The sequence below is a fragment of the Magnolia sinica genome, chromosome 8, assembly GCF_029962835.1.
Source record: "Magnolia sinica isolate HGM2019 chromosome 8, MsV1, whole genome shotgun sequence".
NCBI lineage: Eukaryota > Viridiplantae > Streptophyta > Magnoliopsida > Magnoliales > Magnoliaceae > Magnolia > Magnolia sinica.
This window is the reverse complement of record NC_080580.1, coordinates 86,927,974-87,072,152: the sequence shown is the minus strand read 5'-3', so window position 1 is coordinate 87,072,152 and position 144,179 is coordinate 86,927,974. Positions and strand designations below refer to the sequence as shown.

Sequence of the window (144,179 nt, the reverse complement as noted above, 5' to 3'; positions counted from 1 at the left end):
AACCTAGAATTCTCCTGAATTCCCATCCTTTTCTCGGATTTCTCCTGAAATTAGGTTTTCTCGGTCTTTTGAACTATAAATCAAGCTTTCTTCCGTTAACTTGCATGGAAAATTACCCAAATAAGGGTTTGTGTTACAGTAAACGTCAAATTTCCTAAACTTCGCATCATTTTTATTTGATTTCTATGAAGAATTTGTAAAATAGAGCTCACGGCAGAGAAAAGCCCGCCCAACTTCCCAAATCCATATCACTTTCTTATATTTCTCTGGTAAAATCCTTTTTTCCTGTATTTTAATCCTTTAATATAGATAGCTCTGTACCATCAATTTCCATGGTCTGTGGAATCACCTCCAATCTCTATTGAATGTGTACTTCGATCTTTGCAGCTCTGAGTCGAGCCCTCTGTCATTGATTTTCATGGAATTTTAGGGTTCATTCCAAACGGACCCTCTCAATTTCCTCAAATCCTTGTCACTTTTCTTTTTAGAAAACTTTTTCTTTAAAAGCATTCTGACAGTATTTCAAAGCTCTATTTCAAGCCCCCTGTTGGTGATTTCCTCAAGGTAACCCTTTTTCCTCCTTGAATTCCTGTCTCTGAGTTTTTCAGTAAATTCATTATACTGATCTTTCTAGCTTTAAATGAAGCCCTCATTTGTCAATTTCTATGGGGAATTCCACAAACTAGGGTTGCAAAATGGTCTCTGAATCAATGGATTTGGTTCCACCACAGCAGAGGGGTGAGAATGGCTTGAATTCTCAGATGGTCTTCCAAGACGAGAGCTTACAGTACTCCTGCGGTGGCACTAGCACGCCACACCGGCGTGTGGGTGATCCTGGACGGAAGCCAAGGGCGGAAGCAGCAGGTGGATTCATGGACGAGAAACTGTTTGATGTGGATGCGCGTGAGCGCTACTTCCGGGCACAAGGTGCAGAATTGCGGAGGAGTGTTTATGAACCACGGGACCGGCCGGAGAACCAGGACTGGAACGCAGAGGGGAGCACTGGGACACCGAGTGGTGATGGATCAGAAGGCGATGAGGTGGACGAGGAAGATGAGGATGAGGAAGAAGATGACGATGTCGATGAAGGGGATGGAGAAGTTGAAGGTTTGGTTGCTGCAGATGATGGAAATAAGAATAACAACAGCAGCGGTAGTGTACAGAGTAGCTCGGAGAAAATTCGCAATGAGAAAGCAAATTTACACAAACAGCATTCTTCTTTTGGTGCGGAAATCTCATCCAACTAGCAGAATTTTAGTTCAGCTACCATTCTATACATGTTGAGCCAGCTTTCACTGTTACGTACTGTTCATCTGGTGGGCCCCACTTTGCATGGGAGATGCTGTAAAACTACCACGCCAGATAATCTGAGCTATCTGATTGTTGCCCAGAGATGGATGGTTGAAACTAAACTATGGTCAATGGCCTATATACATTAGGGTTATGTTGGTATTCTTCAGTTAGTGAGATTTTATTTTTATTTTCTATCACCCATACATGTTGGGGCCCGCGAGATGAATGATAAGATCCAGGAAATATTTGCCCAGCTGTATAGAAGTGCTGGCACAATTGAAAAAACTGTTAGTTCTCTCTGAACATTCTACAATCTCTGTCTTATGTTTTCAAATATTGGATTTTGGTTAGTTTTGAAGGCTTAGTTGGTATTTTTCATCAAAATTAGGACTGGGCAGAGGAATTTTTGTGAAGGATGGCGGTGGCATTGTGCACTCAACAAGTAACATTAGAGGGAGTTTAAGTGAACATCAGCACCAACATGGTCGGATGGGTCATTATGAGAATGCAATTACATTAACGGAGCCTGATATATACTACACACAGATGCTGCAGGGGCAGGATGGGTCGGGCCTCTCTCAAAAGGAAATAGGAGGGGAGAACGGATGTGGTTTTAGTGGGAGGAAGGACATGGCTTTGTCAATCGAATCGGGAGAGTCTCTTCGGGCTATTCTCTCAGACCCCATCATGTATGTCAGCCATAACTCCCTAATTTTTATCCCAACTGAATAATTATCTGCAATATACACATATATGGTATTAGACAACTTACATGATTATGGCTGGAAACTCCACATGAACATGGGTATATGATGTCAGATAATTTGCTTGGAATGCAGGTACTGCGGTAGTCATTTGTAGATTAGATCTGCAGCAGAACATGTCTTGTGTGAGATACGCCAGACCAATACTTATCAGGAATATACATGCCACACAATTCCCATGATTATGGCTGGAAAAGCCATAATCTGAGATGGATATATGATGATCATCATAGACTTGTCTCAGCTATCTTGGGTGGGTTTTGTGGATCCTGTTTTACCGATCAAAGATGTGTGGTGGGAATCTCATGATTGCTTCACAAAAAAGTTCAGTGATCGACTGCCTACCTGATATCAACCCTCCTTTATCATGCTAGTGACCCGCGTTTTGAAATCCTAACAATTTTCTTATGTCCCGATCACTTTATTTAACATATGGTGTTGTGGAAATTCATCATCATCACCATAAGTAAATGGCTGCCAAAGGGGGAGCGTGTATAAGGGTTCTGGGCACCATGAACCTGGCATTGCTAGGTAAATGGCTATGGAGGTCTGTCACTAAAGAAGAGAGAATGTGGAGAGAGGTTATTGCTTCCAAGTATGAGGTATGGTATGAGGGGTGGGGGTGAGGGTGAGGGAATCTTCGAGATATAGAGCTTATGGGCTGTGGAAAGCAGTCATTTCAGTGGCCCCTAAGATTTTAGAGGGGGTGTTTGCTTTTTGTGAAAAAAGACCGATTGAAGTGGAGGGTTTCTTCAAACAACGAGGACCTGTCTTTCTTGCTTGGAGATAGGAGGCGCATTTGCTTTTGGGAGGATGTGTGGTGTGGAGGAAGATCGCTACAAGACTTTCCAAGACTAGCCCATTTGTTTATGGAAAAGAACATTACAGTAGCTCTTTGTTATTACATATGTGGAGATTCTGTGGCGTGGTCTTCTCCATGCCGAAGGAAGCTTTTGGATAAGGAAATGGGTGATTTTGTTAGGCTTCTGGTTCGTATGCAGTGTCATCATCCTTCCTCAGCTGAAAGGAATTCGATGGTTTAGAAAGCTCACAAATCATGATGTTTCTTGGTTCGATCATTTTAGAAAATGATGTAGCTGCCGTCATCCGAGGAGAGACTGGTGCATGCTCGTTACGCCCAATGTAGCAGCCTTCATCTGGTTGGCAAGTAGGAAGAGGGTGCGCACCATTGATAATCTCCGAAAGGGATCCATAATTCTCCCCAACATTTGTGTCGTGTCTATGAATGATGCCGAGATAAATGATCACCTTTTTCATCCATTGCCCTTTTACTCGAAGGGCGTGGGAGGCTTTCTCGCAATCTTCAACATCTCTTGGGTGATGTCAGAGTTGGTTGAAGATCTTTTGTGGGCCTTTCATGGTGGAAGGAATGGTGATGTGGCGTCTAGTTTTCATAGTTATGTTATGGTGTATTTGGGGGGAATTGAATAGCCATAGCTTTCAAGGTGAGGAAGGTGATGGTTAAAATGGTGGGTTGGGTGTCCGGCTTGAGAGACATGGACATTTGTAATCTTTTGTCTCTCTTTGGGTTGTATGGTTTTTCTGCCTTGGCTTTTGCTTCGGCGGCTTTTTCTATAAAAAGTTTTGTTATTCTTCAAAAAAAAATTTAAAGTATATATATATATATATATATATATATATATGTATATAAATCATCATCATCACAACCTTTCCCAGCTATTTGGGATCAGCTTCCGTAATTGCTTGGCAAAAGTTTGGCAACTGGCTGCCCATATAATGCCCCGATTTTTCGCGGCCCGAGTACATACTTGTGCCCGAGAATTCCGAGTGTTAATAATGTAAAAATTGGATGCTTTTAAATCGCACCTTTTTTTTTTCCATTTAAATCACATGTAGTTACATTCATGAAGGTCACCATTCAAGATAATAAAATTGACTGTATTTATTATTCCATTAAAGTAAAAAGAGTTCAACAAATCATCAAATGCCCTCTCAATGGGAGCTTATTACATTATCAAAGTTTGCAGCGAAAAATAAATAAAACTAATCGTACACTATTCTTCTTCTCTATTCGAACCATCTTCCATAGAACAGTCATCGTCCGTACCATCAACCTGTAATTTACCTGCAACATCTGTATTGTTGGAGAGGGTCAACGCCCTACTCATAGTGGTGGTTGTCCTTTAAATTTTATAATGATTCAAGTGATTCATAAAAATAATAGAAGGGTCTTGATACATCCCATACTCCACAAATACCAGTGGCATCGATATGCACAAACATTCTACATGCAATGCATGCCTAGTAAAGTATGTGTGGTCCATCACACTCAGCGATCATCACAATATGGAAAACAATTCAAAAATACCTGGCTCGCCCCGCATCCCATACAATGGAGATTCGTCGGTGTGTCCAACGTTAACGTGGATTTATGTGAACATCTCAAAAAGCAACACAACACACAGATCAGATGGATTACGTGACACGATTTGTTCATGGAGCAACTATTTGCGACATCCAATCTCGGAAATGATGTAACACGCATTGCGAATTACTTACATCGATTTGTGCACCACTATCCAAAATCCACAGAATTATGTGTCGACCAAGAGGGTCGCTACTCGAAATGCATTACGTCCACGATGATATATAAATCGCTAGGAGTGAGATTTCCAACACGATACTTGCGTGACAAGGTAATAATGTGATGATTTAAATTGTGGAACAGTCATTCATAGGGGGACGATTCACAATAATAAAACTCAAAGCATGTAAGAATAAGATAATCAAATCAAATTATCGCAAAATTTAAAGGAAAAACCCTCACCTTTAACTGCTTGATCGTCCATTACTAAGGTTATATATCTGGATGCAAGTTTTATCCTAAACCACCTGGTTTGAACGGTTAAGATTAAGCTAGGACTTGGTTTATGTCGATGTTAGGTATAGACTAATGTAATTTAGTGATTTAATTTGAAAGTGCAAACTATTTCATTATCAAGATGGGTATCTTACCTTATTCAGCTCCCGAGTCTCACCCCAATGATCCAAATCCAGCAGATTGCGTGTGCAATAATGTTTTTATTTTCTTCTTCTCCTTCTCCTTCTCCTTCTCCTTCTCGAAGGTCAGACAGTGAGTCTGGACGAACCAGATTTCAAATTTGTCTGCTCTTAAACGAGCTAGCTCCTTACAGTGCCTGAACTTCTTCTTCTTCTCTTCTTCTTCTTCTTTTGGTATTTAGAAGGTAGTCGTTGGATGACTTCCTCCCTCTATAAGCTGGCCTTTTATAGGTTTTTAAACATATCCTAACGAGGGAGGGAGTTTTCGACTCTAGATACAGCGTCGTGTGAGAACGAACAACGCTCGTTCATGAGTACGTGGGCTTAGCTTTCGTAGGACTCTCCCCTCCTACTAGCGGAAGTTAAGTCGGTTTTGGGTGGGCCATCCTTTAGTCGATTTAGATCTCTTTGAGGTGCAGCAGCATGCGAGTTAGAATCAGCCGTTGAACGAAGAAGATGACCCCAGTTTTAATGGCGGATTTATAGGTTTTTAAACATATCCTAACGAGGGGGGGAGTTTTCGACTCTAGATACAGCGTCGTGTGAGAACGAACAACGCTCGTTCGTGAGTACGTGGGCTTAGCTTTCGTAGGACTCTCCCCTCCTACTAGCGGAAGTTAAGTCGGTTTTGGGTGGGCCATCCTTCAGTCGATTTAGATCTCTTTGAGGTGCAGCAGCATGCGAGTTAGAATCAGCCGTTGAACGAAGAAGATGACCCCAGTTTTAATGGCGGATTGGTTGTGAGGATATATTTCTTCTAGCCGCCACTACTAGAGGGTTCTGATGGGTCTCAGAGAAGTTGCGGGTCCCACAAATCAAAGGTTCCAGATCCTTTGGGCGGTGGTTTGCATAGAATCATGTTGCGGATGATTTTCCGCAACCCATCGCAAGAGCCCCGATAATCCTGGCATTTCCAATGTGGTGGGGTCCTTCAAGTCTTCCTGAAGTTCCTCGTTGGAGTCGGAAATCACTCCATTAGAGTTTGGAAGGTTCAGATCAACTCTGGATTCCCAAATTCGGGAATTCTTTGCGGAGAATTTCTCTCACGAACGTATTTCTCGGCGCTCGACTCTTTCGAGCGCTGTAACAGCGTGCAGAAGCTTATACCTTCCAGTTCAATTGTGAGGAGTATGTGGGGTCCACTGTGTTGAATTCTAGGGAAATTCACTCCCTTCGTCAGCTTTGGTACATTGTGTTGGCTTATGGGCCCAAATATGGATTTGATCGGAGGATTATCTTTAAAGGTCTCCAAGCGGGTTCTAAAACGGACTTGATCTCAATTAGCGGTCCACGCTTAATGATCATGGCTAAATTTTGGAGGAAATGTGTAATCAGGATAGGCAAATGATTGGGCAAAATTTGGTGGTTAATCGATGGCGGAAAATGCTTAAATCTGAAATTTTATATGTCGCACCAAAAGGAAGGAATATGAGTCAACATTCAACAGTGTAGGATCATAGATCGGGGTCCAAAATTTTGTATAACCTCGTAGTCATATGAGGCCAAAGTGTGGTCCAAATTTGAGTTGCGATGGATGGTAGGAAGTGGCTAAATTGGAAGATCCAGATTTATAAAGAGTTGGTAAGCCTTAAAAAGATAACTTTGTGCCTAAGTAAAAGCCTACCAAAATGGGGTCTTTATATTTCACACTTAGTCCATATAATGGACAATCCAAGTTGTTCATATGAAGGAAAATATCCTACGACTACGCACGAGCTTTCCTCAGTCAATGGACACTATTAAGGGGTTGATTTGTAAATTGGGTCACTTTTATGATGATCCAAGGGCTGAAATTTGACATGTATGGTTAATTTATGATAAATAGGTATGGTATAAAATTTCACATGAAACGGATCATGGGAACCATGTAATATAGAATTCGAGGGTTTAGGTTAATGACATTTTCGTAATTATTGCTGATCTGAGAGTTTTGAAAATTTTAATAGTTTTGCATGGTTATAGGCACACTTTTAAGCAATTCTTATAAAAAGAACTTATATCTAAATTATTATGAATAAAGAGTTGTTCTCTAAATTAATTAAGGGAAGGTACATATATCAAACAATATAATGGATGGTCAAATGACATGTTAAAAGTAGTAAAACTTGATGGTTAGTACTCTAATCATGTATGTAAGTGGGTGAACGGTCAATTTTGTAAAATTTTGTAAACGGATGAACATAGGTAGATTTTTGGACTTATCAAGAGGTGAAACATATATATCATTAGATTCAAGTGACTTGTTCACATGTGTAAATTTCTCCGATTGTAGTTCTAATAGTGAGTTAAGCATATTTATAAGTGATAAACAAGATGAACGGATCGGAATCTCAATTTGATATATGTATGAGCGGATGTAGATATCAAGTAGTTAGTTTACTATGATCGGGTGGTCCGAACCCAAAGTGGACGGTCAAATATCTTTACCTAGTGGTGGATAGTTGATTGAACGGTTGGTTATGATTGACAAGTAGGAATACTTGGATATATGATAACCTTATCTTAAAAATCAATGGTCGGATGACTTGATATATGGATGGAGATTATTCCCAACAATCAGATTCAGGTTAGAGAATAGATGTAAGGTTAGAATAGACTAAATTGGTAACATACACATGTATATATTAAATTAAATTTCTTGGCAACACTCAAGAACTTTCAATACTCAAGTATTGAAAAGTTCGGGGCGTTACAGCTCACCTGACATGAACTTTCCTCCTTTGCCCGGCTTAGGACTGGTTGAAGCTTTGCACCAGGCAGAGTTTATAACAATGGTGTCAACAAGTGTTACTATAAAAACTTGTCAAGGTTGATGGTTTTGTTAAATGTAGCCTGTTAGAGAGACTAGAAATCCAGACTTGTTTGGTAAAACTAAAACGAATAGAATGGCTCAAATGTTTTAGCCAAAGATCATAAAATTAAGAATAAATAGCATCTTATCAATTGGATATTGGCATCTGTATCTTGAATTTTGAGAAACTGAGGAATATCCTCGTTCATGAACACGTGTTGGTATCAGTATCTGTTTCTGGTTTTCGCTTCAAGGTAGTGCACATAACAAAGAACTTTAAAAAAAAAAAAAAAAAACTTCCTAAATTCAGAATAATCTAGTTTCCAAATAGCGTATTTCATATATTTATAATTAGTATGATCCACTAGACTCAACTTTACATCACCAGTGCAGAGATAATTGCAGTTCAGTCCAGTAGTGCAAACACACTCTAAAAGAGGCAAAAAAAGGTGAGAATCGAAAAAGAAGTCCAAAGACAGGAAATCAGCGCAATAATCTTCTTTTTTTTTTTTTTTTGTTTCTTTTAGATAGTACAAAGAAAACCCACAGCTTCACTGAAGTGAAGAGTGACTATTGTTCTTCCTCAAGTTTATTGCATGATTTTCTACCATTTTAAATCAAAAGACAATAGAGCAGTTGCATCTCACCGGAATTGTCGAAGTGTTCGCTGGAAAGCCTACTGATATGACAAAGCTAATGACTTCAGAAAGCAAAAATTAAGGACTGCCTTTGTGTGCTGAAAGCTTGTACTCAAGATGAATATCTACAAATGATATTGGCCTATTTAAATGATTAGAGATAAAATGCAGGCACTAGAAAACACTGAGTGAAGTCATTTTTAGATTGAAACTGCACAAAAGCATGGTTCTTGCCCGACTTATTATACCAACATAGTTTTGCAAAGTGAGTTGACTTTATAGTTAAATGTGAAATTTTAGAGTGATGAGTAATGAGTATTTAAGGTAGTTATAATACATCTACAACGTGTGTTATGGAGGCGCTTCTGTGCAGTCGTTTACAATTGGATGTGGACGTTTGTTAACTGGTAAGATATTACCGGCATTCCTCATAATTGTGAAATTTTAAAGGCTAACCTCCTAGAAGTTTGTTTGAAGGTGTGGCTGGGGCCTTAGCCAATTGGTTGTTGTGTTTCCGCACATGATAGCACATTCACATAGATATAAGCCTAAAACTGAAATAATTTAGAAATATTGCTTTTCAAAATGCAAATTGCACAAATGTAGGGTACTTGTGGACCAATATAGGTGCTTTGGAATTACTTCCAATGGAATAGTTTGAACCTTTTGTATGGTCCTAAATCTTGACAAGTTTCGCCCTCCATGCCGTTCTTGGTTGGCTGTGACTAATGATGAAATAGTTAATTAATCGGATGGTTGAGGAAAAACAATTATCTTTGATGGTGCAGGGTTGTGGAACATGTTGAAAGCTTGTTCTCCGAAATTCTCCTCCCTTGCATGGTAAATTGATGTAGAATTATCATATTTTGATGATGCTTTGTCGATCATGTTGGGTCTTCGTCCCAGTTGCTAATTTGCCATGCCAGTCTGATTAGCATGCATCCCTATTAGTGTATGTTGGACATTGTGTCTCTTCTTAGTTTTCCATACAGATTTGAATCTGGACAGTCCTAGGAACATTAAGTCTCTTCTCCCCTCAAGGAGCATTAATATGATTCTTTAGCATATAGCTGTGCATATTAACTGGCTGACTTCTTTGTTGTTCACATTTAAGTGTTAATTTTGTACCTGTAAGCTTCTGGTTATTTATTGTGTCGATTTGTGGTTATGTAGGGGCACTCTCATGGATGATGCAATTATTCTATCTTGTGGACATTCTTTTGGAAGTGGTGGACTGCAACACGTTCTAAGAATGGTGGGTTCTTGGCCTATGCACTTATGTTTATCTCTTTCTTGCTTTTTTTTTCCTTTCTTTTTCATTTGTCCATCTTAACTATTATATAATTTCCATTGAGAAACAACATTCTTTTCTGTCATTCTATGTCAGTGGTTGTTAAAGCTTCTATCACATTCTTCCTTGCGAGCACATGAACATGCAAGCATTGGTTTAAGCTTTTGGTTTGATTAATGAATTTACATCCTATTTTTTTATTTTAGAAGTTTAAATTTATTTACTGGTTTTGCTTAAAGTATCAGCCTATACAGTTGTGTGTATCAGTTCTTTGAAAAACTGATACCCAGCAATGCCAGTATACCTCAACAAATGCATTGGGGCCTACAATTTGTGGGAGTTTAGGAATTTGTGCATGCATGAATTGCATTTGTCTACTTTGGCCATGGATACCTTATGAGTGATGCTGCCAAAAATATCCAAAATTGTTGATATCTAATTATGATGTTTTGGAGCATTCCCTCAATTCCTTTTTTAATGAATCCAACATTTTCTGGTGCACGTGCACCATTAACGCTTTATGCCCGTCTTTGTGACTTTGGGAGAATCCCATTGCTTGATGGTTTCTTCATCTTCTTCAATCTGTGTGCAGAAAGCTTGCTGTACTTGTGGGCAGTTAATGACAGAAGACTTTGTGGCGCCAAACCTGGGTATAGTTTCCATAATTACTCATGTAGTTATTGTAATTGCTTGCTTTCCACTTGCCCATTATAAACTCTAACCCATCAAATTTTCTTCTTTTTCTTTTTTAAATGTAGCAGAGCAATATGATCTCCTTCCACGTATGTTCATGTGCTATCCTTTACAAAAATCTATCATGATGAGCACAATCTGTACATATGATTAGATGTTTGTATTCAATTTGGTTGTTCTTAAGTCACTCTCAATCAAGTTGCAGACTTTGAATCAGATTTACCAATTTGTTGGTATGCTGGGTAAATTTATTCAGCAGAGGCATGAATCTAAAATCTATTTAACATGTATTACTGGAATTATTTTTTAAGTTGGCACCCTTTAGCCCAAGATGGAAGCACATTGACTGGATTAAAACCATGGTTCAAGCCTGTAGCTAAATGGTAGACGGTGCGTTTCAACATTGAGATCTCGGGTTCAAGCCCAGTTTACCTATGAAGAAAAAGAACAATCTACAGACATGTTCATGCAATGTTTTTTTTTTTTTGAAAGATAAGAATATTATTAGAAAGGAAAAACAAAGAAACAAAAAAAGAACATTGCACCAAAACTGAAAAAAAAAAAAAAAAAAAACCACAACAACAGCCCCACATCTGCAAGATACAAACCCAACAACTAGGCAGAGCCGCAACAGCTAACCAGAGGCCCACTAAGGGGCCCAATCTCTAAACAAAGATAGAACTTTGGAAAGCACTCCCGAGACTGAGGAGGACTGATTTCTGAAGCAGCGATTGTTTCTCTCTGCCCATATCACCCAAAAAACAGCAAGAAAGATAATGCCCTACTTCCTTTTTCCAAGGACCCCACCATGATCATTATGCCAAATACAGAAAAGATCTGTGATATCTCTAGGCATGACCCAGGATAACCCCGACAATCTGAAGATGCTCCACCATATATCCATAGAGAAAGGACAGTGAATGAAAGATGATTCATGGTCTCTTCAGCCTTAAAACAGAGAAGGCAAATATTTGGCAACTGCAATCCTCTCTTCTTCAGGTTATCTACCGTGAGAATACGGTTACAACCCAAAATCCACACGAAAGCTGCAACCTTTGGGGAAGCACCATAGTGCCAGACAGGACCTGTAGGATAAGCAAACACAGGAGACTGAGGGTTAGCCAGCTTCTTGTACATTGATCTGACTGAGAAGAGGCCTGATTGCACCAGAGGCCACCGCATTTGATCGTTCAAGCCTGGATCCAGTCTGAAGTGCTATAAGCTGGCTCTTTTCCAAATGCAATGTTAATAACCATTGATGTCCGTATGCTCCATATTGATTCAAATGGTTCCAAAAAACTCCAGATGTGTTTGATTACAATTCTAATTCACTTCATTTTTTATTTACTTTGATAGGAGGGAATTATTTCTCTCTTTTTTCAAATTTCCAGAGAGCAACCAATTATGCTAGTGCTTTTGAAGCTTTTTTTAAGTTTTTTTTGTTTAAACTTAAAAAAGTTGAATAATCACGGTTGTTGAACCTGTTGGGATATGGATGATTTGATGGTTGTCTTGTGCCCTAATTCTTTTATCTTGGATTAGTTAAATAATTTAATCTATTGTTGAAGTGGTTAACATAAAGTTCTATCCATGTCTTGGGAATCAGTAATAGGCCCTAGAAGCGAATATCTAACTCAAGCCTACACCAAATGACACAGTCAGTTTTCCGCAGTGTACACATACATGGTTCTTTGGTGCCTTGAACTGATGATATACCTTATAATCATGTATTTCGGGTACTCTAGGAGTCCCTTATATTTTCAACTCTAGAACAAGTCGCTCTGAGATATATCTGTTATATTTTCTAAAGAGAGCCTTTCTTTTTTTCCTTTTCCCCACCTATGTTAGGCCATATATAATCCGACAGCTCCCATGCTTTCAGTGTCTTTGTTTTGTTTTCCTCAAGTAATGAACTCTATGCTAGAAGAAAACTCTGTGCAAACTTGGGCTTAGAATGAAGTTCTCAGCTCTCTTGTCTAGGGTTTGGTTTATAAGCCTTGGTAATTCACTGTATAAGTTACAACTGCAAATATTTGCCCAAAACATGTTCAAGCAAACCTTGATCAGAGAATTAATCTTGGATTACAATTGCCACCCACTCTTTCTTCTTGTTAATTCATGATAAGTACAGCAATGAACTGATCAAGAGTTCCCTTCCTGGCCACAACGTACGCTTAGAAATGTATATTTCATATGGGAATATGATCTGACGAATGCCAATGGAACAGTGGAGAGATCAAGGAGGAGCATTCCAATAAAATTGGAGCTGGGTGGAGGTGCCTTTGTAGTGTGATGTCATTGCCGCATATGCCAATGAAACTTGAGGACAATTTTACAAGACAGCTATTAGATCGCCCATGCTATATGGGGCAGAGTGGTAGGCAATTAAAAGGCAACATGACCAGAGGATGAACATTCTGGAGATGAGGATGTTGAGATGGATTTCTACAAATTTAGGAAAGTATTGAGATTGAGGCCATTTGGGGAAACTGGATGCGTAATCTGGACCCAAATTGCTGTGGCAAGGTTATGACGATGATGGGAATGATTTAAAGGGCTTTGGCGCAGCAATTGGCCTTTTGTTGTCCTCCGATTTCTTTCATTTTGTACACCACCGGGAGAGACTTTTTTATTTTTTTCAAGTGCGTGCATACCCCTAGCAGCACTTTGTGAGATTCATGCTGGTTTCTTGATAATTTCATGAAACTTCTCGTAGGAGCAGTTCCTATATGGCAATTGAATTGACTTTCTCCCTCTTTGATAACACTGGAGTTCTTCTTTTTCTCTAGTCCCAAGGCTGTATATAAAAGCATTCTGATTTGTTCATCATTAGCTCCAAGTCTGTATATAGAAGCACGCTGATGTCTTCGGCCCCAAGGCTGATATGGAAGCATTCTGACATCTTCAGCCCCAAGGCTGTATATAAAAAGCATTCCAACTCCTGTGGAAAAGAATGCCTGTCCTGTAAGCTTTCAAGAAGCTTGTTTATATAGTATTTTACTTGCCTAGTCACAAGTTCTTGTGTAACCTACAAATGTCACTTGAAAATTCCATCACAGATTTTCATTGAGGGAATGTTTGTGCCTTCATGGAACAGCCATGACTAAGATGTCTCAACACTCCCAAGAAATGTGCTACTTTTGACAAGTCACCAGTTAGTCTCTATGGCTGCACAAGGTAGTATGCATTGCTTGGTCCAAGAGTTCCTACAATATGATCGTGTTTTCAGCTTGTAGAAGTGGGGCCCTTCGTTCAGTGATCCAAATAAGATTGTCCCCACTTCGGATGACCCTTGCACCCAAAATCCCCAGATTGGAAGATTCTAGCTATAAAATCTTTGACCACCTTTTTTTTGGTTGAATGTTGACCATTGTGTATTCCATTGCCACCAGTTTAAGGTGTTGGATGTGTGTGCCCTGAGAGCTAATCCGATCATGTTTTTTGGCACTGGGTCATTAGTTTCCCCTTTACGATGAATGGAATGAAGGCATTAGTCACTTAAATACTATTAGCTTTGTATGGAGACTTGGACTTATTTGTGTTACCTGGTTACTGTAGATTCCTTTTTGGAGTCTCTCTAGTAGGTCCTTTGGGAAAAATGAAGTGGACACAATGGCCTCCATGGCTAAGGAGAGTTGTGATACCATGGTTGTTGAGTACCCTAAACTCCATAACCACTATTGCGTTTGGGCTACCTAGAAATAGTTTGCAGTTATCCTGTATGAAGTGAGTTGAAACAACCTGGGATGACTTGATTTCAACTGTTGGGTATCTTACTGCTATGCCCTTCACTACGTGGGAGTGCGAATTCCGTTTGCACTGGACAGATCGCATTGAATCAACTACTTAGAGGCACATCATGCTTGGTACGATTGTTTGATCGTCCATCGGCTTGGACTTATCCTTGGACTTGAGGTTAGAGAGGGACTTTTTTATCTTAGCTGTAATAGTTGTAACATACTTTTTGATGCCACAAATGTGGTTGACACACAAGTGTAATTGGGTACATGCATTAAGACTTATTTGAAGTCCGATGCACTCCAACATATGATCTACTAGTCACCCAGGACTTAGTTTGTAGCTAGATCTTGCCTATTAGATACTCCATCAAGCTATAAATAACTAGCCAACATCTGAATATGTTTTCAAAAAGTTGTCTTTAATTTCAGCTGTTGGATCCTTTGATTTCACATTTAAAGTGTTTTAATCAAACTTGATGGAAATCTAACGGTCTGATCTTCTTCTTTCTTTTTCTTTTTCTTTTTTTTTTTGTGATACACCTCTTGTTCATGCATGGGAATTTGGGCCAAGAGTGGATGCCACTGATAGTGGAAGAATTTGGGTCCATTTGGGTGTATGGGATAGACAAGATTATGGACTTTTGATGTTGTAGGACAATACCAAAGTCCATAGGGTTAGGTGGTACTACACTGTTTTCATATTGTACTCCTAGGAAAATCCTACACTCCTATAAATAGATCATATCTCCATGGGGGATAGGTACTGGAGTCCCATGCACCCTCTCCTTTGCCCTTGCTTTGGGCGTCCCATCATGAGAGGAAAGAGAGAGAAAAGAAGAGAGGAGAGATATCTCTCCGATCTCTCTACATCATCATCATTGTGGTCCATCATGTGGATGGTTCTCAATCTCTAGTCTTCTAACACAACCATATAGTGTGGTAACAAGAGGACTTAGTGTGTGTCCCATCATTGGAGATGGATTAAGGAGAGACCATCTTGATTAGAGAAGTAATGGCATTGATCCATCATCATCATCTTGTGGACAAGCAAAGTTCTGATTTCAACTATCCCTTTTACGTATTTTTAGATACTTGATAACATATACATGGGGACAAGGTCTAAAGGTTTTAAAAGATGGAATTTTCTAGTTTACGCTTCTGCCTTTCAAATATTCATCACAAGGGTCAGGTTATTCCAATTCTAGAGATTTTTGGTTCTAGCCTCTAGGTCATTTGAATGGGGCCAATTATATTAACAGTTTGGACCACTGAACCATGGCCCCACTAAGTCTCATAACCCAATTTTTACTGTAGAAGTTCTTGGGCTGAGCATCATATCCTTCATGGCAGTGCCCTTAGACTATTAGCACATTTCTGCATACCACTATTCATGTCCCTGATTTAATATCATTAACCATAATGGCGTGTAGGACGTGCGTATGCAGCCATGCAACTTTCAATATGGTTTTTTGTTTAGCATTGGTTATCATGTTGCTTTATGCGATGCAAAGTTTTCTTTATCTCCGATACTATGTATTTCTTCTTTCATTCAATGCCATGCTCATTCAGAATATATTCTTCCGGCACTTGTACAGCTCTCCGCTCTGCAGTTCAGGCGTTCCGTCGGGAAGAAGAGTTACACTCTTCCAAAGCATCGAAAAGAAGAAGAGACAGGTTTGAACAGGTATTTCTTCTTTGTAAACCATGATGGCAGCATTGATATGGTCTCATATATGCCAATTTCCTTTTGAAGTAAGCTTCATTCCTGGTTCATGCAGGACAAGTGTAGTTATGGTGATCCATTTCCCATGGATTTTTCAAGGGGTAAAGGTGTTCAGTTTCCATTTGCTGTCACCGACCGGGTTATTATAAAGGTATTTCAAAGTCTCTGGGTTTTGCTTATTCTACTTATTTACTGTCAAAATTTTAGAACTGTTATCCTGAAGAAATTCTCTCAGGGGAACAAGAGGACACCAGAGCGGTTTGTTGGACGTGAGGCTGTTGTAACAACACAGTGCTTAAATGGATGGTATGTTTTTTTTCCCTGGACAATCGAGTTGTTCTGTCTTCTTATGGGGTTTGGGTACAAGGACAGCTTATCATAATGCACATACAGTTTCGACAGTGATGCTACTATGCTGATATTTTTACATTGCTTCAATACTATGTTTAGTTTGTTCTCACTTTGGACCTCAGGAGTCCAGTTATCCTAATTTTCTTATGAAGTATTATACAGTGATCTGCCCTAGAGTTCATACAGTGCGCTTGGGTTTTCATTCTATGCAAGTGGGGCACATTGCTCAATGATCTAAACTGCTGGTATGACGGGCGCCACTGCAGATGGTCTGTGTTCCAAAAACCCTCAATATTGGAAAATCCTTACCTTTCAATTGGTGGCCTGCAAATAGTGTCAAGGAAGAAAATATATTAACAGTCCAAACTCAACCAAGAAAAAACCAAAGATTTGATGGCTATGATTTTTCTGTCTGCTGGAGTTTTGATCCATGAACTATCAAGGGTCTTACTCACCTTATCGACAGTTGGGTCCTTGAACCAAGGATCGCACTTGTACATGTTGGAAGCCCTAGCTTATTGTTCAAACAAAAACCCTACATATTGTACAAACTATCCACCTGAGCATTTAGATGCCCTAGTTTTTTATCCATGCTGGAGGGCGTGCGAGTGCTTGACTTAGACCGGATGGGAGAAATTAAGACAATGTGACATTGAGGGGGAGATCTTCCGTGAGGGACTGTTTCAAATCGAGGGAGAAATCGGGACGTCCTGTCCCGATTTAGGGAGTAAGTTTCAGAGGAAGATGTGGAAAAAAGGGAGATTTGAGAGATGATATTCATCAGCAAGGACTCTTGAAGGGACGAGAAGCGAGATATATCTCATGGATGCTCTTACGATGGACCCATGGATATTCAGGTCGGGGAACCATCACATTGGGAGAGAAGACCTAGTAAAGAAGTATGGAATGGGGAAAAGGAGTGGCTGATGGTCCGAGGGAAGGAGTTCGAGAGAGGAGTTGGAAGGAAACACATGTGGGAGTGAGTGGATTCAGGTCGGTGGAAGATTGAAGCCAAGCGATACCCTCTACCTGCCCTCTCATCCTCTACGTGGAAGGGTTCCCGAAGGGGTGAACAGAGGTTAACTTACGTAGGGTTTTTGGAAGCATGGCGGTGGTGTCAAAAGTGGTAATGCCAAGATGTAAAGGATCTAGGCCATGGTTTTGAATGTCGGTATCGGTCGGCGTATCGGTCAGGCGAAAAAATGATATGATACGGCGTCGCGTATTGGTATTGAGGTCTTATTAACCCGTTGATGCAGAACATGGAAAATTAAATATGATATGCAAGATTTTAGGCTTAGATCCTACCAATTCAGAAACAATCACACAAATTCCACGTCCCACATGAAAATCCAAACATTCAATTTTAAAAGGGGAATCTATGCGGGTGCAAGCCGACACAGGCTAGGACTGGACTAATAAAAATCATAAACCAAACGATGTCAAAGGAAAATAAAATCAACTACTCATGCATAAAAATCAGTCCCTAATCCAAGGGATTCCCTAATTTCAATTCAAGGAACCCTAAGGTGATAAAAAGGGGCAAATCAATTAGGGATCATGTAATCTAGGGTTAGGATTCATGAAAAACGGATATGAGAGGATAAAAACTTGAGCCAAAAGATGATCTCGCGTGTGGACAACAACAATGGCCCAGATGGACGTGCGTGTGATCCCGGCCACACGTGTGTGGGGCCCACTATTCAGAAAAAGGCTACCTTGGCCCTGATCGGCCAGGGATGGACTCTAAAATCCCCAAATCTCAGATCGATCCGATGTACGGTTTGTGCGTGATGCTCCGCCGAAGTTTCAGCTCACCTGCAGGCCGAAATCTAAAAACCTGCTGTAATGAAGAAATCTGATGCAACAAAAGGACAAATTCGAAGTACGGATGGTGGAGGAAGATGGAAAAAAAGATGATGGAAGATGGGGGTGAATTGGGATCGATGTGGCTTCGCACCGCGGTAGTTAGCCCTTCGAAAAGGGAGGGCTTCGCACCCACTTTTGAATTCTTCCACAACTCACGAAGAGAGCAGAAAAATAAAGCAGGAATTTTTTATTAACTTCAATGAATGAAAAGAACTACAAAGGGTGCCTATTTATAGGGAGAACCTTATACCCAAAAACTCGCACCATGTGCGATACCTATTACTTGACGATGAAGTAAACTAAAATAAAAACCAAACAAGGAAATCTAAAGCGTTCACGATGTTCTAAATAATAACAATAAGCAAAACCTAAATTATAAAACTAATCCGACCAGTGGCCCACGATCATGAGATCCCACGGTAGGCTTTTCTTGACTATCGGGTCACTTTTCTAAACCAAAACTTGACTTCTAGCTACGAGGCCCTCCCTGGACGTCGTCATCGAGCGAGATCGATGCTGGGGTCCTCCTACGTACGTACGTGCGTAGGGGGGGCGGCGTGAGTGCGCGTGCGCGTGATGTCCCCATCAATTCTCCCCGGCTACAAAGATTTCGCCACTGGCGAAATAAAACTCCTGAACTGCTCCAAGATGTCAGGATCAAGTCTCTGAAGCTCCTCTTCAGTGAGCCATGTGCTGTCTGAAGCTGGACATGACTTCCATTTAACCACGTACTTCTGAAACCCGCCGTCCGACGTTGAAACTGTCTGATGGTTCAGGATATCCTCTATTTCCTTTTTGGGTGTGTGAAGGTTAGGTATGGGAAATAGAGGCTGGGAAAATAAGTAGGGAATGATAAGTATGGGAGGTAGAGGCTGGGAAGATGGGTCGGGACTGGTAGGTATGGGAGGTAGAGGCTGGGAACATGGGTCAGGACGGGTAGGTATGGGACGTAGAGGCTGAAAAAATGGGTCGGGACGGGTAGGTATGGGATGTAGAGGCTGGAAAAATGGGTTAGGAAGGGTAGATATGGGAGGTAGAGGCTGAAAAAATGGGTCGGGACGGGTAGGTATGGGATGTAGAGGCTGGAAAAATGGGTCAGGAAGGGTAGGTATGGGAGATAGAGGCTGGGAAGAAAGGTTAGGAAAAGTAGATATGGGAGGTAGAGGCTGGGAAAATGGGTTGGGAAGGGGCCATGGTTCAAGGGATAAATATGGGGAATTAGGATGAGTGGGCGAAGGGACAGACAAAGTATCAGTGGTCCCCTGAAAAGTAACTAAATCCTCCACATCGGACATGAAACTAATTCCCATGGAAGGTGGAAGATCTACCTCATACACATTGAGACCGTTTCGTTTTATAATTTTGACGAGTCCAGCGCTACACGCGTGTAACTTACGAACGGCCCTCGAAGGATTCTGCTCGGGCCTGATGCAAACCATCACAGAGTTCCTAATATTGAATCCTTTGAAACATTTATATTGGTCTGTAGAAAATGTACAATGTTCATTATTAGTCATGATCTTCTGCCTGATTTCTTGATGCCATGAATGAATGTGATGCGCAAAAGACTCTGCAGACTCTGACGGCCTATTGGACAGTGACATAGGGACAAGATCAATAAGTTTCCTAGGTTTATAATCAGTAACGACTTCACGAGGACTTAGACCTGTGGACCTATCGACAAAATTATTCAACGTAAACTCGGTTGTAGGTATTACGGTGTCCCATGTTCTGGTGTGCTCTATATCCCTCCTAGGGGACTCATCCGGTAGATCATCAGGGCAAATATCACGAAACTCATCCACTACCGGAATGACCTCAGTGGGTAACTCTACACTAACATCTGGTGCGCTCTCTCCAGTCACAAGGCTGCACATGTTGTACCCTTCAAAATAGTGGTCTTGATGTCCCTCATGGGGTGGGTACATGGGTGCACGCCCATAACTGATTCCTTGGCCAACTTCATTCATTGGTCTATCCTTCAGGCCACATGCCTGAGATTGGACATCTACCCCAATGGTGGAGTTTGTCCTGGCGATGGTATTTAGTCGGGCAATGCGTTCATCAAGCTGCTCAAAGCATTGGTCCATTTCCAAGCGCTTAATCATAAACTCCAACTTCTGGGACAACTTGTTTAGTAAATCTTGCAATTGTTCCATGTTTAGTGTAGGGTGCCAACCAAAATTCAGCAATATAGTTGTCAAAATATAAGAGATTTTTATTTATTATTTATTTATTTTTATTTTTTTAAAGAATCGACCTAGTTTCTAAAAAACGAAAAAGGAAAGTTTCTAGAGAAATAAATTAGGAAAGCTTCTAAAAAAAAAACAAATTAGAAAAGTTTCTTAAAAAACAACCTAGTTTTTAAAGAAAAAGAAAAAAGGAAAGTTGCTAAAAATAGAAAGTAAGTTAGTTTCTAAAAAAGAAAAGGGAAAGTAAATTAGTTTCTAAAAAAGAAAAAGGAAAGGAAATTAGTTTCTAAAAACAAATTAAGAAAGTTTCTAAAAAATTAGTTTATAAAAAAACAGAAAAGGAAAGCTTCTAAACTTAGAAATAGAAAACTAAGTTAATTTCTAAAATAATTCAAATAAGAGGATAACAGAAAATTTCAGCAGCTTATTTCAGGGTTTATGGACCTCTAAACAGCCATATATGATGAGAATTGATGCGTAATGGACATAAACAACCAAACCCTAAACATGTAATGAATTCCCCTACAAGAACCCTAGGCTTTGATACCAAATTTGATGCAGGACATGGAAAATTAAATATGATATGCAAGATTTCAGGCTTAGATCCTACCAATTCAGAAACAATCATACAAATTCCACGTCCCACATGAAAATCCAAACATTCAATTAAAAAGGGGAATCTATGCGGGTCCAAGCCGACACAGGCTAGGACTGGACCAATAAAAATTATAAACCAAACGATGTCAAAGGGAAATAAAATCAACTACTCATGCATAAAAATCAGTCCCTAATCCAAGGGATTCCCTAATTTCAATTCAAGGAACCCTAAGGTGATAAAAAGGGGCAAATCAATTAGGGATCATGTAATCTAGGGTTAGGATTCATGAAAAACGGCTATGAGAGGATAAAAACCTGAGCCAAAAGATGATCCCGCGTGTGGACAACAACAATGGCCCAGACGGACGTGCGTGTGATCCCGGCCACACGTGTGTGGGGCCCACTATTCAGAAAAGGCCACCTTGGCCCTGGTTGGCCAGGGATGAACTCTAAAACTCCCAAATCTCAGATCGATCCGATGTACGAATTGTGCGTGGTGCTCCGCCGAAGTTTCAGTTCGCCTGCGGGCCGAAATTTGGAAACCTGCTGTAATGAAAAAATCTGATGCAACAAAAGGACAAATTCGAAGTACGGATGGTGGAGGAAGATGGAAAAAAAGATGATGGAAGATGGGGGTGAATTGGGATCGATGTGGCTTCGCATCGCGGTAGTTAGCCCTTCGAAAAGGGAGGGCTTCGCACCCACTTTTGAATTCTTCCACAACTCACGAAGAGAGCAGAAAAATAAAGCAGGAATTTTTTTATTAACTTCAATGAATGAAAAGAACTACAAGGGGTGCCTATTTATAGGGAGAACCTTATACCCAAAAACTCGCACCATGTGCGATACCTATTACTTGGCGATGAAGTAAACTAAAATAAAAACCAAACAAGGAAATCTAAAGCGTTCACGATGTTCTAAATAATAACAATAAGCAAAACCTAAAATATAAAACCAATCCGACGAGTGGGCCACGATCATGAGATCCCATGGTAGGCTTTTCTTGACTATCGGGCCACTTTTCTAAACCAAAACTTGACTTCTAGCTACGAGGCCCTCCCTGGACGTCGTCATCGAGCGAGATCAATGGTGGGGTCCTCCTACGTACGTACGTGCGTAGGAGGGGCAGCGTGAGTGCGCGTGTGCGCGTGATGTCCCCATCACCCGTATCAGTCAGATTTTATTTAAAAGCAAAATAAATAAATAAATGAGATATCCAAGAATCTATTCTTCTCTTTTTTTTTCTTTTTTTTTTCTTTTGTATTTTGATCATGTATTCAATGGTGCATCGGACCATTCTTTGATGAGAATGTTGTCTGTTGATTTGACTTATTAGTACGCATCAATTATTCAAGAAGTTGCAGTGCACGTTTCCACTTTTATCTGCACATGCACGTATAAGGTTCTATTACCAAATGGTCTCATGTTTTAAGCTCAGTTTATATTTTTGTGTTAACATGCCTTGCCTGCATTTTCCAAGACTAGTATTTCCTCACCTTCTTTCTTAGGTGTTTTTAAAAAATAAAATAAATAAATAAAAAATTCCAGGTATAAGTTTTCTGTTGTTTCACAGGTATGTTGTAAAGACATTGGATAATGCAGAAAGCGTCAAACTACAGTATCGTTCTTTAGCAAAGGTTCCGGATAATCCATCTTCCAATATGATTTCAGGTAAGACCAATACTCCCAATTGGCTCTGAGATTGTATCATATAAATGTTGTAGTCATATAGAAGTATTTGGCATGTCACATTTTGGATGCTGAACTGAACCTAGAATCAAAAATTTCAAGCTCTGTTGGAACCCTCTACAGCATTCCCTACAGGCATACCCAAAATTTTGGTTAATTAGGCAGGCTGCGTAGAGTTCCTCTGGCAATTGCATGCTAGTTGGAGATGTTGAAATCGGATCCACATTTAGACATCTTGTATTCAATTTTTCTTTGAAAAATTACAAAGAGTTCTGGTCATGAACTGTTGTTGATGAGTTTATCTCGCAGCCAACTGATTATATGAAGACTTGCATGATTTTTTTTATTTTTTATTTTCTCATTTGTCCTTTTTTTTTCTTTGGTTGATGAATAACAATAATTTGATAAAAGACAAACCACACATGACATCAAGGTAAGGGGAAGAGTCCCAACAATTTTTTCCTTCTTTCTTCCTCTTTTTCTTCTTCTTCTTCTTCTTTTTTTTTCTTTTTTTTTGTGAGAGAGGTGAGTGCTCAACAATGTTATCCATCAAAACACCTTAGCAAACCTTCAAACGATGAAATCAAATGCATCAAGTGTCATTCATATTTCTACTCATGTAGTGAACTGAAATGTTTTAATCTAGAAGAGAAATCATGAGTTTTATTGAAAAGGTTACGAAATTTCCATATATGGCTTTGGAGCCCAACCAATCATAGTGACAAATCTTGTTCTTGGCAATTTCTCTCGGCCTGGAAATTTCTCAGGGAATTTTTCAAATTTTGAGTTTTTTCTCAGGATGATATTATTGGAAAAATCTCACTGAAAATTAAAATACTTAAGAATATTTATTGTAAATTAATAAATAAATTTAATTTTTTTAAAAATATATTAGATAACAAATTCATTAATGTTTTTAGTATTTTTCATGATCTTTTATTCTCTGCCAAGATTTTGAAAATGTTGCAATAATCTTTTATTATCTGCCAAGATTTTGAAAATGTTGCAATAAAATCTTTTTAGCATATTCCTCGCAATATTATCGCAACATTTTCAAAATCACGGTGATACCTGTCACACTGCAACCAATAGCATTCTTTGAGTCACTTTCTTCTGTTAAACTTCCCAAAGCGACTATGCCTAGACGAGAAAAATCCATAGGCCTTCTCTAAGGGCTTTCACTTCTGCTTCATTTGAGCCACCCACCCCATCCAGAGCTTAACTAACGGACTATCAGAGAGGTGGATGCTCCCAATCTGCTGTCCTCGCTTTTAACCAGCCTACTCTTGACCACTGCATTACAGTTCCTAAGGGAAACAATTTGATGATTGATAGTTTAATTCTCTCAACCACCACTCCCAAACAGAATTTCTCAAATTGTTGAAAATCCTTTCTTTTGAGATCCCAGCAACAGAGTTCTGAAATTCCCATACCATCCTGCAAGGGTTCAATACGGATGTCGAAATGTTCTACATTGCTAATATGCGAGGAACTGTTTCTCCATCTGTTACATTTGAAGCAAACAGTTGGTAATATATGCTGCTAGTGTTTTCCCAGGCATCAAAGATTCCAAGTTATGGATCTTGATAGCCACTGCTGTCCAACAAAAAGCCTCCACCTTTGGAAGAGCCCTACCACAACTGGGGAAGAGTCAGAACAAACAATCTCAAAGGGGACTTTCTTTTCATTGAGAGCTGAATTTTATTATTAAGCAATGAAAGCAGCTAGAAGTCACCTTCCAGGGCCTCTTATCCTCATGGTTAAAAGACACGCTGACTCAAACCAACTTGTCCTGGCTTGCCCTTAAGTTAGGAATGACTTGGGAGGGTGACTCATGGTATTGAACAGGACCAGATCTAACCGAGCTCGAGCCGACTCAGACGAGTCACATCAGACTTGTCCAGGCCTTAAAACTATGCTTATCCTCCTGAGACAGGAAATATACACTTCAGTAGGGAGGAGGTGGGGGATTTTCAAAGGAGTTGGGGGTTTATGCTAGGATTTTTGGATATAGGGAGGGATCTTTCCCATCCACCTACCTTGGTCTTCCTTTATGCATTGGAAGACTGGTGGAACAGTTATGGGATAAAGTGATCAAAAGATTTGTAAGAAAGCCGTCTCAATGGAGATCTCGGCATTTATCCTTGGGTGGAAGAATTACATTGATAATGGTGGCAATGTTGAATCTTCCGGTATACTACATGTCACTTTTCAAATGTCCAAAGTCAGTGTTGGAAAAATTGGAAAAGATTAGGCGGGATATTTTTATGGAAGGGAGCGGAAGATATCATAAATTTCATCTCATGAAGTGGGAAGACGTATGCAAACCTTGGGATCAAGGGGGGAGCCGATTGAGATGCTTGGAAACTATAAATCTAGCTTTACTAGGTAAATGGGTGTGGAGATTTGGGGTGGAAGATGGATCTCAGTGGAGGGAGGTGATAGGTAGGAAATATGGGGTGGATGGATTAGGTCGTCATCTCTATGCAGATCATCATTTATTTGGAAATCGGTGGTGTCAGTGAAAAGTATAGTTTGGCAAGGGTGGGATTCCATTTGGGAGATGGGAAGCAAATTAGATTTTGGAATGATGTATGGGTGGGAGATTTTTTTATTTATTTATTTTTTTTAGAGAACTCTTTCCACGATTGGTGAGGGTAGCGGCTGAGGCAAATTTGAGGGTAGATAGATGTTTTTTCGTCGAAGGAGAATCAGTATTGTGAGCTCCTCCATGTAGAAGAAATCTAGAGGATGAAGAGAACAAAGAACTCATTAAGTCTTCTCGAGTTGTTATCTAAAATTCGTCCAATGTTATCTGAAGCAGATTCGATGAAATGGTTGAAAGATAAGTCCTGTAAATTTTCAGTGAAGTCCCTCTACAACCTTTTAAGTGCTTCCGGTTCACCCAATGAGATCAGCTCATCCTCGTTCGTGGGGAGCTACAAAGCCCTTCTAAAGTTAGCGGCTCTTGCTTGGCTAGTGGGAAGAAATAAGGTGCTAACTATAAATACTCTTCAAAAGAGAAAGATGATTCTCCCGAGTATCTGTTTAATGTGCTACCAGGATGAGGAATCAGTGGATCACCTCTTTATTCATTATTCTTTTGCCAGTGGTTTGAGGGATTGCTTCTTCAAGTTGTTTGGAGTAGCATGTGTGTTGCCGGGGTCCATCAAATGCTTCTTTTTGTCGTGGCATGGTGGAGGAAAAGGAAACGTGGGGAGGAGAGTGTAGCGTCTTAGCTTATTGGCGGGGATATGGTTTCCGTGGCTAGAAAGGAATGAGCAATGTTTTAGGAACCCCAAGGGGCAAGTTTTGGAGGTATTTAATAGGACTAAATCTCATGTAATGGAATGGGCAGCATTGTCTAAAGTTATAATTCAATTTCCAGTGTGTTGGAGTGAGTTGTAATCTGCTTAGTTGCCATCTCTGTATTGTTTTGGCTTTTGCCTTTATCAAATAAATTATCAATGTTCCAAAAAACATACACTTCTGTTGACACACAATTCCTGTCATTACTCTTCTCCAAAGGAATTCCACTTCCCCTGAAGCATTTGATTCCTCGGCACACTCTGTTCTAGACTTCAACAATTTTCCTAAACTCGACATTCCGCAGCGTATTTCGAAAATTCAACTCGACTTGATGTCTAGCTTGTTCTGATTAACTCGACTGACTGCTTAATCAACTCAACTAGATATTTTAATATTTAGATATATAGTTTTAGTGCATTGTGAAATTTTGGAAACAGAAAAAAGTAACTAAAATATCTCCAAGGAGACACAGCAAGTATTGAACGATGTGCTGGTAGTACGTCTGTGCCTTTATTGGGGAGTGTTTTTATTATTTATTAACAGTGATGAGAGACTATTATTATTATTATTATTATTATTATTATTATTTCTTAACAATAGACCTTTGGATTGGATAATCTTGGAGTGGGGACAGCAATCAGTGGTGTCGCCTTCTTTAGAACGATTCCAAATTTCTCTTAAAGATCAAGCTCCATCCTGTCTGGCAATCGCCACTCAAATGAATGCAGGAGCGAAACCAATATCTGCATCATCATCCCCACTCACATCCTCCTTCTGGATTCGAATGGGATGTAACTGAAATCAATGCCACTGTAATCCCATTTGCTACTAGGGTTCAAGAACCTCTCAGGCTGGACTGCTAAGGGTTCCGCCCAGGCCTCAGGGTCCCTATGTATTGCCCATGCATTGACCATGACTTGGGTCCCTTTGGGGACCATGTAACTGCCGACGGCACATGTTGGCTCGGCTTTCGGGCAAGCAAGAGCGGGACTGCTGGGTGTAGACGTAGGGTTTCTTTCAAGACAGTGTCCAGGTAAGACAGCCTGGGCAAATGGGACTCTTCTACCATGTTGTTTGTGCCCACCACTTGCTCTAGTTCCTGTTGTGACTTTCACAATACCTCCGGATGCTGCAGCATCTTGGCTATAGTGAACTCCACTGTCGTTGATGATGTGTTGGTGGCCCCCACCGCCATGTCCTGTTAAAGGAATGGTTAGCCGTTTGTAAGCAACCAGTTGTTGCTAATAGATGTTATGGACTTCACAATTCAAATTTCCTAAAACTCTGCTCGACTCCATGTCCAGCCAGATTGGATGGACACTGAAATATTATCAAACTTTCATGATTGATTGTTTACATATCATGAAATTTCATGATGTTTGGTGCAACCCAACGCACCATAAATTAGAAACATTTTTTGTAGTAAATATTTAAAATAATCGTTTTTTTTTTCTTTTTACGGCAAAATTCTCCATTAATTTAAAAGTCCAAAAATGTGCCTTGAGTAATTTTTAAGTCCAAAAAGGTGCTTTTCAGAGGTTGAGAAAACCAAATGTATTTTTAATCGTTTTTTTTAATTTAAAAAAAAAAAAAAAGACATTTGGTGGGCCCCACGTGGTGCATGTATGATGATCGCTAGAGGCTGTTGCTCGTATTAGTTCGGTTTTTGCGTTTGTTTTGCAATATTTCCTGATCTGTTTGAAAGTTTTGCTTTGAGGTAAGGTTTTCCTCTCCCCCATTATTGCACTGGAATTTTTACGGCAAAATTCCTTTGATGATGAGGAGCGTTGGAGGTTCTGTATAAATTATGTAATGCCTTATTCTTTTCTTTGATTAGACAGAATGAAGAATTCCTATCTATTGATGTAAGTTATTAGGAAACAAGCGAGCCAAGAGAATAGACGAGCCTTCCCCTGTTTACGGTATGGGGAGAGGTGGAAAGCAAAATTCCCGAGGAATCTATATTTTACCAAATAATGCCTCCGTGATTGTTAAATTACATGGACGTGTTTTTTTAGAGGAAATTACAAAGATGCCCATATTTAATTATTTTTTCCTTTCAGAAGGTTGTGAAACTGAAAGAATTATGGGGCCCACATGGTAATGTGGACAACATCCATCGTATACACCACACCATGGTAATAACACCAACAAAACATAAGGTCAATTAGATCATGAGATGGGCTAAACTTGAAATGGGATTATTTTGAATAGAATATTTTTAAATGGATCAGCCCACCTTATGATTGGGCCGCCATATTTTTGTTTCCTCTAATAATTATGTCAGTATGCATCTGTTGGATGGGTTGGACGTGAGACATACTAAGTTGGGCCCCATAACTTTCCATTTTCCACTTTATTGTAAAGAAAAGGCGAAGGATAGCAATAATGTAATTTCTCCTCTTAAAAAGTCTTGCCCGTAATATCAATTCCTGAGGCACTATTTGTTAAATTTTAATTCCTCGAGGAATTTTGCCATAAAAATCCTTTTTTTTGTCTTCTACAGTTATTTAATAAAATTATAGATGGTGTGCTCCAGCCTTTTGCTAAAATAAATAAATAAAGATAAAATAAAAGGATTCAACGGCTAAAAGATCAGGCTGATCCATTCATCAGGTGGGCCGCACCGTAGATGATAATGTGCAAAACCCATAAGAAATTTGAATTGGTGGGGCCACCTTATGATTGGATATGCCTGTCTACTGGTGGAGTGCACCCTTTGGACAGGTCATATCCTACCCAAAATAACTATCAGTAATGAATTCGGCTATAATTTCAGGCCAGGACATTGACCAACTCATACAGTTCTTGGTCTTATTTTTTTGGACCCGTGGAGAAACTGGGTTTGGTTCGTGTCTCCCCTTTTGGACCTGGTTAAAAATCAGGTCTAGCTGGATTCAAGTCAGGTCCATGTGATCGATTTGGTTAAAGTCTGTCTGGCTAGGTCCATTCGGTTTTAAACTTTAATAGTAAGGGAATTTTATAAAATAGTACCTTATTAATATGGTATTTACATCCCATTACAATTTTTTTAAGGTTGTACACGAGCCAAGCTAGCTTTAAAAGCTCGTTCAGCTCGGCTCAATCTAGCTTGGCTTGAACAACAACTTGAGGCAAGTCAAGCTTTCATATAACCCACCTCCATTGAAAATGAGCCCTGTTGGATAATAGTGGATCTCAACTCGAATATATTATTATTATTATTATTATTATATATAAAGTTAAAACGTAAACCACATCTTACTTGTCCGTCTCTTTCTTACCATTTTCCTTCCTCACCTAACTCGCCACCCAAGCTCCATAGTCTCTCTCTCTCTCTCTCTCTCTCTCTCTCTCTCTCTCTCTCTCTCTCTCCACCAACAACAAGGTACCTCTAGCTTTATCTTATATATATAATTGAATATTTGATCCGGGAGTTGGGTCAGGTGGCTGGGTTGAATCGGGTGTCGGTTGGGTTGGGTCGGGTTGGGTTGGGTCGGGTCGGGTTGCTGGGTTGAGTGTTGGGTTGGGTCAAGTTAGGAGCAGACTCGACTCGATTCGAGGTAAGCTTGCCTCAACTCAATTCAACTCAATTCACTAGCTCGCCTCGAGCTCAACTCAAAAGGTTTGGCAAACAAGCCGAGCTCCAATGGTAAGGTTGAGGCCGCTGCTTGAGCTCGAGCTCAAACTCGAGGAGAGCATGGACAAGTCAAGCCAATCTTGGCACACCTAGACCGGCTAATTTTTTTAATAAAGTTTCATGTTACCTCATCGATCAAGTTATTGTCAACCAGGTACCTCCTGTGCACTGTGGGCCACACTATAATGTATGTGTTTAATCCACACCGTCCATCCAATTTTCCAAATCATTTCAGGCATGACACTAAAAACAAGGCAGATCCAAATCTCAGGGGGACCACACCTCAGGAAACAGTGGTGATGAATGCTTACCATTAAAAACTTCTCGAGGGCTACAAAAGTTTTGGATAAAGCTGATATTTGCTTTCTCCCTTTATCCAGGTATATCATTGTCAACATGGCAAACAAACACTATGGTGGGCCCTAGGAAGTTTTTAATGGTGGGCGTTCAATCAGCACCGTTTCCTATGGTATGGTCGCTAAGATTTAGATCTGCTTAATTTTTGGGTTCGTAGCCTTAAAGGAGCCGGCAAAATGGACGGACAGCATGGATACACGGTACATACATCAAGGTGGGCCCCACGGTCAGGCCACACCGTGTTGGGTGGATCTGATGCCGGAAAAACCAGCGGCGAAGACGGACGCAGGTTGCCTGTGCTAACAGACTTCATGTAGTCGGAAGCTGTGCGAGGCCCACTGAGATTTCGGTAATAATTTCCACTCCGTTCATCACTTTTGTTAGACAACAAAAGCACAGTAATCTAAAAATCAGGTAGATCCAAAACTCATGTGCACCACACCACACGAAATGGAGGGGATTGGACGCCCACCGATGGAAACTTTGTCTCAGGATGATATTTGTTACTAAAGTTTATCTGAGTGGTAATGACCCTATCAACGGTTTGGATAGCCTATAAAGATAATGGTACGCTCCAGGAAGGTTTCAACGTTGGACGTTTGCGTTTTGGTCCACTTGAGTTTTCGATATGCAAAACTGATGGATGGAGTAGATTTGTGACAGAAATGTGGACCCCACATTGTTTACGACTACATGGATTTCCTGTGCAATCACCGAAACGGTATCTTCAACATAGATTGCGTATGGTCATCTGTGTGCCTAATCATGATGTATGTATTTAATCCACACCGTCTATCCATTTTGCCAGATTATTTCAAGGCATTAGGCCAAAATGAGGCAGATTCAGTTTTAGATGGACCACACCGCATGAAACTGTGGTGATAAACGCCTACCGTTAAAAGTTCTAGTGGGATGATATTTATTTATTTTTCCTTCATCCAGGCCTTTGTGACCTAAATAACTTGGATGAAAATTAAAATAATATGCTGGACATTAAGGTGGGCGCTAGGAAGTTTTTAATGGTGGCAATTCAATTACCACCGTTTCCTCTAGCGTGGTCTACCTGAGATTTGGATCTGCCTCATTTGTGGGCTCTTGCCCTAAAATGATATGTAAAAATGAATGGACTGCCTGGTACATCATGGTGGGTCCCACGGAACACCGACCAGTAACTACGTCTCTGTAACTATGCAATCGCCCTGCGGAGATATTTTAGAATTTTTATTTATTTATTATTTTTAAATAATAAGACGTTTATATATAGGTACCTCTTTTAATTCTTATTAAGCAATCTCATTAATTGCTGGGCATTTTCACCTGTTTAGTAGAAAAGTTAACTAAAAAAGGTGCCAGATGTAAAATAATATTAATGGGGTACTAATTTGTTAAATTCTCTAACAGTACTCTAGCAAAAGAAATAAAGCTTCTCAAGTGACGTACATGTAACAAGACTATTTACACACCGTGCATATGTTAAAGTGGTGCATGCGTGTGCAATCTAATCCATCCATCCGGTGGGCCTAACCATTTCAATGCTCCTATTTGTCCCAAACTCAATTTGAGAGCTAGATTCAAAGACCAGAACTGATTGGATGGGGCACTTGATCTGGTCTTCATGGAGTAAGCTCAGAACTGAAAGGAACCGGACCAGTAGAGGCATCAATGGGCCCATTAGGGCCGGGTGAGGCCTTGTCCAATCTTGTCCTGCATTTTTCAACGTAAGCCAAAACCCAACCTGAGTGAAAGAAAGAGAGAGGGTCTGGCCCAAAAACCCCATGGCTGTACTAGATATCAAGAAATTTTGCATGTCCACTCAATGGATATCCAACTGAATAAGTACACGAAACATCCAAACGACTTACAATATGTCAGTCAGATCACCTCATTTACTCATCAGACGGGCCACCCCACATAAAACAATGTCTCGCTATTGATATAAAACAAAATACAAGTGTAATCCACTTTAATGATTGGATGTGGCTGATTTTAGCATAAGAGTATTCTCATGGTGGGCCAACACATTGCTGGATTGGTGTCATGCGCACATGAAATATCTGAAGTTATCTACTAGGTGGACCCTATAACTTGTGGTCCAACCAACTGGACTTGAGACCTTGGGTTGAAGACTCAGACAAGTCGGCTTGGACTCAGTCAGGCCGGACCTAGTTTGACATGGTGAGTCACATGAACAATACGCACCTAACTTGGCGGAGTCACAAGTCCACTCAGGATTGATGGAGTCAGTCCAAGTCACCGAGTCATTAAATTACGAAAATTTGGGATATTTGGTGCAGCCCAACGCACCCTAAAACAACGACAACTGAAAAGTCATTTATTTCAGATTTATATAAAGATTTAAATGACAGAACAACAGCATAACACCTTTCAATAATAGTACATAGAATTAAAAAAAGAAAAAGAAAAAAGAAACAGAGCTGAGCTTTGTTAGACATTAACTTATCAATGCACAACAGAGATTAAAAAGGGATTGAATGGAGAAAGGTAAAAAGATTATTAAAAGAAGAAAGAATCAGAGATGATGATGATCAGAAGCAGGACACGTTCTCCGCCGCTGTGATCAGATTGCAGGTGGAATAGATCGAAGCAGCAGCTGCACGGACGGCACATTCCCTCTCCAAAGTTTCTAGTTTCTTTGATCTGTTTTTCAGAGTCAGTGAAATAGAATATGAGCTTATAACCATCCACCATGCATATGAATGAGATATTCTCCTATGACTGGGACCCATGTTTCAGCGACCCAGAGACCATAGTTTAAAATCTTGATAAAACCTCGGCGGACTCGCCTGAGTCAACTTGATGCGACCAGATTTCATCAAGACTTGAGAAAAACTCAATTCAGTCACAAACCAATCAAATTCAAGAAAACTCAAAAAACTGGGCACAGCTCATCATATTTTATATATTATATGTACCTTTTAAACAGTAAATAATACTAAAAAAGGTCAGGAAAACTAGTACAAGTTTTTTGAGAAAGTCACATATGCCATAAGTATGATGGGGCATGCTCAAAATCACATCAATAAAATTTCTAATTTAAATTGTCTCTGTTTTTCTCTTACATTTTTAGTATATGCATTCATTTTTTTACTCTTACGTTTTTTTAGTATATGCATTTATTTGAGTATTTGTTAGTTGACTTATTATAGTGTAATATCTAATAGATATAATAAATATTAACAAAATTTTAATGAAATTGATAATAAAACTTTAAAAAGAAAAAAACAGCAACAAAAAAATAATGCCCCCCCAGGTTGCATTCGATCACATATGCGATTTGACAACAATGATGGTTAGGCATACAATCTATTGACATTTTCTTCTTGAAAGTTGCCCCAAATTTTCTGTGACTATCTGAAAATAAGAGATGGATCGGATGTAGACTTCAATCAGCAACAACCTCTTCATCGTCCCTACCTATCATGGTTTGATTTGTTAGCTCCAAAAACCCTCTCCACATGCAACACCCATGCCACCAATCTAGCAAAATGTGTGGCATGTCTGCAATGTGCCTAACTGACTAGAGCCTACCACTCAGGTGGGCCCTTGTATCAAAACAATGGACAGCTAAATTGTCTTCCAATTGTCCACATTGAACAAATAAAAGCAGACCAACGGACTGGCACATGCAGATGTGGGCCATGTGGTGCACGATGTCCCAATCAGGCACGTGGATGTGGGCTAAAAAACACTCATCAACGAATTGAAAGGTTGGCTCCATTAACTCAATCATCCTAAAGGTTTCATCTCTGACTTTTTAAGCCATGCATCTTTTAGGGTGTGTTTGGATGGACAAGTGAATTGAATTGCAAACACTCACTTTTTAAAAAAAAAAACAAAATTTTCCCAGCATTCCCAAAGAGCAAATAACCCTCAAACTATAAGTAGAAACACTAATAAATACACAAATTTTAAAATGTTCAGGAATAGAATTACTTCAAATATGTAACCACGATTGTCTTCTTCACTGAACGGAAATATACATGGAAATGAAGAAACACTATACATACTAGGGAATCTCTAAATTTAGTGGACTAGGGTTTCTTGAACAGAATGGATTTGTAAGAAAAATTGATTCCCTTCTACACCTATTGGCTAGGGCTGGAGGGAGAGAGAGAGAGAGAGAGAGAGAGAGAGAGAGAGAGAGGTATCTCACACCAAAACTCTACACCTATATTTATAAACTTCTATTTTAGAAAGAAAAAAAAAACTCTAATTAGATACAAACTCCACCATCTTTTATATTATGGTGGTAAAGAAAAACCCAATCTACACCCTCCAATTAAGTAAATGCAGTGTGAGGCCTCTAAGAATATATTATCCTCCATAAGATATATGACATTGCACAAAATACACAAGTGGACTAGAACGGTCTTCTCAATCCCCAACTGCTTAGACTAGACGCACACTTATCTACCAACTGATCCGATCACACTCAATTGAGTATGTTTGATTCCATTTGTGCAAGTGTACAAATTCCAATACTTTGATAGTGATGCACACTTATCTATTTTTGAGATCAAACTAATTTTATCTTGATAAACTTGCTTGATCAAAGCCTATTAGAAATATTAATAAAATAATATATAATATTTTCTCAAAAACCATTCTCAATAAAATTTGACTGTCCATTCAATCCAGCACTTTGGATAAGTCTCATGTGCATTATCACCATCGTGCAATCATCTACAATCTTCCTCTATCCCATCTCTGTGACCAAATCTTGATTTGATTGCTTTCCTAATGTGCTTCTGACTCAGTAAAATCTATGCACATGGCCTTGATAATACACACCAAAATCACCTAATCACAATCTTATCACATAGTATAGAGTAATAAGAACACATGAGTCACCTACAAGAGTAGCATACTCGCACAACAACTAGACTGGAATTGATCCGCTACTTGTAGGTAATAGGCCTCACAACATGTGTGGTTCAATTCACACATCGTGGATAATCAAGCACTTGTCATCTAGGCGATCATCGTGCAGAATCCATCCGATGAACCAATGATCTATCCCAGCTACCATATATAGGCTTAGACGATCAACTTGGTAAAAAGCCAACTGTGTCAATCTGTATGAGATCTCATCCTGATCATATCATGAACCAGCGTAGAGGTACATCTCATACGTACATACACTTTAAATACGCATCACTCTTGTTGTGCATCCCTGCATAATAGTCTATGCCATGCAAGAAGCAAACCAAGCCTTTAATCGACAAATATTGGTCACATATCATCATGATGGCCAATCTAAATATATATGTGCATACATTCATCATGAAATGATCACATCCATACATATAAACTTAAACATCAGAAAATCTCTATATAATCCAATGAATAAATATCTACACATGTCAATAATAGTCTGATAGGCCACACAAAGTCTAAAACAAATTCCAATAACATGTCTTTCAAGTCCAACCTGAAAGCATCATTACTGCAATTTGGAGCCAAAACACTCGATAATCCCACTCTATTAGACAAGCAATTGCAATTCAACTCAATGTACACCTTGGCCATGTTTGGATGTGCAATCCTAATTGAGTTGTGAATGGTCGGTTTTAGTCAAGAAGAGAAGAAAAAAGAAAGGAAAAAAAACTGCTAAAATCGAACTTGAAAGCTGATATGAATGCCAAGGAAGGAAGTCAGAATTTTTCTTGCGATTCAATTCTGTAGTGCATCAAAATGTGCCAGCAATGACAACAATGGCAGTGGTGACGGCAACAACAATGGCCAGGTATTGGTGTCTTATCACATCAATGATTGAATCTAACCACTACCCACCAACAACAATGACAATAACATCGCAACAAGACAAAACAACTATTTGCTGTCCATCTTGAAGAAAAATGCAGTACCTGGAGTCCTTTTCTGCTAAGCCTAGCCGTTGGAGACCACTTGTGACTGGAATGTTGACAAATTGCAGACCCCGCTCACAATGCAATTGCATTTCTTTGACTTGTCGCAACCAATTTTCCTGAATTGAAGGTCGGTAATATGATCACATTATCATTTCCTTGGAAAAAAGAAATCCTGAGATTCTATGTTAAGTGATCAAACAGTGCATCAGGTGGGCCAGCAGTGTAAATGACACGATGTCCAAATTGGGCTGGGTGGTTCATCAAGTGGACCACCTTTGTAGAAACAACAGACAATTTTTTTTTAAGATTGCTGGAAATCAACATTCAAATTATGTGTGTGGCCCACCTGATGAGTGGACCAAGATGATTTTTTGCCTTGATCATTGAGGTGATGGATCCCTCCTAATGCACTGCTCAGATATCCACCCCACTGTTGGCATATTAGGCCTGTTAGGAATGTGTGGGGTGAGAAAAAATCAATAATGCTAACAGTGTAACAGTATATAAGCAGTGGAATGGAAAATATAATATGGCTTTTTTCATAAACAGTTTGGAGTAATCTATGAAATGTATTAGTATGGATGATTCAAAAAGTAAAGAAAATCCATTCCATTTATGTTAGACTCACGAGATGTTTCCCCTCTTCAGAGAGGGCTCTGTCCATTTGATCAAAAAGGCCCCTCCATCGTGCCATATGCATGTCCGGAGCTGCATTGTTGGAAAATTCAGCACCGGGAGATTTTGCAGAACATGGATCATTCTCTTGGCTTGAGAAGAACTCGTATGGCATTTGAGAAGGAAATTCTGTTGTAATAGTGGCTAGTACTCTCTTCCTACTACGACGGAGCGCTGCACACGCGAGAATGACATGAGGATGTTGAGTACAGGACTTCTTCCTACTCTTCTCTGTCATGTTTCAAGTAAACAGGGATCATTACCTGCAAGACGTCCGCTGATGTCCTGATGGAGAAGATTCAGCCATTGGGAAGCAACAGTTGCCGCTAAAAGCAAGGAAACATCCAAGTCAGATCAAGATATTCTCTCATATTTCTTCAAATTCATGAATAAAAGATTTCTATACAAGACCATCACTTTTCTACTTTTCAATTGCATACACCCATTTCAGCCATTGATGGAAAGTGGGAGTATGCAAATCAATCAGGATCATGGTTTTAAGACTCGAGTTGCCAAGTCTTTTAAACCATGATCAGGATGGGGAGAGATGTCAGTTTTTTTCTCTACTTTAGCTTAATGTTTCCATCCAAAAGAATTATCTGATTCGGAAAACGTGTGTAGTATCCTCAGGTACTCAATTTATACAAGAGAAGCATTTCTGTATTTATTTTCCTAACAGTCTATTTGCTGGCCATCAATCAGAGGGTTAGATCTGCTTCACAGTGGAGATATTCTGGTAGTGGCCCATTGACACCGGGGTTCATCAGATAAGCAGTCCAGATCACGGAAACATGGGCCCTACTCCAAGGAACCTTGGGATACCGTGCATATTCTTGGGTGGAACATTTCCTCTCCATTGAGCACCTTGGTTTCCCACTGGGTGGACGATGTAATGCTATATGCAAGTATAGATGAAAAACTAAACAACTGTATGAGAAGCCTAAGGCCTGGAAAGACATCAACCTTTTATAGAAAGGGAACTGATGCTTTCATGGTTTGCTGAGAAGTCCTCACTGCACAAACAGCTAGCATTTTCCAAAGCCGTAGTGATGATCGGCGATAATTTCAGTGTGAGCATATCATCCATGCATTCCGAGGTGAAGGGTGGACCAACAGAAGGTTCACAGCGAATGCTTCTCTCTGCTACATGTGATTGATTGACCCCACCTATATGCTCCGAACTCGAAGGAATAGATGGCCCATCCAAAGGCACTCGGTCTTCCATATCCTTACTCCCTTTTCCCAAGTGGCCCACTGGCCTATTTTGATTTTGGTTTTCAAGCTTTTCGGATCTCACCAAGGCCTCAATTATTGAATGGACCTGCTTACTGTTCCTCACATGGTTTATAATTCCCGGATTCAGCCCAGAGAGCAACCCGCTAGGAGCTGCGATTTTGGTGAACCTGTTAACCTGTTCTCTCTTTGCGTGTTGCATCTTTCTCTTGAAAGAGTCAGCTTTAGTCTTCCTTGATTGAACACGCTGCTTTGGTAGAGGTACGCCTCCATGTGAATATGATAGGAAGCCGTTCTGTTTCATAGCTTTCCACATTCTCAGTGGTTCAGTCTCTTCCAACGGACCCGTAGAGCTCCCACACTCTGAAGGCACTCTATGTTTTAACTTGCACAAACTTTTATAAGGATAAAATGGGTTTTGTTGGTCTACCAGGTTAGAAGTGTTTTCTCCATTAAGATCCACACCTAGGCCTGATGAGGTTGTAATATTAAGATCAAGGCCATTGTTTGGTTTTCGTGGTACAGATGGTTTGCTATTATCCCCAACATATGCTGATGAGGCTGCATTGCAGCCGAAGCCATCAATGGGACGCGATTTTGTTTTGGGATCCCTACAACTGCGATTGTTGCTGATGCTACCCAGACTCAAACAAGTAGCGGGCCCTAAGAGGTCATTCTGGCCTGTTGTTACATCTTCGAGTCTATCTGAAAGCATGTTCTGAGCTTCAGTGCTTCGGGAAATCTCCTCATTCTTACTGAAATGAACTTGAACTGTGTCATCTTTAATCTTCAGAGATTCTGATGGATTGGTATTGGTCCCTGCAGCATAGCAATGTAATTAGAGTTGGATTTTGTTATTGAAAATCAAAATGGACAGATTGACCTTAAACTGATAAAACCTCTGCTCCCTACACTGTAAATGAATAAAAAATTAAAAATAAAAACTAGGACCAATGGTCTGTATTAACATTTCTTGTGCAATTTCCACATACTAATATGGGACTAAATCCAGAAACAACTGAACACAACTTAGCATTGCTGCAAAAACACAAGAAGCCAATTGAGGGGAGGGATTTTGGGAAAGGATTTGTAAAGCGACAGATTTCAAATCTCCCTTGTTTGTTTTTGGTTGGGGACTCTCCAAATTCGTACCCCCATAAACCTATGGATTTGAGGTAAATCCAAATCCCAAAAATCTAAAGATTTGGCAAATTCTCGAAATGAGAGATTCTTTTAAAAGTGGAAAAAGTTTTTCCCTTGTAAAATCGCAGTAAATGCTCCCCAACATCCATGGATTTGTAGGTTACTTCCTGAGCAGTGGACTTTAGAATTTGCCAAATCCAAATCCAGTGCAAATCCATGAATTTGACAAGTAAATGGATTTACCAAATTCACATTCTCATTTCCTTTATTCCAAACAGGTGAATTTAGAATGTTCAGTTTGCATTTTCAAATTCACGACATTAATTGTCCCATTGCATCATTTAATGTGGAGAAAGTAAGAAGCTATAATAGGCATAGTTAAGAATTTGTAACAGATAAAGAAGGAGCTTAAGCAATTTGATGGACATTTCCGAATTCAAATAAGAAAGCGTAATTTTTACTGGTAAAAAAGTCACAAAAATAATAAAAAAAACAAAGCTTGAAGATGGATAGGAGGAAACAATAATACCAAATCCCTTGGTAAGAGACGCAAGGTGTCCGCAAAAGAGTGTCGTCAGGAGAGGGAAAGTATTCACAAGGCAAGCCTTGTTAGAATTTAGGATATGTAAATCCGTAATTTTAAAAATGTAGAAGCAAAAAACACCAAGCGCCTGTTTGATTTTCCATGATGCGGGTAAATTCCTGGTAAATAAGTAATTATTACTTTTTCACTTGTTTGAAAATGGGTGAGTAATTACACCTAGAAAATTGGTCCAAAAATATTGACTTAAATATGTGGGCCTCACCGTAATTTTTTATCCATGTCGTCCATCTGTTTTATTAGAATATTTTGAGGCATGAGCCGAAAAATGAGGCAGATCGAATGCTCAATTGGCCCACATGAAAGGAAACAATGGACTTAATTTGTCCACCATTGAAAGTTGGCTCTTTTATTGGGCCCACATTGAGGTTTACTCACCATCTAACCGGTTCATGGGGTCACATAGACATGGATAAGTGAAAAACATAAATATAAGCTTGATCTAAAACTTTGAAGGGCCTCAGGATATTTTTTATGGTAGGCATTCGATTCTCACAATTTCATGTGGTGTGGTCCACTTGAGCTTTGGATCTGCATAATTTTTGGGCTCATGCCCTAAATTCAGTTGGCATAATGAATGGGTGGTGTGGATAAGCCACACACATTACAGTGGCCCCATATTTATTTTGCAAATTTCTTCATTCAAGTGTTTAAAAAGTAACCCGTAAAGTCAACATTGGGAAAGATGCAGTAATTACCTTGGTAAATAATGATTACTCATTTACAAAGTAATTACAATTGAGACAAAAAATCAAACAAGCCCTAATAAAAGAAAATTAAATAGAGAAAAAAATGGAATTAAAAGGAATAAGAAACTTATTGGTATCAAAGCGTGATAATTCATTCGACATTAAGTTGATTTGCCCTCCTTTAGACGTTGTCCATAGTGCAACAAGAACACTGGACAATCAGCCTCTAGGATACCCTTGATCGATGTCTCGTCACACCAATGCACTCAATGTACGAAGACCTGAACCACGAACGTAAGTTTAACCCGAACACAGAACCAAAACCGAAATCCGAAAATTGTATCCGCATAAGAAAATAGAGAGCAAAAGGATTTTTAATGAATGAATAAAAACGAACCAGAGAAGTCCATTTTACAGACTTCAATTGTCACCATGAAAGGATGTAGAAGCACCCTCTACCAACAAACATGACTATTGGGTTTTTTCGAATCGAAAAAGGATGTCTATTTGAATGAACAAACATATGACCGTTCTGGTCAACCGTTGCAAAACTAGAATTTCAAAAGGTAACAAAAAGGTTTGGGCTTTTGGAAATCATACTCGCGTGCACCGCACTGCACCGTGCCACGTACACATCCATCGCCTGGCGCATGTGGTAAATGACATATATTAGACCTAATGGCATAGCCCCCTACACAACCAAATTCATGTGCTCTTGAAAAGGGCTTAAGCCCTATTCAAATTCCTCTTCATATATACTCAAAATTTTCTCCTTGCTAGTCCGACATGGAAGAAAACCCACAACACTACAAATAAAATAATGATTTGTTTTATTTTGAAACACAATTACCAAGCATTGTCATAAATAAAAGTCTCAAGAAATAGTCATGGAGAAAAAAGAAAATCTGCGACCCAATCAATAATGTGTTAATCCTCCACACTAATTATAGTTGATTTCCAACATTATGCACCATTTATATTAGGGGTCATCTGGCAGCATGGATTCTAAGGTTTTGTGGGGATTTAAGTTTTTTGAGATGTTTGGTAGCAAGGATTTGGATTTTGATGCTTCCAAAACCCTCCAACGTGCCCTTTTTGCATTCTCACCTCGAAGCTGATTTGTAAAATTATCTCGAATCCATTGGTTTCAAAATCCACTGGATTTAAATCCATGCTGCCACAAGAACCCTTAGACCATTCAAATCAATCACACAAGAAAAGCAGCCATTCTTGGTTACTTGCAGATCCATTTCAATGTCCCTTAAACCTATAACTCATACGCAAGAAAAGGCAGGTAACTTGTGGTGGTACCCCAAAGTGTAGTGCCTGGACACATATTGGTATCGGGTACTACCCCCACCAGTTACTAGTTAGAGACGGACAGTCCTGGCAAGGGATCTATGGGGCCCACCGTGATGTATGTGTTTTATCCACACTGTCCATCCATTTTGACAGATCATTTTAGAGCATGACCCCAAAAAGAAGGCAGATCGAAGGCTCAACTGGACCACACCACAGGAAGCAATGGTGACAATGACACCATGGTTGAAAACTTCCTAAGGCCCATGGTGATGTTTATTTGCCATCCAACCTGTTCATAAGGTCACATAAACCTGGATGAAGGTAAAACATAAATATTAACTTGATCCAAAGCTTCTATGGCCCCCAATAGGTTTTCAACATTCCATCCCCGCTGCTTCTTATGGTGTGGTCCATTTGAACTTTTGATCTGCCTCCTTTTTGGGCTCATGCCCTAAAATGATCTGTCAAAATGGATGGACAGCATGGATAAAATACATACATCACGGTGGGCCCCACAGAGCCTCTGCTAAGACCGTCCGTCTCTAGCTAGGTCCTAGTGGGGGTAGTACCCAATCGCCGTCCCGTAGTGTCTTACCTCCACCATATGTGGGGCCTGCCTCAGTGATTGGAACAGTTCATCTGGCAGACCCAATATCAAGGGCCCCCATAACCATAAAACTAAAATGCCAAACCAGTTAAGAGTTAAAAAGGAACAGCCTAGAGAAACGCTGCAATGCAAGTACTGTGTATGACGCAGAAGCATGGTCTTGATCATACATGTAGCATGTGTATGGAGATTGGGACTGTTGATCTGGTGGATCATCATGTAGATGGGCCATGGCCCAATCTAACTGTTTGATCACTATGAATTTTACACATTGAATGTGGACCATGGCTTATCTTCCTCAATCCTTTCCTAAGCTACAGATCAAATGACTGCCATAGTTTGATAGCCTTTATCTTAGGATGTGGAAACTTGAAGGGCCCCACCAAATCAAGGCTTCTGATCACTATATACATGCCATGTGTACAGTGGAGGTGACACTTCTTAGGAGGATTCCTCAAAAAAGCTAATCCCTTTGGTAAAAAAACACAATACAAGTTGATTATCTCTCCCCCAAAAAAAAAAGATTCGAACAATCGAAAATACACTAAAATAAAATGCTAACAAAATAAGAGAAAATCCAAAAATCCTATTTAAACATAACAATCAAACAAATCATAGAATCCAACACCAGAGTCAAAAATAAAAATATATTTTTAAAAAGAAAAAAAAAAAAAAAACGAAAGAAATTACCTTCAGAGCGCAAAACCGAATCCAGATCCCGCGTCTTGATCCGCTTACAGGAGGTCTCCAATCTGCCTTTGGGCTCCGAAGTGCTCCTTTTTTCTCCGCTCAACTGCAATCAAGAAACATGAATGACAAAACAGGAAAAAAAAAAAGCAATAAAATTCGTAATTTCTCTGCATTAAAGACTACAAGAAACAAACCTTGGATGGAGGAGATCTGCGGCTTGTGGCCGGCAATGAATCCAAGTAAGATACCGAATCCGATCGATCCATTACATGACGAAAGAAGAGCAAAGGAGCGATCCAAGGAAATCGGATCTAGGGTTTTTGAGAAGAAACCATGAGAGATGTTGAAGAGAGAGAGAGAGAGAGAGAGAGAGAGAGAGAGAGATTAGGGTTGGGATGTTTATAGGCGGGCAATTTGAATATGGAGAGTGTCGTCTTTGAATGCTCAGGAGCGCGCCTATGACAGGAGAAAAAACTTTCATACTCTCAGGGAGTGTGGTGGATGATACGCAGGCACCTAGAACCTGCGCATTTACCAAAAAAAGTAGTAAAATTAAACCGTCCAAATTATAATCATACAATGGATATTTACCTTGAATAAAGATTAAACTTATTAAATTATCTGACCATTAGATTGGAGGACATTTATTGAACGGTTAAAAATGAAAATATTCAACCATCCTATTTCCACAATATGTGTCCAGTAATCAGAGGTTAGGATTGTCCAAACAGCCTGATATTCTGATTTTGATTTGGAAATAGTGGGATGCACAGTCGAATTGGTTTTATTTTGGTTGATAGTTGCGACGTGTACAGTTTCTTGGTGCCTGTGTATGAAGCGTTACACGCATCCCGAGTATACAACGACTCCCGTGACTGGAGGCTCTCTCTCTCAACGGTGAGGTTTTTAAATTCAAATGCGTACGAGAAAAAATATTCGAAAGCGAGATGGAAACCGGCGCGAGTGTACTTTTCCTTTCCGCACGTACCAGTTCAGCTGCGAACTCTGTACCGAGCGCGAGCGCGACTTTGCTGCGACTCCGGAACCAGTCATGTGGGTGCACTGACCTTAGGGCCACCTAGATGTGTGGATTTTATATCCACACCGTCCATCTATTTTTTCATATTATTTTAGGTTATAGTTCCAAAAATGAACTAGATAAAATTTTTATTTGAACCACACCACAGGAAACAGTAGTTATTAACTATTAAAAACCTTTTGCAGGCATCATAAGTATGGGATCAAGCAAATATTTGTTTTTTCTTTCGTAGAAGTACGTGTAACCTTATCATCAGTTTTTATCGTAGTTTTTAATAATAGGCATTCAATGACCACTGTTTTCAAAGGTGCGGTCCACATGGAATTTTTTTCAGCTTCATTTTTGAAATTATTTTTTAAAATAATATGAAAAAACAGATGTACAGCGTGGATATACAATGCATGCATCAAGGCAGGCCCGCATTCTACAATAATACGTGTGTTTGGTTGTCATGTGTACTAAGTAGCCATAGCAATGTTAAGAACTAGCACATTCATTCAAGGTATCCTAATACAAATGGATAAAAGCCACATGGTTGTATGGATATAGGGATGGTAATGGAAATCTTTTACATGATTATCATGTATATTTGACTTTAGAAAATTATATTAAGATATGAAATTTTTACCTGATTCAAATATATTACCTTGTTACTAGATTACCCAACTTCTAAGTGGGTTGGATTTGGTTCCAATACATTTATCCATTTATCCAATTGCCTGAGAGGATTTTCCTAATATACCCAAGAATTATATTTTATTTAAAACATTAAATACTAACATACGACACATTAACTAAGTCATTGTCATCACCGTCATCTAAGCTTAATTTTAATTAATTGGGGTTGACTACATGAATTTAATTCCTCTATCCTACTCTATTAAGCATTGTAATTTTAGTTAGATGATAGGTTATCAAGTCTTTTCTTACTACTTACATCACCATCCTTTTTGACATTTTTTCTTATCTTTTTATAACCTTCAAGGTGTATCGGCTCACTCTTTCTATCTAACATTATTCTTAACTTTCATTGGACATGATTAAACCATCAAAGCTTATCCAATTACTATTGGTGCTACTCCTATTTTGTAACACCCCGTACCTCCAGTACACGGGTATTACCTTTTAAACCCATGTTTATGGAAACCGAGACCGATTAATTGGGTGACTTGAACTTAACAAGTGCAGAAAGGGACTTCCAAGCAACATTGAGGCCATCCATCACGACAACTGGAGCTGAAAAGGACCCTACACCAATTGACAGATTAAGTCTAACTAAGCACTTCAAGTTAAAACCGCTATAGGTCACCTAATCAAAGTATATCAACAAAACACACTTGCTATCAACGCTCAAGGATCAATTAATGGCCTACCAAGCACTTGAAACCCCTTGAATCCCCATTCAACCGTCAAAACAAAATCTCGGACTCATCTGACCATTGGATCGTGATGTATGGGCCGGATAAAGACCCGAAAGGCATGATATGGCCCACCTAGGCCTCACCATCGACCCAAACTAGGCCAGGACCTCCAAGTGGGTCCCCCAAACCAATTGAATGGAGTAGATCTGTCAGAAACATTGTGGTGGGCCCCACACAAGGTGTGTGTTCACCTTGGGCTGTAGTGCACAATATGCACTGGACTAGAATGAGCGGTCAACTGACCTTTTACAGAAGATGTCTCCTAAAACGCTAGGACTCTCCCGCCATTTCAAAGATTTGAATCTGATAGATTTCAAATCCCAAAGTGGACCATCCTGGACACTTTCCGGATAATCCGAACCGTCCATTTTTCTCGTGGGGTCCGCCCGACCAAAACAGTATAAGGGTTTGGACCCGTGTATAGGAACGAAGGAGATGGGCTTAGACCGTCCATTTCTTTTATGTGTGGCTAGGATCCGAGAGAGATGACCATCAGATGGCTTCTCTTGCAAGCCAACCTCTACATTACCCAGGGGACCCAAGCCTTCCACGAGCACAACTGGGGAGGGTCCTTTCATGGCCAAAAATGGCTAGGAAAGGCTTTAATGGTGGAAAAGTTATACTTTTCATTTTTGCCTAAGAGGAGCTGGCACAGTTGTCGGAAACGTCTCTCCCTTGGGCACTGCTACCTTCAGAAGCTCACACAGAAAGAGAGAGAAGGAAAGGAACAGAGAGAAAGAAAAGAGGAGAGAAGCAGAGAGAGAAAAGAGAGAGACAGGGTGAGCGTGAGCACCACCGTCCGACCAGGTAACATGTTCCAGCCTTCTCCTTTTTTTTCCCTTCATTTTCAAGGGATATCAGCCTATTGTTGGGGCCGAAATTCCGATCATAAGAAGCCTAGAAAGAACTGAAGAAATGGCCTCTGTTTTGGGGGCTGAATATGGCCTGTAATCAGGCTCTGTTTTGAGGCCAAAAATGGCCTGTGAATGGCCTTTGTAAAGAGCTGAAAACTAGCCTAAAAACAACCTACAAACAGGCCCCTGTTTAAGCTGCAACATGCCTCAGAAAATGAACTGAAACCAGTCCGGAAATTTGGCTAAAAACGCACCTAGTCAGGCCGTTTTTAGGCTACAAATGTAGTAGAAAATGAGCCTCTGTTTGAGCTCTTAAACGGACTGGAAAGCGGCCCAGGAGTGGGCCGCGTTTTGAGCTAAAATCGAGGCCGAGATTGGGACCCAAACCAGGCCGAAAGCAAACCTTCTGCTAGACCGTTAAATGCTTTGAAGCAGAGACGAAGCAGGCCACAAAAACAGCATTTAGCTGTTGCCTAAATGCAGCTGATGTTTCAACTTAAAAACAACTAGAAGTACAACCTGATAGAAGCCGTTTTTCAACATGAAAACAGCTGAAAATGCAACCTGTAATCAGCTAAGTATTCAGTTTAAAGAACAGCTGAAAATCAGTTTGAAAACGGCTGAGGTTTTAACTAGAAAACAGCTGAATGTTCGACTTGAAATTAACTGAGATTTGCAACTTGGATAGCTGAAAATCCAGCTTGAAGGTGGCTGAAATCCGGCTGACATTATGGCGCTACCAAGATAAAAATACAGTCCTTAGCTGGTGCGCGTAAAGGGCCAAAATGATCCATCAACGGACCGCCATCTAGGTCGTATCTGGGGCTGCAACAGGCCTCAGCGTGGCCTCCAAATATGAGATGAGAACATCCACCAGTCTGCCCGAAAATGGCCTCCAAACAGCCCATGGAAACGGACCTTCAGCAAGCCATGGAGGGCATTGGAAACAGGCTGTGTAGCGGTCTGAAATCAGCCTCAGCCGGGCTAAAAATTTGGTAGAAAACAGGCCCCAGCTGAGCCGTGCAACTAGTCGGAAATAAGCCTCAAAACGGGCCCTCAATATACTCTGATAATGGTCATTCAAATGGACCAAATCCGGTCCAAAAACAGCCCACAATTGGGTATCAAGCCAGGCAGGCCGCCTATCACCAAGGGTCATTATTCACTCCCCAATTATAGGGTTGTGATGTAGTAATAAACTCGGTGAGACCGAGGTCGAATCCCAAGGGACTGAAACCTGTACATTTTCTGAAACTAGGTAGAATTAAAATTAGACTAAGATGAAATCTAAATTGATTATAATTTGAGGAATAATGGTGAAATATTAATGTAAAACTTAAGAAATTTAGAGGTAAGAAACTAGGGATTCAGAGGATTCACTTGTAGAGATCAGGGAGATCTTATGCCTGTTTCAAGAATTAAACTGGACTTCCTTTGATATAGTTTTCAAGAGATGAAAGGTATATGAATTAGAATGGATTCCATCACCAAACCATGCCCAGGAGACAAAGTAAACAACAGAATTAAACTAATTAAAAACCAGATATGAAGGTTAGGAAGGGTATCGTCATCCGACCATGCCCAGGAGACGATGGTGAACAATAGGGCTTCCTGACGTCATACACGTAAAAGGAAAGGAACATGCTCAAATTCATCACAGACCCATTGTAATTTTAGTCACAACAGACCATTAAAAACTTAAAAAAGATTCCCTTAATTAAAACCAAAATCAACATCAATTCGGTCTAAACAAAAGGCATAGCAAAAAGTCTCCCATCACGCAATAGGCTTCACCTCTTAGCCCTAGCTAAGAGGTTTAGCTACTCATGAACATGGTGAGGCTAAACATCTCAAATAAACATAAGCAGAAACTAAGAAAAGAGAAGGAAAAGAACTCTTTGAAGCTTGCCCGTGCTCCACTTCTTTCTCGGCTCCACGTTCACGGCCTCCTGATCAGATCCCCCCATCCCCTCTCTCTCACGTCTCCTTTTATAGATTGATGGGGTCGGGCAGTGCACAAGGAGGTCGGTGGAGTTTTCACACTCTATGCAGAAATTTTACACAGCAACACCCTCTTACGCAAGTCATTCTTGCGTTGAACCTTGGCGAGACCCATGATCGGATCCTCATGAGAAATCCACGCCGTCTATTAGACTCACAAGAAAAAATCACTCAGAGACGGCTAGTTTTAGACTGCTGATGACGTGGCCCTCTTGCCGGTATAGTTCACCGTCCATCTTCCGTTTGGATGAATAAAAACTGATCTCCACTGTCTTCTAAGATTCGGCCATCTAGGCTTGGATGAGAGGGACCTTGGGCTCTTAATGGACGGTCCAGATCCGACCGATGAAGTATGGTGGTGGCCCACAAGATTCGCCCGCAGGCTCTATTGCGAAACAAAGCTTGCGTGTTCAGCGCTGTGATGGTCGGTGGACCCACGATTGATGTCGGTTGAAAAATCCACACCGATCATTGAACTTTACTCGAAAAACCAATTAGAAATGGCTAATTTTTTATTAGAATCGGTGTGGCCCACGTCGTTTTCTATTCCGCCGTCCATTCTGCGATTGACGGTGCTCTTACATGCTTACATTTGCATGAGTCCGAAGAGAAAGCTTAAAGATGGTCACGACTCCCCTCTGGCATAGATGGATGGCTCAGATCATTCAAAGGAGCAAGGGGTGGGCCCCACTGAGTGAAACCGGCGGACCCACGTCCACCGCTGTGAGAAATCTGATTTGAGAAGAAGAGTCGGTCAGCGCTTGCTGACCGACTTTCAGATGTTTGGTGCACGCCCGGTGCACCTGCATACCTTGCACATGCACTACATGTATGGGTCCCACAGAGATGTTTGTGAGAAATCTACTCCGTCCATCCATTCTGCCATATCATTTAAGGCGTTGAGTCAAAAATTGAGGCATATCCAGATGTCATGTGGACCCAAAATCGACGGTTTATGGATTAATCTATCCATTGGGCTACTTTTACTGGGATCCAAAGGCTGAAATTTGACGTGTATGGTTAATTTATGGTCCTCAGGCCATGTATGGAGTTTCAAGCTGAACGAATGATGGGAACCCTGTGATCTTGCATTCTGGACGATTTTTGGGCCATTTGAACTTCAGTTTCCCGATTTTCTCGGATCTTTGGTGTGTAATTCCGTCAATCTTGGTCCCCTGGAGTCCGTCCCTTGCCTTTAGTGTCATTAGAGCGTTAAATCCATGCTTTAAGCTCCATTTTCAGTCCATGCTCGTAAATACACTCTGCATCACAAACATGATTAAAGCGAGCCATTAAACGGTATCATGTTCGTAAATCCAAGCAATAACTGGGGTCTAATATGCAATATTTGACCCTCAACAGTCGTGGGCCCTGTCCAATCTCGAGTGGGCTGCACCACGTTTGGAAGTCAGGTGGGCCGCACTTGAGGAAAACCTCAGTGGACCGCACACTGATATCTAGTGGGCCACGCCATACATACTGTGGGCCAGACCCTCCATAAGGCAGGTGGACCACACTATGGAATTCCCTGGGCCAAACCTTAGTGGGCCGCACATGACCTATGGGCCTCACCAAACATCAGGGTGGGCTGCACATGACCTGTGGGCCACACCAAATATCAGAGTGGACCACACCTGGCCAGCGGGCCGCACCACAGGAAGTTCTGTGGGCCACACTTAAAAATCAGGTGGGCCATACCATGCACCACAGTGGACTTTAGGAAGCTTTAATGACAGGAATGACCACTTCTTCCTGTGGTGTGGTCTACATGATATTTGAATCTATATCATTCTTAGTCCCATGCCATAAAATGTGTGGGAAGAACGGATGTACGGCATGGATATACAACATATAAGTCAAGAGGGCCCCATGGTTAGAGACTCACCTGTTGTGGTGTTACCCTGGACTCACCTAACCCCTCTAAAATCCCACATTAAGACCTTATAGAAAGGTTATCTGACACAACTAACATTTAGAGAACGACGTGCATAACTTGGAGCCGCTAGCTGCACCCAAGGGTTCGAATCTAGGGAAGGAATATAACAACTCAGATGATGATTCTCTTCCCCCTAAGCTTTCCATCTCTAAACTAGTTTAAGGATAGTTTTTCTTAGCAGTTACAAATGATATCTTGGGAGTGGATGATCATTCGACTTGTTTGCTTAAGTACATGCCTTATGATCATACTTAGCCATTTGTTAACTATTGAACAGATATTTCAGAAATGATTAAATCTCTAACCATTTTTATTACCGATCATGGATCCAATCCCTTGATTAGTTTACCATTATCATATGTTTTAGAAATTCATTAAATCACATGATTGTCTCATCTACAAATACGTCCTAGATTCACCAAAATATTTGATTAGTTTGATGAAACTACATGTTTAGGACTGAATCATGCTCATATCTTTATATATCATATGATTATATTGGTTGCAAAACACATAATGATTGAAACCTCTTTATGAGAATTTCTATTAAAAGAGAGTCCGAGCTTAGGGTGTAAGGGAACGGATGTGATGAATAGACTCTTAACATAGGGGTTGTAATTAGTAGCAATTGAATCATGGGGCTCACCATCTATGAAGTGACTCCACTTACCTGACTGTAGAGTCAACCACACTATGTTTATACTCACCGTTGTTTACTCGTATTGATCCATACATACCGTCCTACTTTAGCCGCTGTATTTAATGATTTCTATATTTCATTCCTAGTCAGCATATGGTGGTAGTTCCCTAATATTGAGAATTGATTGGCCATGTGTTGATGGGTTCTATACACACCCTAAGGCGGTAGCCTCATGAGCCGAGGATGGTGGTATGAGACCCATGCCCGAGCTGTCGGCCTACGCTGGCAACTAGCCCCCGTAGTGACCTTTGAGCTTATTTAAATTGATTGATTGTAACTGAACTAATAATAGTTTGGCTAATCATGCATACATGACACAGACCAGCGTCTGTCGCTAACGTATGTGATGTACGATAGGCAGTCGTTACGCCACACGTAGTATGCTTTCGCTGACGACTAGCCCCTGTCCGACTGGATGTTTTTTCCCAGGTCGGTGATTACATGGGTGACAAGCCCAACTTCCGCACGGATGTGCATCCCCGGGGTGATGACTGCATTCATGCATCCATGCACATAATAAGACTGCATTTGCTATGTTTTAGATTGCCTTTATGTTTTATGTTATTTCTTGTCTAGGGCGGCAGTGTGTAATCTTGAGGAAAGATCACACTAAGCTGGCCACTCATTCATCAATGTTCAACCGTACAGATGGGATAGGCACAGGCACTGAAGAGCACAGGGAGAACCCAGAATCTGCTACCATTGAGGAGGAGTACTACGACGAGGAGTCGCAAAAGGAGGCGGCTGCCTACTTCGGTTTAAACCAATAGTTTAGTTATCATGGTTACTTTTTGGACAATTATATTTTTGAAATTTTGTATATGGCCCCAGTTGAGTGGCCCTAAATATTCATTTGAGTTGGGATATATCCATGTTACGCTTGTTTCCACAAATCACACTTTGATAAATTGTCTATTTAATCACTAATTAACACCGGGTTTTCGAGAACGGGTCGAGTACTCGGGTTTTCGAAAACCGGAGCGTTACATATGTTCCCTCTAAATATTATTTAATTATCTCCATTTAATATTGTTTAACTTTATTTTTTTTGTTCTTCTTTTAGGTATCAATTAATATTTTTATGGGGTGATCATGTTATGAAAATTGCTACCATTTTACTAGTTTGTTTAATATTATCTATGGTGAATAGATTTGTTAATTTTCTTAGGTATGTAACTGGGTTTTTTTTTTTTCTTAATTTTTAACTACTTATTATCGTTATTCAAAGGCCAACTATCAATCAAATATTTGATTTATTGTTAGACATGGATATGGGTATGGATTCAAAAATTATTTAAAGAAGCTGAATATAAAATATTCAACTTAAATATCAAACAAACATTATAATATGTGACCCATTTATGTTCCTAATCCAACAATCCATAACAACTATCTGGCAGAATCTGCTAAGATGGCCACAATAAAGTACTCATGACATTACAACTTTTGGCGGATTAGAAGATTGGTTTCTTAGGCCAAAAAACAAATATCTTAGCGGTACATGAGCTAAACACATCCTTTTGGATTATCATCATCATTGTTTTGGTCTTGTTGCCACTAATTAAAGTATAGTGTGTGTGTGTAAAGACATGTTAAAAGTTTTATCTGGTGTGTTAGTGACAATCCTTGTTTATCTGAGCTCAGGACTATCAATGAGGGTGTAAAACCCGGATAAAGATATAAATGGGACATATCACCTGGATGAAATGAGATATTTGATATGTTGTGACACATCTCCATAAAGGAAAGAAGATATTTGATACTTTAGTATCTTGTGATGGTTCACACACATTCCCCCATCAATTATAAAAATGGCTTGCATGTGAGACTCAATCAAGCCATCAAATTTTTGAGGCCAACTATCCATTGACGGGTATTTTATTCATTCAATTTGAACTGTTAATTATTTTTTATTCAACTATTTGTTTATATCCAATCTAACGTCATTAGCTCTAATTTCTAAAAAGCCGACACGTGGCAGCAATATTTTGAGGAAATTTGTACTATCAACAATGGGCAATTAATGACTAATGACCGATGGCAAAAATGGCCAACAACCAACGACCAACGGTCAAAATAGCTAATGGCCAACTAACGACTATTGACTAACGACCAACCATAGTAAAAATGGCCAAAATAACGGCATAAACGACAATAACCACGCTATCTACATGTGTGAGATATAAGAAGCTATGACCACTTAGTAGCTTAACCACTCCAGTAACTACTTCGGTAACCACCAACAACAAAAGTGGCAAAACAATTATATAACTATCCAATAACCACACATACGTAACTAACTCACTAGCTAATGGCCATAACTTTTACCTAAGCGCGCAAAGAATAATAAGCAATAATCACTTAGCAAATATAAATGATTACATGCACTTTAGATGTGTTGTAAACCAATTATTAAAATGAAGATAACTTTCTACCAACCATTCCAAGAGTTTTACAAATATGAGAAAGAGTGAAGATCTTCATGCTCCTACCAATACCACCAAATCTTAACCATCCTTTGACCCTCACAAATGCTTATGCTTTTTTATTTTATTTTAGCTTACTCCTCCATCCTCATCAACATTGGTCATATTTTTCAGTTAAGTGTAATTTCCTTTGTCCACACCATGCATGTTGCTAGATTAGAAGGAGAAGAATGTATTTTAAGATCTTATCATCCACGCGATGCCATTGGACTATAAGGAAAGTACTTCGTTTATGACAACCATCTTGCGTAGGACGCTTGGCTCCTGTTGAGTTTCTAACAAACCTTCCCTTCGCGCCAACCCCCATCAAGACAATCATCTCGCTACGTGTTTAATTCACATCGAGTTTTTGAATAGATGATTGCCATCCTCCACCATCAGATCATCACTTTCCATCAAGACAATTGTCATCTTTGCCAGAAAATTGTCCTACAATAATGCCATAAACAACCAGTCATGGTTTCTCTGTCTATCTCGATGGCCAAGGTTGACGGTGTTCAGTTCAAATCGAGTCACAAACGGCTCTGAGAAAATTGTCCTACAATAATGAAATTTGTGCCAAAACATGATCTCTTAATTGTGAGCCAATCAGCTGCTAGATGATCATGCTTAGCACACGTATATCTGAATTTAAGCCAAACGCCATCTCTTAATTGTGATCCAATAAGCTGCTCAAGGATCATTTCTAACCAATATTTCATTTATGACCAATATTAGGTCCGCTATTTTCACCGTTTAGTTTGGTTGCAAGTATCAAATATTTTTTAGTGCCTTACCGTCCTAGATAGTTAATACACCGGTGATTATCTTGACCGCTTGGTTGGTGGCATGTAAATGGACGGTTGAAATTTGAAGTCATAGCATGCTCTTTTTCTTTTACTATTTTAATTTTAAAAAAGCATCATCTATTCTCTATCACATCACGAAGATTCTGACAACCTAAATTTAATATCCATCTCTGTCGTGTCATTTGAAGGAATAGTTAGGTCATTAGAGGAATTGGTTGCACCAAGCATGGCTGAAAGACTCGGCAACTTAACAGATACCCGACTTGCCTGAGTTGGGGTGACTCAGATATCCAACTGAGTTGGATACTGGCAAATCCGAGTCGACTCAGACGAGTCATATTGGACTCATACAGATCTTGAAACCATGGCCGTTGATATCCATTGACAAGTTATGATCCAACGGTTAGAATTGTCAGGTTAATTGTTGTTTAGGTGTATGGCCCATATCAAAGTAGGTTGGCTTAAGCTAAGGCCAGCCCGTCGGATGCTATAAGGTTCAAGGCCCGAACCCGGTGGGCCTATCACAGTAGGTCCAAGTTCAAGGCTGAAAAAGAAATTGGTTGGGCCAGGCCTGGCCCGAGAATTGATAAAATCGTCGTTTCTCACGAAAATGTTCTTAGTCCATCCATTGGTCAAGTGGGCCACATGTAAAGAAAGAATAGACATTCAGAGGAGAAAAAAATCTCAGTCCAACTGGTTGTACTATAAATTACCGTCTACCCAGTGAATAACTTCTTACCTTTCATATGTATGACATCCAAACCGTCCAATATGTTGGCCCCTCACGGGGATCACCGTTCGAAAAATCAACCACACTTACTCATCAAGTGGAACAAACTTTTATTTATAGATTTATAAATGGTTATAATTTTTTTCTACGGTGTAGCTCACCTGATAAGTAGATGGGGCTGATTTTAGCATTAGGTAATTCTTATAGTGGGACTAACCAATTGGAAGGGTTGGATGTCACATGCACTTGATATGTTGGAAGTTATTCGTGGGTGGACTTTAACTCATGGTCCAACGGGTTTGATTTGAAACATCCTCTTGTAAAAAAGAAACCCGTGCTCTGCATGCACGATGCACGTGCCGCATAACCGAGGACTGGAATAGGATGTTTGTCTGATAGATCACATGTATATATGAAGTCCGGCTAGGATAGAAGCATGGCCCACCTAATCAGTGGATCAGCCTGATATGCGTCATGGTAGGTCCCTCCTTTATTAGTCACACTTTGAACGTGCAACCTGGGCGTCACGATGACGATCAGCTGCAGGGTAACTGTTAAAAGAGGCGGGCGCCACTGGTGCACACGGGTTGGTTCAGTCTAGTTTTGGGGTGGAACCCGGATCCAACCGTTCTTAACGGTTCTAATATTTTAAGAACCGAAACCGGACCATTAGCACTCTAGAACCGGACTGGAACCGGACCATGAAAGTTGGTTTGAACGTAAACTTCCTGTCAAAGCCTTTCCAAAAAGTTCCGGCACTGGAAACTCAAGTGAGGCCCACTGTTATGCTTGTGAGATATTGACCTGTCCATTTGATTTTTGAGCTCATTATAAGACATGGGGCCAAAAATCAGCTGAATACACGACTCAAGTGGCCTGAAAACATGAGGCTTGAACGTCCAGGGCTGAAACCATAGAAGTTTTGACTCACTGTAATATTTATTTTTTCAATTATCATGGTAAGAATGACATTATGGATAGTATTAATGGCATGTAAACATCACCGTCTACCTAGGGAGTTTTCAACCGTAGGAATTTTCCTACCCACCTTTTCCTTCAGCGCAACCCACTTGTGTCTTGGACTGTGCTCACTTTTGGATGCAAGTCATAAAATGAGCTGATGGCCGGCTAGATTTCTCACGAACATACGGTTGCGCCCACCTAGGCTTCCAGCGGGAACTTCCCGCCTAAGATCACCGTAACTGACAAGCTGAGAAGCGAGACTGCTGCTGAAGTGACGTTACCAAGTTTTGTGGATCCCACCATTATGTATGTTTTGTATCCATGCCGTCCATCTACCCAGAGAGATCATTTAAAGGTAAGATCCAAAGAATGAGTCACATTCAAAGCTCCAGTGGATCCAACCACGGAAAACAGTCGGGAGGGTGAGGCCTCCATTAAAAACCTCCATTAAATATCAATCAAGCTGATATTTGTGTTTTTCCTTTTTTTAATATCTTTGTTAACTTTTGAACAGGTTAGATTTGAAAAAATAAAAACATCATGGTGGGCCTTATGAAGGTTTCAACGGTGGGCATCAATCTTCTGCTGTTTTCTATGGTGGGGTCCACTAAAGCTTTGGATCTGCCTCATTCTTTGACTTATGCCTTAAAATGATATCTCCAAATGGATGGACGTTATGGATACAACAAATACATCTTAGTAGGTCCACATAACTTGCTGACATAACTTCAGTGGCTAGTCTCGCTGCTCAACCTTTCAGTATGCGTCCAAGATCACCTGTCTCCGCGATGGAAGCGGATTGGGTGGAGATCCAAACACCACCTAGCTAGGTAGTGTTTGGGCGTTGTGGGGTCTACCGTAATGTATGTGTTTTATCCATGCTGTCTATCCGTTTTTCCAACTCATTTTAGTCAAAAATCAAATAGATCAAAAGCTCGAGTGGACCAAACCACAGGAATTAGTGGTGATTTCCCTTAACGGGGCCCACCATTCAAACATTCTTGGGGGCCACAAAAATTTGAATAAGGTTGATATGTGTATTTTCCCTTCATCCACGTCTCTTTGTGACCTCATCAACCGTTTGGATGGGCCCTGGGAAGTTTTCAACGGTAGGTGTCACTATACCCACTGTTTCCTGTGGTGTGGCCCACATGAAGATCCGATTTTCCTCATTTTTAAGGTCATTCGTTAAATGAGCTCGCAAAACGGACGGACGGCGTGGGTATAAAAAAAAACATATCACTGTCAGCCTCACAGCGCCCAACGCCACCTAGCTGGTTGTTGTTGGGTTACACCCAATCAGCTTCACTTGGTAGTAAAGCCAGCCGGGCGCGGATTGGATACTTACAATGTCAGTAGCCAAATGGCTACTGAAGTGACGTCACCAAGCTATGTAGACCCCACCATGATGCATGTGTTGTATCAATACCGTCTAACCATCTTTAGAGATGGTTTTATGGCATTACAAAGAGAATGAGATAGATCTAAATTTCAAGTGGATCTAAATTTCAAGTGGACCTGCCACAGAAAACCTTGGGAGCCGTCACACCCAGCGTTGAAACATTTATAGGACCCACAGTGATGTATTTTTGAGATCCATCCGACTCATAAGTTAACATAGAGATATATTGAAGTGAAAACAAAAATATCAGCTTCATCGGAAATTACTGTGGCCCCTAGGAAGTTTTGAACGGTGGATGTCACTGTCCTCACTATTTTCCATGGTGGGGTCCAGTTGAACTTTAGATCTATCTAATTTTCTTTGGAATGGCATAAAACGATCTCTAAAAATGGTTGGACGGTACGGATATAACACATGCATCATGGTGGGGTCCACGGAGCTTGGTGACATCACGTCAGTAGCGATTTGGCCACTAACCTTGTCAGTATCCAGTTGAACTTTAGATTTATCTCATTTTCTTTATAATGACATAAAACGAACTCTAAAAATGGTTGGACGGTATAGATACAACACATGCATCATGGTGGGGTCCACGGAGCTTGGTGACATCACGTCAGTAGCGATTTGGCCACTAACCTTGTCAGTATCCAGTTGAACTTTAGATTTATCTCATTTTCTTTATAATGACATAAAACGAACTCTAAAAATGGTTGGACGGTATAGATACAACACATGCATCATGGTGGGGTCCACAGAGCTTGGTGACGTCACGTCAGTATCGATTTGGCTACTGATCTTGTCAGTATCCAATCCGCAGCCAAGCCAGTTTATGCGTCAGTGGTCCAGATCTATTAGTTGCGTTGCACCGTCGGCAATCCATTTATTTGGATGCTATGGCCCATTTGATGAGTGGACCGGCCCGATTTTCTGCGGCAGGCAGCCAATCTCTATCATGGGGCCACTATTTGAATAGCTCCGATGTCCTCGCAAGCGACAGCTTGGTAGAAAACATGGGGCTGCATGCTAGTCCTGTGCATCATCATGTGTAGTGATCAAATTGGCTATGGATCAGTGATCAAAACCGTTGATCCAGTTGAGCCCTACAGAATTTATCCTAGATTCGAAGATCTCAGCCATTATTCCTTTGGTGACTTAGGAATAGATGGGTAGGAAAAAAGTACTCAAATGCAAAAGCGGATCAAGTGTTGTGGGATTAAGATCTTCGGTTCTGGAAGATCCTCAGCACTGACCGTCTGATCAAGGGTCCGGATTATCAAACCGTAGACTTTACAACTCAGCAACCTCCACATTTGATTCTCGTTAGATGGTTGGGAGTTGACCTGTCAAGTTGGCGTGTGCGTATTTTTAAAATAGCCAATGACCCAACGCGGGAAACGTGTTGCATAAGTCCACTTGGACCATCTTATCAATGTGCGGTCAAGATTGCACGATGTTAGAGGTGGACCCCACCTCAGGGAATCTGGTATCATTTTTCTGCATTTTATATGCCAGTAATGATACCGAATTTACAGCTCTTAATTGCATCATTGTTTGGTATCTTTGACGTATCATTTCTATGCATTTTGGCTCACACGCGTGAAAAAGATATACCATCTACACGCCGCCGCACGTGCCAGTCGTGGCAGATAGGTGCAATGTCCGAGGTGATCTGAACCGTTCATCAGGTGGGTCGAACTGAATAGATGTTATCACCCAAAAATCAAGCTGGTCCACCCATTGATGGACCACGGTGTCAGAACACTCGCACATGTTGGAATACTTTGGGCTTAGCAAAGCTCTAGAATTTAAAGACTTAAAACTAATTACTCCTTAAAAGACACGTGTATGGTAGAAATGGGGCTCTACAATACACGTGGCAGGAGGATGGATAGATCAAGACCGTAGATATAGTGCTCCTTGATTCTGTCCAGAGGTTAGAATTAAACACCACATGATGTGGCCCACTCACCCACCACGCATGACATTTTAGTTTTCTCTCAAATCCCAACTCTAAAAAACTTTCATGTACAAAGATAACACAAGAAAGTTAGGACCCCTGTAATAGTCGACTTTCATAGGGGGTAAGGAATCCAACTTTGTAATGATGGAAAGACCTTGATCCTTACTTTATGCTTAAAAAATTCAAGGTGATCTCCCTTTTTTTTCTTCCCGTGCATTTAGAGAGAGAAATGGAGGTGTGGAGGATATGATCTCAACCGTTGATCATAAAGGAGCTTGGGATCTTCATCATAAACAATAGAGGATGTGGATTGACTGTTGAACTCATGCAATAGGTAAGTACGTATCTACATCATTAAGATATTTTATTCATACGAAGTGTGTGTTTTGGATCTGTAAGGAGTATATGTATTGGATCTGCCGAGAACTTCCAAGACTCTGCTGAGCTCCAAATCAATGAACAAAAATATAACTGTTGGCTTGACCCATGGAAACAACTTGATTTGCTAATTTAAATGCATTTGACTTAAATTGAGTGGTCTAATCTTGGTCCAGTCATAATGCTAAGTCGTTGGTGAAATGTGAATGGGAAAGATAACGTTGCTTCCTTAGTTAGCATTCAATAGACTGTAGGTGATCAACTAATAATAATATCAAGTGAATATTGGAATACCATCACAGCATTGATAGAGCTTTGGACATTTTATGTAACTGTCTGAGTATCATTGGTTAGTAGGGCCTATTTGATTTTTCAACTCAAATATAATTACCATCTAAATGGGAAATAATTATTTACCTAAGTAATTGCCATATCTTTCCCGTGCAGATGTAACAACTTATTTTTTAACCCCAAATCTAGAAATTTATAAAATTACTATAAGGCCCACTGTGATGTATGGGACTTATCCACACTACTCATTTATTATGCTAGCTGAATTTAGTGCATGAACAAAAAAAATGGGAGATCTAAAGATCAAGTGAACCACACCACATAAAATAGCGAGAATCTAACACCTACCATTAAAATTACTTGAACACCTACCTTCATTCAGATTTATGTGACCCTATCAATGTATTGGATGGTAAATAATCACTACAAAAATATTAAGGTGCGCCATAAGAAGTTTTTAATGGCAAGATGGTCAATCACCACTGTTTCTTATGGTATGGTCCACCTGATGGTTAGATCTGTTGAATTTTTTGGATAATGCCATAAAATGATCTAGAAAAATGGATGGACAGCATGGATACATAATGCATACATCAAGGGCCGCACCTTCTTCGCTGAGGCCGGGTCCCACCTAATCCTCTCTCCGTCATAGTACCCGTGTGGCCCACTTCATAAGACATCGGCCCCATATTTATGTCAGGGCTTGCTTGCAGTGTATTCTTACCTGATGAATGGTCCGGATCTCGGCACGTACGGCATCTAGCCACGTGTGCCACAAAAGCGCCGTAAGTAGAAAAAAAGTAAAAGTGGTTTTCTCACTGCTTTCTAGGCAAAGACTCCTGTTTCACGCAGTTTATTTAGAAAACGGCAGTCACTCCACCTCGCATTTGGCACTGAAGTACAGCTATACATATCGTCCAAATCAACGGTCTCATTAAAGACGGGGCATGTATCTAAGGGCCTGTTTGGCCGGACCGATCCCACGGACCCACGGTATTAGGTGGGATGGGATTCAAAAAACATTATTATTACCCATGGCGGGGACTGTTTCGTGTTACCATGGGATAAGCTTAATTCCCTTTTTTTTGTTTGTAATACGGTGATATAGTGAAAGGATATACCCACCATCATTTGAAACTATTGACAATAACATATATGTGTTATATCTAACCCGTTCATTTGTTTTGTAACCTCATTTTATGTCATGGGCCTAAAAATGAGGCAGATCTAATACTTATGTCACCCCAAAGAAGTTTTCAACGGTAAGTATTCAATCCCCATTGCTTTCTATGGTGGGGTCCACTTGACCTTTAGATCTACCTGATTTTTTGGCCCACGCTCTAAAATGATCTCTAAAAATAGGTGGATGGTGTGGATATATCCCACACATCATGGTGGTACCTACACAACTTGCTAACATTGAGTGATATTAGCATGGGGCCGATACCATTCCATCTAGCCTACTTCCAAGGCTTTTCCACTCTTCCCAAACACGGAGTGGAATTGGCACAGGACCAGATGCAATTCCATCCCACCTAAGCCCATCTAATCCAGCCGGCCAAACAGGCCCTAAAGGCAATCCCAACCATCCAATCATTGCCTAGCAAATCAAGGTAAGTAGTAAATTATTGAATGGCGCAATTTCAAATGGAATTTCCAACGGCTGATATTATCTTTTCATTACAATATTTAGGTTCTGCCTATCTACAAGACAGAAAATTGAATGGGCTGGATTGCCCTACAATGATGTATGGGTTAAGACTCCAACATTTTCTTAAGCTGTGTAAGATTACCATGTAAGTTTATAAACCTAAGAAGTCACGTATAATATTTATTATTTTGAAGGTCAAATAAAGTAAACAAGGATAAATAAAATGAACAAATGACTTTAGGAGGGATTATTCTTCTTAATTTTCCGCACAAGAAAATGAATTTTTCTATTACTTTTCTTGTGTGGAAATAATAATAATTCTTAATTCTATTCATTAAAGATTATTATTTATTTGATTTTTCAGTTTTATATGTGAATTATAAAAAGTAGTGGACAAAAACAAAAAGGGTGGGAGTAACTTACCAAGCAAATAAAACTTCTTAAATAAACTTATAAAGCAAAAATTAAAAATAAAGTACAATAAATCAACGGATAGAGATCGACAAAAGAGACAACGCAAAACAAAAGAAAAAAATAGACACATCTCAGGACAGGAGAAAAAAAATTAAAACCCAAAATAAGGAGAAGTCCACAACTCAAATTAAGAGATGAAAAATAAAGAAAAGAAAAAAGAGAGAAAAAAAATCCCACATCTTAGATTAAGAGTTGTTGACACTTTGAGCTAAGAATAAAAATAAGAAAGCCCCAAAAAAGTGTCCTTACTCATGTCTTAGTGGAAGACTCATGAGAGTTTCAACATGAAGTCACGGGTTCAAGTACCCATTATGGTGAAAATCCACTATGGTTTGAGTGCATGGATGTGTGTGAATTGTGAGTGTGTGTGTAGAAAAAAAAAAGAAAAAAAAGAAAAAAAGAAAGACTTGTTAGCTAATGGATAAGGTTCGTATTGAACCTTGCAAGCTAATCAGAGAACACTGAATTGTTACTAGTTGGTTCATATGAGATAGTTGTTTGAGTGATTGGTGATGGTTCAATGAATCACCCAAGCTTTGTTTATATGGGCTAGGGTTTCTAGACATTTTGGTCTAGAGTCATAATTCCAAATGACCATTTTTGTCTGTTGGTAAGAAACTAGCTGTTATTTGGTAGTTTCTAACCATTTTGCACATGAAAAAACTAGCTGCATGCTAGCTATTTATACTCAGTGGCTAGTTGTTTATAACTGTTGGGCTAGCTACATACAGCAAATTCTGCATAGTTCGGTTTAATACTACATGAGCAATTACACTACCTTCTAAAGGTATAGTTACAGCCCTATATAAGGTAGATAGGTTTCTTTCAGACCTCTTACCCACAACACTCCATCCACCTGACTCATAGCTACTGTCGTACCGGTTCACAAGAGAGCAACTCATCTGCGACATGGAGCGCACGTGCGAAGTGCAAAGTGCGCCACTAGTGTCTCTACAGCTACATTGCCTCACATGCCCCATGTATCGAGACCAAGATCGTGCGCGCACATGTGGAATATGCAAGTCTCGATACTCCATGGATTCACTAAGCAAATAGTAAGGTATGTACTCAACACCTTACTTATAAACCCAAGATTTTCTTATCTCATTTTCGATATTGGACTATTCCTAAAATACCAAAAGCCCAAAATTTTAACAAACTTTATATATATATATATATATATTCTATAACAAATAAAGGTGCTTGCAAAGCTTGGTTATTGTTTACGCCTGGCATGTTACAATCATATTCGAGGCCATTTACTAGCAATAGTTATAATGTTAATGTTTATTTAATTTTTAAGATGAAACATACTAGTATAGTGGTCTAAGCAAGCAATTACTTTTCTGACTTTCTCTCTGATTTATGATCTTTTCTTTAAGTTTTCTATTTGCAAGCAAACTGTGTACACATAGTTTCATTAGTGATTTTTTCGTGCACGCTAAACGCAAAACCATATACAGACTCATCATATTCTAAAAGTTATTTGTTTGCAAGCTTTTAGCAATCTTGATTACTTTGAGAAGTGACGAATAACACTTTATGGACAACGTGATCACATGTGCTTCAATTTGTTCTTAATATTTTTGAGTTTCTTTTATTATTTTACTGAAATTACAAATCTGTAATTTGAGATTATTAGATTTGATAACAATCTTGAATTAAGAGAAGTCTATAACTCATACTAGGAGAAAAGAAAAAAAATGGAAGAAGTCCACATCTTAGATTAGGAGATGCCGACACTCCAAGCCAAGAATACAAATAAGAAAGCCCTAAAAAGGGAAAAAAGAAGGAGCGCAATCAAAGGCATTATCATGGAAATGTTAGATTGAAACGAGAAACCATCTTAAAAAATGAACAAACGTCATCAATTTAACTATTGATATTTAATTTGGACACACAACTACATATATAGTGAATGGCCCGATTAATCCTTATTATCTTACTTTCGCGCCTTGTGAGTCTCTTTTCTTTATTTTTTTAGAGTGTACTGACATTGACATGTGGTGTCATCTTATTCGTTGGATATAACTGTAACATGTTAGATGTAAACAACAACCGAGCTTAATAATAACTTAGTATGATGCCAATTTAGGCTCTAATTCAAGAGATCGTATTACTACTCACACGAGCATAGAGTCTTTAATCCAAGAATATTCAACAAGATTCTCAGTGGCTTTTAGGGTGGGTTTGGATTACATTAATGTAAAGTAAAACTCACATCTCTACTACTTTCCTTGGATTGGATATAGCAACTGTTACATCACTTAAATCCTTCAAAATATTGGCATGGCGCGAAGGTTGACGGGGCATAGTTTTCATGGGCCCCACCATGATATTTGTGTTATATCCACACACTCCACCCAGCTTGTGCGATCATTTTATGTAATGAGACAAAAAACAAGGTAGATAAAATTTCGAAATGGACCACGTGATATGCAGTAATAGGGATTGGATGCCTACCATTGAAAACTTCTTGAGGTCCTCATAAGTGTTATATCTTCCACATTTTGTGGGACACACCCTGAAATAATATTACAAAATAGGTAGATGGTGTGGATATAAACACATAGGAATAAAATTATATCCAAATATATTTAACCAGTGAAAATACTTTACATGTCGGCGGTAAAAATGGAAAAAGGATTAATGGGTAAGGGCAATATTCAATTTTCTTTACACGTGTGCGGTGAAAATGGAAAAAGGATTATTAGGTAAGGACAGTATTCAAATTTCCTTTCACATACGATAATAATAGTAATTATTATTTTTTACTATTCATTATACTATATTACTGTGATTTGATGTAATCCAAACACACCCAACAATTCAACGTCATAGACTTTACCATGACCTTGAAAATTTGCCATGATTAATCTACGAACTGCTGTGAAAATATGTGATGGCCTCTTATGTAGTTTTTCACCAAATTTTGGTGGTGACTCTTCCAACGTTCTTATGACATAGGTATATGGCAATCCAGACGGCCTGAATCTCTGGGCCAATGATTTATGGAGCTACGGAAGTTTTCATAAAGATGATAATATTAACAATTTGAGTTTTTTCCTTTGAATGTGGACCACTAACCATTTTATTCTTCATCATCTATTTAATAGCCATTAAGTGGATGGTTAGGATTTTTTTATCAATATGATTTTGGACTTTTTCTCCATCCATGATGGGACCCACAATTTGGACGGTCTAAATAGATGTGCATCGTTGAGACATGTGGGGAGGATGAGTCACCACCATTTTCTCAACCGGGCCCGATTAACAGATGAGTCTCTATGTCCAGTCTCGGCCGCCCGGTTTGACCGGGGTTTCTTTTCGAAAACCGGACTATATGCAAGTCGGCTTGATTGGAACCGTTTAAGAGTGTGAAACCAACGGCTGGACCATAAACCGGCGACTGAACCGGTCCGGTCCGGTTTGAGAGCAACAACTGAATCAGTCTGAATCAAGCCGTCCACTTCACCAATCAATATGGTAGATCAATGATCCAAATCACTTAATGCTCCTTGGATTTCGTGCAATCTTTTAAAAAAGATAGTGATCAAACATCCTAACCGTCAGATCACGACCGTCAAATGATGGATGGTAAAAGAACACATCCAAAATCATTCAATAGGCAAGATCAGCTCACTATTTCATTTGATTAAAAACTTTCAGGAGATGATCCAGATGATATAATCCAAAAATTAATAACCAACGGTCTGGATTGATGGAACATGCATGCCACGTTCACAATACACGGGTGCATACGCGCAATTCACCACACTCTCACGAGTATCCCAAAACCCTTAACTTCCAATGCTAAAAAGCGCCCCGTGGCGCACGGCACCACGCATGGTCTATTTTCCACATCACTACCCCCAAGTTGGCAGAAGCCGCCTGTTCTCTGCAACTGTTACTGTCATGCGCTGCATCTGCTTTTCGTTAATTTGGCAAAGCACAAGGGTAATTCAGTAATTACGTACAGCTCCATCACGTAAAACTAAAAAGCGCCTGAAGCGCAGGTTACGGCCTCGCTGTCCCCACCAACCCTTGATTTCTGTTTCTTTAGTACACAGCAATTAGAAATTATTTTGTAGCAAGCATACTACCGTGATCCATACACACGCACACATGTATTCCCAGAATAAGTACAATTGAATGAATCTAAACCGTCAAAATAATGGCCCAAAGTTTAAAATGTCCAAAAACCGAAAATAGAACTGAATCAGATGATACTAAGCATTACTTTGGCCAACATATGGAACCATAATCATGCACATGACATCTATAAAATTGCATTTTTTATTCAATCCAAACCGTAGAAATAACGTTTACATCTTAGATATATAGATTCAAATCTCCTAATATCAGATGCAGCTGATTGTTGTTTATTTTCACTTTAACCATCTATTCTTCAAAACTGATAGTTTAATTAATCAATTACATTATTAAATTTTGACTGATACTGATTTTTCAATGGCCAATAAAAGTAGGGCCCACTATTTTAACGGTTTACATTCATCTACATCTATGCCACGTGTACAAAATCCATGTGCATGCGTATAGATTATTATACTCTGCCAGAGAACATTTAAGAAATCTATACAGCAATAGGCAGGGTGAGGGAGGCTGTGTCTTCGTGCATGCATTTTGATGCATTTCTCTTTCTCCTTTCTTTTCTCTTTGCATGCAAAAGCCTCTTCTTCTTTCCGATCGGACCCGACTCGGTTTTCCGATACCCGAAACGCCGACGACGGGTATCTCCTCCGTATCGGATCAGGCACGTTCGTTGCTCGAATTCCTGCTGCAAGCGAAGCGAATAAGGAGCTGAAATCAGACATGGGTTTTCTTCAGAAGGTCTGGAAATGGAAGAGAAACGGAAAAGGCTCTGTTTTTTGGGTGAAAATCGCGGGTTTTTTGGGGGGTTTGGAGAGAGGGAGAAAGAGAGAGGATTGATGGGTGTTTTTGTAATTTTTCAGATTGGGGAGGGGTTGATTTGAATCATGGCGTCGAGGGCTTGCATGAATGCTGGGTGCGGGGCGACGGCTGCGATTGAATGGAAGAAGGGGTGGGGGCTGAGATCTGGTGGATTCGCGAATCTCTGCGATAAGTGCGGGTAATTTTTTTTTTTTTTAAATTTTAATTTTCAATTTTGGTTATTTTTAGAGAATTTTGGAATATTGGATTGTGTTGCTGGAGTTTGAAATTTTTGTATTTTTATTGATTTTTTTAGGATGTTGGGGGTTTTGGGTTTTGGGTGTGGGGGGGTGGGGATTATGATTTTGTTTGTGGGGTTTTTCGGAATTTGGGTTTTTAGTTTCTTTCTCCTATCTTCGCATTTTGTGGGTATTTTTTTCTCCACGTATTGATTTTTACTGGAAATAGTATGTTCTTTCTATTTATAGGTTGGTAGTTTTTATTTTTTATTTTTATTTGGGATCGTTGATATGATAGAGGCGGCTTGATCATGATAGCCAGAGATCACTTTCAGTTGTACGTGTGGGACGAGACATGTGACCGTCTTTCTAGTGGGCCATAGAATGGATGGCTCACATTTGAGAAATCACACCATTTGGATAATCAAGGATGTCTGATTGGTGGCCTTTGAACCAATGGTGAGAAGCGGAAATGGTTGATAGAAAGTGATGAATAGGGTCAGCTGATTGGTGTGCTTTTTGAACCGTGGGCCATCCACAGCATGACTGCCCATTAGATGGACTGTCTGGATTCATACATTCCACTGCCTCGTGTATGGTGGAGAGGGGCTCATATAGCTCTTTTTTGGATTGTTCTTAGGGAATTGGCTTCCAGATCCGCCCCGTTTGATTTGCATGCATCCATTTTTCCGTTTTGAGATTTGAAATAGCCAAGTACATTTACATATGGTAGCATCTCTGATCCGAAAAATGCAAAATGGGCCATGCAAATCAACAGGGGTGGGGGTAAATAGTGGCTCTGAATCATATTCGGGTTGGGTTGTCAAGGTCCTCAGGTTGGGCTTGTGTTGGAAAATGCCAACCCGAATTTAACTTCCAACCTTTTTTGAATTCGGGTTGGGAATAATCACATGTATTTGGGTCGGGTTAGGTTGGGTTGGGAATAATCACATGTATTTGGGTTGGGTTGGCTCGAGTATAGAGGACTTCGGGTTGGGCACCTCAAATTGGAATTTGGGTTAGGTCGGTTCCTCTTGGGGTTGGGTTGGGTTCGGGTTGACCCTTAACCTGACCCAATCTGCCTGAGTTATTTACTGTTGTGTGAAAACTAATTATTCAAATTTCTAATGTATGGACTGTGCACAAAACTACTCACCATGTGCTTACACAAAAAATGACATGGATTGTTCATCTCATCTTGTGATCCCTACCATGGATGGGCCACTGGCCCATAGCTTCAACTTCATTGATCAGTGTCCTGCAAATAGACGGTCAAAACGAGCATATGCAGTCACTCTTTCAATGTGTCTTTCTAGATTTCCCCAACACACAATATTTGGACCAAGGATCCATGCAAAACCTATGGCAATTGTAATCTAGAGTATAAGTATTGCCTGAAGCTGGTATGTATTGCCTGATAAGTGCTGGTTTTGTCTATGAATGATACAAATGTATTGGCCGAAACAACCTGATAAAGGGTGACGTGACGAGGTATTAGTGGTGAACAATACGGTGCACCAAAACTGAAATTCAATCTTTGATTGTAATGGCACTCATGTTGCAATAGGCGCAGGAGCACTAGTCCTTAATGCCTTACTGAGTAGTTTGCACATATTTCTACAAATCTTGCTGGGTCCACTATTGTATTTCTTAATGGGCGATTTGGATGCAGATGGTTTTGTTTCACACAAGCTGTTTTGGGAGGACAACTTGTATGTGGTTTCTCAAACCCATTAGGGGGTGTTTGGCGCTTGGTATTGGGAAGGATTAGGTGGGATGGGATTAAAAAAACGTAATTATTACATATGGCAGGAATTGTCCCCTATTACCATGGGATAAGCTTAATTCGATGATATGTTTGTAATACGGTGGTACATTGAATGGATATACCCACCATCATTTGAAACTATTGAGAATAACACATATGTGTTATATCCAAACTGTTCATCTGTTTTGTAACCTCATTTTATGGCATGGGCCTAAAAATGAGGTAGATCCAAAACTTATGTGGCCCCAAAGAAGTTTTCAACAGTAGGTATTCAATCCCCGCTGCTTTCTATGGTGGGGTCCACTTGAGCTTTAGATCTACCTGATTTTTTGGCCCATGCTCTAAAATGATCTCGAAAAATGGGTGGACGGTGTGGATATAGCCCACACATCATGGTGGGACCTACACAACTTGCTAACATTGAGTGGAATTGGAACGGGACCCAATGCAATTCCATCTAATCTAATTCCAAGCTTTTCCATTCTTCCCAAACATTGAGTGGAATTGGCACAGGACCAAATGCAATTCCATCCTACCTAATCCCATCTAATACCATGCGCCAAAAGCCACCTTAGGGCTTGTTTGAATGGTGGGAAAATAAAACAAAATAAAACCGCAATGATTATCTAATGATGATTTTCCAAGATTTCCCATGAGCATTGATTCCCATAGATTCCATATTGGGGGTCTTGTTTGGATAACAAGTGGAACTCCAAATAATCCTCCCTCAAAGGTCACATGGTATTTCATGTGTGAGAATTTGACTATGATGTTTGGGAGATGATTGCATTTTGAAATCTAATGTTTCCATTGCTATCTAAACACAGTCAAATTAGGAAAAACTCATCTTTTCTTTTCTTTTCTTCTCCGACCATCCAATCAGGCCCTTAATGTTCAAGAATCAAGGAAAACAAGGACAACTTGTCCTCAAAATTTGATCGTTCGCAAGATTAGTATATACTTGCTAAAAGGTGGGATAAAAGTGGTGAAAGCTAATGCTTAGCTCTATGTATGCGGGAACACAATGTTATGTGCGCATGCATTACATGTGCTAAATGTGCCATACGTGCAACTGTCCATGTTCAAGTGCCTAAAATGTGCCATACGCCCTTTTTGGGGCTGTAGTTCTTTCCCCATCTTTGTTTGATGAGTCAGGTTATTTCAATAAAATTTGTCGTCTTTCCCAAAAAAAAAAGGAAAAAAGAAAAACTTGTTAGCCATGCAGTCTCATTATGCTGTTTTCATAATAAAAGTTTTCTTCTCTTTTGAGAAAATACTCTTTCTTTGACTGTTTTCCATTGATCTTAGCCTGTTAGCTTGATCTTTTCCCATCTAATTGCATCTCATTGCTTTTGGTTGGATTATTATTATTATTATTATTATTTGCTAGCTTGTTAGTACACCCCACTGTCAGTTCATAGTTAGCCACCCCCACTAGGGAATCGATACCAAGACCTCAGTGTTGAAACGAGGTATCCTTCACTCAGTCTACCATTTGGTATGACAACAAGTTCCTTGGGAACTTGAGGCTTTTCCTCTCTCGATCCATTACCTCTTTTCCCATTTTCCTTTCCTTATACTAAAATCCTCAAAAAAAACCCTATACCGAACCCATCAAAACCCTAGTCCTCTCATCCTCCTCCCAAACTCATTGAAACTATATTCTTCCAATCCATCCCAACCCCATCAAAAACTTAACAAGTACCCAATCCCCCAGTTAAAAAAATCCATCCCAAACCCATTAAAATGGAAACGTTCCCTTCACCTGAACTTTAGATATATAGCTTGAAATCCAAATCCAACCCTTTTATCCCTAACTAATCACAACCTTACTCTCATCGATCCTTAGATCCGTCCCCTTTGACCAAATCAATGGTCTATTCTGAGGTCTATGATTTAATGAATCAGGTCTGTTGATTGCAACGAATTAAATACCTGATCTTTCCTTTCAAAATTGCATGCCCACAAGAAGTGGTGTTTTGTACCGTCATAGGATGGCGGGAGAAGGCTGGATCGATGCGTTCCAACAAATTCTACAACACCTAGGACAAATGAATGCATTTTTGACATCAATTGAGTATGAAGACTACAAGAAGAGTAATTGAGTGATAGCCTTAAAGGTTAACAGATCATAGGTCTAATCTTGATCAAGAGTCAGGAAACCGGTCTCTTAGGCAACTTGGGTAACATAAGATGGACCAATGTGGTGCAAATCACATGTATGAGAATCAATAGTCCCAATACCCTAGGCAAGGATCTTGGTCACCCACTGGTCCTCATCATGATTTTCTTGAGTATGTTAAACATCATGATGTTGAAGATCCAACAAGGTGTGTGAAAGTGGAGATTGAATAGTTCTAGCATAGACCCAAACATTTTCCACAATTGGATAGAGTCGTTGGAAAATTACTTTGAATGGTTTCGGATGGCTAAAGAAGTTAAAGGGTTGGTTTGCTGTACAAAAAACTAAAGGGACCAACCTTGAAATGATGAAACTTGGTAGTGAGAGATCTATGGCACTAGGGGCTTCCACATATTTCTAGTTGGGGGGAAATGAAGACCAAGATGAAGTAAAGATTCCTTTTGTCAGGCTATGAATCTAAAACATTTGAGGAACTTTTAGATCTACAATAAGATAACTATTAAGGAGTACAATAGAAGTATTTCGATTCGATGCTGAGATGTGATTAATAGAACTAGAAGTGCAACAAATAGTGGAGCATTCTTCCTGCCTTTAGCATCTTGTGGGTAAAGCCTAATTCCTTGGGAGAGCTCTTTCTTCCATGGCATGAAGGGGGCCCTAGATCCAAAGACAGGAAAAAAATGGAGGTTGGCGCTACTTGGTTTTCTGGTCTATTTAGCTGGAAAGGAATAACAGATGCTTTAAAAACTATAATGAGCCCTTGTTGGGGGACCACGGAAGCACACAAAGATGAATCTAGGAGAGTAATCCAATCGCACAAACCAAGCAACAAGAGAACACAACGAATTTAACGTGGAAAAACCCTTGCGGGAAAAAACCACGTCACAAAGCGACAAATGATCACTATGAAGGCAGGAATTGTAAAGGAAAGAGCTTACCTGATTTGAACAATGTCGAATCTCACCCTTGCTACACCCTTGAATCCCCTTGGACGAATATGAAACCCTAGTAATACCTCTTAATCCCGATTACACCCCAATATATAACCTCTAGGAGAATCCCAATCAAAATCGGTAACAAATCCTGTAAATACGCAGCTTTGCATAAATTTGCGCAGAAACTTTCGCTGGAATCGAATAGTCTTTGATATCATCGAAACTAATCCTTCGATGGCACTGAAATAACTCATCAACTATCCAGAGACAAAACATGATTTTCCGAAAATTTTCGATTGCATCGAGCCATGGTCGCGAAGTTGCCATCGAACACCCTCCGATGACATCGAAAAACATGCCATGATAGTCTAGTGACTAACTGGAGAAAATCCAAAAAATCTCGATGGGATCGAGCACTGTTCGATGCCATCGAAGGTGACATTGAAGAGTTTGTCGATGGCATCAACAACCCTGTATCTAACTTGATTTAAGACATTGAATAGTTTGTCGATGGCATACAACAGCCCTTGGGTAGTATTATTAGAAAAGTTTTCCTTCTTATCGGGGAGTGGGTCTCCTGATTTGTAGGTGTTGGCTGGCTGCGGCCTTTGTGTTTTTTTTTGGATTTGTTGTTTCTTGTTGTTGTTTTTACCTTTTGGCATTTTCTTTTTCAAACAAATTATCAACTTAAAAAAAAAAGCAAGTAGCTTGTTATTGTTGGGGGCTCAAGATGAATATTCAAAATGGATTGTAGAGGTTCAATTGGAGAGCGTGGTTGAAGCGTGTGAGATTGCACTGCGGGCACAAGAGAAACATAAATGGATGACAGATAGACCCAACAACTATCAGTTTGGAGAGTATTCATCGTCTTAAATTGCCAATGACTGATTAGGATCTCCCATGATCATCATTGGTTACAACCAAAGGACTGCACAAAACAATATCCTAAGGTGGAAAAGGAAGCATGGGAGATATTAAGGGACAATAGTAGTAATGTCACCTGTTATAAGTGCGGAGACAAGGGCGACCTCTCTACCATGTGCTCGATGAAGAATCTCAACCCTTATGAAAGGACTATTGATGAGAAAGAGTTAGAAGAGGAAATAGGTGCAAGTGATGTTGAGTTATCACTTGATGGCATACTAGTGGTACCCAGTTAAGTGAGTCAATGAAATGTTGACAGCTGAATCACAAAGAAATGAACATGTATATACTCATAAGAAATATTAGATTTGGAGATGGAGAAATAACTTTTTTGATATTCAAACTTCTCTTATAATACTTGAGAAGGCTCACAAACTCAGAAAATGTGGAATGCCTACGTCTTACCCCTACCCCCTTTATAGACTTTAAAGACAATCCCTATGAATTTTTAATGAAAATCACCCCAACTATTAATTGATTCAAATCACTCTGTAATTTATTTTAGATAATAAGAAATTCATTAGCAAAGATTTGGCCTAAAATAGCAAAAACAAATCTACTAAATACTCCCAAAATCTTCAATCACATCTTCCACATAAGCCCCTCTATTTTCCACAAATGGAAAATGTGATTTCTAACATTTAGCCTATATATCTTGCCACTAATAGCCTAAAATCAGGACATGCTGGGCCTTATGATGGTCCATGGGTTTATATTATTTCCCCTGGGTTGGAAAGAACTCGACTTGGCGAGTTGAATGCTTCATATAATTAGTAGAGGTCCGGATCTGTATTTTCACTTAGTTGCCCATGATCCATGTGCATTAAGAATAGAATTTGTTCTTTCATTTTACCAAGTATTGCTTGTATGGGCCCTGTTAAGTGTTAGTAGTCTCATTTGTTCAACTTCTTCCTTTTTCTTTGGGAACTGTTTATCCATGTTGATAATGACTTCATCTTGCATGTTAGAACTTCGCCATGGTACTCAAACAAATCAGCCACATTGAAAGTTGGTGAAATATCTAAGTCATCAGGCAATTCAATCTCATAAACATTGTCACCAAACTTCTTCTTGACTTGGCATGGACCAATCTTCTTAGACTTTAGCTTGTTGTTTGTTCCCCTTGGAAACCTTTCTTTATGGAAATAAACCATAACTAAGCCACCTTCTTTATCTATCTTCTCCCACAAATGTTCATTCATAGCTTCTCGATACTTGGCATTGCTCTCTTCAATCTTCTTCTTCATTTGAGCTTACAAGTCTTGGATGTGCTTGGTGAAAGCATCAACATTTTCGCTCACTTGATCTTGTATCAATATTGGTATTAAGTCAAGTACATGATGTGGACTTCTCCCATTTATGATTTTAAATGAGCATTTTCCACTAGTACGGTTTATTGAGCTGCTGTAGGCAAACTTTGCTTGGGGTGGAGCTAAGTCCTGCTGAGATATGTTGTCGCTTGTGATACTCCCCAAGAGGCTACCAAGGGCTACCTGAATTTGGCCATCTGTTTTAGAATGATATTTATTAGAGAATTGGAGCTAAGTCCCTAACCACTTCCATAAAGTGCTCCAGAAGTGCTCCAAAATCTTCGATTCGCGGTTTGAAGTTATTGTTTTTGGTGCCTCGTGAAGTCACATAATCTCCGGGAAGAATATGTTGGTCAATCGTGATTCTGCATGAAATGAAATTGGCTGTTTTTGAAAAAGGGTCCACCACAATGAAAATTTAATCTACTCAGTTTTGAGTCTTGGGAAGACCCAGAATGAAGTCCGTAGAAGTGTCCACCAGAGTGCGATGGGAACGGGAAGTCATATAAAGGCTAGTGTTCTACACATAACCTTTGGAGAATTGATATTGGCGACATCTTGCTACAAACGGTTTAACATAACGATACATACGAGGCTAGTGATATTTTTCGTCAACAATGGCTGATGTTTTATCTCTTCCAAAGTGTCCACTTAGTCCTCCGTATAAGTATGATCCTTCAGGAATGCATGAACGAGAACTCTTGAACAAATATCCTTTTTATGAGATGAATTCACACTCTACAAATCGACCATCCACACATTTGTTGAGCACTTTACCAAAAATGGGCTCTTCATATTTTTCTTTTAATGCCTCAAATCCCACAACCTCTACAGTGAGTGTTCCTAATAGAACTACCCTCGGACTCGAAGCTTTGTTTTGACTTCTAGCTTTGTGACATAAAAGGAAAGTATATTCTTGTAGAAAATTCATCCACTTTGCATGATGAGCATTTAACTTCTTTTGGTGAGTTGAGTTATCTCAATGCTTCATGGTCTAAGTATGAAATAAATTCCTGATGAATCAGGTAGTGCCTCCAATGTTGTAGTGCTTGAACTACTGCATAGAACTCTCAATCATACATGGAGTCGTTATTCTTTGCACCAGTTAAAGAAAGTGGTTGAATTTCTTTCCTGACTTTGACATCACGTCAATGCTAACATCTGAAGTGACGCTTTCCACTTCAAAGGCTTTATTGAAATCCAGAAATATAAGAACTAGTGCTTTTGCCATCTTCTTTTTTATGGCACTGAAACTTTGGTTTGCCGTTTTAGTCCATTCGAACTTGCCTCTGCACATGCGATAGGTGACATGTGCAATAATTGTACTGAAATTTGGAGAAAAATGTCACAAAGTTGTGGAAAGAACGGACTTTCAAAAGGATTCATGGGGTGGGCCACTCTGTAATGGCTTTGATTTTCTCTTGGTCAACCTTGATCCCTTCTACAAACATAATATACACAAAAAAAAGAACACTATCAATAATGAGCAATTTTTCAAGTCAACAAATAGTGACTCATTCCGTGGTACATTAAATATTTGTCATAAGTGATCAATGTGAATAGATGAATCAGGACGAAAAACAATCATATCATTGAAATAAATAACTAAGAACTTCCCCATGAAGTGGTAGAGAGGGTCTTTCATAAGTCTTATGAAAGTGCTTGGCGCATTTGAAAGGCCCAATGGCATGACGAGCCACTTGTATAACCCATCTCGAGTCTTAAATGCGGTCTTCCACTTGTCCTTGGGCTAACTGGGAATATGATTATATCCACTCTTTAAGTCAATCTTGGAAAAGACTTTTTCTCTGTGCAACATGTCCAATATATCATCCAAGTAAGGAATATGAAACTCCTACTTGATAGTAATTTGGTCGATTGCAAGATTGTCCACATATAACTTCTAATATCCATCTTTCTTAAGGGTTGATAACGAAGGATCAACACATAGTGATATGCTTTCCCAAATTAAACCCTTTTGTAGCAACTCAGTTATTTGTTGGTGGCACTCAACATGTTTGGTTAAACTCATTTGGTAATGTGCAAGATTTAGTAGACTTGAACCCAATGTTAATTTAATGTGGCACTGAATGTTCCTCATAGGAGGGAGTCCTGTTGGGAGTTCTTCAAGCACCAAGTCTTTATATTTTGGAACTCTTGTATAGGAGGTGGAATATTTGACTGTTTTGTGTCTTCTTTAGCAACTAAGACAAATGATGCCAATCTTCTTATTTTCCTCTTCATACTTTTTTACATCAAGTGATTGTTGACCATCGTCTTTATCAAATTTGAGTGTTAAAAGATGTTTTATGGGTAAAGGTTTTAGCCACATTTGTTTTTCTTTATTTATGAAAATGAATGGGATGAGAGAGAGAGAAAGAGAGTTCGGAGTGAAATCAAAGAAAGACTAGGGTTGGGAAAGGGCGAAGATATGAAAGCTCAATGCTTGCATTCTATCTAGTGGCTGAGGATATCATAAGCAATTTGAAGACAAGGCCACGAGAGTCTGAAAGGTATTCCCAAGGAGAAGCCATATTTCGTCAGAGGTTGTTCTTACAATATCAATGGTTGTGTAAGGCGTGAAGCATCAAGAGATGGTCGTTGGAACGAGAGATGTCGAGGGCAGAATCGGAGGCGACGGTCTCTTAATTGAGGTGGAGCTAGGAAATTATCCATTGAGGGAAAACCTGATCACGAGGGAGATCTCGGTTTTGACTTAAAAGCCAAACTCGAAACTGAGAGTTATGGGAAACTATGTTCATTAGCCTTGTATGGAAACTCGTCTCGATTCTCAATGGTAAAGGGTGAACCAGGCAGGAGAGTCGGATTGGGGTTTGAACTAAGGGGACTTTTGGGGGAGGGGTAGAGAGAAGTAGATGTGATAGGGCCTAGGGTGAGGGGGTTGCACTCTGTGGAGGGGTGGTGGTTATCTTCAAAGTGAAGGGGATGGGGTTACGCTGTGTCTTTGCTTTCGTTCCTTTGTTGAATAAGGAGGAAGCTTTTGCTGCGATCTCAATGCTCCACTGTCAAAGCTTTGACAGGAAGTTTTCTGTTCAACGAGCATGTTACGGGCCGAAGATGGAAAACCTGGGCATCACAAATAAGGGGGGAAAATGGTTGGAAAATGGGTGAAGGTCTTGGTTGCTAATCCAACGGATGGGAGGAGTGGCATAATTATAGTGAGCTTTGGCACATCCTTTAAGGATGTCGTCATCGGAGGTGCAACTGAGAAGGCGGCTAAAGGGGATGGGGCGTTCAATGATGGTTCCTGGCGTCCGCCATTGGAGATCTGCTGGCTATGGAAGGACACCTATGTTACAAGCCTGGTGGTGAATGCCCATCCTAAAATCCTGGATAATACTTGGGAGAAGCTACAATGGAGTTTGGTGGCGGAGGTCATGGTCGGTACCCCTCTGTGTAGTTCAGGATTGGTTTATAGAAAGCGGTGAGGTCGATGGTGGTGATTTCATCTCCAAGACCCTCTCGAAGACGAAAGTCTAGGCCTTCTTTAGTTCCTAGATGGAGCTCGACTGTGTTTTAATGATGGACGTCCTCTTCGACGACCTAGTGTTACGTTTGTGCTGATGGGAAGATCAATCAATTTGCGGCTGGGAGAGGGATTGGTTTCACGTAAGCAATCTTCTTTTAGAGCTCTGGTTCATGGAAGCCTTTCTGATGATTGGAGAACTGCTTGGAAGTGACGGTTGCAAGACTTCTCATCAGGAAGAAGAAGACTGCTCTTCTCCGTAAGGCTATCATGATTGCATTCGGGATGAGAACATGGTCGTCAACATTAGGCGGGAGGAGCTCAGCTATGCTTTGAAGGCTTCTGACCCTCCCAGGGCGATGGCAGTTAAGGCGGTTAGGGGCTCTTAAGCAGCCATGACGGTGAAGGTGCATCGACTCCTTGCACCGGTGGTGCACTGTCGTTGGAACGGACACGTGTCTGGCATCTACCTCATGTCGTACGTCTGCTGGGGATGGTGTGAATCGGTGTACGACACGTGGCCTGCAAATCGGCGCCTTGATTGCGATGTCATCTTGATATCATGACCTTAGAAGGCTTGGAGGCTCGAAAGGAACCATCAGAGGCTCGGATGTTGGTTGGAGGCTTGGATCCTAGGCTCGAGAGCTGGTGTTGGCAGATTAGGTGACAAATGCTGGCTTGAACCCTTGCTTCGGGTAGGGACATGGAGGATTGGAGGGTGCTATTTTCTCCCAGGCTGCCATTTACTCCCTTGGGAACTAGTGCCTTAGAAGTAGAGGCTGACATGTACCCCCTGTAACCTTTGGTGCTGTTAGCTGTTGTCGAGAATGAGAGTTCGACATGTGTCCTGGATGTCATCAAGAGAGCCTTGCGTGCACCCTCTTCTATACATGCAACTTCATCAAATATTCTTGCACGCTAACAATGCATTTTAAATTCTCCAACGTGTGGCCCCATACACCCTCCTCCCTCTCCCTCTTATATAGTGACAATCCCCATTCTCTTCTCTCGCTCTTGACCTTGTGGGGCCTTCCCTGGGTTTTTTGCTTGAGAACCTGTTGTTGATCTGCAAGTCAACTACTTCCTACTTCCTTAGTATCTGAGCAGCGCCTCTTGTTGAAGGTCTGTAAGCTCTGGTGGCCCATAATGTTGAAGACATGGGCATCCTAGGCATTGTGCATTGTCCAAGTTTGAAGTGCAGTGATGGAGATTTCATGAGGGATATCCTAGATGATGAGCTGATTTGAATTACTCTAAGAGGTAAATGGAAATTCCTAGCTCAGCCCTCTTTAGTCCTACCTTAGCAGATGAAGTCACTCTTGCTAATCAAGCGTGGGCCGCTGGCAACAAGAGGTGGTTGAGGGTTGTGATGCACTAGGTTGACCGATTGGTTGGTGTATCCTTTGGGAACAAGATTGAAGACTATAGAGCTCTATTCTAGTTCGTCAAGGAGTGGGTAACCAGATATCTCTTCTAGTGTCTCAAAAGAAGCCCCAACACTCTCCCAAAGGTCATAGGGAATTGGTAAACCTAGTCTGTGATTTTAATTTTGATAATGGGAATTCTATCTCTGGTTTTAGAAAGGGGAAAAGAGGTTGATTAGTGCCCAAATGGAGAATCTCAGTTGCAATGTGCGTGGGCTGGGATGCCAACAGAAAAGAGGCCACATCAGAGATGTCTGATGCTGGAAGGCTCAGGTGGTCATGTTCCAAGAGACCGAGTTGCACTCCATAGATAGGAAAGTGACGGATTATCTGTGGAGTGTCTCTTTGAAATATTGGGTCACTGTTCAATCAATTGGTGTTGTTAGGGGGTTTGTGGTAGCCTAAGACTCTAGCATCTCATCCAAAGTGGATTGTTGGGGAGGGGCATTCTATGCTTCTATGGTGCTTTGAGACAATGCTTTGTGTTTTTTTTTTTTTTTTGTGTGTGTTTCACTTTTATTTATGGGCCGAACTAGTCTATTAGGAGGAAGGAATTTTGGGCCGAGCTTAGCTCTGTTTGAGCCGACCTGGCGTTTTCGTGGTGCGTTAGAGGAGACTTCAATGTTACTAGATTCACTTTTGAGCAGTCTTGTGGAGGCAGGCTTGCTTTTAGCATGAAAGACTTCTCCAATTGGGTAGGTGTGCGTGAGCTAGTTGATCTACCCATGGTCGACGGGAAATTCACATTGTTGAATGGTCAAGAAAAAGCCGCGATGTCTAGGTTGGCTAGGTTCTTGGTGTCGGTTCTTTGGGTGGATAAGTTCCCTTTGATTTGTTCTATGGGATTGTCAAAACCTATATTAGATCATTGTCCTATTTCGTTGGATGCCGGAGTGGTGAGTTGGGGGCCAAAGCCTTTCAGATTCAAGCTCATTTGGCTCGAGGTGGAAGGTCTCTCCAGCCTCACTAAAGAGTGGTTGTAATCGATCAATAAGGAGGGATTTGTTGGCTTTAGTGGACTGAGAAGCTTAAGGTTTTAAAAGGAAAATTCCTTTCTTGGAGGAGAGAAGTGTTGGGAAACTGGGAAGAAGAAACTTGTAACATTTTGAAAGGCATTCAGGCTATCGACACTAGTGCATATGATTTAGAGCTTTTGGAAGATGATAAACTTCCCAAGGGCAACACTATCTCAAGATTAAGTAAACTGCATTAAAGAGGATGAAATTAAATGGGGGCAGCTCAAGTGCCACTTGCCTCAAGGAGGGGGACAAAAATACAAAGTTTTTCATAACATCATGAGTGCAAGGGCAAGGTGCAACAAGATTAGTAGCATAATGGTGGAGGGTAAGAGGATTGAGGACAAAGTCCAAATTTGCGTCTCAATGGTTGACCATTACCGCTCTCTTGTATCTGATGAGATTGGATAGGCCCTTATTGGCTGTTTAAATTTCGACTCTTTCCTTGATCAACATTGCCTCCATTGAATCTCCATTCTTGGAGGAAGAGGTCAAGCAACGGTTATGTCTTTGGGAAGAGACAAGGCCCCGGGCCCCGATGGCTTCCACATGGCCTTCTTTTGGGAGTTTTGGGGATTTTGAAAGGTGACATGATGGATTTCATGTTTAAATTCCATTAGAGGGGCCTTTTGTTGATACCCTTAGGGGTGTCCTTTATTGCAAAGGTTTCAAGGGGCAGGCAACTTAAAAAATTTCAGACCGATCAATTTAATTAGGAGCATGTACAAATTTTTTGCGAAAATCCTAGCCACAAGGTTTATGGCAGTGTTAGCCAACGTCATCTCAAAAAGCCAGTGCGTGTTCATTGCTAGAAGGCAAATCTTAGATGGCGCTTTGATCACTTATGATTGCATCGATTGTAAATATAAAGAAAATGAAAAAGGAATTGTGTGTAAATTGGACATCGTGAAAGCATTTGACTATGTTAATTGGAAACTCTTGGACCACATGTTAGGGCATTCGGGCTACGATTCAATATGGAGAAGTTGGATGAAGTAGTGTTTGAGTTGGGCTAGTTTCTTGGTTCTGATCAATGGTTCCTTGAAAGGCTTCATTAAGTCCTTAAGAGGAATTCGGCAAGGTGACCTTCTATCCCCCTTATTCTTTGTGGGAGTTGCCGAGGCCTTAGGCAGTTAGTGAAATGCTAGGAGGTTCGGCTTGTTTGCGGTTTTCAGGTTGACAAGATGGGCCCCACTCATTGTGGATAAACTTTGGGTGATTATTCTTTGTTTTGAATCGGCGTCGGGTCTCACCCTTAACGTCGTTAAGAGTGAAATGTTGGGCATTCACCACTCCAAGGAAGAAATTGCATGGTTGGTAGGTATCTTTGGCTATCAGGTAGCCTCCTTCCCCCTCTCTTTTACCTTGGCCTTCCTTTATGCATTGGTAACCCGGCTAGGCATCTTTGGGACATCGTCATGGAAAGATTCGAGAGTAAGCTGGCCAAATGAAAAAGTAGATATCTATCCCTAGGAGGGTGCCTCACCCTCATCAAGGCCACTCTATTGAACTTACCTATCTATTTCATGTCTCTCTTTAAATGTCTGAAGGCCGCTCTATTGAAAAATTATTAGCTTTATCTTTTTGGATCGGTTGTTACTAGCTTTTATTTTCGGGATGCGTTTTAAAATGTAAATTATTGAATTTTAAATAGAGAAATGCTCTAGTGTGCTTAGAGCACTAAGTTATAGTGCTCCTAGTTGCATCGGGGGATGGGTACAATCTAATTCATTGATGTAGACCATTCATCACCTAATTTTATGGGCTACCATGCAAATGCCTAACTGATCTATTGAGCATTTAATCCTTCAAAAAAAATCTATTGAGCATTTAATGTTAACGGTGAGGATTGTATGCACAAAAATAGGTCCAATCAACAAATTGAGCAATGTATTTGTTAGGGCCTAACATGTATTGCTTGTGATTATAAAGGATCATTTTATTTGGCAATTTTAACAATCCCATCCATGGCTTAGAAAAAGAATGATTACAAAAAATAATGTCAAATTATGGATGGATTGGATCATCCACTCAGCGTGATTTTGCATAGTAGCCCATCTAATGTGTTATGGACTTAATGGACAGTTCAGTTGGATCGTTTGGACTGTCCAAATGACCCAATGCAACTAGGACCACCATAACTTATTGTGTTCTGAGAGCACTGGAGCTTTTCATTTTTAGATACACTATCAAGAGTCTTTCTAAGCCCACATGCGTGTGCAATACAGTTCACGTACATGCCACACATGTGCCAGCATGGCATGTAGGTCGTAGATCCAATCATTCATCAGAGGGGAACCCCTGGGCCCTGGATTTTCTCCCTAGTCCAAAGATCAGGTTGATCCACTCATAGTTTGCAAAATAAACGTACAGCTGTGAAAAAACTTGGCTGAGGTTTTCCCGTCCACCTGTCTGCAGTACTGGGTAGAACTGAGCAGTCGAGAAGATCTAGTTTTGGGAGAACATCTAAAAGCTTGGACCAACCTTATGGATGGATTGGATCTGGGACCTATGTGCCAACTCTATTGCACGTGTGTGCGCGCGCTTAGCAAAACTCTATTATCAAAGTGGTATCTTATTTTAGTATCATATGGTGTAACCTCTGCTTGTGTGCACACAGCAGCTGGTCCAAGCTTGGGGAAAGGGGATTTATGTTTAGTGGGCAGCCTATTGTCATGGTTAGAAAAAAGTCCAACCGTCATAGTTCCGCGGGCAAAATCCCCTGATATTTTTGGCATGCAGCCTATTCAAAATCAGGTAACATGGATGGACAATCTGGATCCTGTACATGTGTGCAACTTTTATGTAGATTGAGTGGTTGATAGCTAACTTAGATATTTGTCTTTTGCACTGGATACTTCTCCGAAAAATTTTCGAGTTTGAAAAGATTACACCGTCATATCTTAATTTCAAATTTTTTTTTTTTCCTGCTTGGTTGTTCTCTTAATGCCTCATTCACATTGACTCCAGGTCTGCTTACGAGCAGTTAGTCTACTGTGACATGTTTCACTCCAAAGAATCTGGGTGGAGGGAATGCAATTCTTGCGGCAAGGTAATATGGGAGTTGGTAGTCATACATGTTAATCTTCAATCCTTTATCTTTCCTCTTTGGTATATATTAAGTCTAATTGAAATTGGTAATGGCAGCGTCTTCATTGTGGTTGTATTGCATCAAGGTCTTCACTAGAGCTACTTGATAGTGGAGGAGTAGAATGTATTGGCTGTGTGAAGAATTCAGACCTTTCTTCTGTAAGATCAAAAGTCTTGGAATTTCTTTGTAGGGAAATGCTAATGTTTCCACCTTCATTGGGACATTAGCAATGTCCCCAAAGCTATTTAATGACATATGGGGCAGCCAATCATTGACTTGGACCGTCCATTCATTCATATAATTGGGCGCAAACTGTAGTGCAAAATTCATGTCACTTGGATGAGCCTAAACATCCTATTAATATCATAAAAAATGAACAGTCAAAATCTAGTGGGGAAACAAAAAAACAAAATGCCTCAATCATCATCTTGAAACTCTTATCTAATAGTCCCCACTTTGTATTGCTTATGATTCCAAAGGAGCACTTTGGTTTGATGATTCTAACCATGTGATCTGTGGCTCATAAAAAAATGTATGGTTGTAACAATTGGCCACGCTTAAAGCGTTAAGATCATCCCATCGGTGTGATTCTTGCACCATGGCTTGCTCCCAAGGGTACCATTGAATTAACTCTGTTGATGATTAGGCGTGCCATGTGTCATTAAAAAGCTTTGAGGATGTTTGTTAATGTCCCCACCTTTGTGGGGATGTTAGCATTTTCCTTTTCTATATTTTGTTTCAAGTAATTTGGTCATATGAAGAATTGTGTGTACCCAAAACATGTTTCGTTCTGGAAATGTTCTTTTCTCAAATACTGTTGGATGCTAACACATCACCTGATTATGAAGTTAGTCTCTCTCTCTCTCTCTCACTCTCACACTCTCTTTATGAAAATTATATCCTTGATAGGCATTGTAAAATGCATTTATCTAGGGGGAATTGTATTGTGCCTAACAAATATGCAGTTTGCTGTTGCTTTCAATTATAAACCTATTGGCCCATGGGTTTGATGATCCACGCTACTGGTTCAATGGGCCCCACCAGTGTTACCTAAATTGCCAACCACCCTATGTTTTCCATTCCAAATCCTGCAATCTGGATTATGGGTCATTAACGATCCAGGCTTTTTATTTGATGGGTCCCACTAGTGTTGCCTAAATCACCAAGCTCCCTATGTTTTCTGTTCCAAATCCTGCAATCTGGGTTATTGGTAATTAGCAATCTGAATCGCTATTTTACCAATGTGAAATTATGTTTCTTTACTACGATTGTAGATTAAGTTGTAACATAAATCTATATTCAGAACTTGTAGATCTATACTTTGATTTATTCAATAGCATGCATATATATATATATATATATATATATATATATATATATATATATAGTTTATGCATGCAAGACCTATAATAATAATATTCATCATTTCATATATAAATTACAATATCAATTCATATATAAAATTATACTGTATGTACCTAGGGTATGTACTGGCACTAGGTACCACATACTGGTGCGACCCACGATCTTGGTAACCTAGGGCCCACCATGGATGGTGGATGCCCTGACAATCTCCTAGATTGGAAGATCCGAAATTCTCAACCTATCAATTACGTGAACCATTGCTCACTATCTCTCTTAACTATCTATGTTTAGGCCACTGATTGAAGGGTTAGGATTTCCCTACTTGGCCGATCTTTTAGGACATCCCTTATCCCTGGTTGGGCTTGTCAGATTATTGAACTGTGCACCTCTGGATTGAATGCATAAGCAAAGTGCTCATTTGTTAGGCCTTGGACACCATAACTCCTCTTATCTCATTCTTCAGATGTTCATGAACCCTCTAAATCTTCTTCCTGCAGATTCCAAGTGACATTCCAAAGGAATCTATGCAGCAATCTGCTCACAAGGTGGATTGTTTACCTGCAAAAAATTTAACAGATGAGAAGACGAATGAACTTTGTACACCTACTTCAGGCAATGTCTGTGAACCGCGATCTACATCTACGGATACCAAAACGGATGATGATGCTGTTGATAAGGGCAAGCTGATGCAGTTGGGCAAAAACATCGAGGGCAATGGACGGAAAGATAGCATGAATGAGACTCTCGAGAGTATCAAAAGAGAGCAGCCTGTGCTCCACCTCGGGGAAGTCGGGAGCACAAGCTTTTCGAATGTAAATCAAACGGCCGTAGTTGGGTCGTCTCAGATTGCGAAGAGAGACGACAATAAAGGATCCGTGGCAGATAAGGAGATGTATGACTCATTGGCTCATGCATGCCTGGCTATCACGTTAGGGACATCTAACCCGGGCCACATGGCGGAAGCATGCTATGCTTCAGGAGCACCGAATCTCATGCTGCCCCTTCATGGGGTGACTGCTGAAGGAAGGGAACTGAGCAAGGCACTATCTCCCTTTCAACAAGCGCAAAGGTCCCGACATCTATTGCCCAAGCCCCCGAAGACAAGCCCGACCACCGGTTCAGAGACATCAAAGGATGTGGTTTCCCAGATGCGGGTGGCAAGGCCGCCTGGTGAAGGGAGGGGTCGTAATCAGTTGCTTCCACGGTATTGGCCAAGGATTACAGACCAAGAACTGCAACAGATATCTGGAGAGTATCCATGGTTTGAATTTTACATTGAAATAACTTGCTATTGGATTGGTTTGATGTTCAGTTTCTATGAATGAGGAACTATTGGGTCTGATGCATCTGGGGACAGGTGGATTACTGATGCCCGCAGTCTGGGCTGGTGAGGCCCATGGTTTGGTTCTTGAGACTGTTAATCTGATGGGGTTGCTGCCGTTGATTTTATCCCTTCGATTAATGGCCAACAATTGTAAGGTTATGAGAAAATTACTGTAAAGATCCATAGAAAAGGCCAAAGATTTGGGTGGCTTTGGATATTTGAGTCTGGAGGATTTCTGGGTCTATCCACCATCCAACCTTGACCAATCATCTGGATCACCGAATCATGGGCTGCACTTGCACAAAATGGGCACATGAGGTCACTGTCCGTGCCTTGATCATCAGGGCCTGGAATCTTCTACTAGTAAACATAACTATTCTCTATGAGGAGTTATATGATACTCAGGCTGCGTATGATGCTTGATATGCGGCACTCAGAAATTGTACACCTGGTATATATTAACTGAAATAAAACTGAGTAGATTGTGCAGCCCACTGTCACAATCCTAAGATCAGATTGGTTAAAACAATCCTAACCTCTGATTTATGGAGACTTGTTTGTGGAATTATTTTTAACTGTCCAATAAAGTTTCACCAATCGATAGTCAAATAATCAAATGAGCTTAATTTTTGGTCATGATATGTCTACACTGTGTAACGTAATTTGGAGGGTTTAATTTGACTACTTGCATTCCATGTGTCCAATTTCTAAGTAATTTATAAGTGCCAGCGTACCATCCATCACACTCTGCCAGAGTATCCAAGTTTTTCTCATTCTCCATTTATCCAAGCACTGTAACTCCCTTGACTTTGTTATCTTCAAGTTCAAACTCTACGATCGTGCCATTGTTTGAGAAGGTTCTGAGTGCTAGTGATGCGGGTCGAATTGGTCGTTTGGTTCTCCCTAAAGCATGTGCTGAAGTAAGTTTCAATGTTGATACCCACAAAAAGAATATGTGTTAGTTGCCTGGGACTTGCTAAATGATTGGTCCGCCAAAGAGGCAGGTCCACTCTATGTCATGCTGCAACCAGTTTATACTGGTCTGGAATACATTTTAAATGGAATATCAACTGATTGAACTGGTTAAAACATGGCATGTGATGGGTCCACCATTCATGTTTACCAATGAAGGAGCCAATTCACTTTGCAAGTATTCTCTGCGAGTAGGGCTGTCAGCTGGCTGGGCTGAGGTGTGTCCAGGCCCAGTCCACAATGTAAAACCCAGGCCTGAGTCCTGCCCGGGCACATGACAGGCCAAAACAGACAGGTCCAAGCCCTGCCCATGATGATTATGCATGGCCCAGGCCCAATTCCAGCCTGAGCCTGGGCCTGGCCAGCCTCCTTTTTTTTCTCAAGATCTGGGCTGTCCATTAGGTGTGCCCAATCATGCATGAGATTGAGAAAAAATGCCCTTGAAACATTAAATGGGATGGGTCAGATAGGGCCCTGGGCAGGCTGATGGGCTCTTTGACACAGCCCGAGCATGGTCTGATTTATAAATGGGTTTAAATTTTAGGCCTGAGCCCAGCTCTCGGGCTAAGTATTCAGTTAAAGTCCAGCCTGAAGTGGGCCAAGCCCGAATGCCTGACGGACCCGCCCAGCTCAGCCATTGATTATCTGGGGAAGCCCTTTTCGTTATTCTTCCTAGTTTCTTCTTCTTCTTCACATTTTATATGTGATTAACTTGCAAATTTTATGCAGGCATATTTTCCTTCAATTTCACAACCGGAAGGCCTTCCATTAAAGATTCAAGATGCAAAGGGAAAAGACTGGGTTTTTCAGTTCAGATTTTGGCCTAATAACAACAGCAGAATGTACGTCTTAGAGGGTGTAACTCCATGCATACAGTCTATGCAATTACAAGCTGGTGATACAGGTGAGTTGCATGCCTTTGTCTAAGCACTGGAAGAGAACCAAGTCTCAAATCCATCTTGAGCACCTTGCATGGTCTTTAAAATGAGGAACTTTCATGTTTGGTAAAAGATTACAGCGTGAGACATATGTGAGAAGTTTGAACTTTCAGAAGAAAAATGTCTTTTGGTTTTAGCAAGGGATGTGTTTTTTTTTTTTTTTTTTTGTTCACTGTCTGTTTAAGAGATGCACGGCTGTCTAATGGGAATATGATTTCATATCCTACTCTACCCAAGCGTGTATGATGTCTGGGTTCATCTGAAGGGCTCGCCCCGCATATACTGAGGCAAAAAATAAGGCTGGTCTGATCACTAGTTGGACCATGCGTATGGCAAAAGACAATGGATGGTTAAAAAGAGTGGTGCGCACCTGCAAGCAGAATTTCATGGAGCATTCATGCGGTCCAACTCAGGTGGGTCCCACCATGATGTTGCAAGGACATCCATCCTGTCTATCAGATCCGTCACCTCAGAAAGCCATCTGGGCCCTAAAATCATGCTGATCCAAAGCCTAGGTGGGCTGCAGCACAGGGAACAAGGTGGGAGTGGATGCACACCCTTGAATTTTCAGTGGGGCCCACCGGAGTTGTAAAACCTCCTGAATGTGGCCTGACCCTTAATCCAAGCTAGATGGAGGGTCTGAATGGCCTTGGTTCTATATACACAACGCGGTGGGCCCCACATGCAAATCAATGGTGGGCATCCTATCCCACCTTGTTCCCTGTGCTGCAGCTCAACCTGAGTTTTGGATCTGCCTGATTTTTGGTCCCAGGGGCTTCTTGAGGTGAAAAATCTGATGGATAGGATGGATATCATCACGATAGGATGGATATCATCACAACATCACAGTAAGGTCCACCTGAGTTGGACTGCATAGAATGCTCTGTGCGGTCTTGTTCGCAGGTGATAATTCCTCAGTTAAAAGTAAGTGATGAGTGGTCCACATTGTGCCTGTGTGGCCCCACCCAATGACCAGATTGGTGTAATTTCTGGGGTCACTAAATACAAATGGTATGGCCTACCTGATGAACTACCTAGATCTCATGCACAAGCCAAATTGGCACTTGTTGGGGGTGTAGGATTCAAGTCCTACTTTCGCTAGCCATGGTAAGCCCTTATTCTAATCGTGTTTGCACTTTGCATGGGTCACCAGTTGTGCGAATGGGTCTTTTCTTCAGTCCAAACAAAAATGAATTTGCATGCAGCAAGATTCTTAGCTTGTGCATGTATGCAGATTCATGTTTTTCTTCTCATGCACTGCTTCTATGTAATGCATAGCCTACCTATATAAATGGATGCCTGCATAAATGCCATGCCATGCCATTCTTTTTTTTTTCCCCACACTAAGTTACTGTATCTGGAAACATTTTATTTCAGTTTATCATTTGCCTCGCAATTTCGATTCAAACTGTCAGACCTGACTAGGAGAGCTTTGCTAAGCACACACGCGCATGCAATAAAGCTCATGTACACGTGACACATGTGCCAGCATGGCATGATCGGTCTGAGATCCTATCTGTCCATCAGAATGGTACCACTACATCAATGCCCTAGCCCAAGAATCAGGCCGGTCCACTTATTAAGTGGACCACATTTTGCAAAACAAATGTACTGCTCTGAAAAACTTGGCTGAAATTTTCTAATCCATCCACTTCCTTCCAGTATTGGAGCCCACATGCTGATTGGACCAGATTTTATTTTTGGGGAGAACATGTACAAAGGTCGAACCAACCTAATGGATAGATTAGATCTTGCACCTATGTGCGATGCTGGCATGTGTGTCTTGTACATGAGCTTTGTTGCACATGCATGTGCTTAGCAAAGCTTAGAGATCCATATCATATCCGCTTTCAGAATAATATTTCCAAGATTAGGCATTTCACTACTACATAAATAGTAATAAACAAACGCTGAAGATAATGACGCTAGATAACAATCAATAGATAGTAATCAATCATATGATTAATTGATACAGACTTCATATTACTAGGCCATCCAAAAAGTGGTGGTTGAATCTGTATGGAATTAGCTCCAGCATAAATTCACCATTGTTTTCGGTAATTGGTCATCTTGATATCAGAAACGTTTTCGAAGAAGGTTACTTGCCGTTCCTAACTATCATCGGCTTATCCATTTCGTTTATGATATGTGATTATGGGTGGCAATGGGTTAGGTTGGGTTGGGTTCAGGCAGGTTGAGTTCGGGTCATAATGAGGACAAGGCCAATCCAAACCCAACCCGTTTATTAAACGGGTCAACCAAACCACCCACCCATTTTCTATAAAAATCAACCACATATTTAGAACTCTTTAAGTAGTATAAAATGAATTTCTTACTACAACCTAAATTTCAACCGTTGTAAGCAAGTTTAGGGTTTTTCAAACTTATATTATATTATAATATCTGATACAGATATTGCGCGCATGCACATGCACATGCACAGTTAGTGTTAAACTACAAGCGACTATGTTGTGGAAGCTGTACCTTGTTTATTTCTCTAAGAATAACAAGAATATAGAGAAGATGTTGGACAATTTATTGTTAAACTATGAGAGACTACAAGAGAAAGCTCAGGTTGTTTTTCTGTTGGCTCCTTGTATTCGATGTTATGCTTCCATTCGATAGAGGGACATGCCCCGATGTCTATGTTATGGCGTTATGGGGCCCCTCTGAAAGTAACGGCTTTTGCATGGCTCGCTGGTAGGAAGAGGGTTTTGACCAGTGATAATTTCTGCAAACGGGGAATGATGATCCCAAACATTTGCGTCCTTTGTATGGATAGTGATGAGACAATTGATTATTTGTTCATTCACTATCCTTTTATGTTGGGGATTTGGGTTTCCAATCTCTCTTCCTTCAAGTTGCAGTGGTCCATGCCTGTCTCGGTGGACAATTTATTGGAAGTAGGCCATGGGGTTTGCCTTCATAAGAATGCTTAGGTAGAGTGGTGTTTGTCGATTTTAGTGGGATTCTGGGCTGTATGGGGTGAGAGGAATGGGAGATGTTTCAACAATATTGAGAATATAATGTTCGTTTTGTTATCTATAGGGTGAAAGCTTTTGTAGCCAAGTGGGCTTCCTATATTTCGTCTTTGAAAGATAGTATTTTTGCCTTTTGCTTGATAGGGTTGTAAGCTCTTGGTTGTCATCTCGGTTCCTTTTTAATAGATAATCCTTTATCTTTCAAATATATGTATTTTTGTGTGTGTGTGAGAGAGAGAGAGAGAGATCTTAATAGATATGCATGTTAACGAAAGAGGAAATACCTTAATCTAGGAGATTACCCTAATCTACTTTAAAACCGCCCCTCAAACTCAAGGTGCTCTGAAAGGAGTACAATGAGCATTTATTTAGGGGCCTGTTTGATTTCCCATTTACAACGTAAATAACTTTTTTTTTTTTTTTTTTTTGAAAGGCAACGAAGATTCATTAAAAAACTAGAATAGAGAGAAGACAGCCCGCTGAGATAGCGAACTGAAAACTCCCTAAACTGAAGATACAACCAAAAACAACAAAATAGAAAAAACAGGAAAACTAAAAGAAACAGCCAACAAACATCACTAAGACCGAACAGACTCCCCACAGTAAAAACGCAGCCTAGCTACATCCCACTAAACTGCTGATCGGAGAAAAGAGGAATTCCACTAATGTTGATGGTGTTGCAGGTCCATTCAATTACGAGATGCTGAAATCTCTTGATCACATAGGTCATTGGGTGGGAAGCATCTCTGAATCAGCGGCTGTTTCTTTCTTCCTAGATGGCCCACCAAGCGGCTAGCAAGGGCATTCTCCAAACCAAGGATCTGCTCTTACCCAGAGAAACTCCGTGCCAGGCGGCAAGGACGCGATTTGTGGAGCTGGGAAAACCAGGAGACGGCAAAAGAATATAGGATAGTCGACCAAACTTGGTTGAAAAAAGGGCATTGAACAAAAAGGTGGTCCGTCGTCTCTTCGTTAGTCATACAGCAGACGCAAATGTTGGTTAATATCATACCCTTTTTCCTCAGATGATCGATAGTGAGGACTTTTCTCTTCCCAACCAGCCACCCAAAAACAGCAATCTTAGGAGGGACCTTATATTTCCAGACTCTCCTAGTAAACACCTCCTCTGAATTTTCTATCTTCTTTTCGAGAGATCGATAAAGGGACTTCATTGAGAATAGGCCCTTGCTGTCTAGAGACCAGACTAACTTGTCTTGTTGCACATGATCTGGATGGCAGTTCCCAATCCGCTGAAGAAGACTGATGTAAATTTCGACTTCCCAATCGTACAGATTCCTTCTACAGGGCGGAAGCTAGACCGCTACATTGCCTTGAACCGAGTAACAATCGGCCACTGTTAGGAGAGGATTTGGGGCTAAGCGATAAATAGTTGGGAACTCCTCTTTTAGAGCATTAGAGCCCGCCTAGATATCCTCCCAGAAATGAATTCTGTCCCCTTTCCCTATGGAAAAACGAATGTGGCTATGCACCTCATTTTGGGATAATAAAACACCTCGCCAAACAGCAGATGCACTGCTATAAGACACACCTTTGGTCTGCCAGCCTTCAAGCTATTGCCCATACTTACATTTAATCAGCCTATTCCAAAGGGCCCCTTCTTCTGCTCCAAGTCTCCACCACCACTTGCCGAGGAGGGCACGATTCATAGATTTGAGGTCTCTAATTCCAGCACCTCCATCTTGAAAATGTTTGCATACATCTTTCCAACCGATTAGATGAAATTTCTTCCTCTCCTCGCTGCCGTGCCACAGAAAATCCCGCCTGAGCTTTTCGAGAATAGATAAGACCTTCGTCGGGCATTTGAAAAGGGACATGAAGTCTAAAGGAAGGTTTGAGAGCGCCGCTTTGATCAAAGTGAGCCGGCCCCCTAGCGACAGGTACCCGCATTTCCACCTAGCGAGATAGGATTTGAAACGATCAATGACTTTGTCCCATAGCGCCACCGGGGGCTTGCCAATGCATAGGAGAAGCCTGACAAAAGATGTAGGGAGGGAGCCCGACGCGCAGCCAAAAAATTTAGCGAACTTGCCTGTCTCGGTCTCACTGATGTTGACTCCTATCATCGTCGATTTGCTCAAATTAACTTTAAGGCCTAAAACCACTTCAAAGCAACGGATTGCGGTACGAAGATTACCCACTTTATCCCAGTTGGCTTCACTAAATAGGAGGGTGTCGTCTGCATACTGGATGTGAGATATGGGCTGGTTCATATCTTTGATCTGGAATCCTCCTATAATGCCTTCTGCCCGTCCTTTTCTTAACATACGTGAAAAAGCCTCTACCACAATAAGAAAGAGGAACGAGGATAGCGGATCTCCTTGCCGAAGACCTTTAGAGCTTCTGAAGAAACCTTTGGGAGACCCGTTAATGAGGATCGAGAACCTCGCTGAACCGACGCACGCCTTTATCCAACCTGACCATTTGGGACCAAAATCCATCCTCTTTAGCATATACAGAAGGAAGTCCCAATCCTCATGATCGTAGGCCTTTTCTAAATCGAGTTTGCATAAGATTCCTCTTGACCCGGATTTGGGCTGGTTCAATCGGAATGTCTTCACTCGCAACATCAATGGACTGGATATGATCCAGAATATCTTCGGTTTCGCCTTGCCGTTTGTATTGTCTGTCTGATTTCCATAATTTTAGCTCATACTTGATTAGGCTTAGCTTTTTACATAATTTAAATCCTGTGTAACCATCGATCTCCACCTCTTTCCACCAATCAGAGATAAGTTAATCGAATCCCTCAATCTTTAGCCACGAAATATCAAAACGAAACGGCCTTGGGCCCCAATTTTCCTCTTCCATAGAGAGCACTATCGGCGAGTGGTCAGACGTAGGTCGAGGGAGCACCGACTGCAAAACATGCGGGAAAGCTTCAGTGCAGTCAACTGAAACTAGGAACCGTTCTAATCTAGCGAGGGAAGGCGATGAATGCTCGTTTGACCAAGTAAATCTGGATCCGGACAGGGGTAGGTCCTCCAACGCATGATCGTCAATCCAGCGGGAAAAAGACCGCATCGCAGCGGACACTCTACTAGGCTGAGAACGCTCTTCCGCATACCGCGTAATGTTAAAGTCTCCTTCGATACACCATGGGCCATCAAAAATATCCCTGGCTATGTTTAAATCCTCCCAAAAATCAGATCTCCTATCAGCTTGATTAGGACCATAGACCGAAGAAATAAGACAGGAGAAATTGGAACTGATCTGATTAAGAACGACAGAAACCGAGAACTCTCCGATCCAGCTACGCTCCATTGACCAAATATCCGCATTCCAGGCGATATTACTTACCCTAGCATTTACATTTTTACAGCTTCATATTGAATTGACATGATGCTGACAGCTTGCGTGTTTGAAATGTTACTAGTGAAAAAGTGAACAAGAAGATTTTCATATGCTAATTATCTATGGGGCCCACTGTTATGTATACGTTTGATCCACGCCATTCATTTGTTTTTCCCGCTCATTTTAGGGTCAAATCCAAAAAATGAGGTAGATCCAAAAATCAAGTGGACCGCACAAAGGCAACAAGGGAATTGAACACTTACCATTCAACTCTTCTTGTGGGCCACAAAAGTTTTGGATCAAGCTGATATTTGTGATTTCCCTTCATCTATGTCTGTATGAAGTGATGAATAGGTTAGATGGTAGGTACTTATTTCTGTGGGCCCTAGGTTTATTTTAACTATCAATGGTAGGCGTTCAATTCTCCATATTTTCCTACAATGTGGTCCACTTGATCTTTGGATCTACCTCATTTTTTGGATCATGCCTTAAAATGAGCACATGGAATAGATGGACGGTGTAGATTAGACATATACATAGCGGTGGGCCCTATGGATTTTATAGGCACAATTCCATTCAATTCCACTGTATTACTGAGGCTTATTTACAGCGTAAATCCCTTTCTTTCAAGTACATGTAAAAAGTAATAATGACTTATCTACACCCTATTTACCATGTAAATTGAAAATCAAAGCGGCCCTAAAAGAAAAAAAATCACCGATAATGGGGTGACAAAGCGACGAGTATCATGAGGCCATGAAACAATGTGTAGCATAAGGCAAGTTGGAACATTCGAAGTTTTTTGGGATGTGAACTATTGGTACTTTCAATGGTGGTGAATCATCTGGTGGCACTTCTTGAAGTCAGGATTTCAACCGTTGCTCTTCCAGTGGGTACACAATTCTAGTGGTTGGGAGTTCAGCTGTTGCTCTTTCGATAGCTCTTAATGTTTTGACAATAAAAAACATGTCTGACCATAAGGTCGACATGATAATGGGGTTTGGTCCAAATGCCTGGCACAGTAACAAGTATAGTCCATACGCTAGACACAATAACAAGTTTGGTCCATACACCCGGCACAAAGTACATCTTGTCAAAAGGCCCAGTGTGGGGTAGACACATCTACGGAGCACCAAAACATAAGCATCAAACCACAAACTTTTCTTTTGTCCTCTCTCTCTGTTTTATTTATTTATTTATTTATTTTATTTTTTGTTTTTTGTTTTTTTCTTTTCTTCTAAATCACATAGAAACTAAATTCTAAGGAAGAGAACCATATCAATCTAAGAAAGAAAATGCTCCCCATCTATTTTCTCGATTTACCGACATCGCTAGTAGAAGAGAAAAACGAACAATCAGGTACCAATTTCTTTGTTCCTTGATCCAAAAACATTACTTTTTCTTAGTAGAAACAGGCAACTGATGTCATTGCTTGAAACCATTACGACTGCAAAATCTGAATTTCAGACCCCTAAATTGCGTTATTTTCAATCTTGACCCCATCTTTTACCTCTTAAAACCAGACCTTAAATCCTTGTCTAACAACTTCATCAACCCACCACATGATGACAAATCTTAGCCGTTGACAAATCCAACCATCAAAAGAGAGAGGGATGCACTAGTGAATTGATCAGATTGGGGGCTGTGGAGATTGGGAATATGTGAATCGGTGCTGCAATGGTGGAGCTGGGCTGGGGTCTGGTGCCGCGTGGGTTTGAGCGGAAAACAGATCGGTCACCCGGATATGTCAACGAATTGATTCCGGCGATGATGTACGACAATGCAACAATAGAAGTCGCTGAGAGCTGAGTTTTGTGTATGGAAGATGGCCGACAATACTAATGGTGGTGCTGGTGGCAAAGGATGATTGACACTGGATGCAGGAGGGGTTTGTGGTAGCTAGAAACAATGGTGATGGTCAGAGAAGGGTTGGAGGAGGCTGTGGCTTTCCAACTCAGTCATTGCCAAATATGGTTGGTGGTAGGTTTCTTGTGGTGGTGAGACAGAGATGGGTTTAGTCAAATTTAGGCCAAGGAGTGATGGGTTGCGGTGGGACAACAGGTCATTGGAAATAATGGCGGCAACGATATGCCAGATTCAATGGTAGTGTGGGCGCTTCTTGGTTTAGTGGTTGTTGTTGTTGGATTTGGGACGAACGATGATGTCGGAGTTGTGTGGTGGCCGGATCTAGGGTTGTGAATGTTGGAAGAGGTGGGAGATCCTAATAGATACACATGTTTACAAAAGAGGAATCTACTCTAAAAATTAACATTTAATGAGGAGATAAAGGGTAGACTGTACTTATGACCCACAAGTTCAGCCCTACGAACCCCAACCAAACCTGTTTAATTTTGGGTTGATAAGACACAACACAAAACCAACCCATATGGTGAATGGGTCAACCTGCTTGAATTCCCTGGTCGGGTTGGCAGGTCGGTTCAAGTTTTGCTTCCCTATCATTCTGTGAGAGTCTAGGTCAGGTTGGCGGGTCGGTTCAAGTTTTGTTACCCTATCATTCTGTGAGTTTGGATATGTTAATTTGAAATTGTACTTGCTTCGTTCTCAGTGCTCCTGCAGTGGAGACAGTAAACATAATATGTTGTTGGTTTTGTGGCCCTTATGGGCAATTTCTTTCTTCCGGCATGTTGTTGAAATTATTTCTCCATTAGGCTGGGCTATTTGGAATAATTTTCTTCTTCAAGACAGAGGTTTTTGATTGGATTCTTGAAGGCATAAATTGACAATCTTTTGTTTGGTTTGAGTTGTGATTTTGGGGTATCTTAATTTATTGTTGGAATCTTGTCTTGCAGTAACGTTCAGTCGCATAGACCCTGAAGGAAAACTTGTAATGGGATTTCGAAAGGCGTCAAACTCCATGGCCATGCAGGTAGGGAGCTTCATAATCAATGGCCATCTTTTTTACTGGCATTTTTAGTTTTTATCATGAAATATACATTGTCTGATCGAGTTTTTTCTCACCCTAATAATATAAACTGTACACATGGGGCCTACTTTTGGGGATTTAACCCAGGCATATTGTCAGTGACATGATTAATAGGAGATGCCCCAAAAAACTCTCCCATCAGATAATCCTAACCATCTCATATGGTTCTACAATATTCATCAGATGACTAGGATCATTTGGTAGGTGGGATGTTGGGACACGGCCCATCCACCCCCCTGATCAATGGCACAAATTTCCTAGGGTGGGTCACATCAACACCTTTTGCGGGTTGGACAAACACTGCCTATTTTGATTGAGCATGGCATACTACCTATTTTTGTAGCCACAAGGAAATCATATAGAGATTTTTTTTTCTTTCTTTGTTTTAACTTACAGACATGTTAATGTGCCATCGATGATTGATGTTAAGTTTCGAAAAGAAAAAAGGGAAAAAAGAAAAAAAAAAGAGTTGAATGTTAACCAAGTGCAATTTTCTTGTATGTATTTGTATTTTTATTTTTTTGCATGCACCATTCATGTATTTTGAAGACATGCATATAGTGTAGAGGATCAGCAGAAAAGCATAATTTCTCATTCCAACTCTTATTGAATATTTTTATATTTGGCACCTGAAACAGGATACACAAGCTTCTGCCATTGCTAATGGTGTGCTTTCGAAGGAAAATTTCTACTCAGGTGTTATTGAGAACCTACCCATCCTAAGCAATTACTCTGGCCTTCTTCAGTCACTAAAGGGAAGTGCGGATCCCCACTTAAGTGCTTTCTCTGAGCATCTAAATTCATCAGAGGCGGATATTGGCTGGCTTAAAGCCGAGAAACATGGAGGCAGGGTTAGTGACGGCTTTCTAGTTCCGGAGAGAAAAAGAACCCGTAACATTGGTTCAAAAAGCAAGAGGCTGCATATGGATGCTGAAGATGCATTGGAGCTGAAACTCACATGGGAAGAGGCACAGGACTTGCTTCGGCCGCCTCCAAGTGTCAAACCTAGTATTGTTGTGATTGAAGACCATGAATTTGAAGAATATGAAGTGAGTAATATTCATAGAAGTTCATGCACTTTCTATTCATTTCAAGTGTTCTGATGCCTTTCAAGTTTTAAAACACACTGAAACTGAGTCAATTCAGTGTCTCTGGAGAGGAAATCCTTTGCACTCTTGAAACACGCAATTCGTTTCGGATCAATCAACTCGATTTAGGATCCTTCGACATGGGTGTTTTGGACAAAGCCTTAGCTTGTTTATTTATTTCTGGTAATCGACTGTTGATATGATGCATCCCAGAGTGGATGGCCCATGCACCAAAAGTTCTTTGTAGTTGGTTGATTTCGGACGGCCGCTGTATTTTCTTTCTTAACTGCATATTTTCTTGACATACATTGAAGGTTGGGATTTTCTGATCTGTTTTACTTTTGGTTCATGTGCCGTCCATCGTGGGCCTGATCACATCAACAGTTTGGATCAGTGGACCATGGGACCCACTTGTTCAAAATAAAAAAGTGAGCATCTATAGAAACTCTAGGGACAAGCATTGTATGCTATCATTTTTTAAGGGTTTGCAGGTCTATTAGAAAGTGGATACCTTTATGTTGGTGCCTTCGCGTACAGGTGCTTGTTCTTGGAAACATAAATCATAAACCATGGGGGACAAAAGGCCGATGGAGTTTTTCATCATGACATAATATTTCTAACTGTGAATGATGATATATGTATATTGAGCTTTTGCTAGGCGCACATGCGTGTGCAGTAAAGCTCATGTAAATGCCACACACTTGTCCTAGCACATAGGTCCAACATCCAATACATCCATCAGAAAGCCACTACTATATTGATGCCCTAGCCCACAAATAAGGTGGGCCACAATTCACAAAACAAATGTACAGCTCTGAAAAACTTGGCTCAAGTTTCCTAACTCATCCACCTGTTTCCAATATTAGGGCCCACATGCTGCATGGACCTGATTTATTTTTGGGAAAACATGTAGAAAGTCGTACCAACCCGATGGATGGATTGTATCTCGCACCTATGTGCCATGTTGGCATGTGTGCGGCATGTGCGCGAGCTTTATTGCGCATGCGTGTGCACTCAGTGGAAATGACCAATTTATAGTCTCGTTCCGAACCATTCATATTCTGAGTCTAGGCTCCAAATTGCAGTTATGTTCTTTTAGAAGTCCAATCTTTGGAATGGATTTTAATGTCAGATTTGAAAAGGTCATAACTGCAAATTGAGGGCTATTTCCTCATCATGAAACATCATCATCATCGTCATCATCGTCATCATCTTCATCTAGGCCTCATACCAACTATTGGGGTCGGCTACATTAATCCTATACTGCCATTCCACTCTATCAAGGGCCAGACCTTTAGTTAGACCATAGGTAATCAAGTCTTTTCTTACTACCTCTGTCCATGTCCTTTTGGGCCTTCCCCTTGCCCTTTGGAGACTTCAAGTTGTACCCACTCACCCCGAACTGGCGCAGTTATTGGTCTCTGTTGCACATGACCAAACCATCTAATTCATCTTATTACCTATTGGTACTACTCCTAAGTTCCCTCGAATGCATTCGTTTTTAATTCTATCCTTCCTCGTCTTGCTGCTCATCTATGTCAACATCCTCATTTCAGCTACACTTATCCTGTGAACACATTGCTCCTTTACCACAGAATAACATGTTCATCATGAACAATTTATTTATTTATTTTTCAATTTTAATATACCACCTCCTCTTGGTTAAACTAGATTTTTGCATTTCAATTCACTTTTCCATCCAACCACAGCCTGGCAATTTGAAACTTCATATTTTTATCTGATATATATATATATATATATATATATATATTTTTATCTGATATATATATATATATATATATATATATAGAAGTCAATACGCTTTAAATATATGGACTGCCTTTTTACTGAGAGCAAATTATTAAGGCTGACACCACCATGTCATTCCACATCAAGCATAATACCATCCATATGCATTTCTAATGGATCCATGTCATTGCTCATTGCTACCATACAGGAGCCTCCAGTATTTGGAAAGAGAACTATTTTCACTGCACGTCCATCTGGGTAAGGATTGTGCTATTTGTTCTTCCTTTATTAGTATCTAGGAAAATGCAAATTCATGATATACACATTCACATTTCAGATTCAATATGGAAATTGGTTTTTTTTATACTCGGGGCTTGACTTGGCTAGTTAGATTATGAACATACTGACATTATGATAAATCAGCTGGTTTGACAATTGCCTTAGCTGATATTATAAAAAAAATAATCTGAGTTTTCTTACTCAGATCTGGGCCAAACTGAGTCGACTCCAGGGAGTTCTAAGTTGATCATTGATTTTTTGAACATGCATAAGCACACACCACACAGAAATATTTGCAGTAAGAGAAATGCAATGGCTACTTGTGAGAAAAGGTTGGCATTCAAATCATATTCTCCCACACGTGTGTGATCTGGGTTGATCATCTGGTGTTTTGCACTGTGCATAAAATCAGGTCAATCCAGTCATCAGGCCACCCATACGTATGTGAAATAAATGGACATTTGAAAAAATTGGGTCAGTGCACCAAAAGACTCTGACTGGTCCGAATTTTGGATCAGGACAAATAACAAGATGGGCCCACCTGATGAGAAACAGCCATGGCTGAGTTACCATAGCATTCCTCTTTAGGGCTGGCAATGGATACAGGATCTGTGGGTACCCAAGGTACCTGACACAACTTAAATGGGTCTAAAAATCGGGTCGGGTTCGAGTCCACCATCTTGGACCTGTTTAAATTTCAGGTCGGTCAGGTCTGGGTTGGTCCACTTAATTTTAGTAGTAATATTGGAAATATTAATGTTTGTTTATTAATAATTGTAGCAATTTAATGATGCTTGCTAACCTTATACATGTAGTGAGCCTGTCTATATACCATGATGAGTCAATGTGGCACAAAATCCAACTATTCATTGGGTGGGTCAACCTCATAGGTGATCTTATCTGGTCCAGGCTCAACCCAAACAATGCAAAGGCAAGGTCCAAAGACCTGATGGTACTTGAACCTGATTGGATTTGGGTCTGAGACCTTCAATATGGCACCTGGATCCAAACCTGGCAGGCCCTTAACCCAAGCCTGTTGGGCCAGTCCAGGTATGGATACACCAAGACCTGACGCGAACCTGACCTGTTGACAACCCTACTGCTATTGGAAAACAGTTAGATCTTCATCAGTTGTGTGCACGTGCACATGTGTGCGTATTCAATTGTAAGTTGTAAACATGCAAGTAATGGCCTCAAGAAATTACTCCAGTTCTTCAGATTGTCTCTTTACGTGCATCCAAATATGCTGAATCATCGTCATTTTTGATAGATGAGCTTTTGTAATCTACCAATAGTGACCTTCCATCACATACTCTTGCATATCTAACAGCTGATTGGTAGAGTTCTTCTTGAAAAATTGCACTTCTTGGCCTTGTGAGAAAGTTTGTATGCTCATCTAATTTGGGATAAACTGGGTTTGTTTTTTCAGGGGTCAGGATCAATGGGCTCAATGTGATAATTGCTACAAGTGGCGCAGATTGCCTGTCGATGTTCTTCTCCCCCCAAAGTGGACATGCGCCGACAATTCATGGGACCCAAGAAGGTTAGTACTAGAGTTTTTCCTTCATGTCAGTGTGACTCCAAAGCTGTCACATATTGATTCATGATTGATGATACACACCACATATCATTCATTACGGCGTGATTTCTGATTGAGTTTGGCATAGAGAGAATGTATTATATGGCCAGGTCTGAAAACAATATGTATTGAGCGATACAATCTGCATTGGACTATATTTTAAACCCTAATCAAGAGATTTTGTTAGACAAACATCTTCTCTTGAGGGCGTGGAATTTGGTAACGGTAACGCTAATGATTCAGGACCAATGCATGGGGCTAAATATTGAGGTGAGATCATTTAGCAAATTAAATTAATTAATCAAAATTACAAAACATGCCAAAATCATCAAACATCTCAAGATTCCAATAAGAAACTACGCATAGTCTAGGCCAAAATTAACAAACAACACCCTGCATGATCATTAAATACTTGAAACTATGATCTAATTGATGTGAGAACATTCAAATAGCATAGGAACAAGTCTATTTTAAAAAGGAAGACCTAATACTACCTAGGGCTTGCTCAATTGGGATCTAGTTAAACCTAGGGTTTAGGGACTTTGGGGAAAGGGCAAAATTTGGGTTTAATTGGCTTAATTGGCTAAGGGGTTTTATGGCTTTAGGTATTAATTGAAGGGAATTTGGGTTTTGGGTGGTAGGATGTTAGGGATTTTAGGTTAATTAGGAAAATTAGGAATTTAGGGTTTGAGGGATTTGGCGAAAATAGGAAATTAGGGAATCTAGGGTTAGGATTAGGGTTTAAGGTAAGGGGTAAAGGGGTTTTGGTGTGATAGCAAAAGGGAGGCAAAGGGGGAATAGGGGAACTGTACGGACTAGTCCAGGGCTTCACACGTGTGGTCATATGGTCGATACCTTGGAGGAATCGCACTTCCGTGATTGAAGAAGGGCTTGGATATAGAAGATGAACTATGGTCAATAGCAGGAACCTTCGCACTTCCTTGATTGAAGAAGGGCTTTGCACCAATCTTTTTTCCAAATCGCTTGGAATAGGTCTTCACATCGCATGAAGAGAGAAAACAATAGAGTTTCTTTATTTATTTATTTTTATTAAAGAAAATAATCGCCCCTTATATAGTCTCAGCAACTTTAAAAATTACAAAAACATCCCTATCCGTCATCGTGTATCGACGATGACGGATAGGGTTCTGCTTACCTTGGATCTCAGCTAGACAAAGGATCTCAGCTAGACAAAGGATCTCAGCCTCAGACTTTTCCCACACTCCATTAGGGTTCTGCTTACCTTGGGAGAAGAGATCTTTTCTTCACTGATGACCTCGACGACGACGACGACGTGATCGACGATGACGGATACAATGTCGACAACGCATACGATGTAACTCCTTGATCCGAGTTCGTTTCTTTATTCCGTAATGTCTGTAGTGGAAGATAAAGGGAAGGGGATAATCGGGGAGTAGATAGAAAATAATGGACAGGGCGACTGGATGTCAGCTCCCTCAAGGAATAGGAACCGTAAACCGTTATGGGATGGCCGCCGCAAATATGCTTCATTCCCGACCCTCTTTGTCAAGGGATATCCTCATGGCTGGTTCCCTCTAAATCTTGAAAGGATTTTCGGCCGAGCGGGAGCAGTTATGGATGTCGTTATGCCTAGGGATAAAGACATTGGGGTGTATCGTGGTTTCGCTTTGGTTCGTATGGGTAGTAAAGCGGAGCTGGCAAAGGTGGTGTCTATGCTACACGGGGTTAGCTATGGCGGTAAGAAGTTGCTAGTTCAAAGAGTGCGCTATGGTCCTGAATCCTTGACTGCTTCATACTTTCAGAAGAGAGCTTCTCTTAATGCATCCGAAGGCACGATGTAACTGCCCGTAGTTCCGACCAAGGCCTCCCGGCCGGTATCTCAATCTAAGGGTCGCTCCTTCAAAGACGCCCTTCTCCAAGACCCTAACGAGACATCGGTGTCCTCTCAGCGGCCGGAAGATCTAACGAGGGTTCAGCTCAACTCCGATGGGGTCGATAGGATTGAAGATCAATCGGACTCCCCTCTGGTTGTAGACCATGGGACTTTCGAGAAAAACCGGGCCGAGTTGGCAAAATCAGTGGTCATCGTCACTGAAGAAGGAGCATCCATTTCGGGAGTCAGGGATTGGATTCGTCACTGCACGGGACTCCAGTTTGGATTATCCGACTTCAAACCTCTGGGTCACGATGTCTTATGGTTAAGGGTCTGTCCAGGTGGTAACCCGGACACCTTAACAATGGCGGATCGCCTCTGTTCTGAAGGGCCCATCAACAGAGTCATTCCGTGGGAGGAATTTTCCTTGTTTGGTAAAGAAAACATTTGGATCCTGATTTGGGACATTCCTTTGGAATGCTGGTATGATGAGTTTCTCATCAAAGCTGCATCCCGTGTAGGCTTTCTTCTTGAGCTCGATCCAAAGACTAAGCTTGGGATGGAACTCGGCGTCATTCGTGCTCGGGTAAGAAGAAAGAAAGGCTTCCCCTTCCTGTCGCATATCCGTGTTAAGATCGATGATCGTATTATTCTACTCCCAACCTAGAAGGAATCCTCTCAATCGGCGCAGTCTCGATGGGGAGACGTGTGGAGAGCTAAGGAGTTGGTGAGCCAGCCATTGTTGAACATCCAGGAAGCTCGGTGGGAAGAAGGACCTCATCCCGCATACTCCAACGGACCACTGTATCGAAGGAGTGTTAGACCCTCTACAGCGCCTGTATACGGTGACAGCGTTCGGCCTTTTCAGTCGACGCGTGGCAGCCTCTCCTTAGCTCCCGGGCCTTGTCTTGCAGAGGAGATTGTCGGTACAACTGTCACAGGATCCGCGACTGCCGAAAGGTCGACGCGTGTTCAGGATCTTTTACTTCTTTGTCGAGACGAAGACCCGCTCGACCGCCACTTGGCTAGGGTGCAGACACACGGCCTCTCCTGACTCCATCGGCCGCCTTCCATTAATGATGATGGCAGCAGTGGTGCGGGATCGCGACGCGTGTCATCGGTGAGACTTTTCGATGGTTGTAATAACGCCAGGTTGGACGTCCGATCATCAACTCCGAAGCTGACATCCCTCATTGACGTAGGGTCGATTAAAGCGGGCCCCTTCTCATCTCGGTATACCCTCTCTCCATCCAAATGGGGCCCACTAAAGTTATCTGATCCAGTTCCGCTCAATCCCAGCCTTGTTTTCGTCGCACACCCGACTAATCAACCCGACAGACCCGACCGCTTACAACACCCTAACCTTACCTCTCCTGTCTTTCCCATTCCCACTCCTCATAACCCCTCTCTCTCTCTCTCCAGGGCGACGATATCTCTCGTGAAGATATGACAGAAAATCTTACCTCTGACTCTGCCTCATCCATCCCTTCTTCTCCTATCAACTCCGCCTCTGCTTCCAAGGACTGGGCTGATATGGGCCCCCTAACGTTGTTCCAGGAAGAGACCTCTACGGAGGTGATTATCGCCGAACCTCTTCAGATGTGCTCAGATCTTCCTCATTAGCAACAGGGTAATCATTCCATGGCCCCATTGGAGACAAAAACTAGAGAAGAAATCTACAAGGAAATCCACGAAAAGAAATGGATTAGAGATGCAGTGGGGAATGTGGGCCATTCTTTGGGTCTTTCATTTGGGAACAGGGAAGAAGACTACACTGGTCTCTTCCAATACATTGAAAACAGGGGCAGGCCCCTGCCTCCCCCGAAGAACCCAGTCAAACACGTTCCCCATTCCGCTAGCAACAGAGAGCTTCTCCGTCTTCAATCCTCTCCGGCTACTGCATCTACATCCTCGGCTAGGCGTGGTAGAAAGGGTACTCAGGGCAGCTCGGTGCCCCAATGATTGTTCTCTCTTGGAACGTTAGGGGATTGGGCTCCAGACAGAAGCGGAGCCTGATCAAAGGGTCTATCAGGAGAAAACACCCGAATGTTCTTTGCCTCTAGGAAACTAAAGTCCAGTTGTTCTATAAGAATCTCCTGGACACAATTTGGGGAGATCAGGACGCTGATTTCGTCTCTTTGGACGCTACGGGATCCTCTGGTGGTATTCTTATTGCTTGGAAATCTTCTAAGTGGGACCTTCAGCTTTCGCTGTCCGGGGCCTTCTCTAAAGCAGTCATTCTCCAAGATAAGTTTTCTTCTTTCCGTTGTATTGTGATTTTGGTTTATGGTCCTATTGACGATTCCTTGCGGACTAATCTCTGGGAAGAACTGACTGTCATTAGACAGTCCTTCGCAAGGCCATGTTGCTTTGTGGGTGATTTCAATGTGGTTCGCTTTCCGCACGAGCACTCTCGACGTCGTTGTAATTCTACCTCCATGCAGTCATTCAACGACTGGATTCAAGCCTAGGAACTCATTTATCTTCCCCTCTCGGGTGCTAAATTCACGTGGTCTAATAGACGTAGAGTCCAGATTCATTCGAGGCTTGATCGTCTCCTTATTTCTTCAGACTGGTTCGAGGAGTTCCCGTCTTTGTCTCAGACAGCCCTTCCAAGAACGACCTCTGATCATTGGCCTATTCTTCTCTCCATTATCAATGATGATTGGGGTCCTAAGCCATTCAGATTCAATCCCGCCTGGCTCAGCATCGATGGTTTCGACCAGAAAATTGTGGAGTGGTGGTCCTCTTTCCCTTCGACTGGCTTCGCTGGTTACAGTCTCATGTGTAAGCTTCGCATGCTTAAGGAAAAACTAAAAGTATGGAAGAAAGAGGTGCTTCGGAAACGTGAAAGTGAAACTGAGGCTCTATTCGCGGAGCTTCACCTGATCGACTCTGCTTTGGAAGGCAACGTTCCCTCTCGGGAGATGTTATCCAGGCGTATCTAAGTCATTCAATCCCTCTCTACTAGATCCCTGGAAGACGAACTCACTTGGAAAATAAAATCGAGATCCAAATGGATTTCCGAGGGAGACGAGAACATTAAATACTTCCACAACATTGCTAATATGAGAGCTCGGGCTAAAGCAATTCACAGCATCTCCGTGGAAGGGAGACAGATTGATGACAAAGATGCGATCTCGGATGATGCGGTGCTTCATTTTCGATCCCTTTTGTCCTCTGATGGGTGGCCTAGGCCTTGCTTGGATGGTATTCCTTTCCGCTCGCTTCTCAGTTCCGAGGCTGAACGGCTGGAGGCTCCCTTTGCGGTCGATGAAGTCAAAGTGGCCATTGATTCGTTGGGTGGTGAGAAATCTTCGGGTCCGGATGGGGCTTCTTCTTTCTCCGACTTTAGGCCTATAAGCCTCATTGGCAGCCCGTACAAAATTCTGGCTAAAATCCTATCTTTACGACCAGCCTCTGTGATGGATAGGCTGATATCCAAGTATCAAAACGCCTTCATAAAAGGCAGGCAAATCATCGAATGGTGCTTTGATAGTGAATGAAGTTCTTCATACCTACCATAGGGTTAGGATCAAATCTGTTTTTTGTAAACTCGACATAGAGAAGGCTAACGATCATGTCGACTAGCATTTCCTCCATTATATGCTCCTACGGATGGGTTTTGGCCAAAAATGGAGGACGTGGATGAAGGCGTGCATCGAATCGCCTCTTTTTTCGATCCTCTTAAATGGAACGCCGAAAGGTTTCTTCCCCAGCACTAGAGGCCTTCGTCAGGGTGACCCTCTTTCCCCCATTCTTTTCCTGATGATTGTGGAGGCCTTATCTCAGATGCTGCTTATGGGCTAAGAAGCTGATCTTTTCAAAGGTATCTCGATGCCAGGGGTCGACTTGCCGATTACTCATGTTCAATTCGCAGACGACACTCTGATCACCTGTGTAGCAGACGCTGAAGCCATTGATAACTTGCACACAACTTTCAGATGTTTCGAGGCTGTCTCTGGCTTACGTATCAACATGGCAGTCCAAAATATTTGGAATTAATGTTTCAGATTTGGAGCTGACCTCTTTTGCCTTAACTTTAGGTTGCTCTACTGCCTCCTTTCCGACATTCTTCGTGGGGCTTCCCCTTGCCATTGGCTTGTCTCCCCTCCGATTTCGATGTGGGACAAGGTGGTAGAGAAATTCCAAAAGAGTCTGGCCACTTGGAAATGCAGACTTCTGTCTATGGGGGGTAGACTCACTCTTATAAAAGTTGCGTTGTCAAACATCCCTATATACTTTGTCCCTATTTCCCTGCACATTTGCGGTTTTGCGTAAGATCGACAAGCTAAGGAGGGATTTCTTGTGGAGCGGCAAAGAAAACCATAAGAAATTCCACCTTCTCGACTGGAAAGAGGTCTGCTGCCATTTTCGTGATGGAGGTGCTAGCATTAAAAATTTGAGGGTGATGAACAAGGCTCTCCTTGGCAAATGGACGTGGAGACTCGGTTCGGAATCTCAAGCTCTGTGGAATATGATCATTAAAGGGAAGTATGGGTCGTCCCTGGAAGGATGGTGGACGAGGGACTCTTCCGCTTACAAGGCGTCTCGCATCTGGAAAGGTATCATGCGCTGCAAGGATCCGGTGATTGAGAATGTTGTGTACCAATTGGGAAATGGGTTGTCTATTTGGTTTTGGGAGGACTGATGGCTCGGGGATACAAAGTTAAAGGAAAGCTTCCCTGCCATTTACTGTCTTGCAGTTAATAAATCCGGCACTTTCTTCACCATTTCGGAGTCGGGCGTGGTTTGGGACATCAGCTGCCGAAGACATCTTCACGACTGGGAGTTCCCTCTCCTAGCCGATCTTTACCTCTGCTTATCCACGGCTACTCCTTCCCATTCCGAGCCTGATAGAATCCTATGGTCCAAAGATAAATCCTCCTCCTTCACGGTGAAGTCTCTATACACTACCCTTCCCCCCCCCCTCCCCTCCTCACATCCTCGATCTCCTCGTTTATCTGGAACTACCCTGTCCCCCCCAAAAATCATTTGTTTTGTCTGGCTTGCCTCTAGGAACTGGATCCTCATCGTAGATAACCTTATGAAAAGGGTATGCAGCTCACCAATATTTGTCTTTGTTGCATGGGTTGTGATGAATTTGTTGACCACCTGCTTGTGCATTCTCCGCTCGTCTCTCAGATTTGCCCGGATTTCTTCTCTCGTTTCGGCATTGTCGGCTGCATGCCTGATACTGCCTCCTCTTTTCTCGCTTATTGGCACGGTTTCAAGCTGGGTAAAATCACTTCCAAGGTTTGGAGAATGGCTATTATGGCTATCTGGTGGGCAGTTTGGAAGGAGCGGAACGATAGGTGTTTTAACAACATGCAAGCTTCGGCCGAAACTGTGGTATGGAGAGCGAAGCATCTTCTTATCAAATGGGCCTCTAATGTTACTTGTCTGAAAGATTTCAATTTTCTGCTGTTAGGCTTGTAGTTTTTTCTGTTCCTGTGTTTTCGCTCTGCTATCTCAGCAGGCCTTTGTATCTTTTTCTTTTTCTATATATTCTAGTTGCTTAAAAAAAAAAAGTCCTCTTACTAAATTACCCCCTATTCTAAGAGAAAAACACAATACATCTCTCATAAATGGTCCAAAACATAAATCAAACTATAAAATAAATCCTAAGATAATCCTATGCCATCAAATGGCCTATGTATCATCCATCGGGTCCCACAAGTGGTCACGATCACGATCCAACGGTCAGCATGATATGTTGATGAAAATCAACCGCTCGATGCTCCCTAGGAGATGCTCATGAAGATCTAGGCCCAGCGGGCCCCATGTACGGGTCATCAAACCATAAGGACACTGGTGCTCTCCTCCTTGTATATACTCGAACGGATGGTGTGCGGATGTTCTCATCAGGTAAGGGCTGGCATAACAGCCAGTCGTATGAATGTTGCAATGTGGGATGTAACGGCTGTTATGATGCTGTAATGGTCGAATTCTTTTAAAGGGAAAAAAAATGTATAGGCCCTGTATCACTTTGTATCGCTCCATTACGGCCTTATATCAGTTTGTTACGAGCCTTTAGAGGCCATTATGGCTGTTATAGGCCTGTTACGGCTATTTTCTTTTTCGGATCAGGCATCACAACCCCGTATTGCGTAATAGGTCTCACTGTCAGGTTGCAGCCGTTATGTAACTGTTTTTGAATACCTTGCTTGAGGGTAATGATGGAATGGTATTTTTACGTTCTTTTGCTCTTTATTCATAATTATTTTTTGGTCAATAAAAGAAATGATGGAATAACGATTTGGTATTACCATGCAAAGAAGAGTAATTAGTAAGATTCAGGAGAGTGGAAGTTCTGATCGTCATTAATAATGGGGGGTGCTCTGGTGGCAGCTACTACCATAAGCTATGGTGGCACTGGACGATTTTTTTTAGGGCGCACTGTGATTTATTCAAGACATCCAACCCGTCCATGAGACTCGTGACCTAAGTGACCCCTGGTACCAAAAAATCAGCCGCAATCCAGAAGTCAGGTGGGCCACACAAGCAGGAACAAGTTGGGAGTGGACAGCTACCATTGATTTGAATAGGTAGTCTACTGTGTGGTCCATGTGCCCAGGCCATTTTGACCCTTTTATCTGGCCTGGATGAGTTGTCAGGCCAAAACTGTGTTCCCTCCCATCTTCTTCCCTGTTCTGTTGCCCACCTGAGTGTTCAATCGGGCTGATTTTTAAATACCTGAGAAGAGCTCACACATGTGATGGATATCCTCCGTGCAGCATGTGGGCTGCACATCTGCCTGGTAGCACTGTGAGCTTACATGGAAGGGGTCCCCCTGGAGTGCAGCTCCAAAGAATATGCACAAATAGAAATACATGGATGCATGCGTACACACACATACACACATGCTATTTTGGGTTGGTTGCTGTGGAGTTTGGTTTTTTGGGTTTTATCGTTTGGATGCTGTTCGTGATTTTATTGGATTTTTATTTTTTTGGTTGATTTGCTCACTTTGTTTAACCTTGAGATGAATTTATTTCGCATAGTTCACATGCATGCAACACCCAAGCCGCTCATCATTGAGGCCATCCGTAGATGACCTGGTCCAAAAATCAATCCGGTGCACCCATCAGGTGATCTCCATGTGTACATTGTAAATGTACATGGATAGGGATCTTTTCTTGCACCATCCATTTTCTTTCTACGTGTGGGGCTCACCTGATGAGTGGGTTGGTCTGATGTTTGGAACAGATTATCATAAATGTTTGAGCCTTGTGTCAGATGAGGATATTGATGCTGCACACGTTCCACACGTTGGCTCATCCACTGTGTGTAGATTTTGTAGAAAGCCTTGAATGAGATTAGAAAACCCCTCGTCATGCCTTACATGTTACTTTATTCATATCTTCTGTCATGGTTACATTGTGGATGCAGATCTTCATGTTCCGTGCCAGATGAATTGAGTCCAAAAGAATCGGAAAATCTCCTCAGGCTGAATAAAGGTTTGCAATCTCTCAGTACTCTCTGATCCTTTGCGGATTCAAATTTGCACTATTAGTTGTGAAGTTGTCACATAGAGCCCACATGCACCCCTTCACACACACCTCTACCAATTGCCACACTTGCCGATTATATGAATCGGTGTGTGTCCCACCACCATGTAGACAACCTGACCCAAAAATTGGTCCTGTCCGATCATCAGGTGAGCCACATGTACTAAAAAAATAGGCATTTACAAGTAGATTGCTGATGGGCCACATTCAACATATTTAAGGGGAGATTGCCAATGGGCTACTTTCAACATTAGAGCCATTGGATGCAAGCAAAGTTGTGTTCATCACAAGCTGTCCGGCACAAGCTGTCTGGAGCAGACAACTCGTTGGTGAAGTCCATTTATGCACAAGAACTGAGGAAAATAAGGACAATATCCTTATAACCTTAAAAATCGATCGTTAGCAAGGACAACATATCTTTACTAAAAATGTGAAATATAGACGAAGAAAGCTTATCCCTAATTTGGTACAAATGGGAACACTGTGTTCCGTGCTCATGCATTGCATATGTCCAATGTGCCGTATTTGTCATCGTCCATGTTCAAGCACATCGCACATGCCACCACCAAATTTCAAGTGCCTTTCATGGGTTGCATGCATCAATATGCGCATGCACAAGATCTACATCTGCCACCATATTAAGCTCCCCATATGTGCCATATTCCATTTTTACTCCTTGTTCCTGGTGTTTGATGATTGGAGAATAGAACTAATCCAAGACAGCATGACCTAGTAGCCTATTCAAGACATAGTGGCCCAGACGGCCTGGGCTACATACAACCTTGCTTGCATCTGAATGACCCTTTCATGTGTGGCTCACTTGATGAGCTGACCCGCCTGAGTTTTTGGAACATTTTATTTATACTACGGCCGCTATGTTCCACACATGTGCCAAGTTAACACGAGTGTCCATATGTGGAGGTCTGTGTTGGTTTATTAAACAAAGCAATTGCAGCTGAAACTGTAGTTGTCAGTGCAGTTGTTTTTTGTTTCTACCTGACATCTGATCATGTGGAGATCATTTTGTGTGAGTCACACCTCATGCTCCTCTAGCATGCATCGCCCCATGGGGACATATGCAGAGGTAGTCAGGTAATTCAAACAGACTGCCCCTAGGAACTGGTATGGACAGGCTATGCACCAAAAATCAATCTGAAGAGATGACCTCGACCATCAAGTGATGAAATTGAACGTGGACCGTTGCATATATTTTGTTTTGACCTCGTTTTGATAGATGCCAGTTGATAATAAGAATTATCTGTCTAAATGAGTTTTGGATCGTCACCATCCACTATAGTGCTCAGTAGCTGGACACTTCTGCTCATTTGACCATCTCCCCATGCAGGTCCAATGGGGTGATGCATGTTGGCAAAGTGTGTGATGCGACTCACCCAAGACAAATTCCAATGCACAAAGGTTGATTTGTTTGGTTTATGTCGTTTTTTGCATGGGGGCATTGTTACAGTCCTACAGCGTGCAAATATGTGGAGAAAACCTCTAATGCATGTCTACCTTTTTTCGCTTGACATTTCAGTGGCTTGCTCTTCATGCCTGTGGCAAACATATGATCCGAACTGATAATCAGGTGGGCCCTACTGCGGATGGGCCGCATTGCAAAATTCACATTGGTAGGATGACCCTAGCCCGTGGATAGGAGGATTTTTTTTTTTTTTTAAGGAGAAAATGGATGTCCAAAGGAACTTTAGTTGACATTTCTTTTTAACCATCAGTTTTCTTTCCCCAAAAGTACAGCAAAATGGTCAGGATTGTCAGATCTGTGTATATGGCCCATCCAAGGTGTAGCTGACATGATGATTCTTTTGGATCCTATACAAAGATTGCCTCTAGTACAGAAAGGAAGTCACTGACAAGTTTAAGCGAAAGAAATGGACAAACACTATTGTGTAGCCCATATGTGCAGCCACGTGCAATGGGCACATCTCCATCCATGACGAGTCCCATGATTTAAATGGTTGTGATCATTGAAACATGACCTTGAATCCAAGAGTGCTTTTAAATTACACATGTATGTTTAATAGGAAATGGTCGCTAGTGTCTTTAAACCGGCCATTCCATTTTTATTTTTATTACTTTATTTTATTTTTAATTTTTTTATTATAAAGGTGGCACATTTGATGATTGGACCTGGCCATTCATCACTGGCCTGGCCCTGGCTCAGTCTGGCATAGATTTTAAGCCCAGGCCCGGTCCTCGTGCCAAGCATTGGAGCCCAAACCCTTGCCATGTAGGGTTGGGCTGCCTGGCCCCTATGTGACAAGGCCATTACATTTTTAATATATTGCCACCTAGTTGGACGTGTGGTACAACTCAGGTGGGTCTGGTTGGGTTGGGTTGGGTGTCGACCTTACGAGGATCCAACCCACAAACTGACCCAACAAGTGCCCACCAGAATTAACCCTGAATTCCTCTATACCAGACCCAACCCAAATATTCGTGATTATTCCCCCAACCTAACCTAACCTAAACTGACCTGAATTTGCTTAACCTGAACCCAACCCAATTTCAAATTGGGTTGGCTTTTTCCAACCTGAATCCAACCTGACATTGACAACCTGACCTGAACTCAAGTTACAGCCCTAGTTGGATGCATCCGAGGGTCTGTAAAACTGTCACTTTTTTTATTTTTTATTTTTTATTTTCATTTATTTCTGATATGACTTCTATGTACACCATATATTTTTTATGTTTTTATATTGTCTACATATGGTTTACATATGAGGAATTATGAGGTCATGCTTATTTGCTGAGGATCATTATCCTGTACAGGTGGGTATCAATTGTCCGGCAGTCTGGTCCTCTGATCTGATGGAGTTCATCATGGATGGGGGATTCTGCAGAGATCTCCCAGATTGGAAGATCCTAAGATTTAGATATCTGGGCCTTTCCCCATAGAAAGTGGATCATTCGCTATTTGGGGCTTCCAAACTAATAGATCTCCAGGGGCCCCACATTCGTGGTTGAGCCTGTCAAATCAACGGTGTTGGTCACAACCCATGGGCTCCACATGTATATTATTCTTGTGTATCATCAATTATAAGCATGACGATACACGAGCCTATAATTCCTTTTGAGAGGTTTGCCCCATCCGCATGCCCATGGAACCTTGCCCATTTATGCGCATGTGCACATGCCAGGAGACATGCGAGATCTGATCTTTCCATCCAGTGGGCCAACTGTTTAGATCTTCTGACATAAACATTGATCTGTTGAACTCAGGTGGGTGCAATGTACAAAACAAACTGATGGCTAAAAACAATCTCCTTTCACATTCATTTGTTTTACAAATTGTGGCCCACCTAAGTGAAATGGCCCGAGTTTTAAGCCACAAGATCTAAACAATGTGGCTGCCTGATATGAAGCTCGGATCTGGCATTCCTAGCGTGTGTGCTTGTGCATGAGTGGGCTGCTCTCAACATGTGTGTGGGCTTAGCAAACCTTTGACTGGATAATATTGTTAGGGAGTATCGTCCTTTTATCGACACATTAATGTATGTGAGCATTGCTTCTCTATGTATTTATTGAAGAGTTTGTTTGGCATATCGTTTATTGAAGAGTTTGTTTGGCATATCGCTGGATGGGGCCCACATGTGCCATGGTCAGATCATAATCCCCCTCTTATTGGAACTACCTTAGATGGGTCAAGGTCCGAAAATCATGCTGGGTAGATTATCATTGATTGGTGGTTTGAAGTGGGTACTGGGCAATTGATATCGGAAATAGTCACCAGTCGTCGTGCAACATGAAAAATCTATAATCAATAACATCTGCTCAGCATCATTTTGGATCATGGGATTGCTTGGGTGAGTCTCTACTAAGAAGCTCCTGGAAAAATCACACGATCTACTGGGACGCGAAGCAGAAGCCCCATTCCAGGTAATCCCCATCAGATGGGTGGTTCTTATCATCTGACCACGGCTCATGCGGACGCCATCCTGTGATGAATGCAAAAATGAACTCGTTTTAACATATGTGATTTGTTCAGAGACTACACACATTGATTCTTTCTTGCTCCCAGCACTGATTCTTTCTCGCACCCATTTACCGTCATGCAGATTTCAAAAGGCGGAGAATGGCTGCAAGTTGCAAACCAACTCCAGAGCTCGAGCCGTCCGGCCTTGACGCATTGGCCACTGCTGCGGTCCTTGGTGATGATGGAAACCCTGCTGTGCCATCGATTGCGACCACCACCAAGCATCCCCGCCACCGCCCTGGCTGCACGTGCATTGTGTGCATCCAGCCACCCAGCGGCAAGGGCCCCAAGCACAAGCCCACGTGCACGTGCAACGTCTGCATGACTGTGAAGCGCCGGTTCAAGACCCTCATGATGCGGAAGAAGAAGCGCCAGTCAGAACGGGAAGCCGAGACCGCCCAAAAGAAGCATGGATGGAGCAAGGACGACCTTGAGGTGGACAGTGCCCTGCGGCGTCTGTTGCCCCATGACCCCACTGAGCGTGACCCCATGCAATCGAATGACTTGGAGCCCGGCAACCAGGCCAAGATTCTGACTGAAGGCAAGGGCCATATAGACCTGAACTGCCACCCTGACCGTGAGGATGACCCGCAGGCTGGCCTGCCCCGTATGAGCATGATGAGTCTACTTCAGGTGGCGAGCCTTCCCTTGGAGACGTACCTGAAGCAGAACGGGCTGACGAGCTTGGTGTGTGAGCAGCAGGCGAGCTCGAGCTCGCATGCTTTGCCACAGGCCACGGCAGGGGAGAGTGAGGGGCGGCCACCAGACGAGGGGTACATTGCTTCGGCGGTCCGTGATCGGGAGAGCACTCGCGATGATGGGTTTTGTGCGGTGGCCGATCAGGCCCGGAACGATCACGTCTGATTTTATTTTCTTTTTCTTTGTTATAATGGGGTGGCTTGTAGGATGTATTTTTGTGTAAATTAGTTAACTCTTTTTTTTTTTTTTTTTTTGGTGTTTGAATGTGTGCGCGTGTGCTCATGCACACTCGTGATGGGTGCGTCGTCGCTCATGTATGTGCATGATGGGTGCATGCGCATGTGGGTCCCACCAAGTGATATCATACCTACCCAAGAAGGTTGTTTACAAATTGTAGTCCATGGGGAATGTATGTGGGGAGTGCTTTTTGTCACTGGAAGAGAGGGTGGTGGGACCAGGTCAATAACTGCCGGGCCGGCGGAATGGGCCAGCGATCATGAAGGTCCAATCTACGGGGAGCTTATTAGGTGTTACCTGGGTAACAGCTTAGTGGGTGTTATCCCTACCGTGGGGCCCACCTTGATGATTTGTTATATATCCACGTGGTCCATCTGTTTCTCCAGCCCATTTTAGGATGGAGTAGCAAACATTACACAGATCCAAATCGCAGGTGGACCACACCACAGGAAACAATGGTGATTAAGTGCCTCACCATTAAAAATTCCGAAGGGCTTAACATAAGGTTTTTGAAATGTTTATTTGCAATCCAAACTGTTGATAATGTCAAGAAGATCTGGATGAAGGGAAAATGGAAAGATAAGATTGATCCAAAACTTTTGTCGTCCACAAAAGGTTTTTAATGGTAATTCATCACTATTTCTATTGGTATGGTCTACTGGAGAATTGGATCTTCTTATGATTTGGTATAGCGTCTTAAAATGAGGTTGAGAAACAGATGGACGGTGTGGATATACAACACTTACATTAAGGTGGGCCCCACACGGTTAGGGCCTGAGTAACAGCTAATCCGCTCCCCAATCTGGGATGTAGCATTGGGACATTTGGACCGTCCAATTGATCAATCTGCAGCGCCCGTTGGGTCTTAGTACACTGTTTCATGAGAAAAATAACACGTGATACATCTGTAAGTCGGCCTTCTCTTTTGTTGGGAGTTTTTTCTGTACTCTGGCAGAGTATGACGCTTGATATGCAGGCACTCAAAGCTTGTACATGTGGCATGCATTGACTCAAAATAAACTGACTAAATTGTGGAATGAGCTGTTGCTAAGGCAGACCTAGAATCAGATTGGATGAATAATTCTAACACCTGATTCGTGGACAGTTGTTCACTGAAATAGTTCCATTGGATATTTTTCATTTTTAACCGTCCAATACATGTCCCTCGGATCATTAGCCAGGTAATCAAATTAGTGTAGCTTTTGGTTAATGATGCATCTGAACGGACCTTGGAGTGCTTGCATGCTTACATGCAATTTCTAAGTAATATTTCCAAGTGCTTGAGTATCATCCATCCCATTCTGCAGAGTATTAAAGTTTCTCTTCATTGATAGCACTTTGTTTCCTAAGCTATGGATGGGATATTGGCCCTGCTTCTATCAGACACCAGCTCGGTGGCTAGTGGTCGATGCTCTGTGGGCCCCACCATGATGTACGTGTTTCATCTATTCTGTTAACCCATTTTTAGAGATCATTTTAGGCTTGGCACAAAAAATGATAGGGATATAAATCTTAGGTGGGCCACACCACAGGACAAAAATAATGAATGGATATTCACAATTAAAATCCTCCTAAGGCCCACTGTACTGTTTATTTGACATCCAATCTGTTGATTTGGTCATAAAGACCCAGATGAAGGGAAAAAATAAATATCAGCTTGATCCAAAACTTTTATGGCCCCCAAAACGTTTTTAATGGTCAAAATTCATTCAACACTGTTTCCTGTAATGTGGTCCACTTGAGATTGAGATATACTTCATTTTTTTTATCATATCATAAAATGATATATAAAAATAGATGGACAGCATGGATGACACACATACATCATGGTGGGCCCCACAGTTCATTGATAGCACTTTGTTTCCTAAGCTATGGATGGGATATTGGCCCTGCTTCTATGTAAACAATCTTGAATGTCCATTTGATAGGCTATTGATCAGGTGCATGATATTGGGTTTAAGGGTGTAGAATTCCATCCTCGGTAGCTAAGTGGGGCCCACCGTGACGTTTGTGAGAAATCTTTGCCAGCTCATGAGGCTGGGCCACACGGCAAGAAGCAATGGGAAAGAAATGCCCACCGTTGAAACCTTCCAAGAGTCCACTTTGATGTTTATATTTCATCCAAACCGTTCATAAGGTAATCTAAACCGTTCAAAAGGTCATTCTTATGATGAACTGAAAACACAAAAAAATATTAGCATGATATAAACTTCTGTGGCCCTATGAATGTTTCAACGGTGCACGTTCAATCTTCACTGTTCCTGTGGTGTGGCTCACTTGAGTTTTGGATCCGTCTCGTCTTTGGTCTCATGTCTTAAAATAAACTGGGAAAACGGATGGACAGGGTGGATTTCTCACGAACATGACGGTGAGTCCCACCTAGCTTTCGATCGCACCAACAAGGAACCTTTTATTTTCGCAACGGCTATAATTTTCTCTCATAATCTTGGATGAGTGTTAAAAAATCATCATTCTCTCTCTCATCATTTTGAATGAGTGTAAGAAAAGCGCTGTAATTTCAAAACGGACCTTTTACATGCGCAAACGGCTATATGAAAGGTGCCATTGCAAGCCTCATCGACTCTAATGGCTTCTTCGACTACCGGGCTTGCGGCCATCTCTTACAGCACTGCGCTAACCACAGCCTCTTATTCCAGGGAAAGCAGATCCATGCCCGGCTCATCCTCCTCTCGGTCATCCCCGACAACTTCCTCGCCTCAAAGCTCGTTTCCGTGTACTCCAAATCCGGCGAAATCCATCACGCCCGCAAGGTGTTCGATGAAATTCCCCACAGAAATATCTTCTCTTTCAACGCCATGCTCATTGCATATTCTTCACATGACCAGCACTCTGAAGCCCTTAGGCTCTTCTCGTCCCTGGCGTCATTCAAACCCGCCCTTAAACCTGACAGTTTCACCATCTCCTCCCTCTTGAAAGCCTTGTCGTCGGTGCCACTTCCGCATCCGATATTGGGTAAGGAGATTCATGCTTCTGTGCTTCGGCATGGCTTTGATTCTGATCTATTTGTCACCAATGCACTGGTTACATTTTATGCGAGGTCTGGTGATTTGGACTTGGCTAGAAAGGTATTTGACGGAATGCCTGATAGGGATATTGTGTCATGGAATGCTATGATTTCTGGGTATTCTCAAAATGGATACTGCGATGCATGCTTGAGATTATATCAAGAAATGGAAGGTTCGACAAGGTTGCAGCCTAATGGGGTTACAGTGGTGTGTGTGTTGTATGCTTGTGCAGAGCTGAAGGATCTTGCTTTTGGGATGGAAGTACATCGTTCTGTTGTCAAGAGCAGGATTGAGATGGATCCTTCGGTTTGTAATTCTGTCATTTGTTTCTATGCTAAATGTGGGAGTTTGGATTATGCCCGTTCATTGTTCGATGAAATGATGGAAAGAGACGTGGTTAGTTATGGTGCGATGATTTGTGGATACATGACCTATGGGTTTGTTGACCAAGCGATGGATCTCTTTCGACAAATGGAGAGCCCAGCTTTGAGCACATGGAATGCTACAATTTCGGGTTTGGCTCAGAACAACCGCCACTCTGATGTTCTGGAACTCATCTCTGAAATGCTTGCCGCTGGTTATAAACCGAATTCCGTTACACTAGCAAGTGTTCTTCCCACCTTTTCATTTTTTTCAAACCTCAGTAGCAGCAAACAAATTCACTGTTATGCCATCAGAAACGATTGTGACCGAAATGTCTATGTTGCGACTGCTCTGATTGATACCTATGCTAAAGCTGGATTTCTTCGTGGGGCCCACCAGGTTTTTGCGATGACCAAGGGTAAAAGTGTCATCGTTTGGACTGCAATAATTTATGCACATGCAACCCATGGCGATGCCAATACTGCGCTCACTTTATTTGGGGATATGCTTGCTGCTGGGACCAGTCCAGACCCTGTTACGTTCACGGCAGTGCTGTCAGCTTGCATGCATGCTGGGCTGGTGGAGAAAGCTAAGGGAATCTTCAATTCTATGTTGCTGGAATATGGAATCCAACCAGCACTTGAGCATTATGCTTGCATTGCCGGAGTCCTCGCCCGTGCTGGAATGCTTAATGAAGCAGTCGAATATGTCTGTCAAATGCCAATTGAACCAAATGCAAAGGTTTGGGGGGCATTGCTGAATGGTGCATCAATTTCTGGGAATGTCGAGCTTGGGAGGTTCATCTCTGACCGGCTATTTGAAATTGAGCCTGAAAACACAGGGAATTATATTGTCATGGCTAATATATATTCGCGAACTAGAAAATGGGAAGAAGCTGAAAAGGTCAGGGAGAAGATGAAGAGGCAGGGATTGAAGAAGGTCCCTGGTTATAGTTGGATTGAGACAGGCAAGGGATTGCAGAGTTTTGTATCTGGGGATACATTGAACCAGAACAGGGAGGAAACTTGTTGGATGTTGGAGAGCTTGTCAGGGGTGATGAGAGAACTGGGTTATGTTTATGTAGATGAATTGGATGAGGAGAGTGTTGTCAGTTGAAAACGGAAATTGGATGTGTGTTCGACAATTCCATGGGCCTTAGAAGACGGTTTTTTTTTTTTCTGTACTTATGTCTTCTTTTGCTCTAACGACGTGATCGGTTCATGAGAAGCCTTGGCTTTGATGCCAATAAGACTCAGTTAACCTACTCGAGGTGATTAATTCATCAGCGCACCCTGTTATGGTTACATAGCCCTTATGAATGGTACCATAACTACATGGATTGACACATCGAAGCTCTAATATGAGTCCCATGACTTCGCTGTCACAGCATTCCTTAAATAATTGTTCATTTGGTGGGTTTTTACAGCATCCAAGCACCATCCAAATCTGCTACTTGTTGGGTGACTGTCACTGCATTCCTTAAATAATTGTTCATTTGGTGGGTTTTTGCAGCATCCATGCACCATTCAAATCTGCTACTTGTTGGGCAATGCATTCTTTTCTATGAACACTCCACCACTGAATGATGAACTATGCTAGTCTTCACCTCCGACCAGAACAAGAGAGATCACATGGTCAAGTCGATACCCTTACCTGCCTTCATTGAATTCATATCTCCTTCGTCTGGCCAAGAAAGGAGAAAGCCTGGTGAAGTGGGCTGCGTGCTCAAATGTGCTGTATGAAGTTTGAATTGATGCTAACAACACACTTGGTGTTGCCATAACAGCCCTCATACTGATTTCAAACACTCTCTTTGTGAGCTTATGATTAAGGTAAGATGTCCTGATGGGCATTTGTTTCATACCAACTATTCAACATGGTTGGATGAGTTGTGAAAGAATTGAAACAAGCAGCGCAGTATTGTTCTTTGGGAGAAGTTGCTACGCCTATTGTCCAATTCGGACATGGTTGGATGAGTTGTGAAAGAATTGAAACAAGCAGCGCAGTATCGTTCTTTGGGAGAAGTTGCTAAGCCTATTGTCCAATTCGGACATTGTTGGGTTTGTAACTTGGTTGATGTGGAGGATGGAAGATCAATTAAGAGACAAAAGGAGCTTTCCATCTAGAAAGAAACTTAACATCATGTAGGACATTTAGCCGCACAACAACAAGTAACTGGAGAGAAGGATCTTGAGAATCCATCAGGCCCAAGGAGTGGTCAAAACTTACTAGAGAAGTACAGATGTACTGCTTGAATGCATCAAGGGGTATGTATAGAAGCGTCTGTTTTTGAACAATATTAAACATTCAAAAGTTTGTATGAAAAAAAAAGCATAACCTTTTGTTAAATCCTTGTTTAAATACATTTTTGAATTAAACAAATTATTTATTCTCTTATTGTGTCCTTTTATTTTTGGTACACTTAAGAACTTGTTGTGATCCATATACAAAATGATGCATTCAGCTAGTAGAAAGTTGTTTGACACATGTGAATAAATCTTTTAGAAAATAAGAAAATTACCTCTATAACATTTAGGGCATGTTTAGTAATCATTCTGTTAATAAAATATTATAGATAGAATGACTTTCTTTCTATCATAGTTGAGAAAATAGCAAGCAAAGATAAGTCCTTCGACATGAATATGAAGGAATATAGTATTTTTTACCGCAAAATTCCTAATGAATTATCATTTTAAATAATGCCTCATGAATATAGGGATTGCAAATTGTCACTGCTAGTAGCAGCTACTGGTCCATTTTGGATCATTATTCTAGGGAATGACAAGAAAATGAGTCAGATCAAAGTCTCAGGTGGACCACACCACAAGATAACTAATGAGAACTGATCACATACAGGTAACAAGGCATATCTTTTCAGCCAACGTTCCACTTGGGTAGGAAATCAGTACCATGAAAATAATAAACCCCACCATGATCTATGAAGATCACCTTTGTGGTAGGACTAGCTGATCTGCTCAATAGGTAGGTCTCACATGCACGCCGAGTCAGACAGTCGGTTGTCCATTCATTCCAACAGCGTGGCCCACCTAATAAATGGACCAGCTTAATTTTTATGCCAGGTGATCTTCATGGTGGGGCCTACTGTTTTCACGTGACGGATGTCATACACAAGTGTCATGTGGATGTGAATGATTGTACACTGCCTGAGGGTGTGGCGCATTGCATGTAGGCTATCAATTTTCAAAACTAACTATGCCACTCGTATCAGGTCCTACACGTTGGGCTGTCAATGGCTCAGGTTAAGGTCGGGTACGATAGTAGTACCTTGGAATTCAGGTCTTGTTTTTAACCTTTTCGGGTCTGGGTCTCATTCCGATTCCTGAACTCTTCCACTGATCCAATCGGTTTCGGGTACCAGTAGGGAGCTGCCCACTGCGGTTTGGATGTTGGTCCCATCCAATGGATGGATCAGATTAATTAGATTGTGCAAACATTCCAATGGATGGATTAGATTAATTAGATTGCACAAACATTCCAATGTATGAATTAGATTAATTAGATTGCACAAACATTCGCCATTTTGACACAGGTGAATGGGTGTGTATGAAGTGTACAAAACTCGAGTTCTGTGGGCCCACCTTGATGTTGTGCAACATCCATTCCGTCCATTAGTTGAAAAACCTCGTTTTAGGAGACGAGATCAATAATCAGGTGAATCCAAAACTCAAGTGGGCCACACCATACAGAACAGTGGCGATGGAGACACCCACTACTGTAACCTTACAGGGGCTTACCCTGGTGTTTAAATGGCATCCAACATGTTCATCATGTGATCCCCACCAGGATGAAGAGAAAACCCAAAAATCATTCTGGTCCAAAACTCAGGTGGGCCACGCCGCATGAATGTAGAGGTTTTTTTACCTGTGATTGGATTAGATGATTCATATACCACACCACATGGGTACCATATCTGACCGGTACCACCAGAGCACACCCCATAAACATATGGTCCACAACCTCCAAACGGATGGTTAGGACAGTTCGATCGGTGCAAATTTTGAGGTAGGAGCCTTAATGGTGGGCCAAACCAAATTGAAGTCCAAAGCTCACATGGATATTATCAGCATGCTCCACCAAAACGAATAGGTTGGCCGTACAAGTATCACACGAAGATTGTGACGAATCTACAACGCTCTTTTCATGATATTTAGAGAACTTTTCTTGTGATAATGGAAAAAGATTGTGTATATAGATGGCTACAACAAAGAGTATTGGGTGGTAATACCAACGCAATACTCAAAACAGAATTATTAAAGCTTAGCAATTCATATAGCAAAGGTAAAATCTATTGAATTTTGGTAGAATGCATCTTCATGCATTGCGTAGGATAAACCGTGATTGTAGCCGTTGGTGGGTGTATTTAAAATTGAAATATCTAACTTTCGAATCAATGTCCCAAAAAAATGGCTGATCCTCCTGCAACGACAGTTTTGATTACCAAGCATGACTACGATTCAATGGCTATAGTCTCGACGTATTATATTGCAATGAGTGGCTATCAAAGAGAGATGATCAAGCTTGTGGGCTGTTCATTAGGCCCCATGCATATGATCCATGGGTCTCATGGAAAAGTCACATTCTCATTGAGCATCCTTATGCACATTGGAAAGGTTTTTGATCTATCCATTTGGTAGGGTTCAAGTGGATTTCTTGTTAGGTTGGCCGTAGAAATCAAGACCAAGTCAAGTATGGATTAGCTCATCCAATCAATGGGGTTTTTGCTTGGTAGACTATGAAATGTGCTATGGACTTATCAACTCTTTAGATTGACAGTGGAATGTCCAAGTGAATGATGCAACTAGGAGAACTACAACTTATGCTGCTCTGAGAGGGCATTAAAGCATTTCTCTTTTAGAAAAAAGAAACTAATGTGTTGATAAAATGTTTTACCCTTGATTCGCAAGTGTGCATGTGGGCATATGCATGACCACTGGATTATTCATTAGGTTGGCCTATTGTTGTGGGTTTATGTGATGTAGGACAATTAACCACTTGCTCTAAAAACTTGAATTGATAAAGCACGGCGAATTAATCCATTTATTTCATACCCAAGGTCCATATCTCATGGGTTAGGACCTTGGCAGAACACCTCGTGGGCCCCACATTACATGTGTACCACCTCACACGGGTGGGCCTAACTCACATTGGTGGGGCCCGCCTCACTCCAGCCACCCACCTCACATGAGCTGCCTACCCCGAATGTGCCCCTACATCCCACGGTCAATCCCACTTAGTCCAGTGTGAAAATACCCCTACATTACTATGGCTTAAAAATCAGATCCAATTTTCCAATCAGTAAGGATATTAAAAGGCAAATACGCAGTGGTCCACAATTACTGGGTAAGAAGTCCTCTGATTGGATGGTGGGATCATCTAATCAATGTGACTTAGAGATCTAAATATATATGGCATGGCCCACCTGACGAGCAATCCAAATCTCATACACATGGCAAGCACATGATTTCATGGGTAGAAACTTTATTTATTGATGAGATTGGTTCACAGCATACAATTCACTCTAATTTTACATCCACAACATCCAATTTAGTATGGATGCAAGAGGTACGTAATGTAATCCCTCGTGAAAATCCTGTGATTGGATGACTTTGATTATCCTATCCATATGCTTTTGGGCAAGATGAACTATATCTGGTACAGTCCACCGGATGATCAATCTAGATATCATAATGTGTTATGCATGCTATGTTAGGTTTAAGAGTGTAAAAAGCACATACATTAAGCATGGCATGAGATAAGCTGAAGTGCAGAAAGTTAAAATTTAATACTTTGATATCTTTTTTATAGGAAAATCAGTCCGATAATGGGACATTGGAGTAAACTAAGCATTCCCTGCATCAATGATGACTTTATACAGGTAATTCTAATAATCAAATAATTGAAGATGTAATGATAAATAAAATCTTATTACTTATGCAAGTCATCATTTGTTGACTTTACAAATAAATTACGTCCAAATTTACATTCTATTCTAACTTAGATTCCCAAGCTATGGATAAGATATTGGCCATCAGGTGCATAATATTGGGTTTAAGGGTGTAGAATTCCATCCTCCATAGCTAAGTAGGGCCCACCGTGACGTTCGTGAGAAATCTTTGCCAGCTCATGAGGCTGGGTCACACGACAAGAAACAATGGAAAGAAATGACCATGGGTGAAACCTTTCGAGAGTCTACTTTGATGTTTATATTGTTTTAGAGACAGACTCATCTGAATCAGGTCGTGTCTGTGCAGGAAGAGGAGCATTTGATCCGAACGAGTCTGTGAAGGTGTTCGTGCAGGAGGAGAAGCATTTGATCCGAACGAGTCTGTGAAGGAATAGGGGGATTGGACTCCGAATACAGATTTGGAGCATTGGACTGTGAATTCAGATGTGGACCAGTCTGTAAAGGAACAAAAGCATACAGATTCGGACTCTGTAATGACTGGAAATACAGATTCCGAAGAAACTGTGAATGAACAAGATCATTCGACTGTAAATTCAGATTTGCTATCGGACGTGGAGGATTGACTATCGGAATCCTGATAAGAATCCTGAGGGCCGAAGTTCCAATCCTGACAGATTGACGATCGTCGGGGAGTTAGAGCATAATGCTGCGGGGTGATTGCGATGGCGCCGGGATGGTGCCGGAATTCGTTGACCACCACCGGACAAGGAAGCGACTACTCGTCATGTTTCAACGGTGGACGTTCAATCTTCATTTTCCTGTCGTGTTGTCCACTTGAGTTTTGGATCCGTCTCGTCTTTGGTCTCATAACTAAAAATAAGCTGAGAAAACGGATGGACAGTGTAGATTTCCCACTTAGCCTTCGAGCGCGGTCCTTCTATTGGCGCCAACGGTTGTAATTTTCTTTCATAATCTTGATGAGTGTTAAAAAATTATCATTTTCTCTGAAAAGCACTGCAATTTCAAAGCGTACCTTGTAGCTATTTGAAAGGAGCCATTGAAGTCTTGTCAACTTTGATGGCTTCTTCGACTACAGGGCTTGCGGCCATCTCTTACAGCACCGCGCTAATCACCGTACCTGGCCTCATCCTCTTATGCTCTTATCAGTCGACATCCATGCAGTTTCCTTACGCCGCAAAATGTTCGACGAAATTCCCCACAGAAATATTTCTCTTTCAACGCTCATTGCATATTCTTCACACGACCAGCATTCCGAAGCCCTTGTGCTCTTATCATCTCTGGTGTTATTGAAACCCGCCCTTAATCCTGACAGTTTAACCATCTCCTCCCTCTTCAAAGCCTTGTCATAGGTGCCCCTTCCGCATCCGATATTTGGTAAGGAGATTCACACTTTGTGTTTTGGCACGTATTCGATTCTGATATATATGCCGCAATGCACTGGTTACATTTTATGCGAGGTCTGGTGATTTGGACTTGGCTAGAAAGGTATTTGACGGAATATTGTGTTATGTAATGTTATGATTTCTGGGTACTCTCAAAATGATACTGCGATGCATGCTTGAGATCATATCAAGAAATGGAAGGTTCAACAAGGTTGCAGCCTAACGGGGTTACAGTGGTGTGTGTGTTGCATGCTTGTGCAGATCTGAAAGATCTTACTTTTGAGATGGAAGTACATCGTTATGTTGTTGAGAGCGGGATTGAGATAGATCATTCGGTTTGTAATTCTGTCATTTGTTTCTAAGCTAAATGTGGGATTTTGTATTATGCCCGTTCATTGTTCGATGAAATGATGGAAAGAGACGTGGTAAGTTATGGTGCGATGATTTGTGGATACATGACTTTTGGGTTCATTGACCAAGCGATGGATCTCTTTCGACTAATGGAGAGCCGGGCTTTGAGCACATGGAATGTTACAATTTCAGGTTTGGCTCAAAACAACCGCCACTCTGTATTCTGGAACTCATCTCTGAAATGCTTGCCGCTGGTTATAGACCAAATTCCATTACGCTAGCAAGTGTTCTTCCAACTTTTCATTTTTTCCAAACCTTAGTAGCGGCAAACAAATTCACTGTTGTGCCATCAGAAATGATTGTGACCGAAATGTCTATGTTGCGACTGCTCCGATTGATAAATATGCTAATGGGATTTCTTCGTGGGGCCTGCCAGGTTTTTGCGATGACAAAAGCGTACAAGTGTTATTGTTTGGACTGCAATAATTTATGCATATGCAACCCATGGCGATGACAATACTGCGCTCACTTTATTTGGGGATATGCTTGCTGCTGGTACCAGTCCAGACCCTGTTATGTTCACGACAGTGCTGTCAGCTTGCATGGTGGAGAAAGCTAATTGAATTTTCAATTTTATGTTGCTGGAATATGGAATCCAACCAGCACTGATGGAATGCTTAATGAGGCAGTCAAATATGCCTATCAAATGGCAACTGAACCCAATGCAAAGGTTTGGGAGCATTGCTGAATGGTGCATCAATTTCTGAGAATTTCGAGCTTGGGAAGTTCATCTTTGACTGGCTATTTGAAATCGAGCCTGAAAATGTGTTTTATCCACGCCGTCCATCCATTTTGGATCATTAGTCTAGGGAATGACAAGAAAATGAATCAGATCAAAGTCTCAGGTGGACCATACCACAGGAAAACTAATGAGAACTGATCACATACGGTTAATACATCTTCTCAGCCAACGTGCCACTTGGGTGGGAAATCAGTACCATGAAAATAATAAATCCCACCATGATCTATGAAGATCACCTTTGTGGTAGGTCTAGCTGATCTGCTCAATAGGTGAGTCTCACATGCACGCCAAGTCAAACAGTCGGTTGTCCATTCATTCCAACAGCGTGGCACACCTAATAAATGGAACAGCTTAATTTTCATGCCAGGTGATCTTGATGGCGGAGCCTACTGTTTTCACGCGACGGATGTCATACATAAGTGTCGTGTGGATGTAAATGATTGTACACTGCCACAGGGTGTGGCACATTGCATGTAGGTGATCAGTTTTCAAAACTAAATATGCCACTCGTATCAGGTCCTACACGTTGGGCTGTTAATGGCTCAGGTTAAGGTCAGGTCCAATGGTAGTATCTTGGAATTAGAGCTGGCCGTTGCATCGAGTTGGACTGAATTAGGGTTGACTCTAGTTGGTTTTGAACTAGGCCTGACCCGAACTCAATCCAACTCGATACCGAGTCTAGCATGCCTGACTTGATCCGAGTCTGGTCTGGCCTGGATTGATTCGGACCGAATTTGATCCGGTCAGAAGTTGTAACACCCCGTACTTTTCAGTACTCGGGTGTTACCATAGGAACCTAATTAGCAGGTATGTGTAGGAACACATATAACCCACACTGCTAACCACCTCTCCATTAGTCACAATTTGACCATCTTAACCGTCTGAATTTGGGTTAGGACGACCTACCACACAATTGTAAGGTTTGAGGTTAGTATACCTTAAATTAACTCTTGATTGCTCATGGTAGGGTTGCGTCATGAATGATCGACTTGTGATTTGAGCCGAAAGTTGACGTTTTCAGTATCATATTCATTTGATCGCAAAGATCAATCAAACCTCAATTTTTATCCTAAATAAATGCATTTAATCTTTCAATCCAACCGTGGGTTAGACAACTCATTTCATTAACCTCGAGATCAATCCACAAGGAGTAATCTTCATCCATAGTTAGGCTATCCAACCATTGACTCTTAGGGTGGACCATCATGCCATATCGAAGCTGAATTGTAATTCACCATAATCGGGACCAAAATCGTAGATCCACTCATCAATTAATCCGTAACTAGTAATGGAAGCTGTCAAATCACTGGATTGATATGGATCAATAATTCGAAACTAAATTGACCATCGAATTTCAAAAACCTGCAATAAACTACTAAGGATTTTAATTAAATCATTTGGTGGCCCACTTATCTACATGACCACCTTAAAAAAAATCCCTAGCCTTAAGAATATTAATTATTAAATTACCAAGATGATCTGACCATTGGAGTTATACTAATAGACACCTAACCCATAAATTTTGACTGGTATGGGCCATCTGAGTATAGGACCTACCGCAAATTGGGTCAAGGATGTTAAAAATACCCGTGGAAGAAGATGGACGGAGTGGATTTCCCACAAACACATGGTGGACCCCAAAAAAAGTCGCATGTTCACCAGGGGTGGTGCACTCGCTGTGCACCAATCCGGTGAACCCGGTCAAAGCGGGCTGACCCGCAACTTCTTTAAAAAGAGAGAATCTCTCTCTCTTTGTTTTTGCCAGCGAACGGACTAACATCCATTTCGTTGATCGGTGGCCCACCTACACCGGCCATATAGAAAATCCAAACCGTCCATCTGGTTCAGACGATCCCTCTGACCAAAAGAAAGGGAGTTTCACATGGTTCAACATGTGTACATGCACACGATTCTTTCTGCAAGCGAGTCCTACAAACGCAACATTCCAAAAATGGAAACCTACTGCTGCCAACCGGGCAATCCACGTGAGGAGAAATCCTCCAATCCTAGCCCTCCGTCCAGGCCTATCTCAGCCGTCCATTCTAGCAGTGGTTTAGGGTTTTCTTCCACAGCAAAACCAAACCGGCCATTCTTCCTTCCTTCGAACCCACCAACCAAATGGTGTCCGAACTCCATTCCATCCATTCACCTAGCTTTATTACACCCTTAGAAACCCTCCCACGCTGACGGAATGAAGAAAGAAGCAGCAGGAGAGAGTCTGCCATTAACGGCACCCTTCTTCTCCACCGCGAGAAGTCGACCATGCCGAGTCAGCGGGGTCTGCCTGCACTTGCCCGATCCCGTGGCTCGAATCGGGTCGAGTTTAGACTCACTGCCCACGTAGGTGAGGCCGGTTGGGTTGGTTCCACCGTCCTACCTCGAAGGTTGGACCGCCTGGTGCCGTCCGAGTCGAGCTCCAAAACCCCACGCCATCTCTCGTTGCCATTCAACTGAGTTAGAGTCCCTGACCGAACCCATCTAGCCAACTTGCCTCATCATGGCAGCAGCTACAATCAGCAGCACCGTTTCAGTCTCATCCCGACGCACCATCAGGAGGGGGTATGAAGGGATGGATGGCTGGACTCTGATGATCCATCGTCCTCCGTTATTAGACTGAAATGAGTCCGTCGGGTCCCATGCTGTCCAGGTAGCCGTTGCAGGGCCTCTGTTCGTCCAGGGAAGAGGAGTAGGAACTCATGGAGAGAGAGAGAGAGAGAGAGAGAGAGAGAGAGAGAGAGAGAGAGAGAGAGAGAGAGAGAGAGAGAGAGAGAGAGAGAGAGAGAGAGAGAGAGAGGCCAGGGGCTGTCCTAGCCAAACCGAGTCAACTCGGTTTGGGACTGAGTTAGACCGCTGGCCCATTGACTGGTTGAGTCCAGCAAACTTTGCTGGATGTGGGGTCTTGAGTGAGGAGAAAAGAAGAAGAAAAGGAAAAGAAGAGAGAGAGAGAGAGTAGACGGGTGATTGTGTTGAGCCGACTCAACTCAGCTTGAACCGAGTCGACAAGGTGAGAATTTTCATTTCTTTTCATCAATCAGATTCGTCATTAGTTACTTTTGTTATTAATAATATCGTTATTATTTTCTATATGTTGTAACGATTAATGTTATTTTAATGCTATTGACTAGAAATTATAATTAATATTATAATGTACTAAGTAGTGTTGTTGTTATTATTATCATCAATTATAATTCTATTATTAATTATCATTATAATGATTTTTATTAATATGTTAGCTAATATAAATTATAACACTAATGATTATTAGTGTCACGTTAGCTAATATAAATTATAACACTAATACTAATAGTTCTCTTGTAATTATTAAGTTATATTGTAATTAATGGTACACCAATTAGAGCTCTAGTCCTAAAATCTAAGTTTAAGACTAAACTCAAGAATGAAACCCTAATTAGACATCAAACCCTAAGAATAATTAATTCAAATCCTAGGTTAAGACCTTAACCCCAAATAGTGTGTAAAGCTGGATTTAACCGTACAACCTTGCGATTTATGGTAGGATTTGATTCTAAGGGAACATATATTTCTTAACAATGATGCATGCGGTTTAAAACCTAAGGTGATGATTTCATCCCCTTAAGCTTTCTATTTTCAAATTAGTTTAAGTAATAGTCTTTATTTAAATTTCAATTGTTATCTCATAGTATGCGATCTTTTATCAATTCTTAAGACATGACTTATACTTGAATTATAGCTGACAGCTGTGAACTATGATTTCATACCATAACTACTTACATGATGAGTTTCATTTAAATTTCGATTAATAGTTCTTATCATGACTTGTTGCAATTATTATGAATCAACTTATGTCTGACATGCCATAACTATATGCTTTATCATAGATTGTTGTGAGTCGCTTATGGATCTCTATTCACTATATTTAATGGTGGGTGATTCCTCTTGTGTATGTGAACCCATGCTCAGGATGTAATAAGATAGAGTGTGGTAAATGGACCCTTGATTTGGAGGTTATATGGGACATGAAACATTAATGTGGGATTTACCATCCATAGGTCATACGGCTTGAGTGACTTATAAATGACATTTTTAACCGCTCTGATTTAATCTTACCTGACTCCTTTGCCGTCTCGATTTAATGATCCGAACACCCTTTTATCGCTGCGATTTAACATCTGTCCCATGTTTTGGTAATTGCCTTGCGTGCCTTCGATAACTTATAACCATGAGATAGTAATCCCTATTTATGGAATTTGATTGACCACTAGTCGACGGGCATCCATTAAACATCCTAAGATGAGAAAATCTCATGAGCCAGGGATGATGGTTATTGGACATTATGCCTAAGCTGTTGGCCTACGTTGGGTGATGAGCCCCTCGTAGTGACCATTGAGTTACTTAAACCGGCTGATTGTAATTGGAATAATAATAGTTTGGCTAATCATGCATTTATAGCATATTGTCGATGACAGGTGACTAATTTTGGGTATTGTAGCACATGTCTTTAGGTTTAGTGGGGTATCATTTCGCTAGCCCCCAGACTATCGACTATCGACCTACGTGATGACTTGGTTACTATGTTGTATGAGTTATGCTACACTAGTGACCCATATAGTTGATGACTTGGTACCATACTGTATGAGATATGCTACGCTGATAACCAGTCTTTTGCATGAGTGACAAGCCCAAGTTTGACTGGATGAGCATCCCTAGGTCGATGTGCATTCACGCATCCATGTATTTAAAAAGACTACATCATGTATTGTTTTGATTACCTTGTTGTTTTTAACTATACTTAGCTAAGGTGGCAGTGTGTAATCTTGAGGGGAATTCACATTGAGTTGGCCACTCATCTATCAAATATATAATCGTACAGGTGGCTTAAGTGATATTTAGGTTCAGACTGATGATGAGTCGAGTGTAATTATCAAGGATGCATGGTTGTACCTGCCAAGAGAAGTTGCGCGACTTTGCGGCTTATGTTTAATTGTATTTTAATATTTCTCATGTATTGAATTATGTAAATCTTGTATTGTTAATATCGAGACATTGGTTTGTATAAGTCATTATGGGCAGCCTCTTATACATTCTAAATGTAAATGCAAATTTTCGTTTATGTTGACTTGTCTATTTTATGCTGAATTGCTAACTCTGAAAGATTAGAAAAGAAAGAATATATAGAATTTGGCTCTCTATAGGTTAACACTCGGGTTTTTGGGAAACCAGTCATATACTCAGATCCTAAAAACACGGGATATTACAGAAGTACTGAGTTAGGTCGAGTTGGCACCAAGTCGGATTGAAAGATGAGGGAGGGAGAGACCGCGATAGTGGAGAGGAGAGAGAGGAGGAGGAGGAGGATGAGGGTTATGGTGGTGGGTGGTTGCTGGGCTTGGAAGATGAGAAGGATGAGGGAGGGAGAGAGAGAGAGTTTGGGATTTGGTTGGGTTAGGGTGTGGCGAGTAGGGTTAGAGATGAAAGAAATTAAGTTTTTTTTTAAAAAAAAAATTAAAATTTTAATTTTTTAATATATATATATATATATATATATATCCAAACCTAAGTCGAGTCGGGTTTCGAATCGAGTTAAGGCTAACCGGATCGAGTTACTAGGTAACTCAATTCGGTTTGGGTTTGAATCGGGCGAAGCCTACTTGGTTCAGACCGACTCACCCATTCGGTTTGGGTCAAGTCAGATCTGAACGAGTCGGACGAGTCAAGTTAGCCGGATCGAGTTGTCCTGTGACCACCTCAACTTGGAATTCAAGTCTTGTTTTTTCGGTTCAGACCTTTTCGATCGGGTCCAGGTCTGATTTGTGATTCTTGAAGTTTTCCATTGATTTAATCAGTTTCGGGTACCAGTAGGGAGCTGCCCACTGCGGTTTGGATGTCAGTCTCACCCAATGGATGAATTAGATTAATTAGATTGCACAAACATTTTCCATTTTGACACAGGTTAATGGGTGTGTATGTCTTTTGTGCGTGAAACACCTAGTGGAGAAATGTACAAAACTTGAATTTTGTGGGCCCACCTTGATGTTGTGCAACATCCATTCTGTCCATTAGTTGAAAAACCTCATTTTAGGAGATGAGAACAATGGTCAGGTGAATCCAAAACTCAAGTGGGCCACACCATATGGAATAGTGGCGATGGAGACACTCATCATAGTAACCTTACAGGGGCTTACCATGGTGTCTAAATGTCATCCCACATGTTCATCATGTGATCTCCACCAGGATGAAGAGACATCCTAAAAATCATTCTGGTCCAAAACTTAGGTGGACGACGCCGCATGAATGTAGAGGTTTTTAGGTGTAATTGGATTAGATGTTTTTTTTTTTTTTGGAGTCATGCCACGAGAATTTCATTGATCGTGAAAAATTTACAGCCTTTTGAGTGGGTCCCAACAAAAAGGTTTCGAACCACACCTATCATATATAGCCACTAGCTCTACTAAGGTTAAAAACATTAAAATCTCTATAACTCCACACGGACTAATCTAATGGATCCTAGCTCGACCTTATCTAAAAAGAGAAACCCTTGCACCTCAGTAGGGAGGTTGTCCAGATGTTCGAGAACAGAGGTGATCTGGCTGTTGCTTCCTTCCCGGGCCATCCCGTCAGCCAGGCTATTACCTTCCCTCTGAATGAGCCTGAAAGAAATGGTGGCTCCCTATCTCAACTTGTTAATACGCGAGACCCAAGAACTCCACTGCCAGGACATGATAGCCTTCCTCGTGAGGAGATCAATTGCCACTTTGGAGTCGGACTTGACCTCAATCCTGTCCAGCCCTCTTGCCAGGCACAAGCTGAGACCGTCAAAGATTGCCCGAATTTTGGCTCTATTATTTGTACTCGTCCCATAGCCTGACGAGAAGGCGAAGATGAGCTTGCCGTTGTCCCCCCTACAAACGCCTCCCCCTCCAGATAAGCCCGGATTTCCTCTTGTTGAACCGTCTACATTCAATTTGACCCAGCATCTCGCTGGCCTTACCCATTTAATGATTTTCAAACAAAATTTTTGCTGAGGGGACGACATGCCCAATCCTTCCATGATGTGCTCCCGAAGGGGATTGAACATTAGCTTTCCTTCTAGGACTTACTTGAACCACCATTTGACGCGGGTAATTGAGGTTGAAACTTTCAAGGGGCTCTACTCGTATCTAGCTTCATTTTTGGAACGCCACAACTCCAAAAGGATGAGGATGGGGATTGTTTTACGGGTAAGGGCTGACCCGCTACCTGGGGTCGACGCTCTTCGCCATTGCATCATTCTTCCTTCTGTCGACTAGTGAGGGAGGGGGAATATCCCAAATAAAGAGCTAAAATGGTGCCAAATCTTGGAAGCCTATTGCTCGTATAGAAAAAGGTGCAGTAAAGATTCTGTCTCCGGTCTAGACGTTATCTCATCCTCGCAGTAGTTGCATTTAGAGGTTAGAGAAACCCCTTTGGATTGCACTCTATCATCCACTAGGGTCGCTCCCTGCATCACTCTCTAAAGGAAGACTGACATCTTTGGAAGGATCAAGCTGCTCTAAAACCAGCTTGACCCCCCCTGGCCGGGGACGAGGTTCTGCTGATCTTTTCGGTTGATTTGATCGTGAAGGATTTGGATGGGTCATGAGGCCAGAAACTCTCCGATCTTCATCTGATGTAGCAAAGCCTCCCTGAAGATTGGATTAGATGATTCATATACCAGAGCTCAGCCCATAAACAAATGGTCCACAACCTCCAAAAAGATGGTTATAGTACAGTTCAATTCGATCGGTGCTCTAGGGCTTCCAAGCTAATAGAGGGTCTAATCACATAGACTACAACAGATTTGTAAATAAACAACTAGTATATAATAGTGTATATGTGTATGTTGGATGTGCTAACTATCAACACTAAACATTTATCTAATCATGCATACATAATTCAACATTCAAACATATAAGAATAATTAAACTAGTGTGCAAATAACAATCCCAAACATAATCATATATAGTGGTTCAGCTACTTGCCTACTCCACTCACGACGGACACACTCAGCACATGAGTGTACCGGATTTCACTATTGAAGGTTTTAAATTAGATTAACCTCTAACCTTTTACAGCCCTACACAAGGACTCTAGATTTAGGCTCTACGCAAGAGCCAATGTCCTACACAAGAACCCGGGGTTTTAGGCCCTACGCAAAAGCCAATGTCCTACACAAGAACCTGAAGATTTAGGCCCTACATAAGAGCCAAGGTCCTATACAAAACCTTGGATTGTGCTCTGCACAAGAACCAATATCTTATACAAGAACCTAGGGGTTGTAGGCTCTACCCAAGAGCCAAAGTTCTACACGAGAACCTAAGGGTTGTGAGTTCTACCCAAGGCCTTAATGGTGGGCCACACCAGATTGAAGTCCAAAGGTCACATGGATGCATGCTCCACCAAAATGAATAGGTTGGTGGTACAAGTATCACATGAAGATTGTGACGATGCTACAACTCTCTTTTCATGATACGTAAACTTTCGTTGTGATAATGGAAAAAGATTGTGTATATAGATGGCTACAAAAAAAGAGTACTGGGTGGTAATACCAACGCAACACTCAAAACTGGATTATTAAAGCTTAGCAATTGATATAGCAAAGGTAAAATCTATTGAATTTCGGTAGAATGCATCTTCATGCATTGCATATGATACATTGTGATTGTAGCCGTTTGTGGGTCATGGTAGATGGTGATTTGAAATGTTGATGCAATGATTGCCTCAAGAATCTTTAAAATTGAAATATCTAACTTTCAATCAATGTCCTGGAAAAATTAATGGTTGGCTTAGGAGACTATCTTTGCACAAAGACAGTTTTGATTACCAAACATGACTAAGATCCAATGGCTAGTCCTAAGATCCAATGGCTAGTCTCGACATATCATATTGCAATGTGTGGCTATCAAAGAGAGATGATCATCTTGTGGGCTGTCCATTAGGCCTCGTGCATATGATCCATGGTTCTCATGGAAAAGTCACATTCTCATTGATCAGCCTAATGCACATTGGAAAAGTTTTTGATCTATCCATTTGGTAGGGCTCAAGTGGATTTATGGTGATATGAAATAATCAATTGTTAGGTTCGCTGTAGAAAACAAGACCAAGTCAAGGATGGATTGGATCATCCAATTGCTTGGTAGCCTATGAAATGTGTTCTTGACTCGATAAACTGTTCAGATTGACCATGGAATATCCAAGTGAATGATGCAACTAGGTATAACACATGGTGCTCTGAGAGAGCATAAAAGCATTTCTCTTTTAGAAAAAATATTAATAAAATGCTTTATCCTTAATTCGCAAGTGTGCATGTGGCCATATGCATGCATGATCATCGGATTATTCATTAGGTGGGCCTATTGTTGAGGGTCTATGTGATGTAAGACAATTAACTACTTTCTCTAAAAGCTCGAACAGATAAAGCATGGCGAATTAATCCCTTTATTTCATTACCCAAGCTCCACATCCCATGAGTTAGGACCTCGACAAAATTCCTCATGGGTCCCACATCACATGGGTACTACCCCATATGAGACACCCACCTTACACAGGTGGGGCCTGCTTCACATGGGCCGCCCACCCCGAGTGTGCCCCTGCATCCCACAGTGAATCCACCCTACTTGAGCCTGGTGTAAAAATAGCCCTGCATTACTATGGCTTAAAAATCAGACAATTCTAGCTTTCCAATCAGCAAGGATATTAAAAGGCAAATACGCAATGGCCCATAATTACTGTGTAAGAAGTCCTCTGATTGGATTGTGGGATCATCTAATCAATGTGACTTAGATATAAATATATATGGCATGACCCACCTGATAAGCAATCGAAATCTCATACACATGTCAAGACATGATTTCATGGGTAGAAACATTATTCATTGATGAGATTGGTTCACAACTTAAAATTCACTCTAATTTTACAATCATAACATTCGATTTAGTATGGATGCAAGAGTCGGGTATGTAATGTAATCCCTGGTGAAAATCCTGTGATTGGATGGCTTTGATTATCCTATCCATATGCTTTTGAGCAAGATGAACTATATATGGTACAGTCGACCGGATGATCAAACTAAATATCATACTTTGTTATGCATGACACGTTAGGTTTAAGGGTGTAGAATCATATCCGTTAAGCATGGCATGAAATAAGTTGAAGTGCATAAAGTTAAAATTTTATACTTTGATTTATTTTTATAGGAAAATCAGTACATAATTGATAATGGGACATTGGAGTAAACTAAGCATTGCCTCTATCAATGATGCCTTTATATAGGTAATTAATTCAACTAATCAAATAATTGAAAATGTAACAATAAAAAAATCTTATTACTTATGCACAATATCATTTGTTGCCTTTGCAAATAAATTACATCCAAATCTATCTTTAATTAGTGAGATTAATTTCTTAAAATATGTGAATATGAATTCTGCATAAATTTTTTTTTTTTCAGAGCATCGGGATTTTTTGGATAGTCCTTTCATCCTAGGGATTCACATTAAATGAACAAACTAGTTGGCATGCCCCATATTCAACTAGTAAGCATCCCATTCCAACTCTTCCACATCACACCTGAGTTTTACATTTGCCTGAATTTCAGGTACCAGGGAAATCATGAGGCAACACACCCGACGGATGGATAGATCTCATTCTCGTTGTCGTCCACATCACCACTTGACAATAGTCACAGCCCAGCTTCACTACTAGGCTTGGTCATGAGCCGTGTCAGCTCGAGAAACTCAGTCGACCCGGCTCGAAAAAACTCGCCTCGACTCAGTGAGACGAGTTGAGTTGAGTCACATTAAGGAGCTCGAGGAAGAAAACGAGTCAAGTTTGTCAGGTCACTCGACTTGAAACTCTACTCGACGCAGGCTCGACTCAGTTCGAACTCGACTGGGCCTTAGGAGTTAGGACACACGATTGCTATTCTCCCTATAAAAATGGGTTGAAAAAAAATTCACTACTTGAGTCTTGTATCCTTCTCCTTTTTTGCCTCAAGTCCTACAATGAGATCACAATACAGATGGATGGGGTAGATTTCTAACAAACATCACTATGGCCCCACCTAGGTTTCTAGGAGCTTCCTCTGAAAGGCTTTTGCAGGAAATCCGCGTCCACTGTTTCCTGTGGTATGGTCCACCTGGAAACAGATTGGCTAATCCCCTGCCACTTAGCAATGGCCAGTGGTCTATGCCCGTTGGACCCCAACATGATGTATGTGTCTCATCCACTCCGTCTATCAATTTTTTCAGTTAATTTTATGGAATGAACCCAAAACCGAAGTAGATCAAAATCTCAAGTGGGCCACACAGTGTTGATTGAACTCTCACCATTAAAAACTTCTGGGGGTACAAAAGTTTTGGATCAAGCTGATATTTGTTCTTTGCCTTCATCCAGGTCCGTATGACCTAATTTACCGGTTGGATGTCAAATAAACATTACAGTGGACCTAGGAGGTTTTTAATGATAGATGTTTAATCACTACTATTTTCCCATGATGTGGTCCACATGAGGTTTTGATCTGCCTAATTTTTTGGAGGACTTGTTAAAATGATGTGTAAAAAATTGGATGGACGGTGTGGATAAAACGCATAGATTATGGTGGGGCCCACAATATTGTTGACTTAATTTGTATTATGGTGGGGCCCACAATGTCTCAGTAATGTGACATGTGAGATATTTTAGACTTAATATTGTTGACTTTTGATTTGTATTTTTTAAAGCAAAATATATAATAAATTGACATGGGAACAGGCTCGACTCGACTCGAAAGTCTTGGCAAACAAGCCAAGCTTCAATGTTGAGCTGGAGAGCAAGCTCGAGCTCGAGCTCAAACTCGAGTAGAACATGGATGAGTCAAGTTGAGCTTGACCCACCTCGACTTGACTCGGCTCGATGTATAGCCCTACTCACTATGCATATTCAAGCTCGCACAGTTATCACAATCCAAATTATGAGTTTACGCAGAAATCGAACCTGTGTAACTTCTTCATCACAGTAAACACAATCTAAATCAGATATGTTCTGCACCTGATATATGACGCATTCGAACATCCTCCAACTACTATATCAATCTTTTCCACCATTGATTGGTTAATAATGCAATTTCTATCACCCATCAAGTGTGAATTAATCATCGTGACCAACGCCTCTAACCTGATTCTCGCCATGAACCAACCCATTCACATGGTTCAAATTCTGCATCATCTGTGAAATGTACGGGCCACATGTATGATTTAGAAGTCCCATCGAAGGTGCCATCGAACGTATCATAGAGTTACGTATCTGCGAGATTTGTTTCCGATTTCGATTGTGATTCTTCCTAAGGCTATGTATAGGGGTGTAATCGGGATTGAGCTGTATCTCAGAGCTTTCCACTTTGTTCCTAGGGTTTCAAGGGTGTAGCTTGGGGATATTAGAGGTTGTTTGGATCGGGTATTCTCTAATTTCTTGTAATTTCTGCTTTCATAGTGATTATCCGTCGCTTTGTGCTATGGTTTTTTCTTGAAAGGCCTTTTCTATGTTAAAATCGGAATATTTGTGTTTGTACTTGATTAGTGCAATTGGATTACTTCACTTGATTCATCTATGTGTGCTTCTGTGGTCATTTGACAAAATATGCCATTCGTATTAGGTCCCATACATGGGGTTGTCAATGGCTCAGGTTCAGGTTGGGTACCGATAGTAGTATCTTGGAATTCAGGTCTTGTTTTTTTGGTTCATAGGGTTGTAAAGGCCCTTACATAAATGTAACAGTGGCAACTATTACACGTTACGAGGTCACGGGGTCATAAAAGCCATAACAGTTGTTACGGAAAAAAACAACACATAAAGGATATTATAGCCTCTGTGACGGCCCGTTACACCTCTCGTAAAGGTCGTAATAGTCCTGTAATAGTCCATTATAGAGCCGGTACAAGTTCTTCAGGCCTTTTTTTTTTTTCCAATAAAAAGGAGACCATAATGACCGTTAAGGGAACTGTAATAACCATTACAACATGTATTGGAAAGGTAACAGTTGTGGTTGTTATGGCCACCATTACCGTTATAAAATACCTTAAGATCTTTTCATGTCCGAGTCTCATTCCTTATTCCCGAAGTTTTCCACTGATGCAATCGGTTTCGGATACTAGTAGGGAGCCCACTGGAATTTAGATGTCGGTCCCACCCAATGGATGAATTAGATTGTACAAACATTTGCCATTTTGACACATTGGTGTGTTGGTGTGTATGTCTTTCGTGCATGTAACACCTAGTGGAGAAGTATGTAAAACTCAAGTTCTGTGGGCCCACCTTGATGTTTGTGCAACATCCATTCCGTCCATTAGTTGAAAAACCTCATTTTAAGGGATGAGAACAATAATCAGGTGAATCCAAAACTCAGGTGGGACGCCATACGGAACTGTGGCGATGGAGACACCCACTACAGTAACCTTCTAGGGGTTACCATGGTGTTTAAATGGCATCCAACTTGTTCATCATGTGATCCCCACCAGGATGAAAAGACGTCCCAAAAATCATTCTGGTCCAAAACTCAGGTGGGCCACTCCACATGAATGTGAAAGTTTTTAGGTGTGATTGGATTAGATGATTCATATACGACGTGGGCATCATATCTGGCCGGTACCACCGGTGCACCTTATAAACAAGTGGTCCACAACCTCTAAACAATGGTTAGGACAGTTCGATCAGCGCAGTTTTTGATCTATGATCCTTAATGGTGGGCCACACCAGATTAAAGTCCAAAGCTCACATGCATAGATAGTATTAGTCTGCTCCACCAAAACTAATGGGTTGGTGTTACAAGTATCATACGAAGGTTGTGACGAGGCTACAACTCTCTTCGCATGATATGTAGAGAACTTTCCTTGTGATATGGGAAAAAAAGATTGCGTATATATATAAATCGGTACAAAAAAGAATATTGTGCGGTAATCCCAACATAACCCTCAAAACAGGATTATGTAAAGCTTAGCAGTTGATATAGCAAAGGTAATTATCTTTTTAATTTCGGTAGAATGCATCTCCTTGCATTGCATAGGATACATTGTGATTGTAGCTGTTGGTGGGTCATGGTAGATGGTGATTCGAAATGTTGATGCAATGCTGCCAAGAATCTTTAAAATTAAAATATCTAACTTTCAATCAATGTCCTAGAAAAATGACTCAAGGAGATTATCTTCATGCAAATACAGTTCTGATTACCGAACATGACCTAGATCCAATGGCTGTAGTCTCGACGTATCATATTGCGATGTGTGGCGGTCAAAGAGAGATGATCAAGCTTGTGGGCTGTTCATTAGGTCTGATGCATATGATCCATGGGTCACATTGAAAAGCATTTTCATTGATTATCCTTACGTACATTGGAAATGTTTTTGATCTATCCATTTGGTAGGGTTCAAGTGGATTTCTTGTGATCTAAAAGAATCAACTGTTAGGATGGATGTAGAAAACAAGGCCAAGTGAAGGATGGATTGGATCATCCAATCAATGAGATTTTTGCTTGGTAGCCTATGAAATGTGTTCTGGACTTGATAAACTGCTCAGATCAACCGTACGTGGAATGTCCAAGTGAATGATGCAACTAGGAGCACTGTAACTTATGCTGCTATGAGAGCATTGAAGCATTTCTGTTTTAGAAAAAAGAAACTAACATGTTGATAAAATGTTCTACCATTGATTCACAAGTGTGCATGTGGTCACATGCATGATCGATCGTTAGAGCGTCATTTGGTGGGCCATTGTTAACAGTCTATGGCTTAAAAATCAGGCAATTCTAGCTTTCCAATCAGGCAAATACACAATGACCCACGATTACTGGGTAAGAAGTCCTCTAATTGGATGGTGGGATCATCTAATCAATGTGACTTAGAGATATAAATATATATGGCATGGCCCACCTGGCAAGCAATCCAAATCTCATACACACGGGAAGCACATGATTTCATGGGTAGAAACTTTACTTGTTGATGAGGTTGGTTCATGGCTTAAAATTCAGTCTAATTTTACAATCACAACATTCGATTTAGTAGGGAGGCAAGGTGAGTATGTAATATGTAGTCGCTCACAATCACTAGGGAAAATCCTGTGATTTGGAGATTATTAATCTAAATATCATATTGTGTTATGCATGACATATTAGGTTTAAGGGTGTAGAATCACATTATTAAGCATGGCATGAAATAAGCTTAAATACAGAAAGTTAAAATTTAAAACTTTGATTTCTTTTTATAGGAAAATCAATACATAATTAATAATGGGACATTGGAGTGAACTAAGCATTACCTGCATCAATCATGTCTTCTTATATAATCAATTTGAACAATCAAGCAGATAAAGATGCCAGCGATTCAAAAATATAATTACTTAAGTAAGTTATCATCTGCCGCATTTGCAAATAATTTATATTCAAATCTCTCTTTAATTGGTGAAATTAATTTATCAAGAAAATGTGAATATGAATTTTGCATTGATACGAATTAATAAATAAGAGGTGGTAACACAACCACTAATCTTCATGTATCACATTTCGAAAGATTCATTGTGCATAGCATAATTTTCAGACTAAGGGATAATTACACCCTGTTAATGACTAAAATCGATGCTTATGCTCATTAGGTCTTAAATGGAATATATGAAATGCATTTTTGGACAATTTCAGTTGGCCTTCATGATGATTTTTTTTTTTTTTTTTTTGACTTTCCCCTTTTCTTTTGACCGTCATTTTATTTTGATATTTGATTGCAATCATTGAAGTTCAAAAAATAATAATTAATGTTCAAGAAAAATTCAATTGTTAGTAATTGGGAGCTTTAATCTCTTCTTCTTGTGTTGGAGAATCCGATGAGTTTTGATTTTCTGGAGATTTTTTAAGGGAAATTTGGGGCCGAAGCATCAACATTTTGTTGAATGGGTTTTGTTTTCTTTCATTCTCTCTATCTGCTGATTCCATCTTCTTGTTTTTGTTATGAAATTGGATTTTGGGATTTGGGTTTTGTTCGTGTAAGGTGACTGCAAATGGGATTAAGAGAAGTGTAGAACTTTAGCATGGATGATATGGTTTCTCCTTTTTGGCTTTTCTTCACTACTTTTTTATTTTTATTTTTATTTTTATATCTTTCTTGTTTGGATTCAGATTTTGAATTTTTGGTTTTAGGTTTCGTTATGTGAAAGATGATGGTTTAATTCATAGTACTAGAATCATTTCTGTTTTTGCTGTATTTTGAAATTAAATTCTGATATTTGGGTTTGTTTCCTGAAGGATTATTGCAAATGTGTTAAGTTATATAATATAAAGAGAAGAAAATGAAAATGGTTAGTATTTGAAGTCAATTAGATTCAACGAATGCCTTTTTAGCATTTAAATTTGCTTTTGT

General features: G+C 41.0%; 4 protein-coding genes across 17 annotated transcripts in view; 3 read left to right on the top strand and 1 right to left on the bottom strand.

The window, feature by feature from the left end:
* LOC131253599 (uncharacterized) overlaps positions 1–36,978 on the top strand; it is a 37,441-nt gene extending 463 nt beyond the window's left edge. The window contains exons 1-11 of one of the 9 annotated variants that reach the window (XM_058254666.1): positions 1–564; positions 735–1,224; positions 1,682–1,982; positions 9,702–9,783; positions 10,412–10,469; positions 10,581–10,601; positions 15,848–15,936; positions 16,031–16,126; positions 16,211–16,281; positions 22,558–22,655; positions 27,853–27,974. The exon at positions 1–564 is cut by the window's left edge and continues 463 nt beyond it. In XM_058254666.1, the coding sequence (XP_058110649.1) occupies positions 762–1,224; positions 1,682–1,982; positions 9,702–9,783; positions 10,412–10,469; positions 10,581–10,601; positions 15,848–15,936; positions 16,031–16,126; positions 16,211–16,281; positions 22,558–22,655; positions 27,853–27,959 (1,386 nt within the window). In that variant the 5' untranslated portion in view covers positions 1–564; positions 735–761 and the 3' untranslated portion in view covers positions 27,960–27,974. The other 8 variants (XM_058254660.1, XM_058254659.1, XM_058254664.1 and 5 more) reach the window with 8 other exon arrangements.
* LOC131253598 (uncharacterized) lies at positions 32,276–43,084 on the bottom strand. 2 transcript variants are annotated; one of them, XM_058254656.1, is made up of 7 exons: positions 42,984–43,084; positions 42,790–42,892; positions 37,488–38,576; positions 36,788–36,850; positions 36,478–36,698; positions 35,847–35,965; positions 32,276–32,616 (listed from the first exon to the last, which is right to left on the bottom strand). In XM_058254656.1, the coding sequence occupies exons 1-7, from the start codon at positions 43,053–43,055 to the stop codon at positions 32,505–32,507; spliced, it is 1,779 nt and encodes a 592-aa protein (XP_058110639.1). In that variant the 5' UTR covers positions 43,056–43,084; the 3' UTR covers positions 32,276–32,504. The 2 variants fall into 2 exon arrangements, 1 of the variants encoding a protein (XP_058110639.1); XR_009175258.1 differs by lacking the exon at positions 32,276–32,616 and adding an exon at positions 36,196–36,296.
* Positions 43,085–66,470: 23,386 nt separating this feature from the next.
* LOC131253596 (B3 domain-containing protein Os07g0679700) lies at positions 66,471–115,940 on the top strand. 4 transcript variants are annotated; one of them, XM_058254653.1, is made up of 13 exons: positions 66,471–66,714; positions 66,837–66,973; positions 82,991–83,072; positions 83,168–83,269; positions 84,974–85,728; positions 86,624–86,720; positions 87,502–87,676; positions 96,814–96,890; positions 97,586–97,996; positions 99,993–100,042; positions 101,493–101,606; positions 110,890–110,957; positions 115,082–115,940. In XM_058254653.1, exons 2-13 carry the CDS (start codon positions 66,861–66,863, stop codon positions 115,861–115,863), a joined length of 2,826 nt encoding a protein of 941 aa, XP_058110636.1. In that variant the 5' UTR covers positions 66,471–66,714; positions 66,837–66,860; the 3' UTR covers positions 115,864–115,940. The 4 variants fall into 4 exon arrangements, with proteins under 4 accessions (XP_058110636.1, XP_058110635.1, XP_058110637.1 ...); XM_058254652.1 differs by having other exon boundaries at positions 84,974–85,737; XM_058254654.1 differs by lacking the exon at positions 83,168–83,269 and having other exon boundaries at positions 84,974–85,737.
* Positions 115,941–117,792: 1,852 nt separating this feature from the next.
* LOC131253595 (pentatricopeptide repeat-containing protein At2g37310) lies at positions 117,793–121,673 on the top strand. Of its 2 annotated transcripts, XM_058254651.1 has the most exons (2): positions 117,793–118,908; positions 119,167–121,673. In XM_058254651.1, exons 1-2 carry the CDS (start codon positions 118,488–118,490, stop codon positions 120,438–120,440), a joined length of 1,695 nt encoding a protein of 564 aa, XP_058110634.1. In that variant the 5' UTR covers positions 117,793–118,487; the 3' UTR covers positions 120,441–121,673. The 2 variants fall into 2 exon arrangements, with proteins under 2 accessions (XP_058110634.1, XP_058110633.1); XM_058254650.1 differs by having other exon boundaries at positions 117,793–121,673.
* Positions 121,674–144,179: the final 22,506 nt, after the last annotated feature.

Coding starts and splice junctions, on each gene's coding strand:
- LOC131253598 (XM_058254656.1), bottom strand. CDS start 43,055: ATGGATCGATCGGATTCGGTATCTTACTTGGATTCATTGCCGGCCACA. Junction 36,851..37,487: donor CAGTTCCCTTTCTATAAAAG/GTTGATGTCTTT, acceptor CCTTGCTTTTAG/CGGCAACTGTTGCTTCCCAA. Junction 35,966..36,477: donor CTGAAGAGGGGAAACATCTC/GTGAGTCTAACA, acceptor CCTTCAATTCAG/GAAAATTGGTTGCGACAAGT.
- LOC131253596 (XM_058254652.1), top strand. CDS start 66,861: ATGGCGTCGAGGGCTTGCATGAATGCTGGGTGCGGGGCGACGGCTGCG. Junction 85,738..86,623: donor ATATCTGGAGAGTATCCATG/GTTTGAATTTTA, acceptor GTTATCTTCAAG/TTCAAACTCTACGATCGTGC. Junction 100,043..101,492: donor TTCACTGCACGTCCATCTGG/GTAAGGATTGTG, acceptor TTGTTTTTTCAG/GGGTCAGGATCAATGGGCTC.
- LOC131253595 (XM_058254650.1), top strand. CDS start 118,488: ATGAAAGGTGCCATTGCAAGCCTCATCGACTCTAATGGCTTCTTCGAC.